This window comes from Lytechinus variegatus, chromosome 12 (assembly GCF_018143015.1).
Source record: "Lytechinus variegatus isolate NC3 chromosome 12, Lvar_3.0, whole genome shotgun sequence".
NCBI lineage: Eukaryota > Metazoa > Echinodermata > Echinoidea > Temnopleuroida > Toxopneustidae > Lytechinus > Lytechinus variegatus.
Genome location: NC_054751.1, coordinates 14,633,877 through 14,765,518, shown reverse-complemented (window position 1 = coordinate 14,765,518; position 131,642 = coordinate 14,633,877). Strand labels below are relative to the sequence as shown.

Here is a 131,642-nt window from a genome sequence, read left to right as displayed (position 1 = left end):
ACAATGCTATTTCTTCACGTTACAACTTCACATGAGCATCGTCGGGCTGCATCAGCTATTCTGCTATCTACGACAAAGCTTGTGGTATCACAAGTGAATGCTTTAAATACAAAAACAAAAGATTTTGTCCAGATTGCTAAAAATGATTTTTCTCAAATATTTGCCCCGCTTCAATTTCTTCCCACTGTAGTAATAACTTCATCAATTTCTTCCATACTTCTGTTTATTACAATTCAAAACAAAACCATAGAGCTAACCCACTTTACAGAACTTTGGCTTTGACAATTTCAACTCAGTTTACCACAATTTAACTTTGTTAGATTCTTGAAAACATACATGTACATGGATATGTACAAAAAAAGATAAAACTCCTCAGCAGCTGGACAAGAGTTCCGCCTACATTGTCCTATTGCATTTTGCATTTCTAGAGATCTGTCAGCGGTGCAAATATTGTTGATAAGTTAGAAGCTCTCTGACTATATTATTTATGGCTGATTAGAGTAGATCCATCACTGCATGTTCCTCTAAGAGACAGACAAGATGGTTCTAAATTGATTTGTGTGATGAAGACGACACAGAAGGGGTCCTTCACACTGGGAATGAAATCTCGTCAGTTTCCCTCACATTGCAGCGTTTTTTATCCACAGCCTTATATGTACCGGTACACATCCAATATTCTTTACATATACACTGTAGGAAGACAATGTAATTTTTCTTTTCAAACTTTACTGAGAATCTCTGCAATATACATCGCATTCAGCTTCAGTGCATAGTTTGTTCCAAATGAGCTCTAATGTCAAAACAACATATATTTTACATAGAAGTCCTTTTGTGCACTAATGATCATAGCACTGTAATAGAGGAGCATCACAAATTGCTTTCTACCTGCTCTTCAAAGGTGAATATCTCCAGGGGTATATCATTGAATGCACCATCACTCACTTTGTGACTGATTGTGTAGGTCATTCCAATTTACAGATGGACCTTTCCACTACAAGCTCCTAGAAAAGAGATATTCCTTTCACTCACTTTTATAGTTAAAGTGGAATCCACTCTTGGCCATAAAATGTTGTGTTGGAAAGGAGAATAATAAATAAAACAGAATGGTGAAAGTTTGAAAGAAATCGGACAGGCAATAAGACAGTCATGGCTGCTTTAAAATTTGGATCCCTAAGACTATGTAGATTTCAAATTGGCAACGGGGTTAGTAAATTATGAGGGGCAAGGACAACTTTCCCATAGGCCATGTACTTAATTATCAGCGATTTGTGGTTTTCTCCTAAGGGGCAATAATCTAAATATAACCCAGGTAGTACAGTACATGTATATTGTTTGATGTCCTCATCAGAAAAATATAATTTAAGCTAAAACATTTGAAAAAAATATAATTTTAGCCATTTTATGTATTGGAGACTTGGAGTACATGGAAGAGTAGTCCTTACCTTCCATCACTATGACATCACATATATGCGGCCAATGCGAAGTCTCTATGGGTACATGTAGATAATAATTTAAAAAATATAATTTAAACTAAAACATTTGAAAAAAATATAATTTTAGCCATTTTATGTATTGGAGACTTGGAGTACATGGAAGAGTAGTCCTTGCCTTCCATCACTATGACATCACATACATGTATATGCGGCCAATGCGAAGTCTCCATGGGTACATGTAGATAATAATTACCAATATTTACAATTTTTAAAAATTCATAACTTCCTTTACTGTTTGTCCAATATTGTTCAAACTTTCACCTATCAACTTGTCTGATTTTTTTTCCCTCTAAAAACAAGTTTTTATTCGGGTTTGATTCCCCTTTCAAAATGAGGCTCAGTGTTTACCTACTTTGAGAATGTCTATGTCAGGCAAGTTTCATGTTGCTGGGTTTTAGATTAAGGTACAGATGACCTTTACCTGCACATGCTCATGATATATTAATTAACTTGCTTTATTATTCTTCTGGTTTTCGATAATAGTAGTTCACAGGCACAAATCAACTCAACAACTCGATCAAGATGATCCAATATCAATGTCTTTCATCAGTCTTTCTGTTGTCCAAATGGTTGTTCAACTCCAATAAATATTTTATTTATGATGTAAATGGTCCAATATTTATCCCTACCCCACACCAGGGGTTTTTCCCTTCAATATGTACACGTCCAGAACAGTGTGAATAATGTGATGGGGATCGCTATGGTGATCGCCATGGTGGATGAAAAAAAGAAAAGATGGAAGGAGAAGTCAGTTTCGAGAATAAGCAGGTGGAAAGATATACTGTGGTGTAAAGGATGCAAAACAAGAGTTTTCTATCCTGCTATCAGCTAAAGCTATGAAAACGGACAATAGTTTATCCATTATCCTTATACACTGATATCACTGGCAATGGTATATAAAGTATAAAATGGGTAAACATGCAATGTACATTGTTTTTCATGCACATACACACAGTAAAAGGATCATGCTCATCTTGAAAGCATTATTCATAAGCATGTTCTTTCGGTGTTATTGTGCCTGAAGCTGGATAACAGGAGAGGATATCAAACCATCTTGACCCTAATCATACATCCTGGTTGCGGCTTTATCAATAGGTGGTTTCAGACCGCCTCGAAGTTCGCCAGTTCCAGGTATTCTCTGATCGGGAAATTTACCCCGATCAGAAAATACCAGGTATTTTGGTAATGTGAAAGCAAACTACGCGTAATCTCCCCGAAAGAAAATACCCGCTAAATAGTAGGTACTTGGCGAAATTACGAGAACTTTCGTGGGGATTTTTCCAAGGTCGCAGGTATTTTGGCGATGTGAAAGCAAATTACGGGAACTTTCATCCCAGCGTGTCGTTGGGCGCGGCGGCGTGGGTGGCTGCTGGGCTAGAGATTTTGAATCTCCCGCCTTGCCTGCTTATCAGACCACACTGCGCATGCTCGTAACTTCGGGAACTTATCCCGAAGGATGTGTTTCGGGGCGGTGTGAATGCAGGAATAATTAACGGGTATTTTTTAGCCTTAAAAAGTTCTCGTAATTTAACGGGGATTCTTGTGATCGAGGCGGTTTGAAACCGCCTAATGTTTCATCTGTTAGGAAAGATATCGCATCAAAGGGGATGAACATGCGTGGGTAGAACCTGAGAAATGTCTCCTTTTTATAGAGATTCAGCTACATAATACTTTAAAAGTGTAAAGTAAACTACATAGTGAGAATACGATGATATGTAAGTACATGACAGCAAAAGGAATGTCACAAATTATATACAAATCATCAATTATTTAAATAATATTGACCAAAGTACATAAAAGTATATGCATGATTTAATGTTACTTTTTGACCATGCATGTGAATATCAATATTAAAAATATTTACATGTGAGAGAGTGGGTGCTTCGGATAAAATACCTTGTCAGTTATATTGAAAATGATTACACATATTGATTATATATTGTTGTTACATGTATACATGTTATCATGATTATATAAACAATTAAAATTTGCAAGCATGATAGTAGACAAAAATCTACCAATTGACTGGCACCGTATCTGGATCCTTCGCTGTATTTTACAATGTATAAGTACATGTACAGGATAAACACTTGACATAAACTTTATTATTCATAAATTCCAAAGGAATATTCCCTATCCAGAGGCCTGTTCCTGAGTAGGTAATGCTCAGCAATCAGCATTATGCATTACATGATCATATTGCAGTGCAGAACGGGAAATGCAATGGCTTGTCTAAGGACTTTTTTCTTTAGGTGTTCTCAGAGCTGGGTAGATGTTGACTGCTACTATGTTTCACAAAGATTTAGATTTAAGGTGCGACTTTAATAGAGTCGCACCTAAGTTTCAGTTGCTTTATAACGCATCATTGCATTGGTCAGATCATGAGCATGGGACATGCACTACCGCATATATAATGGTGATAAAAAGTCAATGAACCCCACCAGAAAATTAAAATTTAAAAGTGCTCAAATTCTGCAATCTTTTAGATATTTAATTGTGAAGTCAGGTGATCAGATAATCAGATGTATCAGAGGGATATCGACACCCCTCTCCCCTCCGACCTTTAATACCACAAATCAGATAGACTGAAGATTTCTCTAAAACTATCATAATTCTATAATAACTTTTCAATATTATTATTAATCATTAATTTTCATATTACCATTGTTATATTAAGTTCTTTGTAATTCACTTCTTCCGAACCCCAGTATGGTACATAATTTGAATCACGGAAACTTTGAAATTTCAATCCCGAAAATTGTATTCAAAAGGGTTGAAAATTAAAACAAAACAGATTTCGTGATAAAGTATACTCCCAAGGCCTCTAGGGAAACCCATCTCCTCCCAAGCCAAAGAGGTTGTGCAATCTTGCGGGAACCGAGCAAGTGTATTGTAGCAACGTTCATCAGAGCCCGCCAACGATGGTCATACTTGTGATTTCATTAATGCTCTTCCGCTTTCACGGTCATTAATTATTTCTTGCAAAAGGGCAGATCCCTATAGGCAAGGTTTTGACAGTGTAGTAGGATTATATGCACTGCAGTGCTCCCCCATAACTGCCCTGGTGAGAAGTTTGACGCGTTAATATCATGAGGGGATGATCAGAATGGGTGAAACAAAGAGATGGAGATGGGGCAAGAGGTACTGAGTGGGAGAAAGAGATAGTGAGAGGGAGAGAGATAGGAAGGAAAGAAAGAAAGAAAGAAGGAGTGACAGACTAGGGAGACAGAGGAGGTAGCAAGAGAGAGACACACAAAGAGAAAGAGAAAAAATAAATTTAAAAAAAGAGAGAAGGGGAGGGATAGGATGACACGAAAAGGACAAAAGAAACAAAATCTGGAGGACTTGTTATTATAGCAAAATATAAAATAAAGTTAAAATGCAGAGTAAGAGGAGAAGCAATTCTAAAAATAAATGAGACAGTAATGATCACTGCAAAATTGTTGTTTCGAACAAGGTTGACAAGATTCTAGACGAAAATATCGCCATCAATATCCTTGGTTGCTAAGAAGATGTCTTGCTTTGTTTCAAGTCCCTAATGGGACTTGATGTTCTGACATCAATATGAATAATTGCCTTCTATTTCTTGGTATAAAATGTAGCACAACAGCTCACTAAGTGCCCATTAAAACACTGTATCTGCACAGTCTTTCATTTATCGAGTTTTGAAATGAAATGTCTTTGTCTGTTCCCCCCCCCCCCCTACTATTCTGGGGGGTGTTTCACAAGGATTTGCCTAGTTGCATGCTGTATAAGGCATGACTGCATTGGTCAGATCATGCCAAGAGGATGTGCACTCCTGCATATTAATCAATAAGATGGGGGCGTTGCATATGATGTATCAGCATTTGATCGTGACTCTAATAGGGCATTGCCCGAAACTTGCGATCAATTTACAAGTCTATTTTTGGTGCCTAAATCAATCATATCTCTTGTAATTAATTGTAAATTTGTGACTGATTGTGAACTGCTCCTTGCAAAAAAAATCCGATTTGCTACAGCTAAAATTTACTTATTCATTGTAAAATTGCAACAGAATATTTGCGATTGATTGCAAATATTTTCTTGCAACACCCCTAAGTCACACTTAAATTTTTGTAACACACCCCCAGATCAATCAAGGTTATTACATGTATGTTATTTCAAATACATGTAGTACTTAATTGGTCAGTTTGGAGTTGACTTCATTTGTGTGACTGTAGGATCAAGGATTGTTCACCCACGGTGCAAAGGAACAGAGCAACATTCTAAGCCCAGTTTATGAAAACTGTCAATCAAAATAATAATTTGCAAGAGAAAAAATGTCAGGTACATTCAATGTCACCTCCATCCAAAACAAATATTGACCAATGAAATTCCTCAGATAATACATGGAACATATATTATCATGACTCTGTCTTGGCAACTTGCTAATCTCAGTCCATAATAATAATAAGTGAGAGATACACTGTATGTAGGAGTTCCTTGACATAAATACACAATTACATGTATGCTACACCAACGAATCTGACTCCAACTGACAGTCATTAGAAATAATTTTATAGGTCAGTCTGGAGTTAGTTTTGCCAGAGTGATTGTCATATAAGAGTCACCATTTTCATACCATAAATCCAACTGCTGAAAAACTTTTTGGCATGCACTGCCCCGTGTCAACAAGCCTTTTTGGGTCTAGTGGTAACATACATCTTTATAAAACAAAGACAGGCTATAACTGAATTGTTAAAACATACATCAGTTAGTGTCCCGAGAGGACCAAAGCCTGAGGTGATAAAATTACATCCCAGAGATTGAACATAACATCAAAAAGTGTAAAAGTAACAAGCAAAGGTGTTACTGTTGTAATATTTCAACACCCATATGTGTTGAAACACCCATGCATGAATAAACTATAAACACCACAATGCCTGAGTCACTGTGGTGCTCTACATGTATGTAATGTGCATGTACACTGGGTAATACGGTATACCAGAGTTTTTGCTGTGTTAACAAGCCTTTACAGGTTAACATCTTAATTGTGCAGACGGGCTCCACGAGGTTTTCTGTCAACACCTTAATGAGGCAACGAAGGACACCATACTGTCAATTTTATATGTTTTACTTTGAAATGTCTTGACATTATAAAATGCTGTTCATACAGGTTTATAATCGTCTAATTATGACAATCTAAGAGTAGATAGTAACATATTGACAGAATTTAATTGCAAGGATGACCAAGCCTGGCTTTTCAGAAGTTTTGGTATGGTGGAAAATTGGCATTACTTCACAAAATCACATGGGAAAAGTGCTGGTGTAATGTTATCGTGAAAGGTCAAGTCCACCCCAGAAAAATGTTGATTTGAATCAAAAGAGAAAAATCAAACAAGAATAACATTGAAAATTTCATCAAAATCGGATGTAAAATAAGAAAGTTATGACATTTTAAAGTTTGGCTTATTTTTCACAATAACAGTTATAAATATGCACAACTCGGCAACACACAAATGAGAGTCGGTGATGTCCTCCACTCATTATTTCTTTTGTTTTTTGTTTGAATTATAAAATATTTCTATTTTTACAGATTTCACACTAAGGACCAGTTTTACTGAAACATAAAGTGTTGTTATTGTAATTTCCTATATTCATGGAGGAAGAAAACTTATTTCACCTTCCAATGAGGAGAAAAAGATATTTCATATTTCATATAATACAAAAGAAATAGTGAGTGAATGACGTCATCAGTCTACTCTTTTGTGAAATTAAGCGAAACTTTAAAATGTCATTCTTATTTTACATCCGATTTTGATGAAATTTTCAGTATTATTCTTGTTGGATTTTTCTCTATTTGTTTAAATCAACTTCTTGTTGGGGTGGACTTGTCCTTGAAGTAATATCAAATGTTTCAAATTACAATTTTGATAAAATAATTTTAAAAATGTATGCAACGTATACATGTACATGTATGTGTATGTGTATATTATCATGATGATACCTAGTGTTGCATACTTTTACCCTGGGTTTACACAGCTTCCGGAATTGGTGCTCAGACACTAGGCCCGTTTCGGGTACACGTGTACACGTGTACACGCATGGTCAAGTCAGTGCACGTGTACTAAATTCCATCACCGTGTACACGGTAGCATCTGCATAAAGCTGGCAAGGGACTACAAAGTCAGTGAACAAGCTCACAGCCTCACATTAAATCTTAGTTCTCAGACACTGCACATGTTTTAATTACTAATATGTCAACATATTTCAATTAATCTAGAGTGAGTTCACTTCCATAATCGCCGATTTAATCCACGTTCATTCTGGAGACTCAAGTTGTTGTACCACGAAATGGGTCTGCTCCGGTCTCGAAAGCTCGAAAGCATTGCTCAATCACGCTCAGAGCCAATTTGAGAATCACCAATTGTGACAGCGATAATTGCTACAACTTACGTGTAATACGCTCGTACACATGTGCTACAAGCCTACAAACAAAGGCTCACCAAATTGGCAACAAAATAATGAAAATCAATCGATAACTTCAGTTATACTTAATTCTGCAGCGATCTGTGCATGCATGTACGTTACAGTATACAAAATGCGCATCCAACGAGCGTCGGCGATAGCTAGGGCCTTGCACTGATTTTATTTTGCATTCTTTATTAATTGAATGCGCTGCTAAGCTGAGTAAACTTTTAATTTGCACCAATTTTTGTGGATTGAAACTTCAAACTTCTCAGGTAAGCTTTAAAACCGTGACTTAGGCTTTATAAACCCCTTTTTATGACATGTTGATGCGGGTCCGTGTCGACATGAAAACATAACTCGCTCTCGCAGTGTTTACAACATGGACAAGACCGAAAAACACGCCGTGTACAAGTGCATCAAAAATGGACTTTCAAAACGGGCCTATCAGACACACAAGGAGTTCCTTCCTACTGGGTACCCAATTTACATACATGTACTGTACTACACCTGGATAAAAAGTGCTATGTCACAAGAATCACTAGATTGGATTTACATGTACATCAAGAATCTTCAAAAGGAGGGACAATATAAATCTATACATGTATATTTCACTTTGAAACATCTTGACATCAATTACACTGCTCATACAGGTTTATCATCAGCTAAAATTAGGACAATCTAGAGTAGATAGTAACATATTGCCAGTATTAAAGTGAGGCTGACCAAGTCTCCAGTTTGCTAGGGGATCCAAGCGGGAGAATCTCCAGATCAGAAGGTTCTTGGGGTTGGAGTCTCTGGCTACCTAATTTAGACGCTCAGCATTTAAGATATTCCTTCCTACTGGGTACATACTACTAGTACACCTGGGTGAAGAGTGAACAAAATAAATGCCTTGAAAAAGGACACAAGTGCAGCATTACTAAAATGACTAAATTATCAAGAATCTTCATATCAATCGCTAGAGTAAAAATCATTATCATGATTTAAGGCAAATGACTGGAGCATACTCAACAAAACATCAACTGTACCTGAAGAACTACATGTACAAGTACAGTCGTCACCTTTATCAAGAAATCACCTACCAGGGTTCACATAATTATTTTATAAATCTAGAGACATTTCAAGAACATATCAATAAAGTCATCCTTGCATAATTTTTTATCAGGCGCATGTAAGAGAGAGCAATAAGTACAGTACAGTGTATATTCCAAGATTTTCGAGATAGATATGGCGATTTTAGTAGTTTGAATTAACAACTCAAGTGGCCAAAGCTCGATTGTTTTCTAATCTCTTGACATTTCACAAAGAAATATCACTACTGCTATGTTACCTGCATTTAAGATATCGAAATGAGAAAAAAATATTCATGGAATATAGAATACATTATAAAGCCTCATTGAAACAGAAAGGCTGTTTGTGTAGTATTGTTTATCAGAAAATCTGTAGTCATTTAAAAGGCAAATGGCAATATATGCACATACATGTATATCTTACTGGTAAATTGAAAACATTTAATATTATGAAAGATGACAAGGCACACAAGATGGAAACATGGCATTACTATCCAAAGCCCTATCATAGCTCTAGAACTCATACAAATCAGCAAGAAATCTATTCTTAAAACAAGTGGAATGCCTCTGGCTGTCTCACCTGCATCACGCGGTTCAATATAGCAGCAGTGCTGACTTTGAATACTACTCTAACTCGCACAAGATGTTCAGTGATACATGGTTACTCTTATGTCCACTTTTTATGAACTAGACCAATAAACTTACAGAGATATGATGGTTATTCAACAAAAACCCCAACATGGCCAAAGTTCATTGACCTTACATGACCTTTGACCTTGATCATGTGACCTGAAACTCGAACAGGATGTTCAGTGATACTTGATTACTCTTATGTACAAGTTTCATGAATCAGATCCATAAACTTTCAAAGTTATGATGGTAATTCAACAGATACACCCAATTCGGCCAAAGTTCACTGACCTTTGACCTTGGTCATGTGACCTGAAATGCGTACAGGATGTCCAGTGATACTTGATTACTCTAATGTCCTAGTTTAATGAACTAGACCAATAAACTTTCAAAGTTATGAAAGTAATTCAACAGATACCCCCGATTCGGCCAAAGTTCATTGACCCTAAATGACCTTTGACCTTAATCATGTGACCTGAAACTTGCACAAAATTTTCAGTGATGCTTGATTACTATTGTGTCCAAGTTTCATGAATCAGATCCATAAACTTTCAAAGTTATGATGGGAATTCAACAGATATACCCAATTCGGCCTAAGTTCATTGACCCTAAATGACCTTTGACCTAGGTCATGTGACATGAAACTCTAACAGGATGTTCAGTAATACTTGATTAACCTTATGGCCAAGTTTTATTAACTAGGTCCATATACTTTCTAAGTTATGACGTCATTTCAAAAACTTAACCTCAGGTTAAGATTTGATGTTGACGCCGCTGCCGTCGGAAAAGCGGCGCCTATAGTCTCACTTTGCTTCGCAGGTGAGACAAAACATTAACTTCAAGAAAAACAAATTGTTATTGTACAAAGCCTACATATGTACTTTAATAGGTTGTTGTACGTATTAAAGCAAATGAGAGGCTAACTGTCAAACATTTGTACCACTGCACACGTACAGTCCAAATTGTACTGTCCATAATGTGCCATTGCACAGGTCAGGAAAAGGTGACGTCACCATAACAAAATGATTCAACGCTGCTGCAGATCAGATGCGCATTTGGAAGGATTTACCTTTCACTTTCAAAATTTTCTTTCTTATTTTCACAGATTTACGAAAGAAAAAACTGATTACTATTCGTAATTTGCTGACTTCTGAGGCGTTGTACAACACAAATAGTGAATATTCTTACTCGTGCAATGGTGCGACATTTCGCATTCGGTGAGAGGAGATGCTCTATTCAACTCGGCTAACGCCTCATTGAACAGAGCATCTTTCTTTCACGTTATGCGAAATCTCACACCATCGCACTGAGCACTTATCTTTTTAAATGGAAAAAAAATCACCTGAAACTGAAAGCAAATATATTTTAAAATTAACATCTTAAGCGCAATTTCAGGATAAAAATGGTCAATTGAATTGTAATATACAGCATTCCCAAATCCCAATGCAAGATTGGACTTGAAGTACATGAATGTACCTTGTAAAATAAACATCCGCATGAACATTCCAACTGAAGAATAATCTTGAAACTGCAGTATTCATAGGAGATCAAAATAGCATTTCCATCAATGGCAAAATTATACACGACTGTTCATAGGGATACACGTACGTGTTGGTCCAGTGGTAACCAAATATGTAAACAAGATAATTTATCATTAACATTCGGAGGAGAACAAGGATTTGCCTCCAGAAGCCAGACAATCATTAGGCAGCTGCTCTTAAGGCTCCTTTTTAATAGATAGAGTTCACTACACTTTCACGGAAATCATGGTCCTCTTCAGAAGACAGTTTGTGTACACACTGCAACAGCCAGTTGGGACGTACTAGTACGTAAAAGACTGCACTTTAGGGAAATCAGATGATGAGAATGTATACTCTGTTTATGGGTGATGATGGAGGTGATACAAGAATCCTAGATCCAAAATATCATCTAAACAGATCATGAAGGGGTTCCAAAATGGGGTCGGGGTAAAAGGGCTTTGAACTTTGAGTGCACTATTAAAGGGTGTTTCATGTACATCTCTGATGAAAATCAATGAGTTTAAAGGCCTTTTGGCTTTCATGCTCTGGTGAGATCATCATCATTTTCACAAAACATTGATCAAGCACTTGACCACAAACATTTTGTGCTTAAAGTAGAAATATATTGAAAATCGTAAAACTGGAGAATCATATATCACAATAAAGGAGAAAATAAGGAGAACACGATGGTGTACATCATTTATCATGGAGACGGATGAAACTCAGTTAATTGATAGTTTAAAGTTCTCTCTCTGAATGCTTCAAACACGCAGAATTGCGTCCGCGAAATTGGGGATTTTTTATGACGTCACTGTCTGTACGAGAGGCGTGATTGGCTCTCCCAAGTGAAGCTCCACTTGCATGCAGAACCTGTTGCAAGGGTACATTTTCTCCACATTGTCACTGAATACTTCGATCCCGAAATGATCGAAAGAAAACCCAGAATTTTATCTAGATTTGGATTTTCAAATTGATGATTTTGAGATGAAGAGAATGATGATGAAGTGAAACAACACAGTGACGTAGTAGGAGGTAAATTGGGGGAATTACGCCGATGATGATGATGAAAATTCAACTTGCAACACAATCACAAGTAAAGTCATTTACATACCGATTCGCTACCAATTCATGCTGCTGGAAGTGCTAGCTACACCGCGCGGGCCAAATTGAATTCATGCTGAACATGAATAACCACATCCAGACAGTCTATCATAAGAAGGATAATGATATAACTGTACTTACAAACAAGTGAATAATCCGAACCTGAAGGCAAATCAACTCAACGAATAGTACCAGACGATATGGCATATGCACTGACGATAAACTTCATCCGGCTGGATAGATTGTCACTCGTTCTGTTAGATGTAACTTTTATCTCATTAATTTGACAAACTTACGAAACTCGGGGAATTATTATTCTATATGAAAATATAGTAACATCTCTTATCATTTTTTGAATTACGATAAAACCTGTTTTGAAGGAAAACGTTGAGGTAAATTAAAATTAGATGTAAAAGATCATCCCATCATGCGTAGCATTATGTGATCGTAAACAAACCATCACAACAACACATGCCGTATTGTTTGCTCGCCTTGGCTGAGACTGAGAGATCTATGCACGTGTTGCACAGCTCTCAATCAGCAAGGAAGGAATACGTGCATGTTTGCGATGGTTTGTTTGCAATGACATACAAGCTACGCATGTTGGGGGGGGGGATTTAAAAGTAATTTTAGTTTATCTCAACGTTTTCCTTCAAAAGAGGTTTTATCGTAATACAAAAAATAATAAGAGATGTTACTATATTTTTATATATATAAATAATTCCCCGAGTTTCGTAATTTTGTCAAATTAATGAGTTACAAATTACATCTAACAGAACGAGTGACAATCTATCCCAGCCACATGAAGTTTATCGTCGGTGCATATCGTCTGCTGCTATTCGTTGAGTTGATTTGCTTTCAGGTTAATTCGGATTATTCACTTGTTTGTAAGTACAGTTATATCATTATTTTCCTTCTTATGATAGACTCTCTCTGGATGTGGTTATTCATTTTCATGGATTTAATTTGGCCCGCGCGGTGTACGTATAGCTACCACTTGTAGCAGCAGCTGCATGAGTTGGTAGCGAATCGGCATGTACATGACTTTACTTGTGATCGTCAGGCAAGTTGAATTTTCATCATAATCATCGGCATTGTTCCCCCATTATTTACCTCCAACTACCTCACTGTGTTGTTCACTTCATCATCATTCTCTTCATCTTTAAAATCATCAATTTGAAAATCCAAATCTAGATAAAATTCTGGGTTTTCTTTCATTTCGTGATAGAAGTATTCAGTGACAGTGTGGAGAAAACGTACCCACGCAACAGGTTTTGCATGCAAGTGGAGCTTCACGTGGGAGAGCCAATCACGCCTCTCGTACAGACAGTGACATCATCAAATTCCAGTCAATTCAGAGACCGATGCGAGGCATATTTCGGAGGGGCATTTTAGCGTTTTTTAATCGGCGATTTTCACCTTTTTGTATTATTTTCGGTATTTTTGAATGACCCACTGATGATCCCCACATCATTACCTTTCCATTGATATATAATAAGACCACATTCATAATCAATATATTTCTCCTTTAAGCTGCACTGCAACAAGATTTGCCACTTTGAGAGACGGTATTAGTACAGGAACCACATCCTCACTGTCTTGACTTCAGGTACATGTTTATGTAGGAGCATGCAACAGGAGGGTGGGAGGGGTAGACAACTGCCACCAATGATTTTTCAAGTAGTGCAAAAAGGAAAAACAGGGATAAAGGGGAAAGAGGGAGAAAAGTAAAGAAAGAAAGAAGTATTAATTTGTTAATATTACCCATCATTCAACTGAGAAATCATATGCTGTCATATTGAAACTGTCTTACCCCCCCCCCCCCCCTCCATACAACATCATGACACTGCCTCTTCATACATGTACATGTACAATCGGAGGAACAGCCACAACATAACAAAATTTAAACGATGAAATGTAAATGAATCAGTTATCTGAAAAAGTAATAAAATGGCTGACTACTGCCTTAAATTGAATATGGACATCATGCTAGTACGATAATCTAATTTACTTCAATTCTTTGGATTGATAAAAACTGCTGTACATGTACACTGACTCTACTACTCCCTCTGTTTTCCTAAATTAATCTCGCCATGCATGCAGTCTTTCATAGCGAACTTGGACTCATACCCACAGGAATACAACAGGGAGTAGAAGACAGGAAGTCTGATGTAACCTAAGAGTGAAAATGTCATGCCTAATTGTATTACCCACACTCACCAGTCCCGCATATTCCTTCTCATGTATGCTTCCGAGATGGAATTTTTAAAATGAATTCAAGAGCAAAGGAAATTACTTTTAGCACCAAAAGTGTAGTATGAACTATGAAGTCACATAAATAAGGCAAAGCACTTCCAATATATACATGTACTGTACATGGAATTTTTTGTACCTCAACTTTAATTATAGACATAAATTGTAATGAAAATGTGTATCCTGAATACATACAGTACATGTACATAAAATTGGTCTGTGGTTGTTTGATTTGAAATGCACCTACATGTAATTACATACATACAAATGTCATCACTAATCAAAATCATGTTTGTATTGTATTTGAAGAGAACTATTTGAGAGAGAAGGGAATTAATCAAAAATGCAACATGTTGGATAAATAATGCATGGATGTACATTTTTACATACAATGTATGATCTAGTGTACCATTGGCATACATATACATGTATGTACACATGGTGGATACAATCTTCAATGATTAATGAGGAGAATACAAATCTTCATTATCTTATTGACTGAAAAGGTCATAAGGCCTCATATGACAATTAGACCTACAGATGAAATGCACATGACATTGATTCTGATTGTGAATGGGATTGGATCTATAGGGTAGAATAATTGATAGAGTAAAATATATTGATAGGGTGAAACAAGATTAATTGGGTGAAAAAAATTCCACATACATGTATACATGCAAAGTCATGTATCCTTTGACTGATTCATGCATATGTCTGTAAAGGCCCAGTCCATCAGCTGATGGAAACAAAGCATATGTATTAGGGACACAACGGACAAGCAAAATTTTGTGGTTGGCTCCATTCGTTTTCATCCACTACAGAAATGGACAAAAGTTTGCAAAAACAAAACGGAAAGAACGGACGTTGGTAGTGTATAGTGAGGATAATAAACGGATGGTCATCTGAAGCCTAGCAAATGAAAGCAGATCAAAGTGGATGACAGCTTTGAATACTTCATATACGAGATGCATATGCTTACATCCTTTCTTTGTCCGTGCCACTTACAATATACAAACGTTTTGATGTACCTTTCCTTTCCCCCTCTTTCCATTTTTCTACTAGTACTGTGGATGTGAGTTGCGAGGATGCAGAGAGGATAAGGCAGACATTTAATCAAGGCTCCACACTAGCTTTTTTTTCTAGGTGGCCCGCAAGGCAAATTTGGTGGCCCTAAAACAATGGAAAATATTACAAGTTATCAAAACTTTGGTAGCCCAACTGGACCACCAAGTGTGGGCTTTTGCAGAATTTCGGTGGCCCTACTCTTATTTTTTGTTGCCCCGGGCCACTGCTAATGTCGAGCCCTAGTTTAATAGATGATATTACATATGACATCTTTTGTTTGTCGCAAATTTACATCGTACACGGTGGAGAGTTCATCCGTTCTATTCTGTGCAAAGCACTTTCTGCCCGGATAAAATCACAGTGGACGGATGCTTGATGGATCGAGCATGGAGCTATTACTGACAGAGCATATGAACCACGTATGCAATGAGTACACAACGGATGCAAAGTGTTATCCAATGGATGGCAAGATTTTTCTACATTTTATATTCACTTTGAATCCGTAATTGCACTGGGAAAGGGCCTTTAGATTTGTTTGGGAGGGGGGGGTTCAATAAATGTCTTTCCTCAATTACATACATGTAAAATCAATCTAACAAAGAGTACATGTATACTTGCTTATTCAGAAAACTGAATATACTATATATACGAACAACATTTTTTCATTCCTAGGGGAAGAAGGCAGAAAAGGGCAAATTATAAAACTGATATCAATCCCAGCCCCCAGCCATGGAATCGCTTCTAATTTCTTCCAGCAAGAACTTTGTATGCATTATGCTGCACTCAACCCAGGTGAGGTATAGAAATATTTGGTACCTGGAAAAAAAACATTATTTGGAACGTATAGATCATGTATTAAGTGCACCAGGATGGTTGCCAGGCAACAGCCATGGAAATAATGACATCAGTACCTTTAAGCAATCTTTAGAGTGGGCATATGAGCCTCTTTACATTTAAATTGGATTATTGCAGTACACATTAAGAAAATGCAAGTAAAATAATCCTGACATCGCAATGAATGCCATAAAAGTACACCAGATATTTACATATCCGTTCACAACATCAAGTCTGCAGGAGAGATGACAAATCTTTCCAACTATCGATAACAAATTTCTATATATATGTAATGAAATTTCATAAGATCAAAGAAACCGTAGATTGTTACATATATGTATGTGTATGTAGATTTGGGATAAGGAGTGAATTAAAGGAGAATGAAACCTTTGGAACAAGATAACTTGTGTGAAAACAGAAAAATCAAAGAAACAGATCAACGATAGTGTGAGAAAAATCGGACAGATAATGAGAAAGTTATGAACATTGCAATCACTAATGCTACATGGAGATCCTCACATTGGCAATGCGACAAAGATGTGTGATGTCACTTGTGAACAAACAATCAAACAAAGTATATATTTCACTTTAATAAACTGCCTCTTTTATCACATCTATCAGTATATCATGTGTCCTTTCCATAGGAGGGCATGTAATAGATTTTTAAAGAATACATCATGGATAAAGAGTTTGTATCACCAAAAGAAAAAGCAAGAAGAAACATTTTGGGGGCATTTTACAGTCCATCAAAGGGAAAGTTGTTCACATGTGACATCACACATCCTTGTCACATTGCCAATGTGAGGATCTCCATGGCATTAGTGATTGCAATATTCAAATGCTCATAACTTTCTCATTATTTGTCCCGATTTTTCTCAAACTTTCTTTGTTCTTATTCTTTGATTTTTTCTGTTTTGACAGAAGCCTACTTATTCCAAAGGTTTCATTCCCCTTTAATTATTAGCCTTCATTCTGGTATCGTCCGTATAGATTCAAATACATAATAGGCAGGCCTTACTCTTTTTGGTTGACAGTTAAGAACTATAACATGGAAAAAATATACACCTCCCAAGACATATACTTGAAAGTTTATTTCCAATTTGTCTTATGCCAATTCATCCAATTGCCAACTCATCTACTATCATTTGGTCTACCATCAGTTTGTCCACTCACCACATGGTCTACTTTTATTCGCTCTAATGCCATTCCATCTAATAACCAGTTGATCCATATACATGTACCATTTGTTCTAATTGGACTATGTGTTAAATTGTGCAAAATGAATGAAAATTAAATGGATATTAGACCAACTGGTTATGAGACGAAATGGTCATAGACGAAATGGTAATTAGACAAAGCGATGATTGGACCGAATGGTTTTTAGACGAACTTTTGATAGATGGAATGGCATTAGACTAAATTGAAAGTGGACCTTGTGATGATTTGACTTGGCAATTTACCCACTTGAATACCCAAATATAAACTTTGGTTTGATCTTGATGCTGTACTCCTTTTCCATCAGCATTAATGTTCTGGCCGGCCAGAAAATCACTCGGGCCAACCAAAAGATCATCTAAAGGCAACTGCAATACCATTTAAGCCCATCCGAGAAGCATTTCATGAAAAATTTTTGTCAGTGATTTCACTGGTTAATATTTCTATCAACCAATGGCGACCATGAGATCACTTGTTCCAACTGAAAATTCACTTGAGCGATTTCAAATCTATTCGACGCTAATCTTTCCTACTGCTCAGCTTTGGTCACCTCAATGCTTTAATATTCAGCCTTACTGTTCTGGCTAGCCAAAATCCCTGTTGCTGCAGCCCACCAGTGTGTGTGTGACCTCTAAAATTTGGGCCAGTGTGAACTCCCGTGTACCCTTCCCACCAAGCCAGCTCTACTCGGACCTCAACAAATTCTCTCAGGCAAGATGCTTTACAATCAAGATTTCGCCAAGCCAAAATTATTTCAATGTAGAAAAGTGAGTGCAAAAATGAATCAAAATTAGACAATGACCCTCCTGTAAATGTGACTCTAAGGAAAATGAAACCCTAGGAAACAAGTATAACTTGAATAAAAACAGAAAGATCAAAGAAGATTGAGTTCAATACTTAATGCTAAGGAGATCCTCCAAATTTTGGCAATGTGACCAAGATTTGTGAGGTCACACAAGCACAGTTCTCCCCTTTTTACCGTGAAAATACCCAAAACATATATTATTGATGGATCTAATAGTAGTACAAACTCTTTGTCCATGATATATTAAGTAACAAGTGGAATGCCTCTGGCCGTCTCACCTGCATCACGCGGTTCAATATAGCAGCAGTGCTCACTTTGAATACTACTCTAACTCGCACAAGATGTTCAGTGATACATGGTTACTCTTATGTCCACTTTTTATGAACTAGACCAATAAACTTACAGAGATATGATGGTTATTCAACAAAAAAACCCAACATGGCCAAAGTTCATTTACCTTACATGACCTTTGACCTTGATCATGTGACCTGAAACTCGAACAGGATGTTCAGTGATACTTGATTACTCTTATGTACAAGTTTCATGAATCAGATCCATAAACTTTCAAAGTTATGATGGTAATTCAACAGATACACCCAATTCGGCCAAAGTTCATTGACCTTTGACCTTGGTCATGTGACATGAAACTCTAATAGGATGTTCAGTAATACTTGATTAACCTTATGGCCAAGTTTTATTAACTAGGTCCATATACTTTCTAAGTTATGATGTCATTTCAAAAACTTAACCTCAGGTATAAAAGATTTGATGTTGACGCCGCCGCCGTCGGAAAAGCGGCGCCTATAGTCTCACTTTGCTTCGCAGGTGAGACAAAAATTGTACTACATGTCCTCCCTGGGAAAGAACAGCTGATCTATGGATAGACTTGGGGATACGCGTAATGTACAAAAGTGACTGGGAAGTTGTACAAATATGACATCACAGACCTTAATTGGGCGTGCACATAAATGTATACATGGGATATGATTTAATTTTCTAAACATTTAAAGGCTCAAACTTTTCATATTATTCTTCCAATTTAATTTTAAAGCTTCTATTGATTTGTTTCTTTAATTTTTCTATTTTCACAAAGGCTACTTGGTCCCAACGAAAGGGAAGAAAGCTTTAACTGCAAATACTTTGTACATGTATGCATCATTGTACAAAATTATTGTAATGATCTACATGTAAAGGTCATTCATGAGGATGGGCATTCATAATAATTGTAGAGATTTTAATCCCAATTAGCTTCGATTGATAAGTGTGATGAGCTCATGCCAAATTCTTAAAGGAGAATGAAACCATTGGAACAAGATAGCTTGTGTGAAAACAGAAAAATCAAAGAAACAGATCAACAAAAGTTTGAGAAAAATCGGACAAATAATGAGAAAGTTATGAGCATTTGAATATTGCGATCACTAATGCTATGGAGATAGCAAATTGGCAATGCGACAAAGATGTGTGATGTCACCTGTGAACAACTCTCCCCATTACTTTAGTATATATTTCACTTGAATTGCCTCTTTTATCACATATATCCATAGATCATGTGTTCTTTCTACATGAGGGCATATAATACATATTTTTTAAGAATACATCATGGATAAAGAGTTTGTATCATCATTTGAAAAAGCAAAAAGAGACATTTTGAGGGTATTTTATAGTCCAACAAAGGGAAAGTTGTTCATCAGTGACATCACACATCCTTGTCGCATTGCCAATGGGAGGATCTCCATAGCATTAGTGATTGCAATATTTAAATGCTCATAACTTTCTCATTATTTGTCCGATTTTTCTTAAACTTTCTTTATTCTTATTCTTTGATTTTTCTGTTTCTACACAAGCCTATTTGTTCCAAAGGTTTCATGCCTCTTTAAATACCATGGCTTCCAACATGAGCATGTGTACAGCAAAGAGAGAGTTTGTGTGTGTGGATTGCTTTCCCTCTCAGCGTAAGATGTGGGTTTTTCTTCTTCTCCCGACGTTCGAGTCCTAATCAAATATGAGAAGCGGCGAGAACCATTGTTGTTTGGCACGCCTGCAGAGCCTCGTGCTGTATTTACCTTTTCTTTTTTTCTCGAATTCCCAAATACGCATGCAGCTTCTTAATACGATTCTTCAATACAAGAGGAGAAATGTAGTCACGTATTCCTGGTAAATTGGGAGGTGTTATCTAATATGGCACATTTGTTTGTTGTTTTCTATCTGGAAGTTTGAATGAGATCACGTTTGTTAACATAATAGATGTGTAAGAATTCCTCCAACTGTAGGGGAGAGCAATCAAAATATTACTGTGAATACATTAAAGAATGGGTAATTTTCACATTTGATAGATGTGGTGACTTGATCTTACAGAATATGGGTTACTGGTAACATAGTACACAACACGCTTGGTACATCGTACACAACACGCTCAAATAGTGTGTTTTGCATACATAAAGACCACTGAATGAGCCAAGTCTTTGGCCCCCCAAAAAAATATGTAGTTCACCCTGCAAGATATTCTCCATTCATTGCCATAATATGCCAATACCATGGCAACACTGTTCCCATCACCTTCAAAAAGTATGTCTGCATGCCTTTACTCAAACCCTGGTTGCCAGGTCTCCTGAGCGTTGGCAGAAACTGAGGAAGTAGTTCTATCAACAAGATTGGCAACCAACTGACCAATAGACAATCAACTGACCGACTGAACACCCAGTTAAACCATCTGTCTATCCAACCATACTGTACCCCATAAACAAAAACTCCTTTAAACTTCATGCAGCAGGGGTATACATGTACAGAGCAACTGCAACATTGAATGGACGCCAAGCAAGACAATATATCTTAATCATCAAACTTTATAAAACCCTCAAAAAAAGTTTGAAAATCTGAGTTTGATCGATAATCCCTCCTCGGTTTTAGTGAATATTAATGTGTGATTGATACCAATGAATAGATCATTTTATTTTCTTTAAATTGATACCCTACATGATATCACATGGTGGTGCAGTGCCTTGAAATGTGGGGCAAGGTCAAAATTCAAAAGTTGCAAAATGACACAATATTGAAAGTCACTGTTCTTTTTTTTTTGTGGTGATGAGTGAGTTTCTCAGCGGTTTCTTTTGTTTTCATGCACCTTAACATTAACATGGAATCTAACACACCTATGCACAAGCAAACACATAAGAAACAAACATGCATGGGTATTTCAAATCACGACTCAAACAACGTTATCTCCCCTCACAGAACCATCACTACATAAACCACAACAAAACATCAAAAATTAGGAAGCAGGGGCTTGATTTGAATGGATTTTCATCTCCATTGACACAGACTTGTAAAAAATCCTGTTCTGTATTAACCCTTCATGACTATTTCTGCTTGTTTTGCAGCTTTTCAATTCAGACCTCATCCAACACTTTTGAATCTTGCTCTTTCGTGATGGTATAATCATAACAAGCATGGTATCACTTTAAAGAGATTTCAATGATCTTTGAATGATATCAAATTTGCATTGCTTTAGTATTGGGAGTTGGGAGAAAATAATGGCAAAACTCAGATTTCCAAACTTTTTTGAGGGTTTATAAAATTTCAAAGTTATGATGACAATTCCTCAAATAACCCTAACGTGGCCAAAGTTCATTGACCGTAAGTGACCTTTGACCTTAATCATGTGACCTGAAACTCTGACAGGCTCTTCAGCGATACACTATTACCCTTTATATGTCTAAGTCATATGAACTAGGTCCATATACTTTCGAAGTTATTGACAACTATCAAAAGCTAAACCTTGGTTAAGATTTCAATATTGATTCCCCCTACATGATCCAAGTTCATTGACCCTAAAATGACCTGTTACCTTGGTCATATGACCTGAAACTCAGGCAGGATGTTCAGTAATACTTGATTACCCTTATGTCCAGGTTTCATGAACTAGGTCCATATATTTTTTAAGTTATGATGACATTTCAAAAACTTAACCTTGGTTAAGATTTCAATGTTGACGCCGCCTACAGTCTCGGTCTGCAAAAAAAGCAGGCGAGACAAAAAGCAAAGGATAGCAAAAGGAAGATGGCTGAATATCTCTAAAGATATTCAGCCATATTCAGGGAACCAAGAAAAGATGAACAACATAAAAATACTTTAAATAAAATATTCAACTATTTGTAGTTCATTCAGATTTGAGTGCACACTCTAATAAGGTCATGGAAAGTCACAGATTAATACAGGCCTACATACATTGTATAAATACATGTACATCATACAAACCTGTTAATTGCCGTTGCTATGGTGCGGGAATTTCATCCGCATACCAATGTAATTACATAGTTTTTGGTCGAATACCACAGCATATGCCGTGGTGATTGTAACAATAATGAAAACCTAAATCCTTCATGAGTGAAGAAAAACATTGGTTTTACACCATCTATTCTTGCCATACTGGATAAAATCTACATCATTCTAAAAAAATATCTACTATTAATACTACATGTACACAGAATAAATTGACCCACATGTATAACGGTATATGTAGGCCTATAGAGTAACTAAAATGTTTTGAGAGGAGAAGTACCAGTAATTATTTTGCTACTTGGTATGATAATTTCAGTGGTATAAATGTATTGGTTACTTTATAATCAATGTTATTATTCAAGTTGGTCTATATTAGTAGACTACAGTTAGCATTATGGGTCAGGAAACTGGCCAGGTACAGTATGAGTACGGTAGTTGAGGACTCGAGATGGCACTATCGGTTCATTAAGTCACTGGGTATGTGCATTACAGGGGTTGGATGTATTTGGATTGGTGGGAAGGCTGAAGATGAAATTTTTTTTTTTTCACTGAAAGAAAAAATAATTCCACCTTGTCTTCTCAACTTCATTCTCTTCTTTTTCCCAATTCTTAAAAAACATCCGACCTTATTTCAATAATAGTCACTTGAAAAAAAAATCATGGGCTAGCTGCACCCCTGCCCTCCTACCTGTACATATGTACATGAAGAACACCACCCTTTTCCACTATTACTAGAGAAAAACACAATTTCCGCACAAAAACAAAAACAAATGAAGTCACAAATTAGGTTAAACTCCCCCACTGAGACAAGGAAAATTCAACCTGATAATCAATTATTGAATAATAATCAACTACTGAATGCAAGGCATTTGAAAATTTTATATTATACATGTACAGGTAGGTATTGTAATATACATTATATGCTGCGAATGTTTAATTTCAGTTCGGCAATACCAATCTAGTATACTCCTGCATGTACATACAGTGCTGTACATCAAGCAAACAAAAGGTGTAAAAGAGCAATTCACACAAAAATGTCCATAACAGCCCTCATAATTTGCCAAAGAGACCCCTACCCCTTTGACTGTAAGCAAGCTCAAAACAAAGTGTAATCTGTCAGTTTGCCAGAACTAATGTCAGTTTATAAAGATAGCTCCATGCATACACATACATGTAGACCATTTTATTTTGTCAGTGTCTGATAATTGGTTCATATCTTCCTAAGATCGATTATTTGTATGTTTTGTGTTCAAGTGGCCTTTTATTGCTTTCATACTGTTCTGGGCTACATAAAAGATAGAAATGCAGAATCTACAGTACATTTACTATATAATTGTAAAATTTATTGTTCTTGCTGTTGAGAGGAAATCAAGTGAATAGGTGTAATCAATTGTAGATATTCTAAAAACAAAATGGAGGCAAGTATATGCACAATGGCTGATATACATACTGTACAAGACATTATTTATACAACTCTTCCCTCGTTCTTGAGGTAACAAATCATTGTCTCGAATTTCTTCAGGGCTTCAGAAAAACACACAGAAAGTCGAAAAGAGGAGAGATCAAGTATAAAAAAAAACACAGCAAACTCTAGGAAGCAGTAGAATTTACATTTGTATCAACCACTGTAGACCCTGGAGAATGCAAATTAGGGCCCATTAGCATAAACCTTAGCGATTGATTGGGTGCTGGTCTGCTGGTTTCTACGATTGAATGCATTGACTATTATGTATGTAAAAATCAGCACCATAATCAAATGCTACACTGTACTAGCTTTGTGTATACCAGGGTGCAGGAAAGTATTTCATCAATATTTTCATCTGACAAGTTAGTCAGGTCTGCCAACGTTCCTTGATTCCGATTGGGTGAGAGACAAAGTTCCTATGGTAACTGACGGATAAAACAAGACTTGTACAATAAAATGTCCGACAAGTCCTTTCATGAAACGCACGTCCCAGGACCGAGTTGAGGATTTCAAGAATAGTAAAAATTATTGAAGATAAAATATTGATTTCTTACATGTACTTGCTATACAATATTTATGAGCATGTTTTGAATGGAGTTTTGAAAATGATTTATTTTCACAAACTTATTGTATAATGTGATAAAGTCAGGTGGATGATTGCTATTCAGTTGTTAGTTTTGGTACTGTAAATGACATATGATTGGAATTCACTATAGAGATGGTTCAGTTAAAATTGTATATTTCAAAGCCCACCTAGGGGAAAAGAAAAAATTACCAAGGTGGAGACAGGCGGTCCTTATAGACAGGTTCTTAAACACATTCATTTTAAGAAACACTTTTAGTGGCCACTAAAGAGAGGTTTTAACTATAGGGGAAGGCGGGGTAAGTTGTGACACTTTTTGCATTTTGCATGTTAGAATTGATATGACTAATAATATTGTAGAAATAAGTACCTTGCCTTTAAATTTGATTTTTGGGAAATATTTTTCACCTATATATAACTTTCTACCCCACACTGAAAGTCATCGTGACCTTTGAAAAATACTATGTCAAATGGCTCAACTCACCCCATCAGTGGGGTAAGTTGTGTCACCGTCTGGAGTAAGTTGAGCCACAAAAACTATGTACAAAATGTATGCGGGAATAACCTGGGGCGGTATTCTGAACATTGTCTTTTCTCCATATTTCATCTTATCTCAGAGATATGACAAAATCGGTATTCTGGTGAATGGCATAACTTTTGGCACAAAAATTTAAAATTGTCATAAATTTTGTCTCTTCTCTTTAGCACGCACCAAAAATACGCGGCTCTAATCTGCGTAATCCTTTTATACAAGCAAATGATATGACAAAAGTTATGACAGGGGGTAGCAGTCATAAATTTTGTCATATATTTTAGTACCAAATATCCTGATACCCTGCCAAGCATATAATGATATCATTTAGATTAAATTGTGGTATTAGTTTCATTCATCATCCATGACAATTTTTATAATTATTTTTTCATGCTACAATTAGTTAGGCCCTACATATCAATTCCTCGTTTTTTCTCTGTTTTCCTTCTTTTTCTACTTCTCCTTTAAAATCCTTCACAGCTCCTGTCTCTCTTTGTAATTAAGCACATCAATATTCGCGTAGTTGCACGATGCCAGCAACAGAATTGGGGATACCCCCTACCTTTCACGGGGCATTCCTATTGGCTAGAAGGGCTCCCACAAGGAACTAACGATGATTTTGATTGGATTGCTTCGGAAAAGATGGGCGGGAAATTTGAGAGATATGACAGGGAAAAGACAATGTTCAGAATACCGATTTGTGACAATCATAGCGGTGTCACATCTCAGAGAGAAATGACAAAATTTATGACAAAAGTTATGATAGTGTTCCAGAATTCCACCCCTGGATGTCAATTTTTCATTTAAGTCTTTTCACTTGCTAATTCTCTATAAATACTAACATCTTCTAAAGTAAAAGAACTGTCATGTGAATTCTGTCTGCATATCAATGGCTTTTCACGTTTTTTAATTTTTTGTTATACATCACCATAAGAATTACCATGGCTCAACTTGCCCCATGTTGATTTGGCTTAAATTACCCCAGTCCGAACTTATTGCGATATTTTCACATGAAGACATTTCTTATGCATTCATCATGTAAAAGATTATGACAAGAATGAGAATCCATACCTGGACTAACAATATTGTTATCATGTCTTTATTATATTTAAAGACGTGTGTGTTTATAAAGCACTTATCTATTTCACACCCTTTTTCACTTTTTTGGCGGAATTTTGCATTTTTCCCCCTAAAAAAGTACTTTTTGTTTCAAAGTTGAAAACAATGTGGTGGGGTTAAAGGATATATATGCAATGGGTCATCAATACATGACACCACCACCATGTCTGACTCACTCATTATTAGCCTGGGGGTGGTGGCTCAACTTGCCCCTATGCTCAACTTACCCAGCCTTCCCCTACATGTAGGGGAAGGCGGGGTAAGTTGTGACAGTTTTTGCTTTTTGCATGTTAGAATTGATATGATTAATAATCTTGTCGAAATAAGTACCTTGCCTTGAAATTTAATTCATCTGAAATATTTTCCACCTATATATAACTTTCCATCCCCACACTGAAAGTCATCGTGACCTTTGAAAAAAAAAAAACGATGTCAAATGGCTCAACTTGCCCCATATATGGGGTAAGTTTGAGCCACCTTCTGGGGTAAGTTGAGCCACAAAAACTATGTACAAAATGTATGGGGAAAGAACCAGCATGTCAGTTTTTTGTTTAAAGAATTTTCACTTGCTAATTCTCTGTACATACTAACATCCTGTAAAAGGAAAAGAGCAGTCATGTAAATTTGCTCCTTTCAGCCTACATTTCAATTGATTTTTATGGTTTGTTTGTTTTTATACATTACCATAGGAATTACCATGGCTCAACTTGCCCCATGCTGTTTGGCTCAACTTACCCCAGTCCGAACTTAGTGCGATAATTTTATATCCACACATTTATTATGCATCCATCATATAAAAGACTATGACAAGAATGAAGATCCATACCTGGACTAATAATGTTGTTATCATGTCTTTATTATATTTAAAGACGTGTGTGTTTATAGAGCACTTATCTATTTCACACTCTTTTTTGGCTGAAATTCATATTTTTCCCTCTAAAAATCTACTTTTTGTTTCAAATTTGGAAATAATGTGGTGGGGTTAGGGGTTATGCTATGGGTCATCAATACATGACACCACCACAATGTCTGACTCATTCATTATTGGCCTGGGGCTGGTGGCTCAACTTGCCCCTATGCTCAACTTACCCCGCCTTCCCCTACATGTAGACAGGTTGCCACTATGACATGTTTCACTGGATGTAACTTACAAGATATATATTTTTCTTTTTTAAACAGTAATATGATAAAACTTTGCAAGCTGTTTAAGCCATTTTATCATAAAATGATTGAAACCTAAAAATGTATTTCATGCAAACAATGCATTAATGCATGTGTCCAAGAATATTTTCCAATAAATAAGAAACACATTCTTAAGCCTTAAAGATTCTCTGTATGAACATGTCCAAACATGACGTCTGAAAGTGATTAATGTTCATTCTGGAATCTGGATCATTAAACATGACCTAATATTGAGCGAACCTGGAGGGTAATACACTTTATTGAAGATCAGTTCAACCAACAGCAATTGCCAAATCCACTGCTTATTTTTAATAGAGATTTAAATTTCCTTCTGATGTTGTATTAAGCATCATGGAGCAGGGTATTAAGTCCCCAGTTTTCTGTTTTGAGACATTAAAATGAAATTCTATGCTGTCCAGTGTTCTAAATGTCAAAGTCTGTGTTTTCCGATGACAATGCGCATGTACATACTTATATACAAGCAGTTCAAATCATATAATGACAATGTAATGTACATTTATAGTCTTTTTGTAATATAGACAATTTTAAAAAATAATACAATGCACATGTTACATACATGTTATATGTATTGTAGGTCTATGCACTGAACATTTAAAACTTGGCAAACACATGTGATATTCCAAGAAAAATTGTGTTTTCTACAAATGTTATCTTATTCCCAAATTCCATATGAATTTTGGATTCCTTTTTTCCAAGTCACAGAAAACTGGGGACCTTTTAGTACTAGTATGGGTACCGACTCTCATCTATTGTATTTCAGAGGTTCACAAGTTCAAATCCCACTCTGCATTGTTAATAATTTTCAAACTAAATTTGTGGTCTTTAAATGTCTTTAAATGTCTTTGAATGCCGAAAACAGGTTTGTTTGAACCCATCCCCTCCTCATCCTCACCAAGAGATTGCCAAAGTTGTCAGTTGGTGGGGAACATAATGTATAATTCAGTAGTTGGTTGAATTACAAACATAAAATACTCAGGACTGTCACCTGTATATTTCACACACATCTGCACACACCGCCTATTCAAATATGCAACACATCTTTGAAAAAAAATTGTGGCAAAACTTCAATTCATTCATATGACGTGTGAATATAAATATTAATGCACAAGTCCAGTACCAATGAATACAAATCTGGAGACTTGTGATTTGGTCTGCAACTGAAACTTTGGTTTTAATTGGCTACTAATCCATTTCCATGGTACATGTAAATACCACAACGACAAAGTTACCATCTTTGTATCACGGGCCCCTGGGCCTGGGGCCTGTTTCATAAAACTAGTGTAATATTACAACAAATCTGCAATATTTAGTGTTTAAATCTACTAAATCATTCAATTTGATTGGCTGACAGTCAAATGTTACTGAAACAATTACATGTACAGTACATGTAAATACCACAACGACAAAGTTACCATCTTTGTATCACGGGCCCCTGGGGCCTGTTTCATAAAACTAGTGTAATATTACAACAAATCTGCAATATTTAGTGTTTAAATCTACTAAATCATTCAATTTGATTGGCTGACAGTCAAATGTTACTGAAACAATTACATGTACAGTACATGTAAATACCACAACGACAAAGTTACCATCTTTGTATCACGGGCCCCTGGGCCTGGGGCCTGTTTCATAAAACTAGTGTAATATTACAACAAATCTGCAATATTTAGTGTTTAAATCTACTAAATCATTCAATTTGATTGGCTGACAGTCAAATGTTACTGAAACAATTACATGTACAGTACATGTAAATACCACAACGACAAAGTTACCATCTTTGTATCACGGGCCCCTGGAGCCTGTTTCATAAAACTTGTGTAATATTACAACAAATCTGCAATATTTAGTGTTTAAATCTACTAAATCATTCAATTTGATTGGCTGACAGTCAAATGTTACTGAAACAATTACATGTACAGTACATGTACATGCATCTTAAAATCATTACATGATTAATGGCCTTATTTTCCATGGGCAATGGTGAAAGGACTGGTGAAGTCATGTATGTTGAGAATGAGACAAAGGTTTTCAGACAGGCTGCAGAGGATGACTCAAATATCTATAAATGCTTCAAAAAGAGAAACAAAGAACAAACAGAAATATCTACAGTTACATCACTTTCAATTACAGGAAGGCGCAGACGGCAACACAGACCTGGTTTTTTAGTCATGTGACACTTTGGAAGTCCCTAAATTGAGGTGGGAGTTTTGTACAAACACAGTTTACAGTAGTCTGTCAATTACTTGTGACAGATTCTTTTGCCAAACTGCTTTGAAAAAAAGGTTTATTAGTATTACTCAAACACAAAGACATCTTTTAAAATAGACTCAAAGTCTCAGTAATGCTAATCCACAAAATTTGCAATAAAGTACATGAAGGGTAATAAAAATACCCTAGTATGGTAACTAATTGGCTCAGAACAATTCAGTCAGGGACAATTACCAGTTACTGTACTTGCTCCTCGGGTCTAAAGATAGGTGTTGAAGCCACAAGTGAACTGTCCTACATTTAACAGATCATCCAATTAGGTGGGTGAAAAATGAACCTACGAGATCATATTGCACAATTATGATCCCTCCCATTTGCATCGGTCCGCTCAAAGAATTACCAACAGAGTCCATTCTATGACACTGTCACAAGGCCATACAAATGCGATGAAAAACACAACGCAGCATTATATCCAGTTACCATGGCGATAAAGATTGCTCCAGATCAAGCGAGGAAACTTGAAGTGGTTTTGTGTGTTTGATCATGAATGGTGTCGCAAACTCACATCTCAATCTGAAATGGGTCCATGGTATCATGTAAATCTACAGTATGTTGGTTATTAATCTAATGCACAGATGTGGAGCTTGAGCCAAGAGGTGTTTTCATAATATAAAGGTCAATTTTTAATGCCTATTCTGATATAAAATGTGGGGGTCTTTTTTTTTTCTTTTTTTTTGACGGATGGTGTTTGAGGGAAAATAATGTAGTTATTTTATTTTCAATATTCTGCCAAGATTAATGAACAAAACCAGGAATTCATATGAAATTCAAGGGATCTAGTCATCTAGATGTATTTCCCAAGAGTGCTGTTCATTACCTTTAGTTGTGACCCTAGTAGCAATTCACTGGGGTTTTTTCACAAGGCAGTGCCATTTTTTTTAAATGGGAGTGGGGCAGACTATTTTCTGTGTATTACTGGTGCAACTAATAACTTTTTAAATCACAACCCACATGATACATTTTTCACCTAAAAATTTTCACATTTTTTGTCATTACTTAAAGATAAATTCCAGTTCTGTTAACGATCTCAAAATGACTTTTTACAGAATCTGATATAATGACCACCCAAGTGTCTCTTTGTATGAATAAAAAATATGTGCCAAAGGATTCTGGAAGAAATTATGTAATCGCTGAGAAATAAGAAAAATAAGCGCGGATTCAGTCACCTCCGTCAGGTCTTTATTCCAGCAATAATAATACATTGTCCCACGTGTGCCTATCTGTGTTGGCGATCTTCAGTGTGATCGTATTTCAGCTTAGATTTTATGATTTCACAAAGTTCAGTTTATGTAACTGTATCAAATCTAGATCCACGATGATATAGTCATACTTAACCTTGGTTTTTCAGACTTTCTCACAAAATTAGTGTTTTACTGCAACTACTATCATTTAGCTTTAAAAAAACAAAGGGAGCGGTCACCCCCTGCAGTGCAGCTAATGGCTGATCTCAATTACTGTAGGCAAACTGCTTGGACATGAAATTTATGTACAATACACGCTAATGGAATGCTTCTATTTTACCAATCAGTATGCAAACAAGTTTATAGAAAGTACATCCAAAATGGAGCCAACACAAAAAGTGGGTCTGTTTGCGAAAACTGGTTTAAATGTTTGGCCACTTCTCCTTCAAACACAAAACAAAGCAAATAAAACAAACAGGTGATCACCTCAATTGGCAAAAGTTTCTGTGTGTTCAGCATTATAAGGCACACATGAGTATTACAGACCCCCATTCACTCACGTGTTATATCATAGCTCATCAAAAAATCATTAAAAATCAATCCCTTGATAGATTTTGCTTTAATTCACTGACATTAGTCACAATTAACAGTACATTAAGACTTGATATGTTAATCAGGTACTTGACCAGCTCAATCAAAAGTTAAATGGCCTGAAATAAGACTAACCATAATTTCTGCCAGTTCATCGCCAGAAAAACCAGAACTGCATTGTGGGTAATAATGATTAAAATGAAATACAAAAATGCAGTCTAGCCTTCCCAAACGCCTTGATTATGAAAGAGTATGAACGTAGCATTATGTCTATTGTTTTTCTTTTGATATACAAACATTTGATCTATTTTTAATGAATTATTTTAATTAATAAAGTCATGTGATCTTTACTTACGCCTGTCCGGCATGCTTTGCGCGCAGTTGAATTACTCTCATGTTCAGCCTTATAATAGTCCCACACTCCTGTAAAGTGAGTAAACCAACAACAGAGGGAGTTCTCAATGAAGAACAGGTCAAAGTTTCCCTAGCAACTTCCTAGCAACAATAAACCAGACTGTTCATTTCAAGTCTGCTTTGTTGTGTTGGAGTAGTGATGTGTGGACATTAACAGTACCGTAATATTTTGTTACTTCATTTACATGTACCAATCCATAATCCACATACTCTACTTTTTGTTATGTATTTAATGTGCCATTGTATTAAAAAAATATATAAAAACATTTGGGCCAATAGGGTCAAAGGATATTGTAGCCCGTTTACATAAGTTTGGGCTCAAAACACTAAAGGAAATGTGATATTTGGATAAATTTTCACCCTTGGAAAATAGATGGTGCATGTGTGCTCTGTGGAGATTAAGCATGTCAGTGGTACGTACGACTTTAATCTCTAAATCAAAATCAGTCAACATATGAAGAAGAAGAAGCATTTTATGTGAATTTTTAAAAATATGCATAAATTAATTGTGCATAAATTAGCATAAAAATTGTTCTAATCAAAATTTCAAAATTCTGTGTAGGAGATTGGTGAACCTCATGACGCTCTTCCAGATGGAAGAAAAAAATCAAAATCAGTCAACAAATAAAGAAGAAGCATTTTATGTGAATTTTTCAAAATATGCATAGATTAATTTCGCATAAATTAGCATAAAAATTGCTCTAAATAACATTCAAAATTCAGTGTAGAAGATTGGTGAACCTCATGAAGCTCTACAGGTTGAAGAAAAAACAAATAAAAATCGTTCCACAAATAAAGAAAAAGAAGCATTCTATGTGAATTTTTAAAAAACATGCAAAAATTAATTTCGCATAAATTAGCATAAAGATTTTTCTAGTCAAAATTTCAAAATTCTGTGTAGAAGATTGATGGACCTCATGAGGCTCTACCAGATGGACTAAACAAAATCAAATTCAGTCAACAAATATAGAAGAAGAAGCATTTCATGTGAATTTTTCAAAATTTGCATAAATTAGCATAAAAATTGTTCTGGTCAAAATTCTGTGTAGAAGTTTGGTGAATCTCATGAAGCTCTACCAGATGGAAGCAAAAAATTCAAAATCGGTCACCAAATAAAGAAGCATTTTTTGTGAATTTTGAAAAATGCGCATAAATTAGCATGAATTTCAAAATTCTGTGTAGAAGTTTTGAATCCCCCACCTAGTGCTATCATATAAAGCAAACAGAATTGAAAACGGACTTGAAATGGCGAATAGTAGCACTTTGAAACTGTGGACAGACGACAGACGACGGCATAAGCTCATCTTGCCCTTCAGGCCGGATGAGCTAAAAATACTTGTGTCAGCTGATAAATATTGTAAAATACTTGCATCGGCAGATTGGCTATTATAAATAGCATGAAATCACTTCATGATATTTTAAGATTCATAATATTTATCGGCCGACGCAAGTATTTTTTTCATCTAAGTTGGCACTGCTCATGATATTGTCGCCCTCTATACACGTCTAGTATCTTTGGCTATGATAACAAAGAGCAAAATGGCGACAATAACATCTGTGAGTATAGCTCATCTTCTTACATGATTTCTCTTCATATTTTGTGTGAAACAAATTTTGTTTTATTCTAGTAGGGGGAAATGAAGTTGTAGCCAATTTACATAAGTTTAGTATTAATATGATGGGGTGTCCAAACTTCGCAGACATTTTTTTTCTCGCCCGCGGCACACCCCTACCACTTTTTTGGTCGAGTGCCCCCCCCCCCTGGGGAACCACGGTGTAGTGGTCCACCTGCATTCTCCCCAATCAGTTAAAAGTTATATCGGGAGGAGAGACCTGCGGGTCATAGTGATTCAGTTCGCTTTTCGCCTCCCAGCCAGGCACAGTCACAGACAGGTGACGCCAAACAAAATAAATAATAATTAAAAGATGAATTTCCTGGGCTAGGGAAATCCATCTTTGTTTACATGTGTCTCTTTATATATGAAGGGCGGTTCAAGACTGTAAATGATGGAGTAGTATATGTCAAGGTATTTCAAAAAGACACCATCATTGAGTCCTCAAGACTTGGGTCTACCTAACCCAGGGAACTCCTGTCCGCGTAGTGGGCGGCAGCCCAGGATCTTACGTGCAATTTGGCATACTCACCTGACAAGCGTGAAGTATGGTCAAAATAATTCTCCGAATAGATTGTTAAAACAGAAATCAAGCACTTAACACGATTATATGGATGATGGTCTAACGAGTGGCAGTTTTTCTGACATCTAGGCACAGACTGGAACCTCAAAAAACGAAAAGTTCTCTCCTTCTACCCGTTTCGATCGGCCATTTTGTTACAATTCATTAAAAAAAATGGCCGATCGAGACGGGGGTAGGAGAGAACTTTTCGTTTTTTGAGGTTCCAGTCTGTGCCCAGATGTCAGAAAAACTGCCACTCGTTAGACCTTCATCCATATTATAATCGTGGTAAGTGCTTGATTTCTGTTTTAACTATTTATTCGGAGAATTATTTTGACCATACTTCACGCTTGTCAGGTGAGTATGCCTTTACACGCAAGATCCTGGGCTCCTGCCCGCGGGCGGGAGTTCCCTGGGTTAGGGTCTACCCTATCCTATATGTCCCGGGGTGGTATTCTGAGATCCATTTTATCTCAGATAAAATAAAATATTTTATCTCTGTTAAAATCAGTGAGATAAAATACCCTTAAAATCTCTCCGAATTGGTATTCTGAGAATCATTTTATCTCTGTAAGACACACCTATTTTTTAATCAATATCCAATTATAAACGCCCTTTTATAGCTCTCTCATATCACTCAACCAATTAAAATCCATTCCGCCAGGAGGTGTGGCAAAGGGGCCAGATTGCGTCAATTTATTGACTTCAAATACGCTTGCACTATACGCTTGCGCGTCTTTACGGAGATTTCTTTTTAACAAAAAGGACAATACCATAAGGGCACTAGTATTCAACCCAGCATAATTCAAAGATTTTGACATATTTCCAAAAATATTTAGAAATATGGAAACTTTCTTAATTTCATACCTTTGTTATTTCCAGGCTAATCTGTTGTCGGTATTTTCTTTATCAATCTGTCGACTGTATGCGTGTAGGATCGAATTATGCGCTGATGGCCTTTTGCACTGAACTGCACTAGTATTCAACCTAGTGAGGATAGATAGCAAATCTCAAAAGGGTTTATATTGGTAAATTAGATCTAGATCTACATGTATGTAAGTCTCTGGCTTTGATTAATTCCCTGTTTGGTCTCATCTCAAATGGTCTAGTCCATAGTCGGATGGGACAAGGGCAGATTGAGAGACAGGACCATCTTTCATCGCTAGGTTGAATACTAGTGCAGACGGGTTGAATACTAGTGCAAAAAAACGTCGCCGAATAATTCGATCGCCCGCGCACACAGTCGACTGGTTGAAGAAAAAAATAACGGAAAAAGAATAACCAGCATTTGCTCTTAGAAATAAGACGGGTCTGAAATTCAGGTAAATTCTATGTTTCTATATATTTGAGGAAACTCTCTAAACGGGTTGAATACTAGTGCCCTTACGGTACTCTCATCTTATTCCGAAGTCTATATCGCATCTTTTCAAACATCATTTCAATTTTTTAAAGACAGTATTAGTAAAGAAATGTCTTATGAAATACTCTCTGATTGTACAGGAACAACGTTAAGGTGTTATTCTTAATAAATATATAATTTTTCTTCATTTTCATGTCACCATTTGGGGTTAATTCACCTAGAAATACTCGTGAAATCAACGTGGCAGAGATAAAATAGCCTCTACCCTCTTTTAAGTTTATCTTATTTTTTCTTCAAAGTAACATGGGCGCAAGCACATCATCTGCGTTGCAATGGCTAGATACGCGATGGGTACGGTATGTATGTGTACGCAGGCATTTGTGTTGCGTATCATCTGTAGACATGGTAGATACGGTACGCAAGATAAAATTTGTCATGGCAACATATTTTTTTTGGAATAATTTGCTAAATGAATATGTTAAATTGCAGCATGCATTTACTTGTTTAATACATATGTAATTAATCCTTTGAATAATATGTTTAGCTAATATTTTTTAAAATCTTGGCACATAAAAAATAATAAGAAATCTCTCGAAATTCGTATCATTGCAAATATTTAGAAGCTTCGCTCTACTCAAGTAAAACTTAACGTTATCGTAGCTTTCACAGTTATATTTATTTTTAGGCGACTGGTAAAAGAAACTACGAGCATACAATTGTGCAATTGCCGAGATCACATTTTTTGGTACCACAGCGGCAGTTTTGCCAAGAAAGTCCAGTTAGCAGATTGCTTATTATGACTCCAAAACTTTATTAATTTCAACGGGATTCATCCCACACCTGAAGGTATGTTTTTTGAGTATTTACTTAAAGTTCTAGGACAAAATATGTGATAAATGGTTATTTTATTAGGTTTTTTATGACACGTATCAGGTTACAACAATCCATTTATTTCAATGTAAAATGTATCGTACGTTGATATTGTAAAGTTAGAGCCGTAGAGGTTCACGCAGTGGACATTGAAAGTGAAAGTGATTTGTTTCAAACTTTTGGGCTGAAAAGAGTAGTGATGAAAGCCAAAGATTATTATTAACTTGAGCTAAATATTTGAAGGTTCAAACATTTAGAAATGAGTTTATATGCATTCTTTACTGGAAAAAGGGAACTATATTTTTTAGTTGAGCTTCCATAGTGAAAGCTTTACGCACAATGTCCACCGCGGAGTGATATTCTTCCTTGAAATTTAGTGTGATACGCCTCCGTATAGACTTCAATTCTAGGCGCTTTATACAAATTTGTTATAGATGCAATTATGCATTATTTAAACACATACATTTAGATTTGGCTAAAAGAAATAGAAAAGAAGCAAATTGATCATTTCTTTTATCTTAACAGTTTATCAGCCAAACCATATTGTTTTAAAGATGCATCTTTAGCATGTAAACAAATGCAAGTTTTAAATATACTAAATTTGCAGTTTGGAAGTAGGTGGAGTATTGTTAGAAATACATTTAAAAGTGGTATAAGAGAAATTGAGTATTAACATAATTTCATTGTATTCACTCTATTTGGATTCATTGTATTCACTCTTTTTGGAGAAGCTTAAAGAGATAAATATGAAATGTTCACAACAATAAGAATGAAAATGGAACTTATTGTTATTTACAACAAAGTAAATGGATTTACTGAGCATACATGCTTACACAGTTAATACTCCACAAGAGTAACTCAGACAACACTTCACAGGAGCATTTTTCTTATGAATGCTTTCTTGTTTTGTTTACTTGTTACAGGGTTAATCAACTCAGTTGTTGAATGGTGCTTGAAAGTGAAACTACAAGAGATTAAAGAAGGCAACATGAATCTCATTATACGCCTGTTCTATATAAGGTCTCTTCATTGCAACAAGTGAACAACGAGAATTTGAGATGTGGAAGTATGGTGATTGAGTGACTGAGTCCATAACAAAATTTATACGCAAGATAAAAATAAATCTAAAATTTTATCTGAGAGATAAAATCTCATCTCAGAATACCAATTACATTTTAAGAGATAAAATAAAATATTTTAAAGATAAAATGACCTCAGAATACCACCCCCGGGCCCGGCCTTCGGCGGCGGCGGCGAGCTGAAGCCATAGCGGCATAGCCATAGCGGACTTAGACAGCTGGCAGCCGTCTGTTTCGAGGAGTTTTTTAACTTTTTTTTTTTATTTCTCCTCTGTATTTGGTGAGTGAAGCCAACGGAGTTCAGCTGAACAACCAACATAACAGAGACCGAAGCTTTTGGTCTATAGCGGACTACGTTCCCCCATTCCTCCGATCACATTCGCATACGGTACCCAGGCAATATTCAACCGCACACGGCCGGGGTTTTACTATTCACATTTGGAGACATACGGCACCATGTTTATCATTTTCATTAACATTTCTGTCTTAAATCATCAACAGTCAAAAGCAATTAAAAACTTGAAACTAATATATCATTAATTTCGCTTATTTTAAAACGATCAAACTTACCAGTTCATGCGTAATTTAGACTTCTATGACGGTATACCAGTACCGTTTAAACTGCTTGGCCAGCCCAGTCCAGTGCTTTTCATGTTGCTAGCGCTACACATTTTCGTCTATTTGATTTGCGCTGCAACATATCCGTTCTAGTTCGCTATCCGCGGTCCGCTGTGGACGTAGCGTACCGGTATGTTCATTTAGCATGCAGACAAGTACGTGCCCATTGCTCGACCCGGTTATGTCGCGGATATCGGATACTTTGAAAGTGATAACCGCACCCTGTAGCTGGCGCTAGACCTATTTTGAAAATGATACTGATCAAGTTTATTCCTCTTCAATAATTTATTTCGTAATATAACATCATCTGAACATCAACCTTTTAATATTACAATGAAGGGCTTAGCAATTTTTAATTTGGTAAGGCACCGATAAATAGGTGCTCATATCCTCTTAATGATATATCTTCTTAATTTCATGACTTTTAAAGGAGTATACTATCATTATCCCCAGGCGCGTAGCCAGGGGGGGCGGTGGGGGCGGTCGCCCCCCCCAAAACGTCCCCAAAAAGAAAAAAAAAGAAGGGAAAAAAGAGGGGAGAAAAGAAAAGGGAAGGGAGGAAAGGGAAGAAAGGTAGCTTTGTGTTTTTTTTTTCTTTTTATTCTTTATTTTTTCTCAAAAGAGAAACTCCTTCACTCTTCTTGCTCTATAAATTCATATATGAATTTTGCTTCCGCGCTGCGCGCGGTTAAATGACAATATTGAAGTTCTCCATTGTTTCCCCACCTTTTCTCTAACCCTGTTTTTCCACCTCAGCTATGTGCTTCTTGCCAGTAAAAGTTAAAATTGTATACATTAGGGCATGAATTTGAGTAAGGTTAGGCCGAAGTAAATATATTAAGTTATCTTTTTTTTTCAATTGATCGCGCAACTTCTGGTCTGGTCGGCTCCGAGCGGGTAAAATCTTTATATCAGTTTCCGCCGTCACCTCCATAAAGTCAACTTCTCCTGCTTTTCAGCTCATTACTAAACAACCATAATTTGGGGTCAAACAGGTTCCTAATTTAAAAAGAGGAAGGTATGCAATTCGTGTCGTATTAAATAAAAAAAAAGTACAATATTTTTTATCAAATTGTATTAAACTTCATGTCATTTCCCTGTATACATTCATCTCCTGTCCTGTTTTGCGCCCTCAGTTTGAAATTTTGAATGACACTTAAGTTTCTTTATATTCAAAATGAAGCGCTTCAGGATAAGTCAAAAAAAATTAGGCATCCTTTTTTATATATATAGATAATTTCAATAAAATCACAGAAGTTTCAACTTCTTGCGCACTATTTTCCTTGTAATGAAGTTCAATAATCTTAGAAAATGAATTGAATTAGAGCCGATTGGGTATTAGAGATATCTACATTTGATGAAACGTCCGCCCTTTCATTGCTCTGCGCGGGGAGGAATATCTTCCTCTACCAATCTTCTCTGTTTTGCGAGTTAAAAATATGCACTGATGCTAAATTGTTTGTAATCAAATCTGATCTTTCCAAAGAAAGTTTCAATATATCTTTGAGAATACCCTTTTCTCGGGACCCTTTTTATGGCAAGAAAAATTGATAAAACACTTTAGCTTCCGCGCTTCGCGCGGAGTTATTATCATTTTAATTTCCTCCATTGTATACCTCTTTTGTGCGTTCACAATCACTTTTGAAAACAAGGTTCAAAATCGCAATATATAGTCAACCGAATTGGAGGTACTAGAGACAAGAGAAACGGCTCCTTTTCATTTTAATTTATGAAACACTAAAAGCTTCGCGCTTCGCGCGGGAGGGGGAAACTCCCCTCCCTGCACCCACCCCCTAGGGAGCGCGCTTCGCGCGCTCTGTAAGTGTTGGCACGCTTCGCGTGCATTTACCGCCCCCTCCAAAATGAAATCCTGGCTACGCGGTTACTATCAAGTCAAAGCGGACCTTATCCCCATGTTTTATAGGGGAAAATATAGTCACGTTTAATGTCCCTTCTCACAATAGGATCATGTCGCTGTCGCCCCAGCCAAGGAGTATTCCAGCACGTAACACTACAGTATCACGAATCCGGGTTTCCTCACCTTTAACTTTATTATTCATTTATATTTTTTTTTCATATCTATTTCTATATTTCTACAAATTAAATTATCGAGTTAAAGATTGCCTCAAATTAAAATTTCTGGTATGGTCACTAATTGACCTGGAGAAGGCATTTGATTTACCAGTAATCTCGTTTGAATTATCGTTAAAGAAGTTATCTTACTTTGGATTTGATCAGGAAGCAGGAAAATGGTTTCGCAATTAACGATTGTCAATCAACATATCAGGTTTTCGTAAAGCGTAGTGCCTCAAGGGAGTATCCTAGGCCCCCTCATCTTCTTCTCTTTATTATCACTCTAAATCATTTGGTCAGATCTGTAGAAAAATGTTCCTTCTCCTTATATGAAGATGGTACATGCATTCACTTTGCATCTAAAGAGCCCAGAAACTTAGAAATGACCTATTAACAGATATTGAAGGTTAATTTCTAGATGGTTTTCTAACAATAAAATTAATCAGGGCCGCCGAACGGTTTTAAAAGTGGGGGGGGGCTGACGATGCTAAAAATCACAATTATATATTCATTTTTACGTTTTGGAAAAAAAGGGGGGCTAAAGCCCCCCCCCCCCCCCCGTTCCGCGGCCCCTGTTAATCAACACCGATAAGTTGCAGTTTAAGTTATTAGAATCTAAAGCAAAGCTCCGTCTATTTGATGATAAAAAATACAAATGCAAAATCATTAATTGCAAAGGATAAGCCAATGTAAATATCTTGGCGTATAATGATAGACGTCTTGGAGACGTCGAGGAATGTTTTGGATTCCTCGACGTCTCCAAGACAATAACATCAACGGTGCTTCGGCGCCAATCGGCAACGACGATTTCCCGCCAGTTCAGAAGAGCTGAAGAAGCTTCCCGGATCGGACGTGAAACTGTCCTCTGTTTCAACAAGTAAGTCCAGATGAATAGATTTATTTTCTCCATCGTAATTTGACTTTCCCTGGATGAATCGAAACATACATCAGTTTATATTTCACCATGATTATCAAGAAGAAAACCAAAACAACCACTCATTCATGGATAGACCTGTTTACTTATATGGAATTGAAAATTAATCTATCTAATTTCTATATTGAGAGAAAAATAATTCTAGCTCTGGCGTATCGTTTCCCTAAGAAAGAATTGATCCGCAATGTGATGCACTCAACCCAGGCGAGGTAATTGCGTTCCTGGCAGGAAATTATTCCTTTGGTTTCCTTTAGGCTAAATAGATGTGCACTGGAAATAATTACGGTCACCAAGGTAAAGCCGCGGTGATGATATCCGAGTTCTTTGGAAAGCATGGAGACGTTATATTCATAACGTACTACACAATAACTCTTTACAGTGGTAGTAGTGGTAGTGGTAGTAGTAGTAGTAGTAGTAGTAGCAGTAGTATTAGTAGTAGTAGTAGTAGTAGTAGTAGTAGTAGTAGTAGTAGTAGTAGTAGTAGTAGTAGTAGTAGTAGTAGTAGTAGTAGTAGTAGTAGTAGTAGTAGTAGTAGTAGTAGTAGTAGTGGTAGTAGTGGTAGTAGTGGTAGTAGTGGTAGTAGTGGTAGTAGTGGTAGTAGTGGTAGTAGTGGTAGTAGTGGTAGTAGTAGTAGTAGTGGTAGTAGTAGTAGTAGTAGTAGTAGTAGTAGTAGTAGTAGTAGTAGTAGTAGTAGTAGTAGTAGTAGTTGTAGTAGTAGTAGTAGTAGTAGTAGTAGTAGTAGTAGTAGTATAGTAGTAGTAGTAGTAGTAGTAGTAGTAGTAGTAGTAGTAGTAGTATAGTAGTAGTAGTAGTAGTAGTAGTAGTAGTAGTAGTAGTAGTAGTAGTAGTAGTAGTAGTAGTAGTAGTAGTAGTAGTAGTAGTAGTAGTAGTAGTAGTAGTAGTAGTAGTAGTAGTAGTAGTAGTAGTGGTATAGTAGTAAAAGAAGTAGTAGTAGTAGTAGTAGTATAGTAGTAGTAGTAGTAGTAGTAGTAGTAGTAGTAGTAGTAGTAGTAGTAGTAGTAGTAGTAGTAGTAGTAGTAGTAGTAGTAGTAGTAGTAGTAGTAGTAGTAGTAGTAGTAGTAGTAGTAGTAGTAGTAGTTGCTATTGTTGCTATTGTTGTTGTTATTGTTGTTGTTGTTGTATTCCTATTATTATTATCGTTATATGATTATCATTAATTATATCATATCTCCTGAAAGAATTAAAAATGAAATGTTAAGAAAGATATGATAGTTTTGAAGCCCCATCATCTCTCCTTCCATCATTTATTTATTCAGGATAATCATTGTCAAACCCATTTTGTCTTTCTTAAGAAGGGGAGTGAGGTAGAATTCTTCACTTTAGAAGAGACAGCACACCCTCCACCTCCCAACAATGTGTACGTAAGAGCAGCAGCGTACCTAGGATTTTCCACAGGGGGGGCATTACCGTCCGCAAAAAAAATTGACAAGCAAAAAAAAAAGAAGAAGGTTATCAATCACAAATAAAGAATTTCGTACCAAAAAAAAATTGACAAGGAAAGCACAAAAAAATAAAGGTTTTCGATCACAAATAAAGGATTTCGTAACAGAAAAAAAATTGACAAGCAATAAAAAAAAGGTCTTCAAGCTCGTCAGGGGGCAATAGAGGTCTTCAAGCTCGTCGGGGGGGGGCAAAAAAAGAAAGGTCTTTCAAGCTCGTCAGAGGGGGCAGGGATACGTCCTTTGCATGGGTGGTGGCTCGTCAGGGGGGCAGACTGCCCCCTCTGCCCCCCCCGTAGGTACGCTAGTGCGTAAGAGATTTTTTTTCTTAAAAAAGTAGGCCAACTGTCGACTTCTAAGTCCAGAATTCTCAAAGGGTGGCCAACTTAGCCCGGGCTGACTTGGCCCTTCGGCTAAATATCCCCTGTGGGGCTATGTTCCCCACCCTTTGAGAATTAACAGAGTGAGCATTTAGTCTAGGAGATAGGGGGCTTTATTCAGAATTTTTGGTGGGGAAGGTTTGACAGGCTTATCCAGGGTAAAATTGTGTGCTGATTCCAAAAATGTCAGTCTTATTGACCATACTCACGACATTTTGGCCATTTTGGCCAATTTTTGACCGAAAATGACCACTTTGACCTCTCTTTGGAAAATGGTCCCTTAACAGAATGCTTTTGTACCCACATCCAAGTGAAAGGGTCTATCCTAAGTAAAAATGCACCCAGATTCCAGATAAAGTGGTTTCATTAGCCAATTCACAATAGAAGTGGTCATTTTGGCCATGTTTTGACCAAAAATGACCATTTTGATGATTTTTTTTGTCCGAAATATGTATATTGATCAGACCTGCGATTGGATGTCTTTAAAAATCCACATTTATTTTCAAAATGTGCGCTAGATCATCACAATAAACCTCATGTAATTTATTCCATCAGTTTTGACCTATGAGGGTCATTTTGGGTACTTAAAGTAGACACACAAAGAAAATTCACGAAAGTGATGATTATAGACAAATTATATATGGATGGAAAGGTATTGTCTTTTTATACACAAATATGTCACTAAAAAGTCTTATAGATGTCGTGGAAATGCAAGAAATGAAATTATTAGACACCCTTCTCAGCCCCCCAGACCGACAATCACGCAGCTGAAAACGGTCGAGAATAATGACGTCACACAATCGACGTGCTCATCATCTCTCTGTGCATCATGCACTGAATCACCTTACTGACCTGTTCAATATCTTCCGAATTTACCGTTTTCTTCATGTAATGTGATATTCAATTTCTGTTTTCGACAACTTCAGACCAAACGTGAATCAGAACTGTGTTCCTTTGCCCGTTTTTATTGAATTGTGGACTGTAAAGACCGATTTTGTCCACTGCAGTCATTGTGTTGCTCCACTCCAGTCAGTGAGTGAGTCGCTGCATGCCCAAATAATATAAGTAGAGAATCTAATAACTTGAAAATCAAAAGCAGCAATTAAGAAGTAAGATTTAATAGATCTGAATAGAATCTCACATGAAAATAAAAAGAGAAAAAAGAACTGATAGGAACGGGGAAGGAATATAATTTTTAAAAAATCCAGAACAAAAAAAAAATCAAAGAGTTTCGAACCAGGATCCCCGCACTCATAAAAAAATCTACGTGCGTACAGATTTGTACGTCCACAGACAATGTCATTATGTCACGTGGGTTCATAACGATATATAAACAAAGTGCGTTCGCTGCTGTTGCCTCGCAATGCTTCGGCAATCCAACTGCAATTCCAATCATTTCGCGATCATATATTGCCGTGTTTTTTTGTGGTTCCTGAACTTGCTACGTAATTAAATTTCATTGTTTTAATTCAGTTGTGAAGACGAATGTCTATGCTTTATATTGATAATAATATCAATGTGGTGCAAGCATTATTTCTAAGTGAAAATGTGCTTTGTTTATTCACGTATATTTCTTGAAAACAAATAATTTTTTCTAAGCTAAAAATCGGTTACCAAAATATGTTAAATGTGCATTTCATTTTACTGCTCAGAAAATTCAAACTTTTATCTATATAATAAGACCAATCTTGAGAGGAATAAACAATTCTAGGAGCAAAAAACGCTGATTGGAAAGATCGTCTTCAATGGGCTGCTGTCAGCTCAGCTAGCCTGGGGCGTTTTGGGGAGTGAAAGTTATATACTGTACGTATGGAGTCACTCCCACTAACGCCTGGGATTCCTCCCTATACTTCCCCACATACGGGTACAAAACCAGAAACTTTCGCCCCCGAGAATTCTACTTTCCCTCTAAAAGATCTAGCCCTAAAACATGTACATGGGGTCCAACTTCATTTCCAACATTTCAGCGATATTGATTTCATTTTTAAAGAAGAATTCATTAAAAAAACGAGAGATTTGTTTTGAAAAGATGGAAAGAGCTTACTTCCGTGTTTACGTCGCCATCTTGATTTCATTGTCTTCCGCTTGGTGACAGCACGCAAATCGCGGGATTTGCGTGCTGTCACCAAGCGGAAGACAAAGAAATCAAGATGGCGACGTAAACACGGAAGTAAGCTCTTTCCATCTTTTCAAAACAAATCTCTCGTTTTTTTAATGAATTCTTCTTTAAAAATGAAATCAATATCGCTGAAATGTTGGAAATGAAGTTGGACCCCATGTACATGTTTTAGGGCTAGATCTTTTAGAGGGAAAGTAGAATTCTCGGGGCGAAAGTTTCTGGTTTTGTACCCGTATGTGGGGAAGTATAGGGAGGAATCCCAGGCGTTAGTGGGAGTGACTCCATACGTACAGTATATAACTTTCACTCCCCAAAACGCCCCAGGCTACTGTCAGCTCAGCTGCTCACTGCTCGTGGTGTGACGTCACTCAGCTGGAGCTCGCCAGAGGATGGACGAAGGCAGAAATATGCCATGAAAATAAGTCATTTTTGAGAGCTGATTTCTGCAAACTCTAATCACTATTTTAAAAGGTGAAGTTATATATCTGATTAGTAATACTTCCCCTTTACAATGATGACCACAAAAAGTCACTATAAAATACTTTTGATTCTTCGGTTGTCTACTTCAAGACATAACTGACCATTCGCTCAGTTTTGCATAATAAACTGTGCAAACGGGCAGGAATTTGAGGTCTTCAGCTTGTTTAATATTCTTCCTTTATAAAATGGGAATGCATTTAAAGGTCAATATTGTGTATAATTTTATGCTGATTCAAAATATATCAATATTAATGATCATATTGAAAAGCTGATGGTCATTTTGGCCACTTACGGCCCTCAAAATATGACCAATGAGTTCAATTTATCTAAAATATATCAATATTACCAGGATCGTTACAAGGATGTGCAGTGACACCAAATATTGATGTATTAATTCTTCAAATTGAACATCTCAAAGTATTTTGACCTCTTGTAACTTATTCCATCAGTTTTGACATATGAGGGTCATTTTGGGTACTTTAGACATTACTGACCATTCGCACAGTTTTGCGTAATAAACTGTTCAAATAAGCAGGAATTTGAGGTCTTCAGCGTGTATTATCTTCTTCTCTTATTAAATGGGAATGCATTTAAGGTCAAAACCTATAAGTTTATGTTGATTCCAAATATATCATTTCTAATTGCCCTATTCAACAGCTTATGGTCATTTTGGCCACTTATGGCCCTCAAAATGACCAATGACATCAGTTCGGTTTATCAAAAAAATACTTCAAATGTTACCAGAATCGTAATAAAGTGTGTGCTGTGTCACCTAACATTTGTGTATTAATCCTTTGAATTGAACATTTCAAAAGTATTTGACCTCAAGTAACTGACCTAGGGTCATTTTGGATACTTTAGACATACAGGTACATGTAACTGACCATTTGCGCAGTTTTGCATAATAAACTGTGCAGATATGTGGGGATTTGAGGCCTTTAACGTATCTTTTCTTCTATGGAAATGCACTTAAAGATCAATCTTGTGTAAAATGTTAGTTTGACTCCAAATATATCAGTCTTAACGACCCTATTAAACAGCGATTGGTCATTTTTTGCCACCTTTTGTCCCCCAAAATGACCAATCCCATCAGTTCAAGACTTCAATTTATCAGAAAATACTTTGAATGTTACTACATTACAAGGGAGCGCTGTGACACCTACATGTATCACTTGTGTATACGAATCCTTTAAAGTGAGCATCCAAAAAGTATTTTGACCACCTTGGTCATTTTGGCCACATTGACCACTACCCAATGTGTATACTAATTAAGCCTATACCGAACATGGCGAGGAGACAATTGAGGATTGCGTTAATATTAGCATCAATTATTGTTAGAATGTGAAAATTTTGAAAGTTATGGGGTGTAAATCAATGCAATGATTCCATATAAGCCAGTGTTATTGGCCTATAACTATTGGACCCTGTGGTCATGTTGATCATTTCTTTCCTCTATATGACTAGTGACCACACATCCTTTGGTTAATAAAAGGCACAAATGTTGCTAAATATCGTTATCGGCGTGAGCTACGACACCAATAATCAAGAGTATTGAAAAAATGTAATAAAACCTTCACATCGAGTATGGTCCGGTATACATGATGTTGTTTGACCATGCACTTTGGTCATTTTCATGATTTCAGGCATGCACACTGACCTCTTCGTAAAAATTAATGGAAACTTCAATTATATCGGGCAGCAAATTCAGGAATGAAATATTTCTATTATTTAATGCTAGAGATAGGACATATCACAAAAAAATTCTGAAGTAGATTGATACAATGTTTCCAAATACATCAGTCTTAATGACTATTTACTAGTGGTCATTTTGGTCATTTTTGATCCCTGCCATTACCAATTACAATTGCATGTATAAAAATCAAATTTTGATGTGTATTTTTGTAATAGAGATTATATCAACCATAATCAGTGACAAATCGTTTAATTCAATATGATATTATGAAAAGTACATAATCAAAATCTGACAATTTCGGTCATTTTGGCTACTTTGACCATTTATCCAATGTGTGACTTTTGAAATAAACATGACTGAGCAGCAATTGTAGATCTATGAAAATGCGTTCAATCCCTTTTAATTGGAAATATAAAAAATATTAAAGGCTCACCTTGAGTAAGAATTGTGCCAAATATCTTGGGACTGTCTACCGTGGCCCCTTTGGTCACTGTATGGTCCTAAATAGCCAGCAAAATTTACCTTCTTTAAAGTCAAATTATGCTGAGAATCTTTACAAAGCAAAATTGGTCACAGTGGACTCCATTAAAGGACAAGTCCACCCCAACAAAAAGTTTATTTGAATTAAAAGATAAAAATCCAACAAGCATAACACTGAAAATTTCATCAAAATCGGATGTAAAATAAGAAAGTTATGACATCTTAAAGTTTCGCTTCGTTTCACAAAACAGTTATATGCATATCTCGGTCGGTATGCAAATGAGGGAACTGATGACATCACTCACTCACTATTTCTTTTGTATTTTATTATGTGAAATATGAAATATTTTGATTTTCTCATCATTGTCATGTGAAATGAAGTTTCATTCTTCCCTGAACACGTGGAATTCCATTATTTTAACATTTTGTGCTTCAGGCAAGGAGGTCCTAATCGTCAAATTCGTAAAAATTGAAATATTGTATAATTCAAACAATGAAAAAACAAAAGAAATAGTGAGTGAGTGACATCATCGACTCTCTCATTTGGATGTAACTGGCTCATTCATATAACTATTTTGTTAAAAATAAGCAAAACTTTGAAATGTCATAACTTTCTTATTTTACATCCGATTTTGATGAAATTTTCAGCATTGTGCTTGTCTTCATATCAACATTTTTCTGAGGTGGACTTGACCTTTAAGTGAACTTTAAAATAGTACAATTTTCTTATTTTACACTTGTTGATTTTTTCTCTTTTTATTCAAATCAAGTTTTTGTTGGGGTGGACTTGTCCTTTAATTTCACAAAACAGTTATATGCACATCCTGGTCGATATGCAAACGAGGAGACTGATGATGTCATCCACTCACTATTTAATTTCTATTTTATTATATGAAATATTCTAATTTTCTCCCCATTTTCAAGTGGAAACAATTATTAATTCCTCCCTGAACATGTAGAATAAGCATTGTTTGATACTATATGATTCGGTCAACTTGGTCCTTATTGTCAAATATGTAAAAAAATGAATTATTGTATAAATAAAACAATAAAAAAAAGAAATAGTGAGTGATGTACATCATCAACTGACTCCTTTGCATGACACTGAATGTGCATATCCCTTTTTGTGAAAAATAAGCTAACTTTAAAATGCCATGCATAACTTTCTTATTTTACATCTGATTTTGATAATATTTTCAGCGTTATGCTAATTTGATTTTTCTCTATTTATTCAAATAAATATTTTCTGGGGTGGACTTGACCATTAAGAGTTTTTACCATCATTCATTTTGACCAAATTGGAGTTTTTGGTACAACGCTTCACAAACCTCATATTTACCCTGAATTCTTTTGAAGAAGTACTTGGTAACAAAATACATTCTATATGAAATCATTCCTTGTGCCGATTGTTGGCCACTCTATAACAATTTAGGGCAAGTTTTCCACTTTCAACTTCACCAATTATGCCAATGTGAGGTTTGTGAAACATACATATGGCGAAGGTGGTAAAATGCATGATAGTTAAATCTATTCATGAAATTCACTTTCACCAATTGCTTTGTAATGACGCATCTTTGAATTGAGGATTAATGCCTTCATCCAGAACATAGGGGAATGATATTCTGGCTATTTAAGGACCATGCAGTTGCCAATAGGGTCACATTAGACCGTAGTTAGGTATTTTGAAAAAAAAATACTCAAGGTGAGTTTGTAATATTTCCAATCAAATGGGATTGAATGCATTTGCATAATTAATCCACAGTCATGTTTATTTACTGCTAAAGTTATACATTACATCATATAAATGGTCAAAGTGGCCAAATGGTCACAACATTTTGATTACGTACTGTTAGTAATATTATATTGAAATCAATAAGTATTTGGTCACTTATTATAATTGATATAATACATCTTATTAACAACACAGAGCAACAGCAACATTTGAATCCTTTTGATATATTCAAATGTCATTGGTCATTGTCGGGGCCAAAAGTGACAAAATGACCACTAGCTCATAAATGGTCATTAAGACTGATATATATCGAATCATTGAATTAATCTACTTCAGAAAGTTTAGGGTTATGTTCCAACACTGAATGATGCTAATTAAAATGTCTCATTCCTGAATTTGCTGTCCCATATATGTGAAGTTTCTATTCACATTTACTATGTGGTCAAGGAGGCTAAAATCATGAAAATGACCACAGTGCATAGTCAAAAACCTTATGTATGCTCGGTGTAAAGGACTTTATCACTTTTATCAACACTCTTCGCTGATTATTGGAAGTTCTTGTAATCTTGTTGATAATGATACTGACCAACATTTTAGCCCTTTTTGAATCATCAAAGCATGAGTGGTCTCCGGTGAGGAAAAAGTGGTCAAAATGACCACAGGGTCTAATATAATAGTTAGGCCAATAACATTGGACTATGTGGAATCTTGTATTGATTTTCATCCAAAAGCTTTCAAACTGTCCCCATTTAACAATAATTGATGCGAGTATTAACACAATCCTGAGCGTCTCCTCATCATGTTCGCTACAGGCTGAATTAACATTCACATTGGGCAGGGGTCAAGCCCAGGGGTCAAGGTGGCCAAAAAGACCAAGATAGTCAAAATACTTTGGGGATGCTCAATTTCAAGGATTCATACACCAATGTCAGGTCCCACAGCACACTCTTGTTACGATTCTGGTAACATTCGAAGTATTTTTGAGAAATTGAACTGATGTCAATGGTTATTTTGAAGGCCATAAGTGGCCAAAATGACCATAAGCTGTTGAATATGGCAATTAGAAATGATATATTTGGAATCAACATAAAATTATAGGTTTTGACCTTAAATGCATTCCCATCTAATAAGAGAAGAAGATAATACACGCTGAAGACCTCAAATTCCTACCTATTTGAACAGTTTATTACGCAAAACTGTGCGAATGGTCAGTAATGTCTAAAGTACCCAAAATGACCCTCATATGTCAAAACTGATGGAATAAGTTACAAGAGGTCAAAATACTTTTGAGATGTTCAATTTAAAGAATCAATACCTCAATATTTGGTGTCACTGCACATCCTTGTAACGATCCTGGTAATATTGAAATATTTTTAGATAAATTGAACTGATGTTAGCGGTCATTATGAGGGCCATAAGAGGCCAAAATGACCATCAGCTTTTCAATATGATCATTAATAGTAATATCTGGAATCAGCATAAAATAATACACAAGATAGACCTTTAAATGCATTCCCATTTTATAAGGGAAGAATATCAAACAAGCTGAAGACCCCAAATTCCTGCCAGTTGCACAGTTTATTATGCAAAACTGAGCGAATGGTCAGTTATGTCTTAAGTACCCAAAATGACCCTCATAGGTCAAAACTGATGGAATAAATTACATGAGGCTGATTGTGATGATCTAGCGCACATTTTAAAAATAAATGTAGATTTCTAAAGACATCCAATCGCAGTTCTGATCAATATTTGTAACATATTTCGGGCAAAAATTCATCAAAATTGTAATTTTTGGTCAAAACATGGCCAAAATGACCACTTCTAATGTGAATTGGCTAATGAAACCACTTTATCTGGAATGTGGGTGCATTTCTACTGAGGATAGACCTTTTTAATTGGATGTGGGTACAAAAGCATTCTGTTAAGGGACCATTTTCCAAAGAGAGGTCAAAATGGTCATTTTTGGTCAAAAATTGGCCAAAATGGCCAAAATGTCGTGAGTACGGTCAATAAGACTGGCATTTTTGGAATCAGCACACAATTTTACCCCGGATAAGCCTGTCAAACCTTCCCCACCAAAAATTCTGAATAAAGCCCCCTATCTCCTAGACTAATTGGTGAAGGGGGGCGTGTGGGGGCTCCTTCACAAACAATGCATTTGGTGAGACGCTCGTTAATAGGAAGTTTATGTCCCACGATGCAAGACGAATTCAAGAACATTGAAAATCACTGTCAAAATGCCCTTCAATGACAACCAAGAAGTCTTGGTCAAAAAATTGGTGAATCAAACCAAATCCAAAGTTTCGTCCCAGACACTGGCTTTTCTTGACCCAAAAAACGACATCGGCTCAAAGACTGAAAACAAAACTGTTGTTCCGGTTACCCAATATTCGACAAAGAGGTCCAAACTGCTCTTTGTCATTTGGTGGGCATTTTTAATACATTTTCTGTGTTTTGTAATCCATCATGACCACCAACAGGTGCCTAATTCCACGTCAGCAAAAGCAGATCCAAACGGTCCGACCATTGGTAACGACTCAATTACTTGCATCTGTCTGGAGACAATTTCCCAGGTGTGACTGTAACATAGTAATTAGTTTGAGAATATTTAATGATGAAGAAATATCAATCATAAGCATCATGTACGTCAAAATCACCGCGCACGCTTTCAGCTCTCCGAAATAATGATCATTGAATGACGTTAGGGTGCTCATTATTCTCCTACCTACACTTGTATTGTTTTTCTTTTCTTTAATTCCATCTACAGGGAGTCCGACAGGGAACACATCCTCAAAACACTTCGCATTATTAGAGGATTTTCAAAGAGGATTGAGGAGGAAAAACACGTCCGAGAGGCCAAGATGACGAATACTGAGAGCTACTTAGGTAGTAGTGACAACGAGATAAGCGGAATAGTTAATAGAGACTGGTAATGAAGCACTCGAACACACTTCCATTTTGTTAACAGCGTGTTGATTTTATTGTGGTCACAATTATAAACTGACATTCCTTCCTGCCATTAATTGAAGAAGAGGACTATAAGATGGTTCCGACTGTTATAATCTCGCTGACTTTTTTCTCCATCCTCGCCTTCTTCGGCATCCCGCTGAACGCCGTCACCATTCGCGTCATACTGAAACGACGTCGCAAAACGAGCACGCAGATCTTCATCATCATCCTCGCGATGACAGACCTCTTCGTCTGTATCGTCACACCCATGCTGTGGTATATCTTGGTACTGACAGACATGTTTTTCACGGATATTTCATGCATGACCATCACCTTCATCGCCGCCTTCTCTTTACTCCAGTCCATCTTCATTGGCGCGACCATAGCACTCGATCGCTACTTCCTGATCTGCCGACCTTACAGCCAATTCATGACAAAGAAACGGGTAATTGCCATAATGGTGGCTTGTTTGATATTTTCCTTCATTCTGGCGTTCTTAGTTGCCTACCATTCCAAGGCGAGGTTGTATAAAAACAACGCCTTTAAATGCGATCTCGCAGGATGGTCCATCGTATTTGAAAGGATGATGATAGCCGTGATGGTGATCTGTGGCAGTTGTATGGTTGTGTTGTACTGGAAGGTGTATCGAGCCCTTCGAGTGCAGCGAAATCGTGTCATGGTTCACATGGACAACAACTTGAGGATTCCATCTAACCGAAGCCAAACCGGAGAATCGTCGACGACAAGGAAAGATTCGGTGCGAATCGAAATCAAAAGGGCATCTTTGGATAACACAGTGGCCACGGGAATAGAAATTCCCAGGTCTTCACATTCCAGTCCCAAGAATTATGCTCAATCTAGTGCAAAAGAAACACAACTTCACGGCGGCGTCAAAAAGCTGTTTAACGAGTCGCTCACTCCTGCCAATGTCGTCGATGTTCATAACGTCAATGCTACACAAAAAACACAACTTCACGGCGATGTCAAAAAGCTGTTTAACGAGTCGCTCACTCTGGACATTGACGACGATGTTCATAATGTCAATGCTGCACAAAAAACACAACTTAACGACAACGTCAAAAAACTGTTTAACGAGTCGCTCACTCCTGTCAACGACGTCGATGTCCATAACGTCAATTTTACACAAGAAACACAACTTCAGGGCGACGTCACAGAGCTGTTTAACGAGACTCTCACTCCCGTCAATGTCCATAACGTCAATGTTACAGAAGAAACACAATATCATGACGACGTCAAAAAGCTGTTTAACGAGTCGCTCACTCCTGTCAATGTCCATAGCGTCAGTCATGTCAATGGGGCATGCACATCGACAGGACAACCTCCATTTGCGCCGTCACATTCCAAATCTACAGTAGATGTATGCGTTGTAACGCGTCACCGGAGTGCCGATATCAACAATGCCGAGCGGTCACCCGCCCCTGTCACAACCGCCGATCGTCAAGCCACCAACATCATGCTCGTCATCACCGGGGTATTCTTGATCACGTGGATACCGTCGATCGTAGTCAATCTCATCCCCGTAGACGCATTGGTGGAGATGGCCTCGACGAATAACCATCTCTATCTCTTCGTGTTTTTTCTCCAGCACACTGTGTACATCAGCATGGCGGTTAATCCTCTCGTTTACGGGTTCATGAACACACGATTCCGGAAAGAATGTTTGAACGAAATTAGATACCTCAGGTCTTGTCTTGATTGCTGGTCATCTTAAATCACATCAGTACATGCCAGATAAAAAGTCTATTTTCTGGTGCAAATTGTTTGATTGGGAAACGTCGTGCACTTCATGATCTGTCTGCGATCTGATTTTTGTTTGGTATAAGCGTATTCCTGGAGCGGGAAGGCCCTACTAGACTTTAAAATTATCACGAGTGAGAAAAAAAATGGGAAAATTGGTGGAACATTCAAGGCAGGTTAAAAAAATACACTGTTAAAAATACTAGTAATTTTACAAAGAAAAATCGTAAATAAACAGGATTTTTAACTTTTAAAAACAGACGACACAATGATTTAACAAACCAAACGTAATTATGCATCAAGTTAAATGTAAAACAGAGTTAGATATAACAATCTTTGTAAAAATACCAACGAACTATCGTGTGTTTATTTTTATTGCAGTGCATCTATCGTATAAATAGCATTCGTATTTGTTAATTAACGGCGTTTTTCATGTTAAATGAATTTATAATGATGGGTTGGTTTATTTTTATGCTAATTATCAATTCTTGCATTTTTACAGCCCATCGTAATTTAACAGTTCATACTTTTTGTGAGTCCCAGCTGCTAGTAATAATTACTATTTTTACAGTTTTATTTTTAAAAGTGTACATAAAATGGGATATCACAAAAACCAAAAAAACAACATTAATTGCAAAAAAAAGTAATCGTACCATAAAATTGAATTAGTAAGATGGCAATAACATTAAAAAGGATCGGATTTAAGGGGAACTTACGTGAGCAAAGATCAAGCAAGCATGACATCGACAAAGGAACATTCAATTCATCTGAATTCTGGTAACAATATCGGAAAGGGGAGGAAACAAAATTATTAATTTCACTTTATAGTCTGAAACATAGTGTGATACGGGCTTTTATACCACATGAATTGAACATTGAAAAAATTGATATTATAACTAAATATGTTGGTCCTTCGTTGATATACCAAAAAGCAACCTCCATATGTCTTAAGGGGCTTTCACAATTGCTCTTGCGATCGTTTGCGATCTGTGTTTGCGATATTTTGATATGTTGATATATCCTCTTTCGTGTCGAATGTTGATATTTTGCAGTAGTTGTTGATGTTTATGATAAAAAAACAAAGGTGATGCATATCACAAGAAGTAGACAAGTTAACCCATCTACCTATTATTTAAACAATACTGCTTGAGATTCTGATTCTTCCATCAGATACCTTGGACTGATCCTCTTTTTCGACCTCTCAAGGAAAACCCACATTGACTCAGTTGTATCACGTGCTAATCGTCTATTGAGATTCATAAGTTTCAGCCCTCGGTTTTTTTAACTGATGATTGGTTAAATGCTATAGACAAAGGTCAAATTACAGGAGCACTTTTCATTGATTTAAAACGTGCTTTTGATACTGTAAATACGTCTATTTTGTTGAATAAATTGAAGAATATTGGTTTAAGTGATTTGTCTTTAGCATGATTTCATTCGTATTTAAATAACAGAACACAATATGTTGCGATGAAAAATGCTAAATCAAATGATCGATGTATTTTCCTTGGAGTTCCACAAGGATCTATATTAGGTCCCTTACTTTTTTTACTTATATTGATGATATGTTAAAAGTTTTGAATCATGGAAAGATGGTAATGAACGCTGACGATACTACCCTATATATAAGTGCTACGTCTATTCATGAAGTACAAGTAAAACTTCAGAATGATTTTGATGCAATCGCTAAGTGGATCAAGTTAAATAAGCTATGTTTAAATGTTGATAAAACCAAATATATGATCATTGGAAGTAAAAAAAAAAAGACTAAATGTATTGAAAGATATTGCAATTTCTATTAAGTATGAAAGTATTGAAATTGAAAAGTGTAATAGTTTAAAATGTCTTGGTGTTATTATTGATGATAATTTGTTATGGTGCAATCATGTTGACTATGTATGTAGAAAAGTATTTGCAGGACTTGCCATGCTCAGAAGAGTGAAACCATATGTTGATGAAGCTGCAATGAAATAATTATATGTATGTCTTATTCAAACACAAATGAATTACTGTTGTGAAATTTGGGGGGATAGATATTTAGGTCAATTTGATAAGTTGACTAAATTGCAAAAGAGGGCAGCAAGCTGCAAGACTTATTTTAAACTGTAATATATACACCCCTCTAATGAAATGTTTACTCGTTTAAAAAATTGTAATGCCTCGGGGGGGGGGTTGAAAGGAGAAAGTGCGCGCGCGAGAGAGAGAGAGACAGTTGGGGGGTGCCTGGGTGTTGGCGGTGGAAGGCAATTTGTATTTTTACATGAATCGCCCTGCCGTTCGACTTTGTTTATTCCGGCCATAGCTGCGCGTTGTTTACCTGTTTTTTGTAGGTCTTCGATGTCAGTGAAATAGTGACTTTCTGGAGGTTTGTAAACTAAGGTCTGTACACTGGCCATCCTTTTCTGTCTCGGAACTTCGCTTTTGATCAATGCACCATTTTGCTGTTATTCTGCCATATTGATTTTGTTTTCTAATCATGTAAAAATTGTTTGTATATATTGTGATCCTCGATGATTCTCCAATAAAAATATAATAAAAAAAAAATGTTTACTCGTTTAAGATGGATGCCTTTTAAGAAAAGAGTAGAATACTTCAGGTGTATATTTATTTATTAATGTCTTCATTAATTATCAGCAGATTGTTTTAAAATGCTTTTAAAGAAATTTCTCAAGTGAATAATGTAAATACTCGACAAAGCGCTCATCATGATTTACTTATAGGAAAATGCCGTACTGATTACTATATAACCGCTTTATGTTATTATGGCTGCGTTCTATGGAATAGTCTCCCCCAAAGAGTTAAAAATGTTAAAACCCTCAACAATTTCAAACTCTCTGTTAAAAGACATTTCCTGAATCTTGCCTAGGCCGATCAACTGGGATGCAATACCATTTCCCCTTTCAGGACTGATGAAATTAACAATCGTCTCTATTTTATGTATTACTTTATATAATCATTTTATCACTTTAGTCACTTTATCATGCTTTATACGTCTGTATTTTAATAATATCATATGGACTGATAATTGTATATGTATCATCACCATTGACTGTTTTTAATTGTATATAGTTGTATTGTTTGTTATCCAGGGCCTCATGGAAGATCAACTTTTGTTGAATGAGCTACCCTGGTGAAATATGAATAAATAAATAAATAAATAAATAAAAAAGGGGGGCACATGGTGCTTCTGCATCCTCCATATTCTCATAGGTGGATCCAGGGGCGTCCGCTCCCACACTATAGTCGGAGCAAAAAAAGGGGGAAGAAAGAAAAATAGAAAAAGAAGGGGGAAAGGTAGGGTAAAAAAAAGAAGAGAAACAAAATAAAAGGAGGGAGACGAGTGAATAAAGTAAGGTTAGGGAAGACTTGGAAGATAATAAAAAAAAATATTTCATGTCACTGTATTAAATTTTCGCTCGCGCTTCGCGCCCACATTGCTGTTCGATGAGATACAAATCTTGATCAATAGGCTGATATGTAGCTTAAAATATCAAATTTTGATGTCAATATACAAAACATATTTCAACTCGGACATCGAGCTTTCATTTTTTTTTAATTTACAAATTGATCTTTTTAAGTGCTTTGTAAAATGTCCGTTTTATGGTGTGAATGTCAACATTTTCATGCTTGTGCAGTGCGCTCACATTCTTAAATTATTTGATTTGCCAAGTAGGCATGCCTTTTGTCTTTGTGTATTTCATTAGATTATCAAAATATCTCTTTCTTTTCAAGAAAAAAGGCCTATAAGCAAGCGCAGCGCTCTCGCATTTTGATTGGAGAGTTAGGCATTAATTCTATAACAAACTACTTAAAATCCCCCTGTTATGACAGTGTATAAAAAATTTCGGCTCGCGATTTGCGCTCGCATTAATAATTGTAACCCATGAATCTTATTCATGAATAAAAAAGTGCTTGAAATATTCAGTTTTCATGCCTCAACGTTAACAAATTTCACGCCCTCATTATTAGATTAATAAAATTGATATTTTTTATGAATTCCTAATAATTAAATTCCCTTTTCAGAAAGGAATATCGACAAGTTTTCATATCGCGGTTAGGAAGAGGAATATATAGGAAGATAGTCATCATTTTCATATGCTGACAAAATGTCTTTATTATAGGCCTAAATGTCCCAGTCCAAGATCAAAATGATAATAAAAATATCAGCTCGGCGGCCGTACTGCGAGTCGAAAACAGCAGTTTTATTCATTTCTATTCAAACCACCTATGTATAGCTGGTACAAAAAATATATTAAAACGGCTGTGTTCGACTCGCCATACTGCTGCTGTAGAGCAAATGTGACCGAGGTATTAGTGCTTTCCACTTCACAATTTCCTTACACAGTGCTCTAAATAGAGCTTAAATTTACCTTTTTTCATACTGGAATATTGAATATTTTCAGCTCGCACTTCGCGCTCGCATGATTGATTTTCATGGTAAAAAAAGGAATTTATTTAGAATGCCCAGATTCTGTCTAACTCTAAAACACCCGCGCAATTTTTTATTGAGATACGCAACTTGATCTTCATTCAAAACGTGCTGAACTTATCCAGTTTCATATATAATATCAAAAATTATCTGTTCGCGCTTTGCGCTCGCATTATTAATGTAGGAATTTACCAAATTGCCCATCGTCTCTCATGATTTATAAAATATAAATAGAGGTCAGAAATCTATTTTTCCGTTCTTTCCTATAGGGGAAGGCGGGGTTAGTTGAGCATAGGGGCAAGTTGAGCCACCACCCCCAGGCCAATAATGAATGAGTCAGACATAACCCTTTACCCAACCATATTGTTCTCGACTTTGAAACAAAAAGTACTTTTTTAGACGGAAAAATACAAATTTCAGCCAAAAAAGTATAAAAAAAGGTGTAAAATAGAGGAGTGCTTTTTACCCACAAACGTCTTTAAATATAATAAAGAAATAAGAACAATATTGTAAGTCCAGGTATGGATCTTCATTCTTGTCTTAGTCTTTTAAAGAATGGATTCATAAGAAATGTGTGGATGTGAAAATATCGCATTAAGTTCGGAGTGGGGTACTTTGAGCAAGCCAGTATGGGGCAAGTTGAGCCATGGTAATTCTTATGTTAATAAGAATGAAAATTTAAAAAAAAACTTGAAAAGTCATTGATATGCAGGCAGAAAGGTGTAAATTCACATGATAGTTCTTTCACTTTCAGAGAATGTTAGTCCTGATAGAGAATTAGCTAGTGAAAAAACTTGAAATAAAAAATTGACATACTGCTTCTTCCTGCATACATTTTGTACATAGTTATTGTGGCTCAACTTACCCCAGAAGGTGGCACAACTTACCCCACATATGGGGCAAGTTGAGCCATTTGACATCGTTTTTTTCAAAGGTCACAATGAATTTCAGTGTGGGGGTAGAAAGTTATATATAGGTGAAAAATATTTCCCAAGAATCAAATTTAAAGGCAATGTACTTATTTCTACAATATTATTAGTCATATCGCTTCTAACATGCAAAATGCAAAAAGTGTCACAACTTACCCCGCCTTCCCCTACCGTAAAATCTTGAATTACAATGTAGGAATATTACAAGTGGAGGAGGAGTGTGCTTATATTCATTCAGGACTTAATTACAAACGAATGTCTAATTTGTCCTTGCACAATGCTGAATCATTATGGCTGAAAATTCTTATTTAGGATGTATCATATTTGAAGTAATTAATAGAAAACCAGACAGTAACTTTGAAGAATTTAGTTTAATTTAATTTTGAAGAACGAGCAACTGCATAACTCGAATTTGTATCAACCCCCGCAATCCTGAAACGCTTTTTCCCCCTCATCTACCCCCCAGAACTCAGTCCGTTTTTTTTTCTTTTCACCCTCTATAGGCGCGGAAGGCGCCTTCCAAGACTTTGGGACACTCTTCCTTTAAGTGTAAGAGATAATGCTGTTTCAACTTCCCTCTCTTCTTTTTTTTTTCTTTAAAGAGAGCACTCTTGTCAAACTCATATGCTTTCATTTTCTTTCCATTTTAATTGCTTTCTTTTTCACCACCTCATTATTTGTGGTATGATTTCAACCCCTGCTGCAATTACCCTCTTTTCTCCTCTTTTCAGTTGGACCGTATACCTCCAGAACATTTATACCAAATTGATTTTTGCCAATATACACTTTTCTTGAAATTTGATATGCTTGCCATATCCCATGTACTTTGTAAATTTCATTCCATGATGTGCATCAAACAATTTTGTTTCCTGTATTTGATTCAATTATCCGTCAGTAAACATTTAGTACATGATTAAATCTTAAAAACATTTTCTAACTCTTTTCTTCTTGTCTTTCAATTCTACTTATCCATATTTTATTATTCAATTTCAAATTTGTTCTTTTTTTATTTACATTGTACAATTTTGGTATGTTTTTATTCTTTGATCTTCATTTCTTCACGTTGATTAAAAGATCATTTTTTTGTTTATTCCGTCTCACGAACACGATGAGCTGCTGAGCAAACGCAATTCGTTGACATGGCAACCAATTCGAGAATGCAACATGGAATGCAATAAAACATGTAGAGAGAGAGATGGAGGGAGAGAGAAAAAAAAACGAGATATTTTATCCAGATGCGGCGGAACAATATAGGCTCGGACAAAAAAAAAGTCGGGGACACCTTCTGTCTGCCAAACAATAGGGTGCTCCTCCACTTTCACTGTGTGAGCCTGACGTTCTACCGCCTCTGAATTTTTATAATTAAAGAATCTTTTATACCGATGTATATTGATGTAAGTTTTGAAAACAAGGTAAAACATTACAGTATTCCCAAATGACGTGAGTAATTATTGCGAGTTACATCGTTTTATACTTTGATGGATTTATTGTGGACATTATCCTCTTCGGTTCAACAAGAAGACTAATAGAAATTAAGAAATAAAATCAGAGAGAGAGAGAGAGGGAGAGAGAGAGTAAAATACAGGAATAAAACCTGTGGTATTTCACTTTTAGTAATCTGTTGCGTGGATACACAGCTTGACATTTAAATTAATTTTGTTTTTTAAAAATCATTATTCATTTTTTTACATTTAGTGTTTTCACTCGTCGAGCCTCTAAGTAAAAGACACTTTATTTTCAACATTTTTTTTCGTGGTAAATCTTTTTTTCCTGCTGATGAAAATCTTATAAGACTTATAGTTTCATTATTAGTATTAGTTTTATTTTACTTTGATTAATTTATGGATATACTTTGCGCATTTTGTATCTGTTTAAAAAAAGTCCCGCAAATCCCGCATCATGTTATTATTTCATTACTGTAATTTCTTTTTAAGGAGCTAGAAACTTTATTAGAATTGTTTCTTTAGTACGGCCATCGCATACTTTACGACTGGATTTTGGAGCAAATCGCATTTTGCTCATTTTTCTGAAAAATGTGAATGAAAAGTATTTTTTATTTGACTTTCAACTGAAAAAATACTGATAACAATTTTAAATGATTGTAAGCCTTTATTTGGGGATGAAGGCCAAATTAATTTCAAATTATAGCCAGTCGTATATAAGATTTCTGACATCATTACGGCTAGATATTCCATTCGCTTTTAATAAGGATGATAGCATAATAGTCACAGACATGCACGGAATCACAATAGTCTATTCCTGTCTTTGTACAATCGTGGTTATTGACAAAATTTGGGTCAAGTTCGCGGGCCTGTGTTACAAGTCATGTGCTTCCTCATTAAGGGGGAACTGGGTAGAACATGGGGAGGAACTTCTTGTTAACAGGGGAAGGTGGGCATTTGGTAGAAATTTAAAGGATAGGCTATACAGGTTAGAAAGAAAACTAGACTGGACATTGCGCTACTTCGACAAAAACAGTTGACGTTTGTTATCCGATTTTGGTAATACTGTATAAAGTTAAAATGGTCATTATTCTATTAGAAGGTGTATTGACACGGCTAACCTACGATACAAGAGTCACTGTATAGAAAAAAATAGGGCATTTATCAGCTGAAAGGGGGCAATTTTGATAAACCAAAATGTACACCTAGGCGTGGTTAAGTAAATGGGAGAACAACTCTGGATGAAATTATTTGATGACGGTATGTAAGGACTGATATTAGACATGAAATAAGATTGACTCGGTCGGCTTATCACCAGGCAAAATTTATATTTAAAGAAAAACATGGAGATGGAAATGATGGAGATTGAAAGGAAGAGGGTTACCAGGTTACGAGATGATTTTGTTACAGACCACGAAGTTGTAGGAGAATACAGACTTCACACGGCATATCCCCATTTTGTGTAGATGAAACATTTTAAGGTTTGTTAATAAAACCACATTGGTAATGAAAAAATAGCGGTGTTTCATGTAGGCCACATATTATATACATGCATGTACGTAAATGACACGTACAAATTATGTTCAATAATTTGTAAACAATTATTGTTAATTCTATTTTGACTGTAATCCTTTATGTTTGGATTTGAAATCAATGAATACAAACTTGAAACGTACAGGGTGCCATGGCAGGGCTATATTTCAGATATTTTTCTTCAATGTTGATATCATCATGAATAGCTTGATTGATATACGCGCCCACTGGCGGATCGGGGGGACAAAGCAGGCCCGTGCACCCCCCCCCCCCTTTGAGAGGCACAATAAAAATTTGTAACGTAAAAATGCCGTTAAACAAAAGTGTGTCCGCCCCTCTTTTGAAAGTGAATACCTTCTTTCTTTTTTTATTGTCAAATTTTTTATGTTGACGAAATGCGAAATGTCCTTATATTGGGGTTGAAATTTTTTTTTTTTTTTGGGGGGGGGCTTGTCCAAGTTCTCTGCGGGAAAATGTCCCCCCACCCCTTTGGAAAATCTGGATCCGCCCCTGTACGCGCCACACGCGCTGTTGAGAACAATAGGGGATTATAAAATCAGGGAAATCTAGCGACCGTGCGTAGTTCAATTAAAATACAATTTTTGGGTACATCGACTAATAAAACCATAGCAGTTGATAAGTCTAAATTGGTATTGATCATGCTTGACATATTCATTATCATTTCACTCTTTAAAGACTCATGCTCTGAAGAAATATCATATATTATCAAAAATCTCATACATCATATACCACATGTTGATTCCTATTAGTTATTGGAAAAAGCTGATTATATTGTTATAATGCAATGTGTAATTTGCTGAAAAGAAAAAAAAAGAAAGATAAGGGGAGGGAAAACACTTTTTTTCTTTCTTTATCTCCTTTTGTTATTTTCATTAATTTGCTTTCCTGTTTAATTCTTATTTTCTTCATTTCTTTTTCATGTGTGTATTTTCTCTCCACCCCATTTCCTCCAATGACATAATTCAGATTTTAAAAAAATCCTCTCACGGGCGCTCTTATGATTCGCTCCCTCACATTGCATCTTAACCAATGCCCAAGGGCGGATCCAGCTTTCGCAAATCTAGGGGGGGGGGAATTCATTCATATTTTTTCCGATCGGCAGCTCAGAGTTGATTTTGTTTGTTTCTTTAATGGGGTTTTCATATTCTTAGCTTAATTCTTATATAACAACATAAATATATAGTCATCTTATAAGCCCTATTCAAATTGTGCGAGCGCGAAGCGCGGGCTATTTCTTTATATTTAATTACATTTTTTTATGAAAATTGAACATTCTGGGCAATGTTCGTGATCCTGAACAAAATGCGTATGTAAATAAATACTGCGAGCGCCAAGCGCGAGCAGACATCTTTAATATTATTTCTGGTCTGGGGCCCGTTGCAGAAAGAGTTGAGTTTAAACGCAAGTCAAAAAATCAATCGCAAGTCCCAAATACGCGCTGTTGATTGGTTGAAAATAAAGTTGCGCATGATTTTTAGAGTTGCGATTGATTGCAACTCTTTCTGCAACGGGCCCCAGATCTAAAAGGGTCTTGTTGAGGACTGTTTGCAGTTAGCCATGAAGACGATAAATATTTCAACAATCAAATACTGGGAGCATGAAGCGAAAGCTGAAGATATTTGACATTCCGATCTAAAAATTGACATTCTAAGCACTGTAATCGTTGACAGGATAAGCTAAACAATGCAAGCGCGAAGCGCGAGCGAAAAAAAGAGATTTAAACCTAAAAATCGGAAACCATACATTTTTTGTAAATCATGAAAAGGATCGGTAATTGGGTATCTTCCTTCATTAATGAAGTGCGAGCAGAAAAAAAAATTATATTCCGATCTGAAACTGGATAATTTTATGCACATTTTAAATAAAGAACATGCGGTCATTTTTTAAGATTTAGACCTAGAATCTGGGCATTCTAAATGTTTCTTATGTAATGTTCAGTAACATAACATAGTTACAATATGACATAACATTATAATGAACAATAATTTCTTCTTCCCCACTACGTTTCTCTTTCATTCTCCATCTTTTTCTCCTACCCTTTTTTTCCTGCCAGCCGATGGGGGGGCACGTGCTCCCATGCCTTCGTATCTACGTCATACCTCGAGATGAAATATGTGTTGTATATTGGCTTCAAATTCTGAGGTTCATATCAGCCTACTGAGCAAAATATATGTCTCATCGAATATGCAATACGAGCGCGAAGCGCACGGGAAAAAATTATAAAGTGAGATGATTTTTTTTTTTGGGGGGGGTATTTTCCTAGTCTTCCCCTCACCTTATTTTATTCACTTATCTCCCTCCTCCCCTTTTCTCTTCTTTTCCCCTCTCCTTTTCTTTTTTCTTTCTTTTCCTTCTTTTTCTTTTTCTCCGCAAAGAGGGGGAATGGACCCCTCGACCCCCTGGATGCGCCTATGAATATGAATGCCGGTCAGTATAATATTTTTTTGCTTCTCAAAAGGGGAGGGGCGGGCACGGGCCGGCTGGGCCCCCTCCCCCTGGATCCGCCAGTGTACGTTTTTATTTGTGTTTTATTTCACTTTTTTTCCATATGGCAAACAATATAACTTGAAGTATTTGAAAATGAAGGTAAACTGTTGGACTATATTTTCCAAAGTCTCGCCTGAATTTCAAACAAAAATAGCGAAATCAAATTCTTGCCCAAACTAAAATTCCGACCCCATAACCTTACACAATATTTAGCTTCATTATTGTACGCTCAAGGTAGATCGGCAGTGGGAACATCATCACTGATTTACGAAGAGGTACTAAACTATATAATTATTGGTCAATGCGGCAAATGAGGTCGTCGCCATTATCATGCAATCATTGTTAGGTATAACAGCTTTTGAATACTTTCCCTTCCCTTCATTGCATTAATTCTGGAGAACCCGCGTCTCCTGTATGGCGGTTTACTGCGAATGATAATTCTATAGGAAGAACTTTCATTAGCTGATTAGTTTCTGAAGATATCTACAATTATCTTGAATCAAGCCTTGTTGTTAAATTGAATCTTGATAAACCATATGTGTGCGTGTGTAAGGGTGTGCTCGTGTGTGAGGGTGTGGATTTTGTATGTATTTTTCTTATTTACTCTCTAGATTATCATAGTATATATTTTTCATCTCATTCTTGCTGTAATGTTCTATATAAGGGGGCCCCTCTCACAAGCTCAAAACCTATCATGTATTCTCACTTTTTTGTTAAAATATGTAATATGTCTCTTGTTTTGATTGGTTTAAATGAACTTGAACTTGATGAGTCTATACTGTTTCTATCTATTATTTCGCTAGAACGTTTTAAACCTTATGCCATCTGAAGTGTTTGACGATGTATAGATATAGCTTTCAATTATCCTCTCTTTATTACATTGCTGGAGAATCCGCATCTCTCATCTCCCCAAGCATCTCCAGGTTGCATAATAGCTGGTGGCTTGCTGCGAATGATAATAGGAATAGCCTGTATTCATTTTTTTCGTCTCAAGATATCTGCAATGCTCATGATGTTGCTTTCTCAATATCAGATGGATAGCTTTGAATGTCACGGTATTAAAATATTGTATTTCCAGTTTCATCACGTGAACGTTTCCACCGGTGTTACCTCATAATTTTCATCTAGTGCCATTTCTGAATTTGTTGAAGAGGTATGATAGGTCTTATCCTCTCTTCATTGCATTATTTTCTGTTTGGAGCATCCTTTGCCTTATAGCTGGTTTGGTGTCAATGATATAGGAGTAACCTGCAATCTTTCAAAAAAATCTACCAAGCTCTGTTTATCAGCATCTGATGGATAGCGGTGAATGTATCTTAACTGTGATTTTTTTCATCGCGAGAGCATTTTTTTCGTTCTGTTCTTGTGCCAGATAATTCTGAATTTGTTGACGAGGTATAACTTTCAATTATCTTTCTTTCATTGCATTTCTGAAGAAATCTTATCTTTTGCAAAATAGCTTGCGGTTTATACTGCGAATTAGTTTCTGAAGATACATGTATCTACCATCCTGAATTGATTTACCGTGAATATAATTATTTTTAAGATTGGACTTTCAATTTCTCTGGAGAACGAGAATAAGCCATCATTTTGGGGATTTGACGAGGAGAGCAGGGGAGACGCCCAATAGTTGCCTAAAATTGTGTGATATTAGGATGTATATATTATACATGTTGTATATACACCTGCTGGAGTATACCACTTCCAGTTTCTATAGCCTCCGAGTGGAGTTGTATGATTAGAGATTCGCATCTGGCGACAAAATAATTATGCATTGTTGATGGTTAATTATACCACTGTAGCAGATTCCGCGCCTCGTAATCATTTGCGTTCTTACTTGGAATGGCACCCCCCCCCCCCCTCCCTTCCCATTGATCCAAAATCAATCATTTTCTCTCGGTTGCTGTTGTTTTTGGTATTTCCCTCTAAAGAAATAATGTCCAGACATGTTGTTATTCTCTTTATTGTAGTTATTCTACCAACAACGAAACAGGGTTCATCTTGCCAAGCTTGACAGCTTTTCTTTAGAGACTTCTTTGGTTGAGCAGACACAATGAATGCATGCATTGGGTCTACCATCAAAAAAAGGTATCGTAGACTTTATGCAATACATGGTTCTTGGTTTTCTCTCCGCCTCTCTCTCTTCAAAATGAAATGCTCTATTCAGTGAATGACTCTGTGTAAATATCGACTCACAAAATACACAATGATACCACGACCTGGGCATACTAGCAGCGGGTAAACTCTAGAGGTGTCGAACGCCCAGATTGGACTCTGATACTTCGTGTTTTGTTTTTGTTCCCTCTCTTTTTTCTGCAAGAATGGCGGAGGGTAGATGGAAAAAGGTTGGTCTTGTCGTGTCATTTGCGACAATGATCAGCGAGGAAGCAGCAGCTACACACACACAGACTGTGATTGAGGATATAGAGAATTCTGATGAGTTGATTGCCCCAGTCAACAGGTAAGTTTATCATTTACATTCCTGTCATTCATGCTTATACCTGATTTTATGCAGGTATATATCATAAGGCTTATATATACGGGTCATTATACTAATCTTCCATGTGATAAGGGATTAACGTTTGATCAGATACGTCCTACAACTTTTATGATCCCTTGGATTTTCCAAGTCCAACTAATGATTACCCACTATGCCTTGGTTCATTCTACACCATTATAATGATCCCAAATCATGAATGAATAAATGAATGAATGAAATAAAGAAGTGACGAACGAATGATTGAGAGGAGTAAATAAATTGACGGAAAGTGAGTGAATAAATAAGAGAAGTGATTAACTATTGCCACGCTGATGCAATGATAACACAAGTCATGCAAGTCGCTCATGACCCACTGAAGATGTGTAGCACATAATAAACGGTTTTCAAAATATACCTCCACTAAGGCAAGACTATGTTCCCTCCACTAAAATTGTACGTAAAAAAATACACAAGTACTAGTCAGACTTTTTTTCATCATAATGTAGTTATAGATCATTATAAATACGTCTTTTTGTATTGAGCCAATTAAGGCATGCGATTAAAAACATTCTGGTATTGATAAAGAGTAAAAAAAAATGCTAACAAAGTTGACTTTATATAGGGAATGCATCACCGTGGAAATCATGATGTCGATCATATAAAAGATTTTAAGATCCAATATCCTGGCCTTTTCACATCTAGATATAAAGTTTGGCCATAAAAAATAAAATATTGAATATGAGCTGGCGATATTATGGCACACACGAGAAAGTAAAATAGATTTTGGTCGATGTGTCTGATAATTTTTTTTTATAATCCCGTGATATATTAACTGAACACTACATTGTAGGCCTATATACTGAGTTCAGTGGATGAGTTTGGATGTTTTATGAGGCCTACTTATATTTATCCTCAAAAGTATGAAAGTGCTCCCGGAAAGTGCATGATGATGTCAAAAGCCAGCAGACTTTTGTGGCGTTCCGGTCGCAGCTCTGGCGCCGCACCCCTTTTCCTTTACCCCCATCACGAGGTGAATGGCGCCCGACTGGTATCCGGCCGGTATCTGGTATCATAATTGATGTAAAGCTCTGATTAGATGCTATCGTTATACGATTAGAGAAGTATAATAAAATTGTTGACTGAAGAAAAGTACGAATTAACCTTCTTTTAAGTTCCTTCCCGGTTCCTTCATCAACTTTCAGTTGATAATTTTCGGAGTTGATATTATTTTCATCTCACTCATATTCACGGGGCTGATGCACTTTCTCAATGAAGGCATCATCCCTGTCGCATCTCCATTGCATTGGAACAAGGCAAACACATCGTACATGTAGGTGGTGACCAGTGGTGCCGATGCACGATGAAAATGATGGCGTCAGTCGAAGAACCAAAACAAGACCTAGATAGACTCATCCACATCATCGAAGACTCTGATTCAACCTCAGTCGGCCAGATATTCAGGTTGAGTTTTTTTTTAAACCATGGTGTTGAAATAAATTTAGGTGGATCGGCGGAAGTGTTGGATAAAAACTGTGACTCAGCTCAGCGAATGTTATTAATTTACGTGTGTGGGGCTAAGGGGAATTGCACTGCACATTACTACCAGCTAGCTGAGCGAGGTTCACAGGCGCAGGCGCTAGTATAAGACTGTATATTGCTGTACTGCACGAATGATACTGTCTTGTGTCTCGTGAATGCAATGTTTGATATATGAATTTTTTGGTGGGTGCTTATTGAAGGAAAATGCTGTACTGTCCAACTGTTATTTACAGCACAGCTGCTTCCCTGCTAGTGCGGTATGTACATCTAACCTTTCACTCATTTCAGTATTCCTGAATCCTGTATTTATCGATTGCAATCCTGGGCTTGTGTCATTTGTAGCCCGGCATTTGGCCTGACTCCTGGCCTTGGTGTGAATGAACTGATCATCATATTTGTAAGTGAGGTACTACTAGTACTCGTATCGGTTTTAATATGGTGAGAAACAATTGTAAATATGTGCCAGGTATTCTAGAGGCCAGGTAGGTAGAGTAGGGTTTGTCTTCTGCCTTGCATTTGCAATTTAATGAAGTTTTTGACATTGTCACAATGAACATAAAATCAGTGTAGATCGAGACCCCTGCTGGTTTTTCTTTTTATTATGAATAAATTCAATCAATGTATCATTTTTCAATACTACTATGCAGCTGTTGCTGGAATCGTCTGATTTCATACTGAGGAAATACTGGACAGATATTATTTTGAGATCAAATCATAACTATTAAAGTTCATTCCAAAGAAACGACTAATCATATGCATTAGCTTAAATGCATCTGATTAAAAATGGCATGAGCTTTACTTATCACTGGAAAATCAGGGCAAAAGGCCAAAGAGTGATTCAAAGACTTGTATGTTCTTAATGTCTTGTGAGGTTTTTATTTGTGTTATTTCTAACCCTTCCTCCTTTCAGCCATTGTTGATTGTCGAGTAAACATTGAGTCAAGCCAAAACAAAATTGTTATTTGACAGATTGACAGATAATGAAAGCCTTGCTTGATTTCTTGGATCCATCCAAAATCATTCACAAACCAATTGTGTGAGCGTGCAAGACTTGCATCTGCTAACTTGAAAACATTCAGAGAGATTACTGTTTCAGCATTGCATTCTGTGTTTCTGATGGAATTTTGGAATTTTCCATGACAGTATGCTAGCGAACCTGAAATATTGGATAACCAGTGCGTTTAAGCACATTACGCATCCTGATTATATACTCCATGCCGAGGAATGGATTTTTATGCTTAACATTCGTGGGTAAACTCTTTGCCATTTGTTTTCTTTTATTTGTATTCTCACTTTTAATGTATTAGTATAGATGTTTGTCTCATTTATTACTTAGTGTTCAAATGATATTTTTTGTGATTAAACATGGATTTGTTCACCCTTTGTCAGATAATTCATTCCATATGGCACATGACTTCACATCACGTATTCTGTATGAAAAATACCCCATTTTAATAGGTTTACAGGTACAAGTATTCAAGTTTTTGAGGTCTTAAATTTGCTATGCCTGTCTGAAATAGAAAGTTGTATCTCGCTCTATTATTATTCCGAACAGGTGAGTTGAATCCTGCAAAAGAATGTTTGTTTTTTTACGCTACAGCAGTACCGGTATTGTCTTAAAGGGAATTTGCAGCCCTTTAATACTTCGTTGACTTGGGAATCTAAAAATTCATCAATTTCTTCTGGCATACATTTACATTGCTGACCTTTTTTCATTTATAAAACAAATAATTCACAATTTTAGATTTGTGATGCTAGTGGGCTATGCAGGCATCTCTGGTATTTATAATAAGCCTTTTACTTCTTGCACAATTGTAATACCCTTAAGTGTGCTGAAGCAATTACTAGTATTACACTTACCTGTGCATTATTTGTTTTTTATTTTTATTAAATGTTAATAGTATACTAAATTAATTTTTGCCATTACACTTTTCCTGTAGTTTGATATGCTGCCATATTACCTAAATAATTACATGTACTTTGCATATTTCATTCTATGATGTGCATCCAACAATTGTGTTTTCTTTATTGTGATTTGATTCAATTATCTGTCTGTAAGGATTTAATGTATAATTAAATCTTCTTTTTCAATTAATATTTCAGAATAATGCTCAAGTAGTACAGGCTGTATGATCTGTTATATCCATTTGGTACATTGGATTTTTATTTAATTTTTTTTAAATTCCTCTTTAGCAAAACTGTTGGGGGCATATAAAAATCTAAAAATATCAATATCTTTACTATATTTTTGGAATTATTATTACTATTCAGTTCTTAATTTCTCTTCTTTTTCTTCATCAAAGGAGGCGAGTTTCCTGTAATTTTACTATTTGTTGTCTCTATGATTGTTATGTATTAGGTGCTGGAGCCTGGCGAGTACACATGCCATTAATAGGAATGTGGAGGCATGCTCTTGCTTTTGTCTAGGGCATTCCTTCAAATAAATAATAATAATAATAATAAATAATAATATATTTTTTTATTGTTATTTCTTTCAGAGCTATCCAAGATGGCAAAGGACAGCAAGAGTTTGGAGAGCATCTCAAAGCTCGCATCGCGGACCATGATAGGGATATCGAGAGGATGTGTAATTTCCATTACCAGGGGTTCGTAGATAGTGTGGGGGAGCTTCTTCATGTCAGGGCACATGCAAAGAAACTAAAGGTTGGTAAAGTAGATGATGATTATAGTGGTTATGATGATGATGGTGGTATTGGTGCTAGTGGTGGTGGTAATGATGATGATGACATTTTAGGGATTTTGATGACAATGAAAACTATTATGATATGTAGCTTAGCGCGGTGTTATATGGATGTTCATTAAGTCTTTTGGTAATACTTTGTGGACTGTGGTAGTATTGGACTGTTGAAAGGACTTTTTATGTATTTGGGAATAAAGAACGAATGACATACACTACATGCATTACCTTCTGGTGGGATGACAGACTGCCCCCTGACAATTGTCATCATCTTCTATTGAGTACAGTCCTCTTTTGAGAGTACTGGTACATTCGTACTTGAATGAGACAGCAATCACAAAAACACATGACATTTGGTGCAGTTGAACAAAAGTATACAGTGCAAATAAAATGATGCATCTCGACTGGAGAATTAATGGAGAACGAGTTGTTCTAGGTGGCTCCTGAAAGACTCTGTTGACGGAGCCAAAACCACTTTTGCAGGCAGGACATTCCAAAAGCAGATGGTACTTGGAAAAAGCTGTGTTGGTAGGGGAGTATTCTACAAATGCCTTTGTTGAATTTTAGGGGATGTCCTCTGGTTGGTTCAGACGAGGCATACAGGAAATGTGATGCAGCTGGGGTGGCGACTAGACTTTTGACGATTCTTTACATCATGATGACTTTGTTGACTTGTTGCGAGACCCCAACCCTCCTTTTTCTTTAAAAGAGAGGGAAAGGGAAAAAATGCATTCAATCCGGCTACAGTATGATCACTGACACTAATTATAATTATGGTAGAGAAACAGTTGAAAAGGGCTATTTAAGAATGAATGGGAAAATTAAATTTATTCTTGAATACACACAAAAGAAGAGAAGATTCCTCCAAATATATGTTTTTAGTTATTGCAAATTTATGAGGAGGTTTGATGTCCTTTTGCTTCTCTAGTCCTTTAAAACTTTCATGTTTGATGATTATCTGATTTATTTTCTCTTTTTTTCAGGATGGGGTGTTACAAACCAATCAAGCGTTGCAGAAATCTGGTAATCCCGTTATTGAGAAAGCGGAAGAATTGCAAACCACAAGAAGTATGTTACGGAACATCACTGCAACAGTTGACCATCTTCAGACATGCCTGCCAGGTAAGCCATCGTAAAGTTGAGAGTGGATGATAATAACATTCTATATTAAAGCGAGTTTTCATCTGAGAATGTGAGGAAAAAGGTCATTTTACCAAAATCTAAAATCTTCTGACCTAAAATTCTTAGAGTGGATTCCCTGATCATGGACATATGAAGAGACGGACGAATAATGCGAACATTTGTTTGATCCAATGATAGTCACTGTCACCTGGTTATGTGCATCTTAATAAGAACATTACATACAGTAAGCTCTGCCCCCATATGTTTATGAGATCAAGCCTTTCAGACCTAAAATTTGTAACGTAATTTGAGTGAAACTTAAGTGGAATTTACCTCTGGAGTAGAATTTGAATTCGTGATTCTAATTAGGTTTCACATGTGCTGAAAATTTGTCAGAATTATTTTCACTGAAATCATCATTCAAATTACGATTTTTATACCGTGTGAAAGGGCGGTAAGATTACCAGAGGTAAACAAGAACTCCACATTGATTTTCTGTGATTAAGTGATTTGTTATCAACTGCGCATACAATCTGTGAAATATAAAGTTTCAGTCACGAACTGCTATAGGCCCTTCTCACGGTAACGATCATAGGACCAAAGTAGACAAGTATGAAGACAATGTTGTCAGATGGCAATTACAGTCACCTGTTTAGTGAATTCATTATCTGAGCGAGGAATGTTCATGAACCTCTTCATAGGTCCATGCCCTGATATAGCAACACTCAATTTAATGATAATAGTAATAGGCATTTATATAGCGCCATCTATTTGGAAATATTCTATTCTGAGGCGCGCAAGAAAAGAAAGAATGAGAAAGTTTGGATGAGTGTCAAAGTGCCAATAACTAATACTGTTAGAAAAGATAAGATTTCAGTTTGGATTTGAAGGTCTCCAGTGATTGTATACCGTAATTCTTATATTTAACGGCGAATTATTCCAGAGAGAAGGTGCTGAGGCAAAGAAAGCTTGTGCACCATATGCTACACGAATGCGAGTTGATCTCAAAACACCAGGCCTCATTGATTATAAAAGCAGCTGAGTAGAATGGATCGTTTCTATGATGAAAGGAGCATTTGTTTGACAAAGCCTTTTTGCAACATATCTCCTTATTTTTCTGCAATTGTTGGCTATTCCTATGCCCTGTACATGTATAACCCCACTGGCACTTTTGAGAAAAGCACACTGTTCTTTACATTCTGTGACAATCGTCAAGCAATACTACATGCATTCTAACAGTTTCATTTCTTTTGAAATGAAAGCACCAGACAAATCTTTGTACATGTGGGACCAGGAAGTAATTTTACCTCTAATTAACATATTTGTACACAAATGTAAATAAGGAAACAGAAAAGGAGAGCACCCTGCTTCCTTTATGTTTGCAACAACTCATACTTTGTATGACAGTATACTAGATAGTTATAAATGCACTGAGCGCTGGAATGCATCTCCAGCTGAAGCCAGGGTGATAATAAAAGCGTCCATTGGAATAGATTAATTCTCGATAGATGGCACCATGTTAATTATCATACTTTGTATTCATTACTATTATTTTTTATAAACTTAGCTGACTTTTATTATGAATGCTGCCTTTGTTAGACATGCCCAGTTTTGAGAATAGTAAACTGCCTTCTAAATGTGATCTTGCAAGTTTTTATAGCGTAATATGAGGGTGCTGATGAAAAACAGATTGCCACCCTGATATCTGATCCAGTTTAACATTGCCCCCCCCAAAAAAAAAATGGCAGGTTATTTTGCATATTTCCCATCAATATCAGTGGTGGATACAGCTTCCACTTGCTCTTTTTAGACCACCGGAAACAAAAGTATTCAAAAAAATCAAGCACGCACAAAGTTCCACACTTTCTATTTTGTATGTGTGTGTATACATGGAGTACCTTGCATTTTAGTATGGCCCCATATACTGGTTATTGTGTCATGGAGTTCTTTTCCTCGGCCTCAAAGGTTGTGTGTGTGAGAGGAATTGCGTGCGTACATACAAGCTCCATCCAGCTTATGGATATCAAAGATATTTCCTGCTATTCCAGTATTTACATGTACAATACAAATCTATCCACCTCAGTCCAAAATTGCATGACCTGTGTGAGATTGATCTGTAAAGTGTACATCATGCATGAGTGAACAAACATCTGTTAGACCAGGTATTGTATGGCTTTTCAGAATCCAGTGGTTACTGAATATTTTGGTAGTATCGAAGTCAATAGCAAAACTGTGAGTTTGATATTTTCATAAGTCTTTTTTGGGGTCAGTGCTCGATGCTCGCTGTTTTTCCCCCCTGACATTCAAGGCTTCATGTATACATTACTGCTTCCAAAAGGGGACAAGACCTAATTTATCAGATATCAATATAGAAAATGAAATAGAGCACATCAAGCTTGGCTTAAATAGAAACTTTACACTTTATACATGTAGATTGAAACATGTATGTGATACAGTCAGTGTGAGAAGCCTTTAAATTCTCTTTCCTTTATGTTTGATATATTGCCAGGAAATCATAATTAGTCGTGCTGAGTAGCTTATATTTCTGTCTTTTGCCAGCTAGCTGTAATTGATATGATTAAATAACAGTGAAAGATAAGCAATGTTCATGTTAGAAGAGACTGTCTTGAAATGATCGGCTAATTAAATGGATTCGATAGTGTGTTCTGCATTAAGAATTTCTAGTAAATTTCAGGAGTACAGATTACTGCTTGGGCCAACCTTGTGAATTTGTGTTTTCATGTGTGTCAGCATAAAAACTTGGTATTTGGCACATTCGAGTCATGGATTTAAAAAAAAAAAAAAAATCCTCCTGAAAGTCATGATATTAAAAAAAAAGTTATTGTGTCAGTCATGTTCTAGAATGCTCTGATAATGATTTTGGAATAATAGAAATCCACATACATGTATCTTCAATTGATATTCAGCCTAGTATTAAGATATTGAATTTTGGAAAGTTAGTGTATGAAAACTTCCATCAGGCCCAAATTGTAATAAAAAGATTTGTTACTTTTATTTTTCAATCGCAAGTAATTGTGGAATTATTTACTGATTGGTACATAGGGGGGGGTGACATGAAAGATAAAATAATCAGTCCAATATTGAACAATAATGTAAGTATGTATGCATGACTTAAACCTTGTACAAAACTTGTGATCAAATTTTTATTGTACCCTGTGTCACAGAGCCCTGGTTACCTGAACTCTGAGATATAAATGTACATGTAATTTGTAAAATCAAACCAATGCCATGTGTTTTGGTCTATTGGGCATTTCTTTTGACGTATGATGACTCATTATCCGGAGAGCCTCCTGTGAAGCAGACTAATCACTGTCGGTTAATATCACAAACTACATGTATAGATCTCTCTCTCTCATTCTCTGACTCATTCTTCCCTCCCCTATAAATGTCACTGGTTTTCCAAAGATGATAACACACTGTTCAGACATGAGACGTTTATTACATGTTGTAGTCGATGAAGAAACGTCAGTCGGAGCGTTCAGAAACATCCTACAGTCACATTCAAAATTTCTGGCAATCAAAAAAATGTTCAGATTTAAGGCACATTTCATTATCGTATATTACTGCAGTTTACTGCTTTTGATACATACAGACACATCCCATAAACATACCAGTCATCTGCAATTGTATTGATAATGATCATTTCTAAAAAAGTAAAATAAATCTCCAGTATTAATACTTTGTTACCATGCACTTTATGAAAATGAATGTGTTTGTGATACGCAAATCATCGATACAGTATGCAACATGTGTGTCTGTAAACATGCTGGCTATTGCTGGGCATGTTTACCCTGTGTGAAGTAACATGGAAAATGCCATATGTTATTAATTTATTTTTGTGATATTGTAATCTACAGTGTATCATTGTTTGCATCATAAAGAAGAATTAATATTGATTAAAAGTTATTCCTTATCTGTAAAAGTATTTTTCGCAGTATACCACTGGGTTTGATTAATGATATCAGCATTAGGCCTTATTGGCATGCAATCTTTGGAAATGTTGATTTTCTGCAGAAAACAATATTTTGCGTCCCTCAGAATACTGCAAAATTATTGAAAATTTGTCATCCCTGTTTTAAAGCTATGTAAGTTATCAACTCCCCAGGGAGTACAACTTCCTGCATAGAATCGTGCTACAACTTTTTTTTTCTAACCACCTTCCACTTCTTTGTCTCCCCAAGTTTTACCCAAAGGCAACAACTTTGAGGATAAATTCTAAATTACTAGAGAAATTCTACATTTGAGGGAGTTGCCCAAGAGCACTGGTATTACAAATTTGTTGTCTCATCTTGTACATTTGAAGTACAAGCTCACCTACTTTACATTACATATTCATGAATTATATTCAAGTGGCATTGTGGGTACATTTCTCTTTTCTTTTCTTTTTCTTGCAGTTCTAGAGATGTACTGCAAACTGAATGATCAAATAGAAAGCAAGAGGTGAGTGTCAATACTGAGATTGTACATTCATTGTCAGTCTCCATGTCATTGTATTTTGATACGGAGTGGTTTGCTTGTCATTCCTTAACCAATTATTTCTTGTATCCTGGCCAATGACAAGCATGTTATTGATGCTACCTTCACACCGACAAAACCGACTCCAAACCAAGTGGTATACATGTATGCCATTGAATGTAAAATAGTATCTCTGATCAGCCTGGAGTTTCGTGGTTGTGACTGTGGCGTATTAAAAGGGGCAGTGTTTAAAAGGGAATGAAACCTTTGGTACAACTAGGCTTGTGTCAAAACAGAAAAACCAAAGAAAAGGAACAAAGAAAGTTTGAGAAAAATCAGACAGATAATGAGAAAATTATGAGCATTTGAATATTGCAGTCACTAATGCCGTGGAGATCCTCCCATTGGCAATGCAACAAGGATATGTGATGTCACATGTGAACAATTTTCCCTTTGATGGACTATTAAATACCCCCAAAATGTCACTTTTTGCTTTTTCTTATGGTGGTACAAACACTTTATCCATGATGTACCTCTTTAAAACTCTGTATTACATGCCCTCCTTTAGAAAGCACACTTGGTCCACTGATGGATGTGATAAAAGAGGCAGTTTAAGTGAAATATATACTAAAGTAATGGGAAAGTTGTTCAAAACTGACATCACATATCTTTGTCGCATTGCCAATGTGAGGATCTCCATAGCATTAGTGATCGCAATATTCAAATGCTCATAACTTTCTCAATATTTGTCTGATTTTTCTCAAATTTCGTTGATCTGTTTCTAAGATTTTTCTGTGTTCACACAAGCTATCTCGTTCCAAAGGTTTCATTCTCCTTTAAACTTTCTATGTGAATGTAGAGATAGCTCTTAATGATGAGCTTCCTTTCTCAATTAGAATTGAGTCATTCATGGAATTTTTCATATCAAATTGTCATGTCAACTAAAATGTTTTCTTCACTGAACTTACTTATTTGGATGGCATTAAAAATTATTTCATTCATCACTGTGTACTTGTGTCCATTCTGATAACGACAATAATGATATGCAACATTTTTATAGTGCTTAATAGTATGTCTCAAAGCTGTACATATCAGTCACCCAGCTATAGCATGGCCACCATGATCAGGTGATCGAGCATTCAATTTTCAAGGAATTTCTTCCTACCAATGCCCATTTACTACACCTAGATGGAAAGTGGCAAATATATATTTGGTCCTTGCCAAAGGATGCCAGTGCTACAGAAGGGTTTGAACCCAAGACCTTGTGGTTCAAAGTCCAGAGCGCATCTCAACTTGCCTCCATGTTTATGTGTATGTTGTAGTCATTTGTTTAGGTCAATAGGTACAATGCCTTCAGGCAGAGAATTGTGGTAATGAGAAATATTATAACTGAGATTGCATATTTGCTTGATAGAAAATATGTAATTAATCTCTTTTGATAGTCCACTTCCTATATCCTTGGTATTTCAGCCATGATGATGATGATATAATGGCAGAATATTTGTCTTCAAAGTGCTATGGCAACCTACATGTAGGAATGTTGAAAAGTGACAGCTGCCACTTCGCTTGTAGTGTACAGACTATTTAATATTCAATAGTTATGATTTATTTCCTAAATTAAATGATTATCTATTGTCAGATTACCATGGCAACCAAGAAATGGAGGATAACTTTGCCTAAACCTGACACAGTAAGAATATTCCCTTTGTGTTCTTTTTGATAGGTACTATCCTGCTCTGAAGACACTAGAGCAACTAGAACACACCTACCTGCCGAGGGTAAGGCGGTATCGATTCTGTGAACGGATGGCAGACAACATTCCTATGATAAGACAGAACATCAAGGAAGCTTCCATGAGTGACCTCAAAGACTTCCTGGAGAGTATCCGCAAGCATTCCGACTGGATTGGGGAGGAAGCCATGAAGCAGGTAACAGGTTCTCATTGTTTAAAGATAAATACCAGTTTTGGCAACATTCTCAATATGAGTTTGAACAGAATCCAATGAAATTACACCCCAGGTGTTTGTATGTATAATTTTGTTTTTAAATTTGCCAAATGGCTCTGGAAGGAAAATGCGTAATTGCTGAGAAATGAGCAAAATAAGCGAGGAATCCCATCAAATGTCGGGTATTTTTCTAATCAGTATTAATGCACTGTCCCACATATGCTTTTCTGTGTCAGTGATCATAAAAAGTATTGAGTTTTTAGCTAAGATTTCATGATTTCACAAAGATAAGTTAACATTATTGTACCAGATCTAATAAGGTGACAATTAAACCTTGATTTAAAAGACTTTCTCATGAAATATTATTTGCTGCAGTTACTTTTACCTTTTTAATTATCACTGGGTACCTGTTATTATAATTCTGTATTCAAGTACATGTAGTCTGGATCTGCCACTTGGTCCATACCTACTTGTCTATTTTTTACTTGGTCTCATCCTACATATATGGACTAATCTCCAACCAACTTGTCTGCCATTACCATGGTCTTATTGCCATTGAGACCATTTGCCATTTTACTGACTTATCAGTTGGTTATAAAATACAAATTCTGTCTTATATCCATTATTTGTCTATTTAGGAGAGGAGAGACCTGCGGGTCACATTTCTGTGTGCTCGCCCTTCTAGGTGACCCAGGTTGGCTGGCTCCTCCCAAAATGCGCCTTTGAATGTCTCATAATCCTTTGCTTCGTTCACTAGATACGACACGAGAATAGTAATGCTGTAGAAGTCATTCATTTTTATAAATTGGTGACTTCCAATTTACTTCTATAAATAGAACACCCAGAAAATCTGCAAATCATCTTGAGTATTTGAAGAAATGATGTTTACCCTACAAACAGCTTATTTATAAATATGAATAGGGACTTAGCAAATATTGATCCTCTTTATCATTTTCTATACATATTTGTTGACTGAGGTTTAAAGAATTACAGGATTGGGGAGAGGTCTATCATTGGTCTCGTACTTTCATATATGTGTGTGTCAAACTTCACAGACATTCATCCTTCTTTACTTCTGAATAATACATTTAATTGAGAATTTCATGTACATGTAGGGGTGTCATTGTTTCGAATGATTTCATAGAATGTGGTACATAAAATTACACACATCACATTCCAATACATTAGAATAACATTCCAAAATTTAATTTATTTTTTTCTAATCCTATATATGGCTTATCAATAAGCTAGTTTGTGGTTTTACATGTATAATACACGTTTATAAGAAGAAGAGGTCATTTTTACTAAATGCGTCATGGTAACTTCAAGTGCATTTAGATAAGCACTGACAATGATGTTCTGATTATCCATAAAATCCTTAAATGATTATTTTCATTAAATCGGCTGGAAATTAGCCCATTGTTGGTGTTTTTTCCCCCTAATTACAGCACCTTATCTTATGCAGATGATGAAACATACATGTTTTTTTCAAAATTTTCATTGATATTCTGGTCTTTATGTTTGTGCACCATCATTTTTTTCACAGAGTTGTATTTTAGAGATTGCTATATCAAGCAAACCTAAATAGTTGTAGACCATTCTTTGACAAAGTATTAAGTGCTTATCCTCATAAAAAGAAAAAAGGGCATATAGAAATACTTTTCAGCTAACCCCAAACTGACTCTGATATTATAATCATTTTTTTATTATGTAAATGTACGTTTATTTTCCATTTCATTGTCAGTGTATCTATGGGTTGCCACAAGATGAATGCAGGGCAAAGAAACCATTTGTTCCTCCCCCCCCCACCTTCTTTAATACTTTGATAAATACTCATACAATACCTCCCATCCCTCTTACATAGCATCATCATAGTCTCATATTAAGCCATTCCAAATCTTATAAATATAATAATAATATTCCGCATTTACATAGCGCTTAACCAGCGTCGGAATTACACGGGGGCGACGGGCGATTTCGCCCCCATGACAGCCCGAATCGCCCCTAAAAATTCTCAAAACCCAATGCTTTGGGGCGACTATTTATTTTAGAATCGCCCCAATAAAATACCATCGACAATATAAAAACTACTTCACACATTTAAGGTTCTCTGGCGGCGGAGCAAGCGCATCTTTTATATCGCCCTTGCCAGCTTTTAAGTTGGAAGGTACGTCGATGCAATATCCGAGCCTTCCGCAACACTGAAAGCTTCGCGATTGTAAATAAACGCGCAATGCATTATGGGATGCGGAGTATGCATAGTCTTTAGCACAGGGTTTTTAGAATTGTTGACGCACTTGCCGCATGGCACGCGTTCGGTACGCGTGCACGATTAGACTGCACAGCTGGTAACGAGACCACATGCACAAAATTGTAAGCGATCAGCTGGTGACAGCTCTGATTATCGACATCATCGAGTCGGAGTGCGAGATGGATAAGCAGCGAAGCCATATCGTACATGTAATTTAAATATCTAGGAAGCTACATGTAAAATCAAGTAACTTTCAATTTACAATAAGCACAGTTTCAAATTGCCAAGTGCGTCTCTTTTTCAATACCATGGTTTTTCCATACTTCACAATGTGCAATATCTAATGCACACATTTCCCATTCATGATATCACACTTCTGTGATATAGTAATTCGAATTGCTCAGGAAATAAATCCCTGTTCACAGCACATACGATGTGCGAGTCTGTTATCCTCACAGTGGCTGACTTTGCATGTCAAAACGGAGCCTTAATAATCCAAAATCACTTCGCGTATAGTTGTGAATTATAGCTTTTTAATTTCTTTCTTGAAGAGGGGTAAATATTAGACAACAAATCATCAAACAAGGCTCAATCTAAAAAAAAAAAAGGGAGGATGCCGTGCACTTGAGTGTGGTACTTGCATGCTGTTAGCTAGCCAGTTTGAGCTCTTGTTCTGTGCCAGAGCTCTGGGTGAGAATTCTATCAGTAATGGCCTAAGTGATGGTGATTTTCTGTTTCAGATAGAGTTTAGATTTCATGTTAATTTTTGAAAACTGTTAAAAAAAACTTTATGATTTCTTCTTTGTGATTAATGTTTAAGTTATTAATGAATACATTTTCACCAAATTTAGACTCTCCCAGAATGAAAGGCATTTTCTGTGGAGAACTGCGTTTCCAAATAACTTGTGAAAAACTTCAGGTACATGAACCTACAATACATGTACATAGCCGGTTATGTGCTGGAATTTGAAAAGACTGAGTTAGATATTGATTTCATTTCTTTAACATAATTTATATGCAATCCAAGGGCACCTCACAGTCAAATTCACACACAAACACTCACCCACACCCGTAACTCTAACCATGAAAAAAAAAAAAAAATTCTAAAATTATTATTTGATCTGAATTCTCCCTTTCTCCATCTCTTACATGTTTACTTTATTCATTAATTTTATTTAGATTGTTTTTTTTTTTGGGGGGGGGTTCATTGTTCGTGGTTCATTAAAGATGAAAAATAAATAAGCCCATGTGTGTGTGGTTGTAAAGGGGATGTGGAATGAGGGTGTCAAAACACATTGAAATCTGATTTCTTAAAATGTTTGAATAAGCCAATAAAGTCTTGGGACCTTGATTGGCTCAAGTGTGTGAAGCTGAAGGCAACTCTGGTGGGATCGCTGTTGATTATTGTAAGGCCTTTAGGGCATTTCCCCCACCAAATATGTTTTGAGCTTTTAGGCGTCACAGCGAGTCTCGGAATGTCAAAAGGTAATTGCTGATATGCCATAAAAAAAAGTAGCCCCATGAATTAGAAAATAGCCCCAAGATATTCAGTGGTAGCCCCAATGTAAAAAAAAAGTAGCCCCTAAAAAAAAAAATGATTTCCTACCCTGCGCTTAACACATCAAAACGACATTTGTAAGCGCTTTACAGAAGTATTATTACCCTGGTCATCGGATCCTAAACAATAAATGTAAATTCCAGAACAATTTCAAACATATATTCAAACTGAATTCAAGGAAATGGCAATCCAAATGACTGTAAGAATGAATAAAAATCATGTGCCTTATAATGATCCTGGTAAAAAAAAAGAAATTGTTATAACTGAGAAATAGCAAGAAAATCATGACATTTACACATATCTGTTTTGATACCTTCATTCTGCTGGCTCTTCAGCAAGGATTTTATTATTTTTTATAAAGATTAGTTTGCATAATTTACAACATGTGGATCTGTTGGGGTTTTATCCTCATGAATTTGTTCATGATGAATGAGGTTGCAGATGACTCTCAGTAAGAGTGTGATCTAAGTTGGCCTGGGGGTAAATTAACCACTGCTATGAATGCCACCTCTTGATATAATTAAGTTTATTAAAGACTTTTTCTGTTGGCTTTCAAAGGTTTGAAAGAGAAGTACCTTTAAGACGTCAGCCTCCATGAAAGTCAGACATGTACAGTCAAAGCCAAGTTGCTGCTCACTGAAGCTCACTGGAACTATTAACACATGCTGCAACTACTTGGCCCGTATTAACTTTAAACTCTCTTCTCTATTCACTTTTCACAGGTTCAAAAGAGAAGTACCCTGGAGACGTCGGCGTTCATGAAAGCCAGACATCGTACAGTCAAAGCCGAGTCGCCGCTCACAGAGGCAGATAAGGATTCTGTAGGGGACTTCATGTTTGAGGAGGAAGAAGTAAGAAACTGATCTTGATTTTATTTTTATACATTCTCTTGGCACCATTAGGCCAAGTAAAAAAAGAAAGTAGTTGATCGTCCTCGCGCGCATCTATTTTGGCCGCCGCATGGAAATTTTTGATATTTACTATTTTCAAAAATTGGCTAAAAAAAAAAAAAAAAAAAAAAATTGGGATGTTCCTTTTTTGATGTTCCCTTTTTCATTGCAGCATCAATTTTCTTGATATTTACTATTTTTATGGCTGCTGAATAGCGAAAAAAATCACAAAATTGGCGAGCGATTTGCTCTCATGTGGTTTGGGATCTCTCTCGCAACTTCAAAAACAAGCAAAGTCCGATATTGCCGTAACTGCAGGAAAGAAAAAAAAAATCTGATTTGGTTTTCTATTGGAAATTTGAAGATACCATCATAAATTAGCAAGAAAATAAAGTTTGCAAACTCGGGGAAGATCCGGGGAAGATCACAGATTTCTTCATTTTTAGTGCATTTTCGGGGACCCCGCTTCCTGAATCTGAACTAATCTGTCGCCTGCTTTGGAAATATGGCGCAGAAAAATCAATTTTGATGATGTAAATTTGTATTTCGGCGGGTTTTTTGGTGAGTGATAGCACCTGTACTTCGATGTGTGTAACGGTGATTGACTGCTTGTTGTGACTCTGTTGGGTAATGCATGACTTGTGTGCTGGGATGTTATTGTTATTGACTGTGCTGGCGCAACATGTGAATTTGTGAAATCAATTGAGTTTTCTAACGTCAGCAGGCAGTGCATTGAATATTAAAAAAAATAATTTCAACTTGGTTATTCTTTATCAAGATTGAAAATAATTAATGGGATTCCAAGAAGTGCCAATTCTGTTCAAATTTGATAATCTTTATTCTTCCTTGAGCTATTCAATTTGATGGAAAATTGTAAAAATAAGTTAGTAAATATATCTAACAACACAGTTACAAACATGAAATAATAAATATGTGAACAATTATCAATTAATTCAATCATCATTTAACATTTGACATCAATTAAAAAATGAATAAAAATTGCACAGTATTAAACAACATGTTAATGAATATACAAGTAGCTGGAAAACTGCTATGCGAAACCATGCCCAGAACTAAAAAAGAGATTGGCTCTGGAAAACTAAACATGGCTCCATGGTAATAAAAATGACCACACCCCCATGCATTTTTTACCTTTACAATATATATATATATTAATATAGAATAATGTTTAAATCATTTACTTGACATGAACGTTTTGTTTTACAATACAGTACCGGTACACATCAGTATAAATACATCGATAGATTTTTATTGCATAATACATTTTCCATAGATTTCCAATCAATTGTATATATATATATATACATTTCTACTCATTTATTATTAATATTGACCATGCATCGATCACATATTTCGAGCTTGACATGGCCTGACAACCATATGAATAAAAAATAGCAAAAAAAATAGTAAAGAGTAAGGACCTCCCTCATCACTTCTTGTAAAAAATGGGCCGAGAAAATGCCTCCTTGTTTTTAAAAAAAATAGTAAGATAGCAAATAGTAAGGACTTCCCTCATCACCGCTCTCAAAAAACCCGGACGATCAACTACTTTCTTTTTTTACTTGGCCTTAGATGGTGTCACGAAGATTCATGCAAATGTTTTCTCCAAAGGTCAAGTCCATTCAAACTATAAGTTGATTTTAATATAAAGGGAAAAATAAAACAAGCTAATCACCGAAGCTTCCATCAAAGTTGGATATATAAAAGAATATTAGTGATAAACTTTTAAAGTTTTGCATGAGCTTGCTCAAACAGTGATTCATGTGCACTAAAGGTCAAGTGAAAATGAGAAAACTAGTGATACTATTGCTTTTGTACTGGAAATATTCCCTTCAATAATGTAGAACTGTGCCTGTTCCATGCATGTACATAATTACCTCATTCCAGAGAACTTCTCATGAAAATCAATATACAAACTACACTTTGTCATGTGCATGATATAGCCTTTCCATTACGAATCTAGTTTTTATTTCAGCCATTCCCAAACCCTGAAATTTTTCATCTTTGACAATATTTTTCGGTTTCTTTGTCAATAACATACGCTTCCTTCACCTCACTAATTGGATCATCATTCATACCATTTTTGTTTTGTTTCTTCTTTACATATTGAAATTTTTTAGTTTCTACTGTATATTCAAACAGATATTTATTTATGAATCAAATTATACCATCAAGACCACTTTTGTTTGATTCATTGATCATAATAGTACTGTCAAGTATTAAACTTTGACAACACATTTTTTGACAAAATAGTTCAGATGATGACATCTGTAACATAACCATGTCAGCACCGCAATGCTGTGTGTAGGAGGGAAGTCAAGCAGGCTGTGTGCAAATAATTTACGATTGACAAAGAATTTTAGAAAAGAAAAATGTTAAAATCCTCAGATATTTGGTCAGGATTTGCCATCCATGGCGCGATAGGGGTTAAGCATGCTGCATGAAGTAGTCACCTAAGGAAGATCAAATAAAACCGTATTTCGATTGAACAGAACTGAGCTTACTTATGGAAATGCATGGCATGCACTTTGAACAAAAACATCTTACAATTGCAGAGTATATGTCATTGTCTCACACATGTTTAGGTATTATTACAGGATTTGAAGATCCGGGCAGAATTCGCAAAGTTCGCTGCGCGGCCACGAAGGATGGCCTCGCGGCGGATATCATTCGATTTTGTAAGTTTACCCTTCCAGTATTGGGAAGTTCAAATCCTTTGGAACATTCAGTAAAAGCAGAACCTTTTTATCGTATTCAGCTGTGTGATTTTTTCTAAAGGAATTTAAGTTATCAGGAATTGTTGAGTGAAAAATGAAATTTAAAAAAAATAGTCATAAAAAGTCAATGAAAGGGTTATATTGATAATGATTGCATGCAGAGTGCGTAACAAGTCTGGGAGCCGACGGGATCAACCTACCTATAGCAGAAAAGAAAAAAGAGTTTAACGTGAATGACCAGAGTCAAGCTACATGACACTTAGACACATTTTTCAAGTATGTGAAAAAAAACTGTTGCCCTGGGGGCCTTGGCCTCTGTCTACAGCCATAATACCGGCTCCTGGAATGTGCGACCAGGCAGCATAAATATACTAAATGTGATGGTATGCTCTTTCCACTCATGCACATGAAAGTTGGTTCGTTTCCAGCAAGGTTGATCTATCACCGCTCCCAGACTATCCTGACTTTCCTTCTATTTTAATATAAAGTCCACTTCAAATTTCTAATTTCCTTTACATACCAAGTATATAATACCAGTAATTGATTTGAAAGTATTCTAGAAAATTGTTTTACTTTATTTTAGTGTACTGAGCCTAAGTGGGCTCATAATCCTGTAAATCTTGTTGATGTACGTGTATGGTACTCAGAATTGATAATCACTTTGTCTCCCCTAAAAACAGGCAAAAATATATTTAAACTAAATCATTTTAGATCCATTCTTCTGGATTTTTTTGTTTACACTAGTGCATGGTAGTTCTCAAATTAACCACTCCATATAGATGAGAAATATAAGTCATTTTGCCATCTCAAATTCATTTGCTTTCAGATTACCATGGCAAATTTTATTTTCATGATTTTTTTTAGTCCTCATTCTCTTATCAAGCCCATTTATTAACAATATATTGATGATAACCTCTTGGATGAATGATTTATATTTTCATAATGAGATATGAAGTGTATTATGTATGTTCTTTGAAAGTCATCAGTCTCATCAACAACAGCATCACCATCACACAATCACCTCCAACATCACCACCATCATCATCAAAATATTACCACCATCGATGCTATTACCAGCATCCTCACCACTACCATCATCAACATATCACCATCACCGCCATCATCACCATCATAACAATCACCACCATCATCATAGAAATATCACCATCATTGATAATACTAACATCATCATCACCACTAACATTCTCAACATCACCACTTCCATTATCAACATCATCATCGCCATTACAACTATCGTCATCATCATCATCACATCAATCACCACCACCATTATCAAACTAACACCATCATTAATGCTACTGCCAGCATCATCACCACTACTATTACCAACATCATCATCGTCGTCACCATCACCACTATCATCATCAACAATCACCACCGCTATCACCACCACCACCATCATCATCAAAATATCACCACCATTGATGCTACTAGCATTATCATTACCATTAATATTATTAACATCATCATCATCATCACCATCACCATCATCATCATCAGCTGCAGCAGGCACAGCTTCATCCCTCAAATATCATCAACATCATCATACCCCCAAACTGCCACAATCATCACCTCCACCATCATCATAATCAACACCACCCCCACCACCATAACCATTATAATTGTTATCCTCTACCGTTATTGCCATGGTCACTTCAGGAGGTGAGCCCACAAGACAAGGTTGATTTTTCTCCGGTCTACCGGTGTCTTCACATCTACTCGGTGCTTGGTGAGAGGGAGGTGTTTGAGAGTTACTACCGTAAACAAAGAACCAAACAGTCTAAGCTTGCCATCCAGCCTCAGGGTAACACGGTAAGTCTGTTCCCCTTTCAGAATCTTGTAATCAATTTGCGTGTTTTGTATGAGTCCTTATGCATGTGATGTCATGATCTCATAGCGCCCTCCCTCAGAGGACATAGGCATGCATGTAAACAGAGTTGTCAGAGATGCGATCACCAACACATGCAAGGCAATGGCTTCACCCTCTAAGATGGCAGCTCTATAATCTCTATACATACGCAACCAACATCTATCGTCATGAGAGGCCTACTATTCCATGTGGGTTGTCAACTCTTTCTGAGGCTAGCCATGTGCAGCGAAAGATTTATAAAAATTCAAAATCTCTTTATCTGAATTACAAATCCTATTATAGTGTATGAAAGAATAAGGATTAATCAAAAGAACTACCCGCAGGATCCCAGGAAAACTAGTGTTTAAACAAAGTTTGTAATCAAATTAATTAAAAGAGAAACAGTGTGATTAACGCATGGTGTTGGGTATTCTGTAGTCGACCAATCTCTCAGGTTGAACAGGAATGAGTGGTGTCACGGTAAGGATACAATTTGGATGCATTTACCATATTATGGAACGCACAAATTGTAGCGTGTGGCGAGTGAGCAAGATCTGCCCAATATGGTGATGCATCATATCAGGAACTTAAAGGACAAGTCCGCCCCAACAAAAGTTAATTTGAATAAAAGGAGAAAAATCTAACAAGCATAAACACTGAAAATTTCATCAAAATCAGATGTGAAAGTTATGATATTTTAAAGTGATATGCAAAACAGTTATATACACATCCTGGTCGGTATGCAAATGAGGAGACTGATGACATCATCCACTCACTATTTCTTTTGTATTTTATTATATGAAATATTCTAATTTTGTCCTCATTGTCAATGAAACAATGATTAATTCCTCCCTGAACATGTGGAATTGGCATATAATATACGGCTCAGTCAAGTTAGTCCTTATTGTCAAAATATTGTATAATTCAAACAATAAAAAACACAATAAATAGTGAGTGAGGGACATCATCAAATGTCTCATTTGCATGTCACTGACTTGTGCATATCACTGTTTTGTGAAAAATAAGCAAAAGTGTCACAACTTTATTTTACATCCGATTTTGATGAAATTTTCAACGTTGTGCCAGTTTGATTTTTCTTTATTTATTCAAATCAACATTTTTCTGAGGTGGACTTGACCTTGAAGATTTGCATTATTTACAAATTTAAAATTCTACCTATTGGAATAAATTTCTATGGTCCTAACTACATTTTTAGGCAGATTAACGTACACATGTATATTTAGAAACTGGTATGTAGAAGATGTAATTTTTCCCTTTCCTTTTGTTTTCAGTATGAATCATTAGATCACTACAAGAGATACTTTCATCAAATTCTAGGGTAAGTTTCAGTGTCTTTTTTAGCATTCATTTACCTAAAAGCCAATATACCACATTTCTTTGAAAAGCACCTGCTCAAGACCCACTGCTTGTTCCTGGATCCATATTGTTATTTTGTGACTTGTATAGAAGAAAATTCTATTCCATCCTTCTGACGGGCATGATCGGTCTCACATGCAGTTGCACTGATCTGCCAGGTGTCTGATGAACCTTAATTATTTGTCACCTTTTAAGATCATTAACTTCCATTTGATTGATATAATTCAAGTATCATGGATTATGCACTCAGTAAGATGCGATATACCTCTCATTCTGCCTGAAGCAAATTTTAGACAAAGCAATTCATCATTTTTGAAAATTGTTGATATGTATGTTATTGGATGACCATTCTGTTTTGTATTGCTATTCTTTTCAGGTTCTTTGTTCTTGAAGACCATGTGTTAAGTACCACTGAAGGCTTAGTAACACGAGAGTACTTAGATGATCTATGGAACACGGCATTATCGAAAATTGGAAGCACACTTAGAAATAATTCAGTAAGTTACACAAACGTTTTTCTGATAAGAAACTATTCAGAGAGAAATAGATGCATAATTAATGATAATAATTGGGATTGTTTAATGGCAAATCAACCTCATTTGTTTTGAACATGTTCACTACACACTCATGCCAGACTTTAAGTCAGATTTTAATATTCTAGTTCGGAAGACACAATCGTTCATCAGGTTCAGATTTTCAAATTATAATCAGGGAGAGTGAAAATTGATAGATCTGAGGTCGTGCACTCTGATTTAGGTTTAAGGCATAGTCGATGCATTAGTGCCCTTTGTCAAATCATTTATCCTCATTACTAGGTCCCATGGACAGGACATAAAGCTGTTGATTCCCTTGTTGCTGATAAGCAAACATTGCTTTCTTAGCAGTCAGTTACGAACTGAATTATTATTATATCAATTACTTTGTTTACTCATGCCATAGTGATACCAATGTATTTTTTTAAAAAGATTTTATCGAATAGAGTTTGATATTGTAATACATTTGATATCAAGATGTAAGTTCTCATTTTCTTTCTTTTCTTTTTTTTGAATTTCATTCTTGTGATCTCATACAGGGAGTAAATATTGATCAATAAAAATACAATCTCTTGTTTTTTTTAGCTGGATAGAATGCAGTGAGTATAAATGCTCTGAATAAAATTGCACTTTTTGACCTGTTAGAGACTTAATTATTTCACTATAGCACATGTTTTACATAGACTCTAACTCGCATACATGCAGGAGCAGTCTCCAGTGAGTTAAGATTAAGAAATTTCTGATGTTTATTTGACAGGCATACTGCACAGATGCAACACTCTTACTGCGCATTAAGAATCTTGTAGTCCTCTTCGTACAGACAGTTAATGTAAGTATATCCACCCTTTGGTACCTATTTTCTTAGAAAAGAAAATAAAGTCTTTTGATCTTTTTTGTAAACCTTATCGCAAATTTAGAAAAATACAACTGCTAACAATGTCTTTTTTGTTCTGATAGTCTCTATTTTTCTTTCCGGTTTTGTTTTTCTTGACAGAGCTATGGCTTCAACACGACACCACTGACAGAGTTTCTATTAGACCTGAAGGATCAATACAATGAAATCCTCATGAAGAAATGGGTTCAAGTCTTTAGGTAACCATAGAAAATATAAGAATCTTAACACACAATTAGTCACCCCAAAGTGTATTTGGGGTTTTTAAAAATAGGATTGTAAATTATGTGTTGCTTGACATAGTTGATCAACAATAAACTACAGAACTATGTTTTGTTGATTTGGATGTTCTTCATCACCTTTGATTTACCATATACAGTCAAATCTACACCTGCCTATTGTGCAGTGTTGTAGTGCCTTGATGCTCGGCCTTGGCCTTAAGGCGCCTTAAGGCCTATTTTTTCAAAGCCTTGGCCTTGAACATTCAAGCCTTGGCCTTGAGAGGGCCTTGGCCTTGGCCTTGAGGATTTTGAGCCTTGAAATTTCAAGGCATTTTCAAGGCTTTTTCAAGGCATTTTGTATTTTGTACTTCCATTTGTTTTATATAAGTAATTATAAATGTTTCAATTGTTCTGTATATTTAATGACACTAATGGTCAAAACTACCAGTCACCAGTAACTGTAGCAACAGCAGTAAGTGTACTAGCTGTGTCATCGATTGTAATTGTTAAATCATCATTATTAAGAATTATCATCACATTCTAACAAAGAAAACAGCAGTGATGAAAAATAACTATTAATTGGTAATGTGTTGTAATCATGACTAATGATGATAATGACAATATTAATGATAATAATGACAGCAATAATGATTATGATCAAGATTATAGTGCTTTGATGAAAGGAATAATTCTGACAGATCTGACTGCAATTTTGACAACAACTTTCATACTTTAAACATAGCTACCTCTAAGGAATGATTTATAACAAGGTTGATTTCTATTCCATTAGGATTTTCCTTGTATTATTTTCTTTAGCCAACAAGAATGATTTAAGTCTTAATTATATTCTGAAAAGATTTGGAAAACTTGTACACAGACTTTAATTTTGGTATATCCAAATTGGCTATGTCAATGGCATGATGAGCCAAAAATTTAGAGTGGCCAAGCATGGCATATAGAACAAAATTTCTGCCAAGAAAGTTGAAAGCGATTGAAGCGAGCGAGCGAACAAAATTTGTCACCCTTTTGCTATAAGAAAAGTTTTTTTTTGAAAGACTGACAGTATGTTTAGAAAATACTATCAAATTTACTCCACATTTTCCTTTCATTTATCCCCCTATTTTAAGTTTATTCTTGGTGGTGGAACTTCTTCCTCTCTCTCTCTCTCTCATTTTTTTTTTTGGGGGGGGGGTCTGATATATTTTTAAACAGACGAGAAAGAGGAATGGGAAGAGAGAGAGAGGATAAGGGAGAGAAATATGTAAGGGGGTAAGAAAGATGGGCGTGGCTGGTTGGGCAGAAAATACTGCAAAATTAGTTAATGATAGGCAGTATACATGTATCTTTTCTAAATTGTAAGGAGAAACATGTAAGGGCGTAAGAAAGATGGGGGTGGCTGGTTAGGCAGATCATACTGCAGAATTAGTTAATAATGATAGGCAGTACATCTTTTCTAAATTGTATACATTTTGTTTTGGGTCTAGTGTCTCAGACTGACAAAACAAAGGGAAAAAATTCAATGAAATAACATATTTGTTTTTGTGTCATTGTGGGTTCAAGAAATAATGATTAATTAAAATAATGATACGTAATTAATAATTATCAATATTATTAATAACTATTAATAATTAAATGTTTCAGGATATAATCAAGATTTACCCCCCCCCCCCAACTAAGGGTATGGGGTGCGCCCCATTTATTTTGTATCCTTTTGAATATAACTTTATTTTGTAAGTATTCTTTATTCTGGTTTTTTAGGTAAAATAGGTGTAGAAGATACAAGAAATGAGAATTGAAATTTGAAAGTGGTTGTAAGCAGAAAAAAACATGAAAACTGGCAAGAATCCTAAAAATGACATATTTTCAAGTCAGCATTTGAAAATTTCAGCTTGCGCTCTGTTCTCTCTTGTCCCCCCCAAAAAAAAAAAATTCCTGTAGGAAAAAATGCCTCTTTTTCCAAAGTCAAAAATGCCTTCTATTTCAGAATGATTTTGCCCTTTTTCAAAAAGAAATACCTTCCTTAATAGTAAAAATAATACATTTAGGTTTGAAAATCACAAATTTTGAATCATGCTTACATCAGTTATTGTTTAGTACAGTACTACATGTAATCCTGTTCATGGTTACAAAAATGTATAGAATGGTGTTTTCTGGTTGGAATATCACAAATTTTCGGCTCGCTTTCTGCACTCGCATCAATTATGGTACTCATTCTATTCCTGCTTAGAATGTCCAGTTTTCAGGTTGGAATGTCACAATTTTTTTTAGCTCGCACTTTGCGCTCGCATTCATTTGATTGGTGAGTTATGTATCCTATTAAAAATGCAGTCCTTAAATGCTTCCTTTTCTGATCTGTACATTATCTAGCATTATTTCTTTAATTAGATACACATCTTTTTCATGATTACAAAAACAGCTCAGAATATTTAATTTTGGCATGTCTTATTACTCATGTCCAGAAGTTTGAGATCGTGGTTCGTACTGGCAACATCACGCAACAGTGATTTAGTGATTTAACAGTCATTAACCCCATAATTAACCAAAAATCAAGTTTTACAACTTCAGAATTGATTTTCTTTTCAAAACTGCTTGCTCGCTACACTTTCTCGCTGAGAAGTAAACCCTAAATCAAAATATCTATCTTATCAATAAGAAATAAATTTAAAAAGAATTTGCTAAACTTAATTTCTACAAAACAAACAACTACTTCACACAGTTGATAATCTCATTTTGAAAATACATGTATCTGTTAGCACCAAAAATTCCCACTTTGGTATATAAGTGCCTTTTTGGCTCTGAACCACCCCCACAAAAAAAACAACATTATATATAATATATTATGTCTAAATCTATCATGAAATTATTTTTGTTTTAAATGTACAAGGGTGAAATTCTTTATTCGCTCAGTCCACTCGCTCACATACATTTTTGCCATGTGTGATGTCTAGCGGCCTAAGCATTGATAGCTCATTGTTCTGTATATCGTAAGTTTGAAGTGCCTTGGCCTCGGCCTTGGCCTTGAGGTTTTCAGGCCTTGGCCTTGGCCTTGGGTTTCCATGCCTTGGCCTCAGCCTTGGGTATTGAAGCCTTGGCCTTGGGTATTAAAGCCTTGGCCTTAGCCTTGGCCTTGGAGGTTTGAGCCTTGACTACAACACTGCTATTGTGACCACTAAAACCGATTCCCATGGAGGCAAATTGTGTAAGAACCTGTCTATAGCAGTCACCTGCCTATTGTGACCACTAAAAACGATTCCCATGGAGGCAGATTGTGTAAGAACCTGTCTATAGCAGTCACCTGCCTATAGTGACCACTAAAACCAATTCCCATGGAGGCAAATTGTGTAAGAACCTGTCTATAGCAGTCACCTGCCTATTGTGACCACTAAAACCGATTCCCATGGAGGCAGATTGTGTAAGAACCTGTCTATAGCAGTCACCTGCCTATAGTGACCACTAAAACCAATTCCCATGGAGGCAAATTGTGTAAGAACCTGTCTATAGCAGTCACCTGCCTATTGTGACCACTAAAACCGATTCCCATGGAGGCAGATTGTGTAAGAACCTGTCTATAGCAGTCACCTGCCTATTGTGACCACTAAAACCGATTCCCATGGAGGTAGATTGTGTAAGAACCTGTCTATAGCAGTCACATACCTATAGTGACCACTAAAACCGATTCCCATGGATACAGATTGTGTAAGAATCTGTCTATAGCAGCCACCTGTCTTTAAAGGTTTTTTTTTCTTAGGTGGCCACTATAGATCTGTTCCACTGTATATACAACAAACTTGAGTCACATAGAGTCATAGAGGGAAAATTGTAAAATGACTATGAAATTATAAGTACTTGATTTATTAATGAAAAATTTTAGTGAGACCATCAGTATTTGGTCTTCATTTAGGAGAGTACATGTTTTCAAACATCTCAATGTTTTTTTTTCCTAGTGATATATTCGATGAGGATAACTATACCGCTATGGCAGTCAACTCTGAGGCAGAGTACCTTGACCTCATCAGGTCATTCCCATTTAGAGATGAGAAGATTGACAAAGTAAGTCTTATTAAAGGAAAAGTCCAACCCAACAAAAAGCTGATTTGAATAGAAAGAGAAAATTCAAACAAGCATAATACTGAAAAAATTATCAAAATTGGATGTAAAGTGAGAAAGTTATGACATTTAAAAGTTTCGCTTAATTTCATCAAACAGTTATATGCACATCCTGTTCGGTATGCAAATGAGGGGACCCATGACATCACCCACTCACTAATTCTTTTGTATTTTATTATATGAAATATTTTTATTTTCTCGTCATTGTCATGGGAAACAAAGTTTCATTCCTCCCTGCACACATTGAATTCCATTATTTTAACATTTTGTGGTTCAGGCAAAAAGGTCCTAATTATTGAATTGTAAAAATTGAAATATTGTATAATTTAAACAATAAAAAACAAAGAAATAATGAGTGACATTATTGACTCTCTCTCATAATTTTCTTATTTTATATCTGATTTCAATGAAGTTTCAGCGCTATTCATGTTTGATTTTTCTCTATTTATTTAAATCAAGTGTTTTATGGGGTGGACTTGACCTTGAAGATTGATATACTATCTTCGTAGGTAATTGCAGAAATTAAGGGCCTGTTTTGTGACGTTTTAGTGTCCAGTTTGCAAATGACAATTTGAACAATTTGTGTGATTGAAATTGTATAAAAAAGATGGAAAGTACTATTTTCTATCTATACAGACCGAGGCAGCTATCATATTATTATCGGCTACAGGTGTCAAATATTCTTCCAATTATTTTAATCTATATAAAAATACCACAAGATAATATATATTTCCTTCAAATTCAAAAATAAAAAATAGTCTCTATGGACAAAAAAGAAGTCATATATTTTCATCATAACTTAATTCTCCATGTACTATTAGTATCTATTGGAAAAGACATTGTGCTCTCATAGGCTAGAGTGCGTCCCCAAGTGGTAGAGACAAATCAATTTGTTCTTGTCTTTAAATTAAGATAAAATTATGTAATAATTAGGTGGTCTGTCTTTGACAGATCACCTCTTAATTTCGTCAGAATTTTCTTTTTATTTATTTATTTATTTATTTTTACGGATTTTCTTGTCGCCAAGTTATCTCAAAATGAACTTAGTCAATTTCATTGAATTTCATGTCATCTATAGGATCTATTATGGACACGTCAAAATAAGCTTTTCAAGGTCATCAGGTCATGATGACGTCATCTAGGCGCCATTTTGTAAAATCACATTATCGATCATATCTCCATTATCAATTATCAAAAATCAATCAAATTAACATCACACTAACTTCAGGTCAAGAGTCATCAGGTCATGTCATCAAAGGTCACCTGGAGGTCATGCGCACGCGCGTCAAAATTTAAAAATGCTCAAAATCACTTTTTGACCAAACTAGAGTATGTTTTAGGTCATTTTAAGTATTTCAAAAATTTTCCGCGCGTAACGCCTTACCGCAACGCAGAAACACTGTTTTTTTTACATCTTTGCATTGATAATAAAATTCTGAACAATTTGATACCTTGATCAACCTTCTACGACCATTAATGACGAAATTAACACCCGTTAAAGTCTGCAGCACGTGTGCGCGCGAGCTCTCACTATAGGCCATATATGGGCAAAAACATGCCTATTGAAATTTCACTGTAGCTCTTTAAATAGTCCGTTGACCCCCAATTTTTTTGATATATCGATAGAGTATGAGTTGTAGATGTGATTTCATGTCATCAATGTCCCTAAATTATATCGTGACGTCATCAAAATGGCGCCTAAACTAAAAATTTCATTTTTTCAAAAATGACGTCATCAAATTTATGCAAATTTGGCTGTAACTTCTCGAATATAGATCAGTTTTCGCTCAGATTTCGATATGTTGTAGTTTAGAATGTACTCTTTATCTTTAGTTAACATGACTTTTCGTTTTGAGAAACGCATCATTGCGTAAAACAGCGATGAAAAGAGGCATGTCATTTTTCCTCATTTTGCGTGTAATCTCTATGGCACATGACTTTTTCTCAAAAGTAGATTCGACATTCCTCTATTTCGTGAGCCATATCTCCATTTTTTCTTGTCGGTTTTCCCTGAACTTTTAATATGTTGTAGCTGAGATTCTAAGCTTTCGGAAGTGTGCCCTCCATTTTTTGATCAGATGACGGGATCATGCCCGTATTTCGCTTGCAAAATTGGAATTGTAATTCTCAAATTTGCTTACGTGTAAAGTCTATGGGAAATATGCTAGCTCAATCGGTTAGGCGTCAGACTTGCATCTCATTCAACCATGTGAGCAGGGGTTCGAGTCCGCGGGTGAACATGATTTTTTTTTTTTTTTTTTTTACTATCTTGCGCACGATCAATTATAACAATTCTAATAATTAATAGCTTAAATATTGCAAAATAAAACAGATTATAATTAGTTTTTTTCATATTATATATATCTAATCATATCCGTCCATCTGCTATCTGTTATAAATCTATCTATATTTCTATCTATCTACCTACATGACATATATGTCTATCTCTCTGTCAAATATATATCTACCTGTTTAAATATGTCTCTCTTTCTCACTCTATCTATCTATGCATATATATGTCAATCTGTCTATCTACCTACTTTGTATATGTATCTGTCTATCTATCTCTCTCTGTCTAATATAATATATCTATCTGTTTAGATATGTATATTTATCTATCTTTCTATATATCCATCCATCTAGCTGCCTGTCTATCTATCGTTCTATATGTTTGTCTGTCTGGCTATCTATCTATCTATTTCTCTTATATATATCTATTTGAATATGTCTATCTTTCTATATCAATCTATCTGTCTCTTTCTATTTACCTACCTATCTATCTGTCTATCTATCTATATGTCTGTCTATGTTTTATTCATATAACCACCTATCATTTATCTCTCAATCGATCACTTGATCCATCCATCACCCCATCCATCTATATATATAATCATCTATCTTGTATGTATCTGTTTGAAGATGTATGTCTGACGATTGTCATCACCACATCAATAATCACATTTAGCAATGGTGAAAACTTATTCTTAGGATGTCTACGATCAAGATTATCAATGATATCTAAATGATTTATTTCATACATCAGCCGACACTGAAAAAATCATGACAGACCACCTAATTCGTCCGCATGACGAATTAAATTCTAGTTTCTTTTAAATCCAGAACACAATTCTTCCAAACAAAGTAAGTTTCTTCTAGCAAAAATTAAAATACCATGTGCTGTTTTTTTTTTAATATAGGCACCATATCCACGTCGGCTGCCGTTCTCTGAGTTCGTCCCCAAGGTGTACAGACAGATCAAGGAGTTCATCTATGCATGCCACAAGTTCTCCCAAGATCTTCACCTGACGCAGACGGAGAGGGACGACATGATCCGAAAGTCCACCAACGTCCTATTGACGAGGACGCTCAGTGGATGTCTCAATGCTCTTATACGAAAGAGATGCCTGGGGCTCACAGAGGTAGGCTGCTCAATTATTCTTGTGTGGGTTCGTCGTGGTCAAGTGGTTCTGACTCTCACCTTTGAAACAGAGGGTCGTGGGTTCGAATCGTAGCCATGGCATGTTTTCCGTCAGCAAGAAATTTATCCACACTGTGCTGCACTTGACCCAGGTGAGGTGAATGGGTACCTGGTAGGAGTAATTCCTTTCATGCACCGAGCGCCAGTGATGGTAGCTCGAGCTAAAGCCTGGGTAATAATAGCAGTGCTTTGTATCCTCAGGCAAAAAGTGCTTTATACATCCAGCTATTATTATTATGATTATTCATGGCCATCAGCGCAGAGGATTATCTTTTGTGTTTGGGAGGACGAAACAATAGATCCCCCCCCCCCCCCGGAACCAAAGATAATTCCTTGCACTGACACCCATGCTAATATTACTATTAATCTTGATTTCCAGCAGTGGTTGCAATCTAAAACTGAGAAAACAAATTCCAATAGAATGACCACCCAAGTTTTTGTATGTATCAATAATGATTTGGGTCGGAAATGTGTAATTGCTGAAAAATTGGGAAGAGGGAGGGGGATTATTTTTCTGTATTCATATCAACTTTTCATTTGGTTGAACAGACATCGTGCATCATCATATATCACAAACCTGCATAGGAATGTAACATATGCTACTTATCACAAGTGATTATAGCATCTGAAAATGCAGAGAGATAATGAAATGATCTAAAATCTACGTCAATGTTCCTTTTTCTGATTATGAAGGATGAGGGATGAGGGACCTATTCAAATACAATTAATATCTGCGATCTATAGAGCACTGCCCAGTTCTTAACCAGTAGTAATCAAATGTTATCCATTGCATAAACCAGTTAGCAAATGATACCAATCACCACTCGTGATAAAGGAACATCAAACCCACAATCTATAATCTTTAGTGATTGATAACACTGTCAGTATAATGTCTAAAGGGGAGGGGATATTTTTCACATGCCTGGTAAACTTCACTGACTATCAAATCTCAATGGTTAGCACTCTCTACCACTTTAAAAAACCGGTGGAGTGTGGCTAATTAAGATTACTTTCTTGGCAGAGGGTACTACTTGTGTGATGAAATTTAACCCAATATCTTATGGTCGCTGGGACATCATTTGATCAGTGGTATGTCAATTTTAGCAAACACAATTTCTCCATTGTTTTCTTTTCAGTTGGTTCAAGTCACTGTCAACACCATTCACCTAGAAAATGCATGTAAATATCTGGAGGATTTTATCTCTAATATTACAGGGTGAGTATTTGAGAAAAAAGAATTCTCATTTTATGATATGTAACATCTATTGAAATACATATGGGCAATTCCATAAAATATGTACCGGTACGTCCAACCCCCTATATGAGGGACCTTCATGAAATTTTCTCTCTCTGCATGCTCGTTCTTTTTACTGTCTGTAATGTTGTCCAAGGACCATGACTTGGTCAGTTTATGAAGTGGCTGAGACTTGAGAAAAAAGGGTTCGGACTTACAAAAAGGTTGATCATTTTGTGGAATTGTCCATGTACAAGGTAAAACCATTTAAAATAGACAAATGTAGTGGATGCTAAAAGATTTTTGAAGGGTTCAGAAATATATTCAAATTAAAAATTAATCTGTAAGGTCAAATTTTAATATTGTTAAATGTAGAACACACACAAAAAAACTTTGTCCAGGTGATGAGGCAGGAAACTTCTTTCTTTTATTCAGGAGAGGAAGGGGGTTGTGTCGATTAAACATTTCTGTAAATATGTATTTCTAGTTGATTTAAACTGTAGCAAAACTCAAAACTCTCTGTTTCTCTGATTGTTCTTTTCTTTCTAAAAATTCCTTTCCATGGAGGGTATTTTCGAGTATAATAATGATAAATGTTGAGGTTATAAGCTGTCTTTCTCTAATATCTTGAGTCATTTTTTGCTTGTAATACAGGACGACTGGAGATAACATTCATGCAGCTGGTCTGCAGAGCACAAACATCTTTAGAGATGCACGGAGTGAAGCGGAGCTAGAGATATATAGGAGACTTAATGAAAAGGTACGTCATGTGATTTGTGATGTCATCCCTGGGCCATGCCATATAAAGAGTAGTGATCAATTTCAACTATGGACATCTTTTGATGTTAATAGTCTAGTGTTCCGATTCCAACACAGTACTAACGCCCTTTGGCAAGGCATCAAGATAACACTCTGACATGACTACTGTATCTGCCAGATAAGACCACAAGTTCCTCAATTTAATAGTATTGCTCATTGAAACATGTCGTTACAAGATTGTTTGTAAAGACCGCCTGCTTTGTACAGAGACTGCTTTTATCCTCTCCTGATAGGCTATCAGTCCCACGTCCTGCAAGGTGGCTGTAAGTTTTTCAGTAACTGTATATGAAATGTAGAATGCTTATAGTATGGACCAACATTTAGGAGTATGTGATGTCTTTGTCCAATGTCTCGCACGTAGGTTGATGAGTTCTTGGAGCTGGCCTCCTATGACTGGTCCTTAGATGAATCCCAGGGAAGAGCCAGTGGCTACATCATCGACATCATCCGCTTCCTGGAAGGCAGCTTCAAGGCTTTCAACCATCTACCGGTAAATAGTCCCTTACATCCCCAACCTCCTACCAATATTACCCCCCCCCTTCACCTCTTCTTTACCCACCTACCAGCCATCCCATGCCCGTTCACCTGTGGCTCCATCCCAAACTACATGCCATCCCACCACCAATTACCTGTCGTCTCACCCCCAGTTATCTGTAATCTCGCCCCGATTACCCGGCATCCAACCCCCAGTTATCTACCCCTCCACATCCTCAATCACCAGCCATCCTATCCCCAATTTTCCATTGTCCATGATGACACCGACCATGGTTTTCCCCCCTCCCCCCCTTCCGCCATTTAATCACACCCTTTTCCCTCACTATCCAGAGTTATTCATTTGAATATTTTCCTGACTCATTTGTAGTTACTTTAATCTTTTAGAAAATACTTTAGTTCGTCAAATAGAATCCTAGTCACAGGAATGGGATTTGCTACACACCAGGGGCCCCGTTTCATAAAGAGTTATAACTTTGCCATTCTGGCAACTACCATAATAACCTTGATTTTGATTGGCTGCTGAGCCTGTTGCCATGGTAGTTGTTATAATGGCAAAGTTACAACTCTCTATAAAACAGGCCCCAGATCCCCCAGATAAATTTTGAGGTCCCTTGTGTGTTAGATAAATCCATACCATACACAATTTAATCAGTCTTCAAAATCAAGAGAATTGTATTATTTGTGGTAATGATTTACAATTCTCTGATGATATTATTATGGAGTAGAGGCCCCATTCGCACACCTCCCCACCCCCTCCCCCAAAAAAGAGAATCCCATCAGATTGACATATTCAACATTCAACTTTTGTCATGATACTCTGAAAAGAAAATTTTGATAAATCATAATCTCAGAGACGGATGGTTCTGTTCCAAATACTTCAGAAATCTCTCTTTTTTTCAGTCAAACTGATTGAATTATATCAAAACTAAGAATTAAGGTTATTAGTGTTTTTTTAAGGTTAAGCCTAAAAATTTGACATTCCCATTGAATCTTCGGTATTTTATGATTTCAATCTCATGGCTTGCTCCTTCTATGTTATTTGAATGCTGTGTTTGGGGTGCTATTCTGCTCTGTTCTCACAAACACTCTGATGGGCCCTGTTACACTAAGGAATTGTAATTGATAGTGAAATGACGATAGCCATTGAAGGTTACTTTCACAAGCATGTTTTTTTTTCATCATTGTTATTTTGTATTGATCATTGCTATTGTGCTCTTTTGAAAATGATGTCATGAAAATATATTGTTGAATATGCCTATCATTAACAAAGTGAAACTGTTCCTTGAAGTGCAATTGATTGCAAATCTTTGTTAATACAGGCCCATAGTGATAAGTTTGTATTTGTCTGGAGTTTTTTTTTAAATTTTTTTTTAACATGGAATAGTGAGCTTTTAACCCATAATATGACAAAATTCAGCGATTCGTGCAGTAAATCAATGAGATATCAGGCTTCTAGAAAAATGGAAACATCCATTTTAAACTATAAAAAAAAATGCTGCAATTATTCCTTTACTGCAAGGGAAAGTTTATACATGTACATGTTAGTGAACATGCTCCGAGCTGATTCGTGGTGAAGGAGAATTTGAGTTGACATATATGTGTGATATATATACCTAGGTCACACATTTTCGTATGATAGGGACTACATTTGTCTCCCACTCTGCCTGATCCATTCCAAATACGTGTGAAGATTTTTCTCTGATATTTGAGGACTTTTGTTTGACTTTTTCCTCATTTTCCTCATGCATCATGGTCAATTGAAACTGACATATTTTATAGAAATGTAATTTGTTTAAATGTATCTTCTTATTAATTCAGACAATTGTCTCAAAATTGATTGTGAACATCCTTTTTAGTTTTTACCTTATTCCAAATTGTACTTGGAAAATAAATAATAAGTGTGAATAATATACCTCTACTGTCCTTCCAAAAATACTCATGTGTCTCTATCATTTCCATTTATCTCATTGAAACTGGAAAATAATTCCTATAACTGTGCCCAACTATTCATTTCTTCTGCTAATCAAGATATTAATCTTATACCATGACATTGTCCCTTTTAGTAAATAAAGAAGTAAAATTACTATAATTATTAGATACACCCAACTATATATTTATTTTGTTGTATTTTTATAAAATACTTCCTGCTCTTTCTTTATAAAAGTTTGTTTTTGGAATCTATAACTAGGGAAAATCTAGGTTCTTGTGTATATTTTCTTCTTTTTTAACATTATTTTAATATTTTAGCAATAAATAATGTACAGATTTATTTTTACATGTACATGTAATATATTACTAGACAGAAAATATACAGCAATATGTATGCCAAATTATATAATTTTTTTGCTGTTTGAAAGTTAAAACTTTTACACTGCATTCCTCTTTTTCCCTGTTTTAGTGTGGTATGAGGGTTCCTGCTCCTACTAGTAAGGTGTGAAAACTTGATTTAAATTCTTTATTTCTATACTTCTTTGTTATATAACATATTTGTATTAACACCCATTGGTCTACTAATAAGGTGAACAATAATAAAATTGAAAGTACAAAAATACAAACAAAAACACTACACAAATTTGACAGCTAAAATATTAAGAGATACTATAATATATATACTATAATACTCTATAAGAAAATTCAAACTGAGAAATTTGAATTGAAATGAAATGGTGCCAAATATAAGCATTGTGGTCAATATGCTTTTTGTAATATTGTGGGGGAAATAGATACTGTTGCTTGTGATATACTTGTTATTACTTTTTCTTCAATGTAACTATGCAGATTTATATAATTGTATAAAATGAAACACTAATCAACTTACGGTATATATGCTTCTTGTGTACGAATGCAATGCATTAAAAGCTACTGAAAACAAACTCAGAGAGGGCATGTTTCGGACACAACTGACAACCATGTATTTTATTGGCTGGGAGCAACCTTCCCAAATAGCTATCCAATATACCTATTCTACTATATTGTATTATATTATACATATTTAATCACAGTACAGTAAAACTTACATTCACTCATAACAGACTGCTTTTCAGCAAGTCCGTGAACATTAAAAATGGGTAAAAGTGAGACAATTTACATAAGTATTACAAGTAGCATGTAAGATAAAACATACATTTTAGTGCTTTACAGTACTAGAAGACATTGGAAGAAGACATGGAAGAAGCAAGTGACGGAAGGGAGTAGGAGGGGGGTGGGTTTAGGGAGGAGGAAGCACTGAATAAAGTGGAGGGAGGGGGGTCATGGTGGTCTTTGTGAGTGAAAGGTGAATGCAGCCACCTCCATATTAGGGGACTAAATCAGATTTAAAACCTGGATAATTGACTGGCTAATGCTATCAAGGGAGAATGGCTTGAAATATAGGCCTACTGTTAACAGTATAAATGCTTGAATTGTGGATAGAATATACATTGTTGTGTACGAAATGATGATATTTCATGGATATAAGAAATATGTACATCTGTGATCAAACCCATAAAAAAGTTTATTATATCAGCTACTATCTTATTTTCTATGCTAATATGGTCTATGCAGTGAAGTGTATATTTTACCAAGATCTGATACTTAATTATGTGAGCGATCTCCTTTTTCTTTCTCCCTAATTAAGGTTTGTGCGGTGAAGTATATATTCTTCCAAGATATAATGTCTTTCTGAAATTATAACTTTAACTTTCCTATTCTAATCATTTCTTGTGTTGATACCTATTTATAAAATTCAATCTAATATTTTTACCCAATTGAGTACATACCAGATAGCTTTAATAGTTATATAATAATTTTTAAATCTAAAAATAGGTTTGTGATCAACTGATTGGATGAAAGGTTGAAAAGGGGTCAGGAATACATGTACAACTTCCAGAAAACTTGAGAATGTTCTTTAAAAGTTCTAAAAGGGCAATGGAAATAGATCTAAAAAGCTCCCCCCCCCCCCTATCAGAAATAGTGATTTTTTAAAAAGTAATTTGCAAATTCCTATGACTTGGATTGATAATCTCTAAGTCATAGTGATAATGAGCTGTTGACATTTCCATTGGTTATCAGATTTTTATTGTACTCCCGCCTGCTTCAAATGTTTATTTGTAACTTTTTAACAAATAACACAGAAAAGTCATGTGTGCACTGCTTGCTACTTGTAAAGATTCCAATAATAGCAAATGATTCACTCACCAGAATAGCATTTTCCAACCAATTTTCTTCTACATACTTTGCCCTTTACCTTTCATTTTGATTTGTCATGGTGCAAGGGTAATTAGGAGGAGTTAACAACATTGGGAGGCGAAAGCATCTTTTTGATGCCGTAGACCAACCAAATCTTATGAAATCAATTGACTTTGAATTAAAATTTATTTAAATTATTTAATCTTCTCCCATGGTATTTATTAATATAAGTCATATCATGGTATATGTATACATGTATGTCCCTTTAATGTACATGGCATTGAATTGTGCCAACCAGTATCTATTAAACCATTTATTTATAAATAGTATTACAAAAGATTACAAGTACATTAAAACATAAGAATCTTTTACATCATACCAGAAGGCCAAATGTTGAAATTTAAGTATAACAGTGCATATTACATGCCTTAAAGGAAATTATAATGTTTGCTGTGATCGGGTTTGCGTGTGTTTAACTAAATTCTCTTTTTCTTTCCAAATTAATATACCTGTATTCATACTTTCGAATTCAAGTCTTTTAAAATAGAACTCTATCTTTAGAATAATATAAATATCTTTTTATATAATGACATTTTATTTGTAACCAAATACCTATATAATTTTTCAAGCAAGGAATCTCATTTCAACCTCAAAATAATCATACTCTTGAATTTCATTTTGACAGAAATTATTACTAAATAGTCTTATATAATTTCTTTAAGAAAAATATGTCATGATTTATAATTCATCAGATATTGCCTACATCTGAATTTCTCTTTCTCTCATTTTTCTATGTAATATATATTAGCTACATTGTAGTCATTTTTTGACAGCTCCATTTTTGTATCCATTCATGTATGTATACCGGTAAATACACTGTGCATTCAGTTGTTTACTTTGCCATATGATGTAGCAGTTGTATTTAAAAAAAGACGCTCTGACGTTTGTAAAATCTAAAGGAGAAAAAAAAGAAGCCATCAGTAAATACAACTTAAGAAACATGTTAATAACATTAGGTATAGAAAGACTTTAAAAACTATATTTCACGCGACAATGTTCATACTGATATTACCTACTCCTGCATAATTATTTTTTACCCATAACAGAGAAGTGATGCGACATGTATTTTGGACTTTGTGGTGAGTTAGTGATTTTTGTTTATAAGCCCATTAGACATGACATCTTCTCTAACATTCCAGCACAATACACTAATGTGTGTTTCTTGTAACACTATAGTTCCATTCACTGTGATCTGTGTCATGTTGTAAAGCCCATTATGATGAGAGAGCTGATATCATTCTTCAGAAGACGTTTATATCTTTAAAGAGTTACTCCAGACTGAAAATGGAAATGGTAGTATCTTACGAGAATGAGTAAAAAATTTTAAAATGAAAATTTGATAAAAATCTTATGAAAAATATTTTTTTTTCATGTGTGTAAAACAAGTCAGTCATATTTTTTTAACTTTTGATGCAACATAGCAAAGGTATGTAAAAGATATATTATACTAAAATACAGAAGAATGACAGTTTATAACTTTGTTATTCCTTGTCTGCTTTTGATGAAATTTTCAGTGTTTCCTTAAAAAGTTTGAATTCATTTAACTGTTCAAATCACTATTTTTTTTTCAGCCTGGAGTATCCCTTTAAAATGTTGGTGAAGGGTTTTTAGTTCATGTAATTAAAACTAGGTGCTCATTTGATATTACCTTGGACCCAGGGGTATTTCACAATAAGCGTAATGTTTCACTTCTATTCCTGGTTACTCATGGAATATAGGTTCATTGGGTCCCTGGGGAGCAGGGGGCAGTTGCCCCCCCCCCCAGAAATTTTGAATACTTAAATTGTTTCCCTGTAAATTTTCACAAAATTCACCAAAAGTGTCCATGAAATCCTTCAATTTCATTTTAGAATATACATGCAAAAATGCCCCCAATTAAATGTCAGTCGCTTCACTCCCTTGCTTTCAAGTTTCTTCAATTTTTTTTTATCATCCTGCCCCTCCCCCCCCCATGAAAAAAATTCTGCATACGGCCATGTGCATAAAGAATTTTGGAACGCACCTAAAAAGACTCAATAGTAAGTTGCTCTTACAGTCTTTTGATTGGTTAAAAATCACGTTGCGTTTTTGAGAAAGTGATGTGAGAGTGGCAGTCTGAAGATTATGAAAGAGTTTGCAAATTTTAGAAGTTATTGTCTTTTACGTGTAGTTCTGGTCTGTCATTGGCAGGGCGTGAGTTTTATCCTTGCACATTATCTATAATCCATCTAGATTTCTACTGTATATCATTCTCAGCTGTTCATCGAAAACTATCCAAAATGCTGATGATGTGAATAAATCAGGGAATAATCTAACAATACATGTCGCCTCTCAATGTTTTCACTATATCGAACCTCCTTTCTCTCTTTGCTGTTATGGGTCTGATATGATGAGACTACAGTCTTTGCTGTAATGCTTGAACAGATGCATCTGTTACAGTGAGGCTACAAATGGCCAGTAGCTTCACAACCCCCTCTCTCTCTCTAGTTCTCCAATAATTCACTATGAGTCAATGGCTGTGTTTTGTATGAAATTACACACCAAATTATAGTAAATAATACTAGTAAGAACAAATTACAAGAGCAAGTTAAGAGGGTATAGATGGTGACAGCTCAGCAGTCTTGTCGCATCTGCTGTATCACTCTACATTTAGCATAACAGCAAGGACAAAAGCAGCAGCCTCCCCTCTCTTTTCTCTTTCTTTCTTTCTTTCTTTCTTCTTTCCTTCCTCCCTCCCTCCTTTCTTTCTTCCCTGTCTGTCTCTCTCACACATAAACCCTTGCAATTCACTTCAGCAGGGAGTTCCCTAAATTCACTGACCTCTTTTGTGTGTTTTCTCTTTTTAACACGTTCTTCGGTAGTACATTATAAGTGACAAAGAGGCTGTCATGTCTGGATGCTTTAGCCAGCATATGCCAATGAACATGTACATATTTCAAACCATTTCACCATTTTATCCTATTCATTGATTTCAATTTAATTAAATTCTTGATAGTAAGATATCAAAATCTTGATATCACAAAATCATCTCATGCTGATTAAAAAATTGCAATTCTTGATAGTGAGAATCAAACTCTTAATGTCAGTAAATAGGATTAGATAGTATAATAGCTTGCCATACATACATCAGCATACAGGTGCAAAGTCCAGTCATGACTACCCCTTAAAATCAGAGATGTACTCTCGACTTAGCCATCCAGCCCTTTTTCATCCCGATGTATTTTTATCTCTCATTCTGACCGTTAACAAATTATTGTAGTCTGGAGCTTTTTATTGCACATTGACCTGTTTTATGTATTTAATTACAAATTGTGTATATACTGGTAACATTAACATGTTACAAGTCCACAAGGCACACAGGATATGGTAGCCTATAATCTAGGTGGAAACTTCAGCTATAAATATATTTCCTGTTACCCTAAACGTAAGTGACAACAATTAGTGTGTGTGTAGCACCCAACTCTCATCTCAAGTCACAGCTGTTGTTTTTTTAATATCGAATATGATTCGGTGGAGTTTTTTTGTATGAAAATTTCCACCACAAGACGTTGGCCACTAATAGGTCAACATGTCAGTCATCGGGTATTGTTGAGGAAACTAACTCACTTTTTTTATCTATCTTGTACTAAATCAACTTGTAGATCTGGAATACTCTCACATTTATCTTTATCAAGATGGGTTTTTTTAGCACTATAATACTGGGACATATTCGTGCCTGTCGATACTTGATTTCACTTGCAAAGAGAAGTACACTTGAGATGTAGAAACATTTTAAAAGGTGGCCCATATGCTAATTTCTACTGATCACATGGCTCTCTCTGGCAAGCGGGGGTGAAGGGGTGATGAATCACCCTCGATATTTTCATGGGAGGGGGGGTGCTTGTGTTTTCCTTCATAGGCAGCACCCCCTGGAATTCTGTAAGGTGTCCCAAAGTGGAGAAAGGTAACCAAGATGACCTTCATTTTGTAGTGAAATCTGGTTTTTTTTTGCGTGAAGACCCATATATGTTGATTAAAGTTTCAATCAAGGTCTGTGCCTGCAGACGAGGCTAGACCCATTGAGCCTCCCTCCACTGGATACATGTGCACTCAAAAATGTCCCACCATCACAATCGTTGGTTTATGATATTGTCAATTTTATTTATTTCCAATTTTTGTGATTTTTGTTACAGTTTGAGCCAGGTTCTACCATGCAGTAGATGAGGATGTACATTACCTCTGTATTCCACTTCATTATTGTCAAAATTGATGAACTCAAATAGCGGTGTTAACAGATTCAAAAGCAGATATAAATGATTGCTGCTCTTCCAGTTCAGCAATTTTCGCCAAATGCATCCCTAGGCAATCTAGACTTCTTCGGTATTTGACTAGTAAATTTTTTTAATTTTGAGGATTCATTACTCTGGTCTTAAATCCTCCAAACATGACAGAGGGAAAAAAAACTCTGTTGATAGAAAAAGTTGTTATCCATGATCATGTTCTATTGACAAGTTAAAAAGAAAGACCAACAGCTGTCTATCCATTATCAGTCCTGGGCCCCGTTGCAGAAAGAGTTGCAATCAATCGCAATCTAAAAATCAAAAGCATGCATTTGGGACTTGCGATTGATTTTTTTATTTACGTTTAAACACAACTCTTTCTGTAACGGACCCCTGTTGATGAATACGATCTGTTGTGGTAACTGCATTTCCTGTCAAATTTGCTTCCTGATTTGTTCCACAAACTACTAACACTTCACAATTGGTCCTCGGCAATATTTCATGAAGCTGTTCATAAGTTTGTGGGTTAATTGATAACATGTTCTCGGGTGCTAAATTGATCTGCTTCTCAGTCATGATAAGTTCATGAGTTAAAGATGAATATCTGTTCTGGTAATGATCTCAAAATGAGTTCAAACGGAATCCATTGACCACCCAAGTGTTTGTATGTACAGTATTAACAAAAAAAGTGTGCCAAAAGGCTCTGGGAATAAAATGTGTTATTGTTGAGAAATTAGCAAAATAAGCACAAAATTCCATAAAATGTTGGGTATTTTTCCCAAACAAGATCAATGTATTGTCCCACGTATGCCTTTTTGTGTAAGTGATCATCAGAATTATCGGTTTTCAGCTAAGATTTCATGATTTCACCAAGTTGATTTCATTGTACCAGATTTCGATTTATGATAATGTGGTATTTAACCTTGATTTTATACACTTTCTTATAGAATAATTGTTTGCTATTCCTACTTTCCTTTTCCTACCTTTTAATAATCAGTGACACATTGATCAGATTCTCCATCATTTTTATTCCTTCCATTAATTCATTGATCTTCACCATTTGCGGTCAACATCATTTTTTTTTTATATTATGTGTTCATGTCAGTCCTCTTGTCATTTCATATTTCTTCATAACAACACAGGGTAAGGTTGCACAAACAGCCTGCATGTCAACCTGCAAGCATTTAGCATCATCCCTGATGCATTTCTTGCTAGATTCCAATACCAGGTTTGTGTCTATGGGAGCCATTCAGCAGTTCAGCCTTGATGTTATACAATGTGAACGTGAGTCATTTCCCATTGACTTTCTTTTTGTAAAATTCCTAAAACAGAGCATGGGTAAACGGCAGATCCTCCATTTAAAGGGGAAGTTCACCCTGACAAAAACTTTATTGTAAAAAAATTATTAAAATATATTTAAGAAGGTTTCAGGAAAATCCAGTAAAGATTAAGGTTATTTGTGATGTCATATAGAAGCAGCTGCCCCATATGTTATATCATAAGAAAATGCATAGATTTCAATTTTTTTAAAGGTTCATGATGACTTTAAAAATTCTTTCAGGAGCAGGTGTGGAATGATTTGTCTGTTGAAGTACTGAAGGTGCGATAATTAATTTTTTTTAATTATTTGAAAAAATAATGACATTTGATTGATATTTAAATTTTCGATACACGGGAAGCTGCTGGCATATGATGTCACATTAAAAAAACTGATTTTCCAATAACATTTTAAATCTTTGATGGACTTTCCTCAAATTTTCTGCAATATTTTTTATTATTTTTTTCTGCTATTTTCACTTTTTGTGAATTTGAACTTTAAAAAGTGCAACAGTGCAGGAACTACTTCAGGGTGACAGGCAGCTATGCTCCAATCACCCCCAAATTTGCCCAAATGGAAGGCTTTTGGGGCAACCATCTTTTCTAAGGTTGCCTCAAGATCTGCAACAAACAATATTTAAGGACGTTTAGTAACTCTTTGTTCTACATGCGGCAGATTGTTTGATATTTGCATTTACTGTTTAATTGCTTGATGCACAATAGACAGCAGCATGTATATATTAAAAAAGCAATCTCGAAATATGATGTTTGTTTTTAATACCATATGAGATACTTCGATTTTGAGTAATGAATAGATTTACATGGAAGAAAGATTTTGTAGAAGTCTTCACTTCTGAATTCTCATATTTCCATCTTTCATTAGACAGAGTTTGCCCATTATGACTTGAGTCTCCATTTTATGAACTATCTCTGAAGCCCACCCCATTCTCATTTTCCCCTCTTCCATTATCACAGAGTTTGCCAATTCCGAACCTGTTCCTGGCTTCCGTGATGGCGCTCTTCAGATGGTGTTCTTGGAGCTCCGTCAGCTCTTAGACCTCTTCATGGCGTGGGATTGGTCATCTTATTTCGCTGACTATGGTCAGTCTACAGGAAAATACTGCAGGGTCAACGCTCAGACTGCCATCAACGTTTTAGAAAAGTAAGTTTTCAACACTTGGAGGGGGAGGGGTGTTTCACAAAAAGTTAAGTCTGACTGTAAGAGCCGTACTTAAATGCCAATACACATGTTATTCAACGCTTAATCTCATTAGTGAATATATAGGAGAGCGTATCCCACGATGGTAATCTGATCGATGCAATGACGTGTTATGAACCACATGCAACTGCAAATTTGAGTCAAATTTTCAGTCGAACTGACACCTTTGCCAAACACCCCCAGGGTTAGTTGCTTATTTCTGACTCATATTTTGTGCCAGGGTGGTGTTGACAAGTGAGATTTAGACCAATTGTGAGTAGACCAAGTGGGTTTAGCCATGGTGGTGTTAGATAATCTGAGAATTAGACCAACTGCAAGTAGACCAAGTGGGTTTAGCCATGGTGGTGTTAGACAATCTGAGAATGGGACCAACTGCAAGTAGACCAAGGGGGTTTAGCCATTGTGGTTTTAGACAATCTAAGAATGGGACCAACTGCAAGTAGACCAAGTGGGTTTAGCCATTGTGGTTTTAGACAATCTAAGAATGGGACCAACTGCGAGTAGAGCAAGTGGGTTTAGCCATGGTGATGTTAGTCAGTCTGAGAATTAGACCATCTGCTAGTAATCCAAGAGGATATAAACACTTTGCCTTTACCTGTGTATTCAAAGTTACCCATGAATGTTTCTATTTCATGTCATTTCAATCTTTAGAATGAGAGATACTGACAAGAAGAAAAACCTCTTCAACACATTCAAGAAGAACGAGAGAGATCGCAAGAAGCTCATGGACACCGTCCTAAAGCAGCTGAAAGCTCTGGCGCCCTCTATCAACAATAAGTAGATACAAGGTCAAGTCCTCTTGATGCATTCCTGCCATTGCTTGCAGTAATTCGGGATTTAGAACAAAAAATGATGCTCAAATAATATCTGCATTATGTACTGACTTCTTTCTTCTGTTCTCATCCATGTGTAAAATCGTATCGTGGAAGGGGGGTTTGCAAGAAGTGATTGCAATCAATTGCAATTTCAATATCAAATTCAAAAGTGATAGATCAGTTTTAACTAAAGCAAATTAATTCATTCTTGTCGCAAAAACCAGACAAGGGGCCCGTCTTACAAAGAGTTACGATTGATCTTATCAACCACAACTATGGACGGCCAGCAACGTCAACATCTATAATGCAAAGTTGATCAAAATATTTTCCAGATAAAATGTATACATGTATTCATACATTTATCATTTTCCTGAAGATTCAGTGTGATTCTCTTTGTTTACTAAGGCGATTGTGCAAATATTTTTGAAGAAAAAATTATGGTATGGTTGGATTTCCATACAGTTATGTTGATTGGATCAATTGCATCTCTTTGTAAGACGGGGCCCAGCAATCCCAATCTGCAAGTTTTATTTAAAGACTCGTGGTTAATTTTTGGATTTAAAATTGACTTGCAATCGTTTTTGCATCCAGTATGGTGTGTCTTGATCCCATCCACAAAACATGGTCTCATTGCATATGAATTGCTTTTATGTCATCGTAATGATGATGATAAATAATACCTATAATAATAACAGCAACAATGATAGAAATAAGCTTTGCTTATATAGCTCATATAACAATTAAAATATCAAGTCTGTATGTGCTTAGTTTTAAAGAAAAAAAGAAATAATAGAGAAGAGAATGCCTTTTTATCCAATGTAAACTTTTCTGAAATCCTTGTTCTTGAGTAAGCAATGTTGCCATGGTTATTACCATTGGACCATAAATAGTAACTTATATGTCATGGGGCACAAAGAACATATTTTAGAAGATGTTAGAAAGACTTTATCACTAATAAAATGTCACAGACAGACAGGGTAGGAATCTTGTTTGTGGCATATTATTATTCATTTTACCATGAAAAAGATGACCTTGTCAAATATTTTGTCTGGACTAAATGTTTTGGCACAGTCACATTTCCCTACGATGGCCATACGGCGAGTTGAAAACAGCTGGTTTAACATTTTTTGTACCAGGTACATATACATGTAGTTGGTTTGAATAAAAATGAATAAAACAGCTGTTTTGAACTTGCCTTACAGCCGCCGTAGAGCAAATGTGACTAAGGTATAAGTAAGCATGTCAATCATCTCCAGAACCAGAAGAAAAATATCTAGTATGTAGTAAATTCTATAAATTCATATTACTTTCTAAAAAGTGCAATTTTAAATTCAGCCTCATTGAGAATGGTATGGTAAAAAATAAGTCTCGTCGCAGATGTTTTAATGAAATCGCAAACATACCAACAATGAGAGAAAGTCTCTTAAGACAAAAATGCCACAGATGGACAAGATGTTCCATTGAATTTTCTCCGGCGACAATTGCTCCGCTGCAAACCCCCACACGGTAATGGAATGACCAACTTCAACCCTGAGTTTAACACCATGCCCTACCCTAAACCTACGGTAAACCTAATCATGATAAACATAAAGCCCTATTGCAACCCTAACCCCATATGTTAGACGAAATAAAGCCTGGAACAAATGTCATGTCACTGTATAAGTTGCTCTGTTCATGATTTATTGAATAAGCTTATCAAATTAATACTATATATGGGGAAAGGAAGATTTTCTCCCCAAAAGTGTGAAAAATAGCACTCTAAAGTTGCATAAACTTAAGATAGAGTGATAGAACAAACATTAAATGAGAAGGAAGTGCACTTTTATTGTCATTGTACATGTCATTTCCAATGTCCTGGTATGTGAACATATTAGTGGCTTCTTTATACATTTGACATTCAATTTTCAGTAAATGTTTATAAAAGCAACGATGATAAAATGTTACCACATCATACACACTAAAGCTTTGCGATTGCTTTTGGGGCTGAGTTCTACGATTGAGTATACACAATGATCAATTCAATCAACCATAAGCTTTGTCACTGTATTGAATCATTATGACTCAAACATAATGGCCCAAATTCACAAAGGTGGTTTTGAAAACCCACTGTTGAGTCCATGGTTTATGCAGATATCCTGTATAAATGATGCTTATTTTACTGCTTATATTAAAAAATGTCCAATGCTGATGCGCACTTTTGTCACAGTGCGCCAAATTAATGTCTGTTGCCGTGGTTATCCATGCTATTTTATTCACGAGTCCACTGTTCTGAATTATAAGTCCACTCTTCAAACAGTGGACTCATGTATAAAATAACCATGGTAACAGGCGTCAAATTGGCGCACTGTGACAAAAGCACGCATCAGCATTGGAATTTTTATACATGCGCCAGATAAGCGCTAAATTAAGCGTAATTTATACAGGAAATCTGCATAAACCATGGATTCAACCGTGCGTTTTCTAAACCACCTTTGTGAATTTGGGCCAATGAGGTGGATCTCATGTGAGTTGTTGTCATTGTACATGAATGTCACAATTTCCTTTAATATATTTCACAATATCCTGGCTCCTTACCATGAACCAGGACACACTGGTCTATCAAAAAAATAGTCATTTTGAGATAGGGGAGGTTTGATATTTACCTACCAAGCAATGTGATGTGTGATTTTGGATTTTGGGCAATAGGAAGTTGAATTGAGTTGAAGTTTTATGGTTTCTTTTAAAAATATAATCTGTCACTGATATTTTGGAACCAAAAAAAATCTCGATTGCCATAGGTTATTCTGTTTTTCAACCATCAAAATATCCTTTATTCAGTTTATTTACAGAGCTACCAAGTAGTACAGATTTTCCATATTTAGTACTGAAAAATGAGAAGAATACTGATGGTTTCATGCAAAATACTTATTTCTCAAGTTTCATTTTTATGTGTTGTCCTATGGTATTTCTTTGAAAATACTGATGTCCTCGCCAAAATACTGATTTTCAGCTTTAAAAATACTGAAATGTTCTTGTTCAGGTTGGCAGCTCTGTATTTAATGACAGAAATGTTTGATATTCATTGCAATAAGAATCTAGGCATCTGATTAGTCAAAGTAAAAGATGCAGTCATGGAAACTACCAAATCACAGGAAGTTTTTCAGCTTTTTATACAATTTTGCTCTTGTAAGACCGATATTGCCCTTATCTTTGACTCTGAGAATACTTGATTGGGCAATATATGTTATTTGTTTTATTTATGATTATTATCATAATGAATAAAAGTAATTGCCTTGATGACTGCCAGGCACTCCATAATGAATTATATCAATTATAATTTAATATACATGTATAGCATCTCTGTTGGGCTATTGCTCACATGCATATGCATTTAAAGTACATATATGTACAGTTTACACAAAAGATATGATCATGTCATAAATATTGTAAATTTATACATAACGATAGAAATATATTGATATATGAATACTCTGAAAAATATATAATCTATTCTCTTTTTTATAGCTGAATACTTGATGTATCGGTCTGTGTTGTGTATGGTACAATTAATGCTGACAGACAGCGTAATTTATTTTCTGTGTAGGGTATGTCAAAGTGCCAATAGTTCCTTTGTTTATTATGTAAAGCACTGACCAAAAAGGGTCTTTATTACAGGTTTATTTATCAATTTCCGGTCACAAATGCTGGAAATTATGCAACCACATACATTCAACATGTTTCAAACATTTATCTATTTAAGTTTTCTTTTCTATATATACCAATTCACCATTCCTTTTGTCTTTCCTTCTTTTTTTTATCCATGCTACTCTCTTTTCAATTATGACATGACACTTATAAGAATCTACTTTCAATATTCCCTTTTCTCTCTCTTTTTCTCTTTCATCCTCCATCCCTCCTTCCCCTACTGGTCTACACCACCTCTCTCTCTCACCCTTTTCTTTCTCTTCTGTCACCCCTCCCCTTCTCCAATTCCTTTTTCCCTCTTCTCCCTCCCCTCCCTTTTTGGATAAAGTAATAATCGTAACAGAAGAATATGGCAAAGTTAGATTAATATTAGAATATTATTGATATTTTAATGATTTGTTAGACAAACATTACATTGCATACTATGAAATACCACGTATGTGAAAATTATATTCATACGAGTACAGGGTGATTAACATAGTGATTGGTTCAACAGAAACATAATATTGCAATGGAAAGCCGCAACAACCAAAATTACTTCTGAAATTATTTCATGATGTTCTCTCAAAGTTGATATTGCCTCTTGTTTCTCAAGAGAATGTTGGGAATAGATGCATTGAACTTGTCTTTGATGGTAACTTTACCATCAATGGCAACTACCACAGGAAGCAGCACTTGGCAACCAATCAAACTTTTGCTTTTCATCAAAAAAAAGTTTCATGCAACTGGGCCATGGAAACTGCATATCCTGGAGCTTTCGGGGCCATTCCATTTCATGAACCCTGCGCCATAAACACAGGCGATCAATATTTCAAAGCAATCATAACTTGTTGTACATGGTTCAACATGACATTAAGTTACATTCAATCAAAGAGTTGATTGCATCTTCTATCTGGTGTTTTACATCCCTTGTTCAAGATCATATTTATAACCCAAGCAAAAGCATGTATTTTTTTCCTGTTACATAGTAGCTTTCATTTATATGCATGGAGATACTTAGTATCTCCATTGGTTATGTACACTTCACATTACCATGTATATATACAACTTATCCTATGCTTGCCAACTGAATATGATTTCTATTGTGTAAATAAATACTTGAAGACGAAAACTTTACATTTTCTCTTGGATTCAATTATTTCATTACGATAATGTGTTCAGTCGGATGATTTCTAAAGAGACAATTCCTTGACTTTTAGGGCCCGTTTCTATTCTAATGAACAGTACACTACTTACCTACAATAATATGCAACATTGTATTTATGATTATCTTGATAAACTTTCCATTGATAGACATGTACAGGTGTGCTCAAAATTTAGTGAACCCCATGGTCCCACCACAAAATGCACTCCTTCATTCCGAGTGTTGCATGTAGACAACAACACTTCAATGTTCGGCGAACCCAGAGATACAAACTTTAATCAATTGTAATATTTGATCAACTGAATACCTAAAACATGGCAGAACTTGAATACTTTAAATATGTTCTTTTCTGGTGGTGCACCACTGTATGTACAGAAAGCATTTTTCAGAACAGAATATGCAAAACATGTTATTTACATCTTCGAAGATAAAAAAATTCCAGACAAATATGCCTGAAATTACATGTATGCAATATCCTTTTACAGAAGATATGTTTTATTATTCCTCATGCACTGGAACTCACAGATATTTAATTCAATTGAATTATTCATTTTCCAAAAAAAAAGCAAAATCAAGAATATACAAACACTAAAGTATCAAAGTGACTCATACAAATGACGTATCATACTTTAAAAATAAATGCAAAATACTTTGATGAATTATAACAAGTTAGGAAAATTGGATGCCCATGAAAGCAGTACGCATGTAGGCTTGGGTCACCCAGAAAATATATGAATCAGTAAATGATGGAATACATAATAGTTATTTAGAAGACTAAATGGATAAAACTTCTATCAACGATAATTATATAGTACATATTTGTATGATACTTTATAACTAATAACTTCACCCACCCACCCATTATGCACGTACTGTATGTAGAGAACATTTATAACATTTTTGTGTACATAACTGTTATCAAGCTTCAAGGAGTTGCCTTTTTAACTGTTTGAATGAAGATAATGACAAATTGTTTGTCATTGTAGATATTTACAACTCAAGATATTTATTTATATCTGAATAAATAGAGCAAAATGCTGAAAATTTGATCAAAATCAGATAACAAAGTTATAGAATTTAAAGATTTGCATTATTCCGGTGAAACAGTTGTAGGCATGTCTTCATGAATATTCATTAGGTGGGCTGATGATATCATATTCCCAATTGTTTTGTATTTTATTATATGAAATTAGGTTTATTCAAAAACTCTATACCAACAACTACAATTGGATTGACAACTCATAATGGAGACACACCATTTACACATTTATGAAAAAAGGAAACGGATAGTGATTTAATCAATGCCTATATTATCACTTTCTTATGAAGTTTATAATTTCTATACAATTTCCTATGCACAAAATAAAATGTAAAGTGTTACGAATAAACTTGATAGTATCGTATTAAGGTTAAGTTTATTTCAATATTTTATTATATCATGTAGTTAGAATTAATATTTTGCTCTTCGGAACAAGGCTAACGGACTGTTTCCATGGTTTCGAAAAAAGGATTGGGATGGCAAGGGCATGAACTGTGTAAAAAGTGAAAAGTGACGTCTTTTATTTTATCGGGCGAAACTTCGTCGTTCTTTTCTTTTCAACCCTGTATGATTTTGATCCGAGATGAAAGTTAATTATCTTGACTATTAGCTGAACTGATTAACCTTTCTACCCAGAGGTGGACTTTTGTCTGAGCTAGTGTTTCAACGCGTTGAATAGTGAGATTTGGAACCGAGTTTGAACATGTTTCTGCACAACATGTAAATGAACTATTGGGACTACACACACTTCTGAGATGTAATACACAACATTAATGAGAACTGCACAGTGAACGCTGTCAACTAGTTCAACATAGCGGATGAACTTTATGCAATTAAATCGCGAACTGGACTGTGAGTACACCATGAAAACCCCTGAATAAAACTGAAGTGTCGCTGCTAATACCGTATGGGCCCCAACGATCCGCAACATGTATTTTTGGTAATTTAGGTAAAATCTAATCTAGATCTAGAAGTAGAACTATATAAGCTAAGTCTATTAAAGTAGGCCTAACGTTTTAGGCTTAGATTGAAATAGCGAGCTCATAGTCATAATCCACTAATAGCCAAAATAAAAGTAAAATGCCTTGGGATTGAATGACGGTCAAACAAATTGTAAAATAATGTTCGATTTACAAGTTTATCAAACCTGCTGATATTATAATTAAAGCATGGTGTTGGAAATTGGAAGAAACTTTTGGTTTTTTACTTTTTTTTAACTTTGTTTACAAGATGCAAACTTTTGATTAAAGGTCCAAAGCAGGACGATTTCATTCTTACTTAACTATATGATTGCTTTAGTGTAATTTTTTGTGAGTTTGAAGTAGAGATAAATCTCTGTCATAACAAAAGTAAAAAAAACATTTGAAAAAAAAATGTGAAAAATGGCATTAAAGTGCTCTCTGACCCCATTCTCAGTCTACTGTCATGTTTGGGATCGGTATTATATGAAGGGAAGCTTAAATGAACATAAATGATGAACTCTGAAGAAAGTTATTTGCAGTTCAAAATCACAGGTTATTCAATAATCAATAATGAGATACAGTTTAACAATTCAAAGTATATGAATATAATTATGAAGATTCAGATAAAACAGGAGACGATGAATAAAATAATTCTGAAGTAAAAGATTAAGATTCTGAAGTTAAAATAATATTGGATGGACGTTTAAGTCTTGAAGTCAGTCAGTCTATATGGATGAGTGTGGGTCTAGCATCATCTCTCTCTATAAAAAAAGAAGTCTTATTTACATCATTAGTTTTGGGGGTGTAGCAATTTAAGGTGGGATGGATCTAGACTTGCTCTGATTGGTCTACAGGTAACTGTCTATCAAACTTTCTCTGTTATAAGGGGTGTGGTGATGCTCTGTGCAAGTGACTGGGGTTCGAAGTGTGAGTCATACTTCTTAAAACTTTTGTTTCTTGAAGTTAGCTGACGTCACTTAGGGTTGGTTTTTTATGATCAGGGTTTAGGAGTTAAATGGCATTGGAGGTTTTGGAATTCTATGGACAGTAATGATAACTGGGTCTCTCTCTCTAACAATATGAACAGATTGGCTGGAAAAGTTTTCTTCCCAACTTCCACTATTGTCCTCTCTCTCAACCATTCTATTCAAATCTCATAATTTTATCTCTAAGACTCAATGCTACCTGCTTAGCAGCAACACTGACACCCAAACTGGTCTCCCCGATCTCCCCCTCAAAGATAATCTCCTTTTTTCTTCCGAGGGTGGTATACCTTGCAAATGTCAACTTTTGCTTGATTGTCCCCGCAAGAGCAGCTTCTTCATTTTCAATTTTCAAAGCTGCAATGTACAGGTTTCCCAAAGTATCGGGAGAACAGTATACATATTCCCAAGAAATATCTGACAGTGATGTTTCAACATGGCCATCAGAATTTATAATCTTGACGATGGGGTCTATGTCTTCATGTCCTGGTTGCACTATGACGTACTTATCAGCAGGAAGAGCATATAGCTGCCGAGGCTTCACCTCAGCACATGAAATAGACTTACATGTATCCTCTTTAACTCCTAAGGTCAGAATGTCAATACGGCAATTGGTGCAATCGCCAACGAGCAGTTCGCCAGATGGTGCAACAGCAATGGAATGCCATTCATGGCCAGGAAGTTGCTGAATGTGAGAGAGGGGCTTGAAGTCTGGTCCATAGATCTGGATGCTCTTTCCCAGAACAGCAACATTACCAGTAGGAAAAACAGTAATTCCCCTTATCCTTTCATTTCCAAGGGTCTTTCCAATATCAGCCAAAAAGGAGAGCTTTCCTTCATAAGTGAAGATGGAAAGCGTGGAAACATAATGATCCAGCTCCTGAGGTGCAACAGGAGCTTCTGCAGATGTCCGGGGCTGAGAGACAAGGTATGATGCTCCCACAACATGGCCACCATCAGGATGAGGCGCTATGTAAGAGCTTTGAGCTGCAGTCAAAGGAATATGCGGTAACTGCTTCCACTCCTGCTTTACATGACCAATGTCACATATAGTCTCTTCCGGGACTATCTTGATTCTTGATATCTGACTCTTTAGAGAGTCTAGGCCTACATGATTGAATCGTAGCACATCAATTGTCTGCTTTGTTTCCTGCATCGTGTTCTGAATTACAAGATCTTTTTCTGATAAGATGTCTTTGCCTGATGGGCTATCAATGATACCTTGTGCTTCTGCGATGACTGCTAAAGATGCATCTGTTTGGTCCAGAACAGGTTTCATGACCATCTGTATATCTTTAAGCATCTGCTGCTTATCTTCTTCAAGTGTTCGCAGTATTCCACGTTCCTGCTCCTTTAAAAGCTGGAAAACCTTTCGAAATTTTGTTTGCAGGTCGTCCCTAAAACTTGCACATATTTCAATGATTTTTGCTTTAAGTTCAGCACCGCTAGCAATTGATTCCTGACACTTTTGAACCTGACCTTTAAGTTTATCCAAATCGATACTCATCTCAATTTTCATTTTTGCTAAAGCACTCTGGATCTCCGTGAAATCATGAGTTTGATCCCAATTTTCATCACAGCACACATCACAAAGCGGTTTCTTGCAAAGTACACATATGTGATAGGCAGGGATGTCCGAGTGTTCAGGCTTGGAACAATTGATCTCTAACTTACTCACCACAACATGCTGTAGAAATTTGCTGTGGTTTTTCAAAAGCTTGTTGTGAATACAGATGCAATCATTACATATATATTTCTTGCAGTCAGGATGATCACAGTAATGTCTAAAAGGAAGTTTTCCACAAAGATCACAAACACCAGAAGCATGTACATACTGGACTGATTTACGTTTCGGGACAGACTCCATCTTTTTGGGGTAGATTCCAGCCCCCTACAATACTGCAATGTACAAAAAAGTAAGAAAATATGTGTTTTTGTTAGATCAAACTTAATTCATTTCTTGCTTTTCAAAGAATGGTGACACAGAATTTGCTTCTACTGCCATTTCTAGAATAGGGCTATGTTAGGAATTTTAGTTTCAAAAATTTGATTATAGGTTTTAAAACACTGCAGGTTAGACATTTTATTTCTCCAGTAATCCGTTGTATGTTTAGAGGAATGTTATCTTGTCTAAAATCATACTTGCCTTTTCATAATTTTAAGAAACAAAGATTTTTTGACTGCCTGCCATTGCAGCAAAGTTTGAACTGTCATTTTCACTCACATCATTCTGCAAGCCATCCATGGAGCCTTTTGTTAGCTACATTATGTGCTATGCCAGGCAACCAGTGTTTCAATGACCCCATTCCCATAAGCTGTTTCAAAATTCGAGATGGGGGCACGTTCTACAAAAATCTAATACCATGATATCATCAAATATTCTTTTCTTACAGAGTGTTTGAAAGTGTTTTGAAACTCACCGGTAATCCCAAAATTAATTGCACTTGTCCCTGCCTTGTATGCCCACTGCTAGCGAATAGTGTTGGTGAACCGGGTTATCATTGGAACTTGAATTTGACACCAGGGTTTCTTCTAAATTAAACAAAAACAAAAAAGAGCAGAAAAATATATCTAAAAATTAGTTCAAACAGAATCCAATGAAATTACCACCGAAGTATTTGTAGGCCCTGTACAATAAAAATATGTGCCAAATAGCCATCCATGGAAGAAAATGCTTAATCGCTGGGAAATGAGCAAAATAAGCATTGAATTCCATCAAATGTCGCTTATTTTTTGAAGCAATATTAATACGCTGTTCCACATCTGCCTTTAAGATAACATCATAATTATCTATTTTGAGCTAAGATTTCATGATTTTACAAACATAAGTTTACATTAATGTACCAGATCAGGGTGTATTGACAATTAACATTGATTTAAAAAAACTTTCTCATGAAATAATTGTTTGCTGCTACTGTCTTTTACCTTTAATATCAAAATCTTACAGTTTTAGATTGAATTATTATGTAAGACGAAAATTCCAGGATGATTCAAATTTTTTGTTCATACAGTATTAATAAAAAAAGACAATCCTATCATCATAATTAAATGATTAGGGTACGTTCAGCATAAATACCAGGACAAGCCCTTAAATTCTTGAAATTTCAACCAATCTTTCCAATATACATGTAGTTAGTCAATAAAAGAGCTTTATAAAGTAAACATGAAACATGAAAATGAAATAGATGATGCTGAGGACCAATTTCCAACAGTATATGAATGAACAATATTGTGGTATAAATAGAATTTCAAGATTCCATTTTCTGTGGACCCAGGACATTTTTAAACAGGGTTCATTTTGTCAATTTGATGAGTGGAAAAAAAGGTCATCATGCACATACAAATGAAGGGCATTTACTATCAAGAAAAAATTGACAAACTAGGTCATTACTTAACAAGGTTGTTTGCAGACCACAAGTCTCGCCTGATTTGCGATCAATAAAATATGCAATATGATGTAAACTGATGCAAACATAAAAGAATGAGAAGTTGAACAAAGGGTTGAAAAAAGGATGGACATGACCAGATATTACTTGACCTTTTGACCCCTAAAGAAAAGTAAAGAAATGAGAGCAAGTTGAAAAATTTGACTTTTTGATGCCTAGATGACTTGACCCCATCATCCTCAACAACACACAGACTATCAGACCAACCAGGGAAGTGGGAGTTCCCTGGACCATGAAATCTCCAGGAAAAGTGATTACATCTCAATGTGCCCCCCCCCCCTCTTTAAAAGCTCATAGTGGTTTATACAAACATGTGCCCCCCGGGGGGGGCACTCAGTATATAATGCATAGTGGGTATGTGCCGCGGAGGGGACCCCCATTTTCACACTCAAATTTCCGTTCCAAGGCATAGCATTTTTGTCTTACTGAGAAAAAGAACAAAGAAGCCGCTCCAAGGCATAGCATTTTCTTCTTATCGAGAAAAAAAAGAAGAAATCCGCTCCGGAGCTTCGCACATTTTTCGTTACGCCGTTCCGGTCGCACTGATCTGCTCCGATGAGCTGCAATTTGGTGAAAAGCGGCCGCAGAGCGCTGTCCGACCAACAACTCTGCCCGAGCGCACCGGCGGAGGCCGCGATAGCTGCGTCATGCACGCATGCCCGTTCCATAGGGATGCATACGCACTCACACGTACGCTGGCGCCTGGCGATCCGTTCCAAGGACCCCCGTTTTCACAAACATTTGTAGTTCCGAAGCCCGTTCCGAGGACCCTCCTTTTTACAATCAGCCCGCTCCAAGGCCCCCGTTTTTTGTCTCGCCCGCAGCACACCCCTACCACTTTTTTGGTCGAGTGCCCCCCCCCGGGATGTGCCCCCTCCCACCTTTGAGAGTCACAGCTAAAATCATACAAGGGAATGTGTCATTCATACACAAGGACCTTTTTTTTTGCTTGTCAGATATTTTACATAGGATAAAATAAAGGTCAGTTTTTAGTAAAAAGCTTTTTTTTGCCCCCCCCCCTGGAAAATCCTGGATCTGCCCCTGACTGGCAGAACTAAAATAATTTAATTTGAATTAATTTAAAACCTTATTCCAACACAACACGATTCACATAAAACTGCAGTGCAAGTCTGCAAGTGCCACTTTTGTAACCAAAAATACTAATTTCCATACAGTACTTTCCATCTATTTTCCTTAGTAACGTGGGGATCATTTTTGTATTCACCACAGCGCTCAAAAACTTGAATTTTTGGCATATTTTTGTGTAGGTCCTCTATTGGTGGAAAGTAAAAATTTTAAGAAAATTGTCATTTTTCAGTCTCTATTTTTAATTTAGAAGTAATGATTAAAAGACTGATTTACTTAAGAACATATGTGATCATGGTGATGAATAGCATAATGGAATCTGACGGTGTAAATAACAATGAATGGTAAGTTTTTGTATAGCGCATAACACATAACAAATAGTCTCTATGCGCTTGTGAAAACAAAGGAGAGGAAGAGAAGTGTTGATGAGTTCATTTTGTTGAGGCTAGGTACAATTTCAATAAGTTTGTTTTAAGAGCTGTTTTGAATTTGTAAACAAATTCAAGAATTATTTGTCCCCTAAAACTAGACCAAAAGCTTCGGTCTCTGTTATTTTGGTTGTTCAGCTGAACTCCGTTGGCTTCACTCACCAAATACAGAGACCGAAGTTCTAGCGCGATCTGTACAGGGGACTCAACGGCCATATGTTTATGTACTTAAGATCAGATAAAACGGGGAAGTGAATTTGCGCAACAGCCGAGGTAAGTCACTGTTTTTGTTCCTTTTAACTTGATTTTTCTCCGTTTTTTGGCAATTAATGCCAAGAGGGAATATTAATTTGCATTTTGGTCGCATTAATTTTCAAAATTTTCATTCATTAAAGACAAAAATTGAAGAGCCCCGACGGGGGGATTTTGCATTGCAAGTCCCCTAATGGTGGCTGCACGATAGCGAGCCGTCTGTGTATGAGGAGAAATAAAAAAAAATGTTAAAAAACTCCTCGAAACAGACGGCTGCCAGCTGTCTACCCTAAAACAAGAGAAAATAAGCCAAACATTGGCATTGCAAACCTAATTTCCTCAACAGTCACACACATGACACGGGGAATTGCAAGGATATCATAACAAGGTAATAATAATACCATAATCTTGTTCACATTAATTGAATAAGTGATTCTAGCAAGGGCCATGACCAAGCCCTCTAACTCAATACTGCGCGGTTAGTATGCTATACTGAGCCAAGCCAAGCCCAAGCCAAGCTCAAGACCCAACTTTAGTCATGAGGCTGAGCCTGATGAGAGAGTGAGCTAACGTACACGTTAGATGAAGATCGACGTAGACTTTACTTAACAGAAAAAAGTTATCATGAATATCAGATAGTTACCATTTATAACAGAAAAAGTCCCAGGTTTCAGTTTCCGGTAAGCAATCTGACGTTGACGTGCATGCATCGGGCATGCATAGTGTCAAACAAAAAAAGAGATCCGCACACCTGTGCAGAATCATGACATCATCATGAACGTGGGGAATCCCCTCTTTAATAAATATTGCGCATGCGTCAAGTCCTCTGCACCACTTTTCGACTGGTTTCCGATTCGGGGGTGTACGTTCCGTGTACGTTTCATCATTCGTCCGACAAGTTGTAAAATCTGACAACTTTTCGGGATTTTGATTGGCTGAGTTCCCGGGGCTGAGTTACTGTGGTAACCGTCGAATAAAATGGGACTTGTCAGATGAAACGTCCGACAATTCCTTTCATGAAAAACTCTCCCGATTTTGGAATAAACCCCTGTATAAATAAGTCGCATTTCTGTAAATTAAAATTATTACTTTTTATTATTTTAATCATATGACAATTAATTGTGGATATTGCAAGCCTACATTTTTTAGTAAAGCCCAAATTGGTTTTAAATCGTAGCCAATATTCAATATCTATATATTTTTTTGAAATGATCATTCTAATCTGAAATACTAGTAACTGGATAAATTTTATTTTTTATTAGTTTTAATTTTGAGATGTCAATATTGTTAAACCCTTTCTGCGCTATTTACAGATAAGGTAAATATTTTTTTAACACCAACCAACTTTGTTAATGATGAAAACACATCTTGAGCATTTTTTATCCCGAAGGCATCTGATTTTTATTATTGCTTGTCAATTTTCCCCAAGCCAGCACCCCGCTTTAAAATAAAGAATCGTTCCCATAGGGTTTGGCACTTTGGCCTGCAAGATCAAAATTTATTGGGGGACATGAAATCGATATTCGACCTATATGTTTGCCCCCCCAAAAAAAAATGTGTCACGGTTACCCATATTTTTTCATAAATAGAGAATGTCCTTCATTATGGACCCATGGGACCGATGACCTTTTTTAGGGGGGGGGGGCTGTCAGAATATTATGGAGAGGAAATGTCCTTCATTTTATACTGATTACTTCTTTTCTGCTTGTCAAATTTAAAGTCCGCGCGATCTGCTTCTGTATATCTCCATAAGAAAATAAAAGTTTGTAACATGAATTCACAAATGTTACACTCTTGCATTGCTTGTTCGAAACTTTTACGGAATTTTGCCCCACATGCCATGTCTCTCATTTAATTTCAATTCATTTCAATTTTATTGTCCAGTTAATTTCAGTTCATTTCAATTTCATTTTATTGTCCACATTTTCCATGTGGACACAATAAACATCATCATTATTATATATAAATGCTAAATAAGGCCCTGAAAGCACATCGCTAAATTAAAGAGGCAAATACTAAATAAAATAGCTGGCAGCGAAAAAAAAGAGGGAGAGATAAGAAAATAAAGAACAAGAAAAAATAAATAAAAAGGGAAGTTATGGGTAAAGAAAAGACGAAAAAATAAAGAAGGGTGAATAGTTAAGAAAATGAGAGGGGGTAAATATAATAAACCTTTTAGTTCACTGTATCAATATGAACATTGCGCTTTCCCTCACATAATTATCAGGTTTGAGAGGGTTACATATAAATAAAATATCATGTTTTCAAGTCAATTTATAAAATATATTTGTGCTGTCGCGCCTCAGGTTTTCATTATTTTTAGCGAGAAACCCATCCTCTTTATGTTTACAAAAAGTCCTTAAAATGTCTCTCTTTCAAATCAGAAGGGCCTTTGGAAAAAAGTCTCCTGCTTCGCGCTATTTGGTTAATGAGATGCTTTCATTATTGACCTGCATATCGCCAAGGAGGTTTAAATGAGATGGAGTAACAGCAAACAAAATCCCTTTGAACAAGCTTCGAAGCCGCATGCAGAAAGTATGTCAGGCATGCACTTTGCTCAAAATCTCTTGCAATTGTGTAGACAAATGATTTCCGCGTGACTCCGCAGATATATAGGTCATTTATAAGGGAAACATGCTAGTGTGATGATAAATACTTTTCGCCGCATCTATGTGTAGTACATAATTCGGAGGCATGCGAAAATAAACTATGCAATATGTCCTGAAACATGACTCAAATTTCCTCGACTGGGCAGGTGTGGGCCCTCATCTGGCATATACAATAATGAATAGGGTGCTGATTTTGCATCAATCTTTTGGGGTTCAATTTTGAACCTTAATTATTTCTCAGTGTGTACAGCAAACTTTGGCAAAAGTACACTCAGAATGATCTACCAATCATTATGTTTGTTTAAATGAACTGATCAACTGTTGGTTAAAACAAAATGCAAAATGTATTTTAAGCAGAAATGCAAACTAGGGGAAATAGTAATAATGATGAAAATCATAATTGCCTTATTATTGACATTTACACCTTGGAAATATATATAACTGCTAATTTTTTTTGGCAAGTAACATCACTTAAATGCAAAAGATATGGGAATACCAAACTTGACATTATGATGGCTAGTGGTAACATTGCTATAATAGAGTAAAACAGAATGACATTTGACCATTTGTCCAAAAATTGCCATGACAATATGACTGACTGATCTGTTGTTTTTTTCTTCAAAATTCAAAGTTTCTGAAGTAAGGAAGAGGCATTCTTCTAAAGATTTCAGTTCTCAAAGACGGTATCAAGACCTTTAAAAATGGCCTTAAATGTCTCATCATAATCATTATCAAGATTATCCATCTCACCAAGGTTCGCATGAAATAGAGATTCAGATAATAGGGAGTTTTTGCTCCCATGATGCACGACGCATTCAAGAACATATCAAATGTATTATCAAGTGCCCTTCATGACAAACAACCAAGAAGGCTTTGTCGTAAATAGGTGAACCTAAAGAGCAGTTTCGTCCTGAACTGTAGACAAACGACATATTTTACAAATTTTCGTCAGCTCCAAAACATCACCATCATCCATCTCGTCGTCATCATCGTCATCATCATCCCCATCATCATCATCATCACCATCATCATCACCATCATCATCATCATCATGATCACCATCATCATCATCATCGTCATCATGATCACCATCATCATCATCATCATCATCATCACCATCATCGTCATCATCATCATCATCATCAACATCATCATCACCATCATCATCATCACCATTATCATCATCATTATCACCATCATCATCACCATCATCATCATCAACATCATCATCACCATCGTCATCATCATCATCATCATCATCATCATCATCACCATCATCATCATCATCACCATCATCATCAACATCATCATCATCAACATCATCATCACCATCACCATTGTCCTCCTCATTACCATCATAGATATCCCCATCATAACCATCATAATCATCATCATCATCATCATTAACATCATAATTATTATTAATATGACCATCATCACTGTCATCATCTTCTTCATCATCATCCTAATCATTCACATTAAAATAAGACATTGGCAATATAAACCATACTAAATACACCAGAGGGATTCTTTTGAAAATAACATTAGTACATTTAATATTACAAGAGATTATAATTATTTGAAAGATGATACACAAAGTCCATGAGTATCTGACCCAAAACATCAACATGTATTTAACACAATACATGAATATACATCATTACTATATGCATGTCTCAAACAGATTGTTTTCTTTGTTTTGTTTTTTAACCTTCAATGATCCCAATTCAATCCTCATGATTATCATATCATTTTCTTTTACTATCATGTACTTGCACACAAATATAAATTTGACCTGATAGAGAAAACCAACAGGTTTCCCATTTTTCTATTTTACTTCAACATTGGTGCCCAAGCAGCTGAATTAATTTTGAAGGGGGAACAACATTTTCTGCTTTCCTCAAAGCAGTTTTGATACTGGACTTTTAAGGGGAGGCCAACCATCACGTGAACTTGGTTGTAATAAAGACAGAAAAAAATTACAATACAAATGGAAGATTTGACCAAAAATCTATCAAAGAATATCCGAGCATTGGATTTTGATCTTTTGTGATGTCACATTAGCTCCCGTAAAATGCAATTTTCTCATAATATTAACAAGATGGTCCATGAACCACAAGCCTCGCCTGATTTCACCATCAATAGAATATACTATATGATCTTTCGACCCCTATATTACCTTTGACCCCATCATCCTCAACAACATGTGGTATTACCCAAGGATCATTTGTACTGAATATAAACACAATTGGTACAGAAATAAAGGAAAGAGAGCAAGTTGAACAAAAACTGTAATATTTTTGCAACAGACCAATGGACCAACGGGAAAAGTGATAACTAGATCTCTGCCAAACTATGTTCAGGCGAGACAAAAATGATTTTACCTGAGTGTCAGTTACTCATCAAATAAATTATGT

General features: G+C 35.9%; 3 protein-coding genes across 8 annotated transcripts; 2 read left to right on the top strand and 1 right to left on the bottom strand.

The window, feature by feature from the left end:
• Window positions 1–52,279: 52,279 nt before the first annotated feature.
• LOC121425406 lies at window positions 52,280–56,718 on the top strand. Its single transcript, XM_041621451.1, has one exon. The coding sequence runs from the start codon at window positions 52,549–52,551 to the stop codon at window positions 54,184–54,186; it is 1,638 nt and encodes a 545-aa protein (XP_041477385.1). The 5' UTR covers window positions 52,280–52,548; the 3' UTR covers window positions 54,187–56,718.
• A 10,450-nt stretch (window positions 56,719–67,168) lies between these two features.
• Window positions 67,169–113,882, top strand: LOC121424885 (exocyst complex component 6B-like). Of its 6 annotated transcripts, none has more exons than XM_041620732.1 (22): window positions 67,169–67,514; window positions 71,570–71,735; window positions 72,753–72,891; window positions 77,307–77,352; window positions 79,091–79,295; window positions 83,845–83,973; window positions 86,619–86,711; window positions 88,431–88,583; window positions 89,913–89,959; window positions 90,374–90,494; window positions 91,288–91,359; window positions 91,525–91,622; window positions 95,588–95,693; window positions 98,948–99,169; window positions 100,365–100,444; window positions 101,117–101,222; window positions 101,643–101,771; window positions 104,175–104,207; window positions 107,050–107,082; window positions 111,384–111,525; window positions 112,534–112,720; window positions 113,429–113,882. In XM_041620732.1, the coding sequence occupies exons 1-22, from the start codon at window positions 67,375–67,377 to the stop codon at window positions 113,556–113,558; spliced, it is 2,577 nt and encodes an 858-aa protein (XP_041476666.1). In that variant the 5' UTR covers window positions 67,169–67,374; the 3' UTR covers window positions 113,559–113,882. The 6 variants fall into 6 exon arrangements, with proteins under 6 accessions (XP_041476666.1, XP_041476667.1, XP_041476671.1 ...); XM_041620736.1 differs by lacking the exon at window positions 67,169–67,514 and adding an exon at window positions 68,829–68,993; XM_041620738.1 differs by lacking the exon at window positions 67,169–67,514 and adding an exon at window positions 69,035–69,328.
• Window positions 113,883–119,887: 6,005 nt separating this feature from the next.
• On the bottom strand, window positions 119,888–127,362 carry LOC121425511. Its single transcript, XM_041621585.1, has 3 exons — window positions 127,260–127,362; window positions 123,825–123,936; window positions 119,888–123,303 (listed from the first exon to the last, which is right to left on the bottom strand). The coding sequence occupies exon 3, from the start codon at window positions 123,269–123,271 to the stop codon at window positions 121,565–121,567; it is 1,707 nt and encodes a 568-aa protein (XP_041477519.1). The 5' UTR covers window positions 123,272–123,303; window positions 123,825–123,936; window positions 127,260–127,362; the 3' UTR covers window positions 119,888–121,564.
• Window positions 127,363–131,642: the final 4,280 nt, after the last annotated feature.

What these genes read in the sequence shown, in the direction of transcription:
- LOC121425406 (XM_041621451.1), top strand. Translation starts at nt 52,549, where the DNA reads ATGGTTCCGACTGTTATAATCTCGCTGACTTTTTTCTCCATCCTCGCC.
- LOC121424885 (XM_041620732.1), top strand. Translation starts at nt 67,375, where the DNA reads ATGGCGGAGGGTAGATGGAAAAAGGTTGGTCTTGTCGTGTCATTTGCG. An exon ending in GGCGGATATCATTCGATTTT is followed by an intron (nt 86,712 to 88,430) that starts GTAAGTTTACCC and finishes TGGTCACTTCAG; the next exon opens with GAGGTGAGCCCACAAGACAA. An exon ending in AGGCTTTCAACCATCTACCG is followed by an intron (nt 101,772 to 104,174) that starts GTAAATAGTCCC and finishes TCCCTGTTTTAG; the next exon opens with TGTGGTATGAGGGTTCCTGC.
- LOC121425511 (XM_041621585.1), bottom strand. Translation starts at nt 123,271, where the DNA reads ATGGAGTCTGTCCCGAAACGTAAATCAGTCCAGTATGTACATGCTTCT.